The sequence below is a fragment of the Triticum aestivum genome, chromosome 1B (assembly GCF_018294505.1).
Source record: "Triticum aestivum cultivar Chinese Spring chromosome 1B, IWGSC CS RefSeq v2.1, whole genome shotgun sequence".
In the NCBI taxonomy this organism is placed as follows: Eukaryota; Viridiplantae; Streptophyta; class Magnoliopsida; order Poales; family Poaceae; genus Triticum; species Triticum aestivum.
The window spans coordinates 505,994,225-506,138,403 of NC_057795.1; positions in this window are offsets into that span (position 1 = coordinate 505,994,225).

Here is a 144,179-nt window from a genome sequence, read left to right on the forward strand (position 1 = left end):
CATAGATCTGGGCTTGGAGGTGCTCGATTTTCTCGTGATTCTTGAAGATGGTCTCCTCAATGTTCTTGGCATCCAGCTTGTGGTTGTTGGTGAACTCCCTGGTCATCATGTGGTTGGCGTTGAGTCCGCGTTCCACCATCCCTTGGCACTTGAAAACTTGCTACTCCATTGCTTCGAGTCTTGTCTCCATGCTTCCGGTCCTCCTTGGTCCCTCAACATCGCGTATGTGCAGCACCCCCTCACGCGTCTCAATTGTTTGAGGGTGTTGCAGCACCTCCGCGAGGTAGGGATTGATGACCTTCTCGACAAACTTGTCCTTGGGGGCGCTTGAAGACGTCATGATGATCTAGATCTGTCAGAAAAATACCTCGAAACAAAAGCAGAAGATTTTGTCGTGGTACGGTGGTCAAAACTTTCGGGAGATTATATAATGAATTTTTACCGACAAAAAGAAGTATCATGCAAGAAATCGGAGTCCGGATGGCACACGAGGTGCCCGCGAGGCAGGGGGCGCGCCCAGGGGGGTAGGGCGCGCCCTCCACCCTCGTGGATGCCTCGTGTCCTTTCCGGACTACTTCTTATTTTCCTATTTTGTTAAATATTCCAAAACGGAGAAAACTTGCTATTAGAACTGTTTTGGAGTCGGTTTACTTACTGTACCACATACATATTCCTTTTCGGAGTCTGAAATGTTCTGTAAAGTGTCCCTTATGTAGTCCTCCAAGGTTATGGTATCAATAACATTGGTTTCAACATTTATGGGATTACCTGATATATAATGTTTGATTCTTTGACTGTTCACCACATTCGGATTTGTGCCTTCGAAGTTGTTGATTTTTATGGCACCAGAACAATAGACTTCCTCGATAATGTAAGGACCTTCCCATTTAGAAAGAAGTTTTCCTGCAAAAAATCTTAAACGAGAGTTGTATAGCAAAACATAATCACCTACATTAAACTCAGGCTTTTGTATCCTTTTGTCATGCCATCTTTTAACTTTTTCTTTAAATAGTTTGGCATTCTCATAGGCCTGGGTTCTCCATTCATCAAGTGAGCTAATGTCAAATAGCCTGTTCTCACCGACAAGTTTGAAATCATAATTGAGCTCTTTAATAGCCCAATATGCCTTATGTTCTAGTTCAAGAGGTATGTGACATGCTTTTCCATAAACCATTTTATACGGAGACATACCCATAGGATTTTTATATGCAGTTCTATAGGCCCATAATGCATCATCAAGTTTCTTGGACCAATTCTTTCTAGATCTATTAACAGTATTTTGCAAAATTAATTTAAACTCTCTATTACTCAATTCTACTTGACCACTAGACTGTGGATTGTATGGAGATGCAATTCTATGATTAACATCATATTTAGCAAGCATCTTATGAAAGGCACCATGAATAAAATGTGAACCACCATTAGTCATTAAGTATCTAGGGACTCCAAACCTCGGAAAAATAACTTCTTTAAGCATCTTAATAGAGGTGTTATGACCAGCACTACTAGTTGGAATAACTTCTACCCACTTAGTAACGTAATCAACAATAACTAAAATATGTGTATTACCATTAGAGGAAGGAAACGGTCCCATATAATCAAAGCCCCAAACATTAAATGGTTCAATGACAAGTGAATAGTTCATAGGCATTTCTTGACGTCTACTATTATTACCAATTCTTTGACATTCATCACAAGACAAGACAAACTTACATGCATCTTTGAAGAGAGTAGGCCAATAAAAGCCGGATTGCAATACCTTATGTGCAGTTCTATCTCTAGCGTGGTGTCCTCCATATGCCTCGGAGTGAGACTTACGTAGCATCTGCTCATGTTCATGCTCAGGTACACAATGTCTAATAACACCATCTACTCCTTCTTTATAAAGGTGTGGGTCATCCCAGAAGTAATGTCTTAGATCATAGAAAACCTTTTCTTTTGCTGGTATGTGAAACTAGGTGGTATAAATTTAGCAACAATGTAATTAGCATAGTCAGCATACCATGGAGCAGTACAAGAAGCATTTATGATTGCTAATTGTCCATCAGGAAAGCTATCATCAATAGGTAGTGGGTCATCAAGAACATTCTCTAACCTAGAAAAGTTGTTTGCAACGGGGTTCTCAGCTCCCTTTCTATCAATAATATGCAAATCAAATTCTTGTAGCAATAGAACCCATCTAATAAGTCTAGGTTTAGCATCTTTATTTTCCATAAGGTATTTAATAGCAGAATGATCAGTGTGAACGGTTACTTTGGAATCAACAATATAAGGTCTGAACTTATCACAAGCAAATACAACAGCTAAAAATTATTTTTCAGTAGTAGCATAATTTCTCTGGGCACTGTCTAGAGTTTTACTAGCATATTGGATAACATTTAATTTCTTATCAACTCTATGTCCTAGAACATCACCTACATCATAGTCACTAGCATCACACATGATTTCAAAGAGTAAATTCCAATCAGGTGGCTGAACAACAGGTGCAGAAATCAAGGCTTTCTTAAGTATTTCAAATGCTTCTATGCAATCATCATCAAAGACAAAAGTAACATCTTTTTGTAATAGATTTGTCAGAGGCCTAGAAATTTTTGTGAAGTCTTTAATGAACCTCCTATAAAAACTGGCATGACCAAGGAAACTTCGTATACCTTTGATGTCCTTAGGACATGGCATCTTTTCAATAGCATCAACTTTAGCTTTATCAACTTCAATACCTCTTTTAGAAATTTTATGCCCCAAGACAATACCTTCATTAACCATAAAGTGGCACTTCTCCCAATTCAAGACAAGATTAGTTTCTTCACATTTCTGCAAGACTCGATCAAGGTTGCTTAAGCAATCATCAAAAGAAGTTCCATACACGGAGAAGTCATCCATGAAAACCTCAACAATCTTTTCACAAAAGTCAGAGAATATTGCAGTCATACATCTTTGAAAGGTAGAAGGTGCATTACATAAACCAAAAGGCATACATCTATAAGAAAAGGTATCGAAAGGGTAAGTAGAAGTGGTCTTATCCAGATCCTCTTTTGACACAGGTATTTGAGAGAAACCAGAATAACCATCTAGAAAGCAAAAATGTGTATGTTTGGATAATATTTCTAGCATTTGATCAATAAAAGGCAGAGGGTAATGATCTTTTCTAGTAGCTTTATTCAATTTGCGGAAATCAGTTACCATTCTATAACCTCTAATAATTCTTTGTGGGGTCAATTCGTCTTTATCATTAGGAACAATAGTAATACATCTCTTCTTAGGGACACAATGAACGGGGCTTACCCACTGACTATCAGCAACATGATAATTATACCTGCCTCTAGAAGCTTTAGTATTTCATTTCTTACCACTTCTTTCATCTTAGGGTTTGACCATCGTTGGTGATCAGCAACTGGTTTAGCGTCTTTCTCCAGTTTTATTTTGTTCTGGCATAGAGTGGGGCTAATGCCCTTAAGATCATCAAGAGTATATCCAATAGCAGCACAGTGCTTCTTCAGAGTTTTCAATAATTTCTCTTATTCCTACTCTGAAAGGTTAGCACTAATAATAACAGGATATATCTTCTTTTCATCAAGATAAGCATATTTGAGAGTATCAGGTAAAGGTTAAAGCTCAAACACGGGATCACCCTTGGGTGGAGGAAGATCCCCTAGGATTTCAACAGGCAAGTTGTGTTTCAAAATAGGTCCCCGTTTAAGGAATACTTCATCTATTTCCCTTCTTTCATTCATGAACATATCATTTTCATGGTCTAGAAAATATTGTTCTAAAGGATCATTAGGAGGCACGGCAATAGAAGCAAGACCAATAATTTCACCTTTACTAGGCAATTCTTTATCATGGGGTTGTCTGCAAAATTTAGCAAAATTAAAATCATGAGACATATTTCCTAAACCAACAGTAACAATATCTTTTTCGCAGTCTATCTTAGCATTAACAGTATTCAGGAAGGGTCTACCAAATATAATGGGTCAGAAGTCATCTTGCGGGGAACCAAGAAAAAGAAAATTAGTAGGATATTTAACTTTCCCACACAAGACTTCAACATCTCTAACAATCCCAATTGGTGAAATAGTATCTCTATTGGCAAGCTTAATTATAACATCAATATATTCTATCTCAGCAGGTGCAATATCATGCATAATTTCTTTGCATAAGGAATGAGGTATTGCACTCGCACTAGCACCCATATCACATAAGCCATGAGAAGAATGATCTCCTGTTTTAACAGAAACAACAGGAATGCCAACAATAGGTCTATGTTTATGTTTAGTATCGGGTCTAGCAATTCTAGCAGCTTCATCACAGAAGTAAATAACATGCCCATCAATATTATCGACCAAGAGATCATTAACCATAGCAATACTAGGTTCGACTTTAATTTGTTCAGGGGGTGTAGGTGTTCTAGCATTACTCTTACGAACCATAGTTGAAGCTTTAGCATGATCCTTTATTCTAACAGGGAAAGGTGGTTTCTCAATATAAGCAGTAGGAACAATAGGATCAACATTATAAGTGATAGTATTTTCTTCAACTTTAATAGGTTCAACTACTTTTACTTAAATGGGAGGATGATATTTAAACCACTTATCCTTAGAGAGTTCAACATGAGTAGCAAATGATTCATAGAAAGAAGCTACTATCTCAGAGTCAAGTCCATATTTAGTGCTAAATTCACGAAAAGCATCGGTATCCATAAAAGATTTAACATAGTCAAACTTAGGTGTTATACCTGAATCCTTACCTTCGTCGAGATCCCAATCTTCAAAGTTGCGTTTAATTATTTCCAATAAATCCCATCTAAATTCAATAGTCTCCATCATAAAAGAACCAGTACAAGAAGTGTCGAGCATGGAGCGATTATTGAGAGAAAGCCGAGCATTAAAATTTTGAATAATAATTTCTCTTGAGAGATCATGATTGGGACATGAATATAACATTGACTTAAGCCTCCCCCAAGCTTGAGCGATACTTTCTCCTTCACGAGGCCAAAAATTATATATATAATTACGATCACGACGAACCAGATGCATAGGATAAAACTTTTGATGAAATTCCAATTTCAACCGGTTGTAGTTCCACGATCCAATATCATCACATAGCCTAAACCATGGCAATGCCTTTCCCTTCAAACATAAAGGGAAGACCTTCTTCTTGATAACATCCTCGGGCATACCTGCAAGCTTAAATAATCCACAAACTTCATCCACATAGATTTGGTGCATATCATGATGTAATGTTTCATCTCCTGTAAAAGGATTAGCTAGCAGTTTCTCTATCATACCCGAAGGAATTTCAAAGTAAACATTTTCAGTAGGTTCAGTAGGTTGAGGAGCAACTCTTTGCTCTACGAGTTGGGGTGAAGATACCATGAACAAGCCCCTCAAAGGATTATTTTCTATAGTAACTAGTGACAGTAAATTTCAGCGCGCTATATAAATTTTTCCTTACCAAATTCCACCTACCAAAGGCGCTTCACTCCCCGACAACAGCGCTAGAGAAGAGTCTAGATGACCCACTAGTATAGGGGATCTATCGTAGTCCTTTCGATAAGTAAGAGTGTCGAACCCAACAAGGAGCAGAAGGAAATGACAAGCGATTTTCAGTAAGGTATTCTCTGCAAGCACTGAAATTATCGGTAACAGATAGTTTTGTGATAAGGTAATTCGTAATAGGTAACAAGTAACAAAAGTAAACAAGGTGCATCAAGGTGTCCCAATCCTTTTTGTATCAAAGGACAAGCCTGGACAAACTCTTATATAAAGGAAAGCGCTCCCGAGGACACATGGGAATTATCGTCAAGCTAGTTTTCATCATGCTGATATGATTCGCGTTTGTTACTTTGATAATTTGATATGTGGGTGGACCGGTGGTTGGGTAATGCCCTTCCTTGGAGAAGCATCCCACTTATGATTAACACCTCTTGCAAGCATCTGCAACTACGAAAGAAGAATTAAGGTAAACTTAACCATAGCATGAAACATATGGATCCAAATCAGCCCCTTACGAAGCAATGCATAAACTAGGGTTTAAGATTCTATCACTCTAGCAACCCATCATCTACTTATTACTTCCCAATGCCTTCCTCTAGGCCCAACTAATGGTGAAGTGTCATGTAGTCGACGTTCACATAACACTACTAGAGGAGAGACAACATACATCTCATCAAAATATCGAACGAATACCAAATTCACATGACTACTTATAATAAGACTTCTCCCATGTCCTCAGGAACAAACGTAACTACTCAAAAATCAATTCATGTTCATAATCAGAGGGGTATTAATATGCATAAAGGATCTAAACATATGATCTTCCACTAAATAAACCAACTAGCATCAACTACAAGGAGTAATCAACACTACTAGCAACCCACAGGTACCAATATGAGGTTTTGAGACAAAGATTGGATACAAGAGATGAACTAGAGTTTGAGAGGAGATGGTGCTGGTGAAGATGTTGATGGAGGTTGACCCCCTCCCGATGAGAGGGTCGATGGTGATGATGATGGTGACGATTTCCCCCTCCAGGAGGGATGTTTCCCCGGCAAAATAGCTCCGCTGGAGGCCTAGATTGGTTCCACCAAGGTTCCGCCTCGAGACGGTGGTGCTTCGTCCCGAAAGCTTCCATATGATTTTTTCCAGGGCAAAAGACACCTTATACCAGAAGATGGGCATCGGGGGGCTTCCAGGTGGCCCACGAGGCAGCCCAGGGGGTAGGGCGCACCCCCACCCTCGTGGACAGTGGGTGGCTCCCCTCTGGTGCTTTCTTCGCCCAATATTTTTAATATATTCCAAAACTGACTTTCATGGAGTTTCAGGACTTTTGGAGTTGTGCAGAATAGGTCTCTAATATTTTGCTCCTTTTCCAGCCCAGAATTCCAGCTGCCGACATTCTCCCTCTTCATGTAAACCTTGTAAAATAAGAGAGAAAAGGCATAAGTATTGTGATATAATGTGTAGTAACAGGCCATATTGCAATAAATATCAATATAGAAGCATGATGCAAAATGGATGTATCACTGCTGCTGCTGCAGGGGAGGCTGCACAGAAGGATGGAGGGGGGAAGCCTGCTCCTCACCCGTCGCGGATCCGACGATGGAGCGAACGCGACGCTGGTAGTTGTCGTTGATGATGGGCTCTGTCTAGACTCGGCAGGCCCTGCGCAGGGCACGCTTACGTCATGCGTCGGCCATGTCGGCGTCGAGGCTGAAGGTGCAAAACCAAGGCCCCTAGCTGGCGCGCAAAATGTCGGGGATTGATTTGTGCTACAGGAAATCCTTCAAAACCCTTGTTCAAACTCTGGGGCCTTAGTTCGCGACCTAGCAACTAGACGACGAGCTTGGCGTGGCTACGGCGAGTGAGGCACGATGAAGAGATGCAAGGCATGACAAGGAAACAATAAGCTACCTAGATTTGGGCAACCATGCGGTGTAAAACCCTACTCCTGCTTGATGGGATTGCTTGTGGAGACAGTGCTCGTGAGCTATAGGGCGAAGCTCTCAGGGGTCAATGGCGAGATCCCCTTCTACGATGGCATTCCTGCTCCTTTTATAGGCGCCCTGGTTCTTTTCCCTCGAAAATATTGGTGGGAAGGGTTACCACACGGTGGAAATTTAAAAGGAGATAGGCGCCCAGTCTTATCCTGACAAAAACAGTTTTCGCCTGCTAAAGTTGTTATCTATGACGCACAGGGGCTCCATGGTGACCTCCATCTTGGTGCGTCATGATCTTGGTATCCTTTCACCAAAGCAGAAAGCTTTGGAACTTGCTTTGGGGTGAGGCAGACCCCGCTGCTCCCTTATCATCAATGAGGAAACTACCCTCGCCATGCCTGGCTGGCACGGTCTTCGCTATTGTCACCTGCTGCAGGCGCGTTTCCCACGTGATAGGCATGTGACCCACAGGATGGGCCTCGCGGGGATCGCCGCCTCATGAGGCCGCTTGCTGCTTGACATTGTCTTCTGTAGAGTCCCGCCTCGTGGCGGGAGTCCTCTGAGGCAAGGTCCTCGCGAGGTGCCTTGCTTCACGGCGCCCATAGCTGGACCGCCTCTTGTGTTTGGGTCAGGGGTCGCTTCCTGGTCCGTAGGCAGCGGGTCTGTGGTACCCTGGTTCCCACTAGGCCGACATCGCCCCACTTTGTCACGATTCTAGAATATCTCTATATCTTATCTATCTGGTACTATAGTATAGCAGTTTTGAATATGGATTTATCACTTCCCACTCAGTTTCCCACTAAAACACCGTTGGAGTGACTGGAGCCGTTGATTTCCCACAACATACTGAAATCTATCGTTCATCAGTTATGGGCGCCATCCATGTTTAGTTTTACCCAGCCAAATGGAGGCTTGCTCCAATGCTCAATAGGATGTGAGCAAGTGCTTGATATATTATGTCGTTCTTTGCCGGACGTGCAGCCACCATAAGTAATCACTCCCTTCCCCTTGGCAACGTCATCAGATGGATTTTGCTGAATGTACAATAGCGTATTGATGTAGCCAGACAGGAATCTGGTAGAAGCCGCAAGTGGTGGTGCTGGTTTGTGGTGGTATACTTCATTACGTACATACCAGCTCTGCCAAAGTGGCATCACCACAGGGAGTCTCTCCTCATTCTTTCATCGGTCCAATAAGTGGGTGATCCACTCTCGCCTAGTGTTGACGACGGTCTCCAGCTTGGGCATACTCCATGTACACTCCATCAACATCCATAGCTGTTGGGCCAATGGGCAACGGCATAGAGCATGGTATGTGTCCTCGCGTCCCAAACCACATAAAGCACACATATTAGACACCTCTAGTTTTCACTTATGTTTATTTTCAAGCGTTTCCAAAGAGTTCATCGCGACTCTTCATGCGAAAACTCATACCTTAGGGGGAGAAGGGCACCCCCACACTTACTTCCAGACGACACGAGTGCCGTCAGGTGCCCTGCTCCTGGCGCACGTGGTGGTGCTGGTCCGCTCCACGAGAGTGGTCTTGTATGCACTATGGACACTAAAAATGCCCCACGTGTTCGACGCTCATGATAGGACGTCCTCCATCCTGCGTGGGCTGGCCTTAAACACAAAGATGCATTCCATGTCAGAGGCACTGAAGTGTTGTTGGAGAAGGTCCACCCGCCACCTTCCATTAGCATATAGCAACCCCGATACCCGCCTGAGCTGGCATGTTCATCGTTGCGTGATGGGCATGTAGGAAGTTGGGCGCGGGATCTATGGGTCACGCCAGATGAGAATTTGCTCTCCATTTCCCACACACCATAGGAGCCCGCGTTTGAGCAGCTCGAGACCATGCTGGATAGCATGCCAAGTCGGTGACATGTTACTTGAAAAAACAGTGTCCTCAAGGGATCCATTAGGGTAATATTTGGCTTTGAGAACTTGGGAGCAAAACGAGTCCGGCCTTGTTATAAGGCGCCAAGCTTGCCGAGCTAGCAATGCTTGGTTGAAGATGCAGAAGTCCCTGAAACCAAGGCCCCCCTTTCCTTTTGGTTCAATCAATTTTTCCCATGCCCACCAATATGTCTTCCTCTTGCCTTCTTTGGACCCCCACCAAAAGTTTCAGACCGAACGAGTGAGATCATTGCATATAGAATAAGGTAGTTTGAACACACCCATTATGTAAGTGGGGATAGCTTGGAGGAGAAATTTGATTAGTGTTTCCTTCTTTGCTTGTGAGACTGTATCCCCCCAAGCCATAATTTCCTTAGTTCAGCTTGCCTGCAACATTTGGAATCTACCTTTATGCATGCACCCATTCGACTAGGTAAACTAAGGTATTTCCCTTCAAACTCACCATTGTGTACCTGCAGTATCTGTCTAACTGTTGTTTGTATCACCAAAGGGCAGTTGTCACCAAACTTAATAGAGCACTTTTGCGGATTTATGAGCAGGCCCGTGGCTCTCACATAAATCTGAAGGACACCCTTTACATCCTGAGCTTGTTCAACGCTAGCTTTAAAGAATAATAGTGTGTCATATGCAAACATGAGATGCGATATTCCCGGCACCCTGCTACAAATTTTCACTGGTTGGAAGGCATGATCTTGCACTCCATGTCTCAATAGAGCAGATAATTCATCGGCCACAAAGAGGAACAAAAAGGGGGGATAAGGGGTCACATTGCCGACGCCCTCACGTTGGTGCAAACGAATCCAGAAGGGCTCCATTAAGTTTAACAGAATAGCTCACCGTGGTGACACATGCCATAATCCATTGCACCCTTTGGTAAGAGGAATCCATCCTCTCCATCGATTGCTACAAGAACCCCCAATCGACCCTGTCATAGGCCTTTGATAGGTCTAGCTTGTATGCAAAGTAGCTATTTTCTGGATTTTTCTCATGTTGAATAAAATGCAGGCATTCGAAGGCAAGTGGTGCATTATCTGTGATCAGTCTACCTGGCACAAATGCACTTTGAGATGGTGATGTAATCTCATCAAGAAGTGGCCTGAGTCTGTTCACCAAGAACTTAGCAACAATTTTGTAAATGACATTACATAGACTTATTGGCCAAAAGTCAGTCATTCGAACAGGATCATCAACCTTAGGAATAAGGACGATTATTGTTTCATTCACACCATCTGGCATAACCCTTGTCTGAAAAAATTCTTGAACAACCGTGATAATTTCGCCCTTCATAACTAGTCATTTTTTCTGAAAAAACCTCGCTGGGAAGCCATCCTTAACCAGCGCCTTCAGGGGTCCCATCTGGAATAAACTATCAAATATTTCTTTCTCACAGAATTCAGCACATAGATGGTCATTCATCTCCGAACTAACTCTCTCATCATACAAGTCCAAGAGATGGTGTTTTACAAGTGAGTCATCACAAGTGGAGAGGTTTTGAAAACATGAACTAACCATGTTGGCCATTACATCATGCTCCCCGTGGTTGCCACCACTGTCATCTACTAGCCTTTTCACTTTATTTTTCCTTGCTCTCTGATAATCCACAAGTATAGGAGATCGCAACAGTTTTCGAGGGTAGAGTATTCAACCCAAATTTATTGATTTGACACAAGGGGAGCCAAAGAATATTCTCAAGTGTTAGCAGCTGATTTGCCAATTCAACAACACCTGAAAGACTTAATATCTGCCGCAAAGTATTTAGTAGCAAAGTAGTATGGAAGTAACGGTAACGGTGGCAAAGTAACAGTAGCAGTTTTGTAGCAATCATAATTGTGGCAACGGAAAAGTAACTTACCAAAGATCAATATGAAAAGAGCTCACAGGCAATGGATCAATGATGGATAATTATGTCGGATGGCATTCATCATGCAATAGTAATAACATAGGGTGACACAGAACTAGCTCCAATTCATCAATATAATGTAGGCATGTATTCCGAATATAGTCATACGTGCTTGTGGAAAAGAACTTGCATGACATCTTTTGTCCTACCCTCCCGTGGCAGCGGGGTCCTATTAGAAACTAAGGAATATTAAGGCCTCCTTTTAATAGAGTACCGGACCAAAGCATTAGCAATTAGTATATAATGAACTCCTGAAACTACGGTCATCACCGAAAAGTGTCCCGACTATTGTCACTCCGGGTTTGCCAGATCATAACACGTAGTGGGTGACTATAACTTGCAAGATAGGATCAAGAACACTCATATATTCAAGAAAACATAATAGGTTCAGATCTGAAATCATGGCAATCGGGCCCTAGTGACAAGCATTAAGCATGGCAAAGTCATAGCAACATCAATCTTAGAACATAATGGATACTAGGGATCAAACCCTAACAAAACTAACTCGATTACATGGTAAATCTCATCCAACCCATCACCGTTCATCAAGCCTACGATGGGATTAATCATGCACGACGGTGAGCATCATGAAATTGGTGATGGAGGATGGTTGATGATGACGATGGCAATGGATTCCCCTCTCTCGAGCCCCAAATGGACTCTAGATCTACCCTCCCGACGAAGAACGGGGCTTGGCAGCTGCTCCATATCGTAAAACGCGATGACTCCTTCTCTCTATTTTTTTCTCCCCGAACATGAAAATATGGAGTTGGAGTTGAGGTCAGCAGAGGTCCAGGGGGACACGCCGAGGGGGGTAGGACATGCCCCCACCCTTGTGGCTATGGTGTGGGTCCCCTTCAGCTGATTCTTTCGCCAATATTTTTTATTTATTCCAAAATTTATCTCCGTGAAGTTTCAGGACATTCCGAGAAATTTTATTTCTGCACAAAAATAACACCATGGCAATTCTGCTAAAAACAGCGTCAGTCCGGGTTAGTTCCATTCAAATCATGCAAATTAGAGTCCAAAACAAGGGCAAAAGAGTTTGGAAAAGTAGATACAATGGAGACGTATCAACTCCCCCAAGCTTAACCCATTGCTTGTCCTCAAGCAATTCAGTTGACATACTGAAAGTGATAAAGAAAAACTTTTACAAACTCTGTTGATCTTGTTGTTGCAAATATGTAAAGCCAGCATTCAAGTTTTCAGCAAAAGTCATGAACTTACCATATTCACAATAACATTTAGGTCTCACATATTCATATCAATGGCATAATCAACTAGAGAGTAATAATAATAAATCTCAGATGACAACACTTTCTCAAAACAATCATGACATGATATAACAAGATGGTATCTCGCTAGCCCTTTCTGAGACTGCAAAACATAAATGCAGAGCACCCCTGAAGATCAAGGACTGACTAGACATTGTAATTCATGGCAAAAGAGATCTAGTCATAGTCATACTCAATATCAATTAATAACAACACATACAAATGACAATGGTGCTCTCTAACTAGTGTTTTTAAAAGAGGATGATGACTCATCAAGAAAAGTAAATGGATAGGCCCTTCGCAGAAGGAAGCAGGGATTTACAGAGGTGCCAGAGCTCGGGTTTTGAAATAGAAATAAATAATATTTTGAGTGGCATGCTTTCATTGTCAACATAACAACTAAGAGATCTCAGTATCTTCCATGCTACATACATTATAGGTGGTTCCCAAATAGAATGGTAAAGTTTATACTCCCCCACCACCAACAAGCACATTCCACGGCTAGTCTAAAACAACGGGTACCGTCCAACTAACAACAATCCTGGGGGAGTTTTGTTTGCAATTATTTTGATTTGATTTGATCATGGGACTGGGCATCCCTATTACCGACCATTTTCTCGTGAATGATGAGCGTAGTCCACTCATCGTGAGAATAACCCACCTAGCATGGAAGATATGGACAACACTAGTCGCTACATGAGCGATTCAAGCATACAAAACATAATTTCATTTGAAGGTTTAGAGTTTGGCACATGCAAATTTACTTGGAACGGTAGGTAAATACCGCATATAGGTAGGTATGATGGACTCATATGGAACAACTTTGGGGTTTATGGAAGCAGATGCACAAGCAGTATTCCCGCTTCGTACAACTGAAGGCTAGAAAAAGACTGGGGAGCGACCAACTAGAGAGCGACAATAGTCATAAACATGCATTAAGATTAACCAACTATGAGTGCAAGCATGAGTAGGATATAAATCACCATGAACATAAATATCATGGAGGCTATTTTGATTTTGTTTCAACTACATGCGTGAACATGTGTCAAGTCAAGTCACTCAAATCATTCAAAGGAGGATACCATCCTATCATACTACATCACAACAATTTTAATAGCATGTTGGCACGCAAGGTAAACCATTATAAACTCCTAGCTACTTAAGCATGACATGAGTAACTATAATCTCTAGTTGTCATTGCAAACATGTTTCATTCATAATAGGTTGAATCAGGAACGATGAACTAATCATATTTACAAAAACAAGATAGGTCGAGTTCATACCATCTTTTCCTCATCTCAATCATTTCATCATATATCATCATTATTGCCTTTCACTTGCACGACCGAACGGTGTGGATAATAATAATAGTGCACGTGCATTGGACTAAGCTGGAATCTACAAACATTTATTCAAAGGAGAAGACAAGGTAATATGGGCTCTTTGTTAGATCAACAATAATGCATATGAGAGCCACTCAACATTTTCATCGTGGTCTTCTCCTCTCGACCCCCAAAGAAAAGAATTTCAAAGAAAGACGCTGAAATATTTTTGGAGTTTTTGTTTTTCTGAAGAAAGTAAAACAAGAACGAGAAAAACTATTTACACAGGAAAGCTCCCAACAAGCAAAATAAGAACGAGGAATATTTTTGGGGTTTCTTATTAATACTACTAGTGCAAGCATGAAGAGTAAACTAACTAGAAGTTACGACTATTTTTTTTAGTTTTTCTCAAAGTTTTTCAAACACACAAGAAGAAAGCAAGAAAAGAAAATAAACTAGCATGGACAGTACAATGAAAAAGTATGAACACCAACAACTAGAATGAATGTGTGAACATGAATGTAATGTCAGTAAGAAATACGTACTCCCCCAAGCTTAGGCTCTTGGCCTAAGTTGGTCTAAGCCCAAGGATCAAAGTAGCCCTCTCCGATGTACTGAGGAGGATCCTGGGGGTTCCACTGGCTAGCGAGCTCCTGTGGATCCCACTGATAAATAGACTCCTGATATGGATTGGGTAATGGCTCTGGCTCCGGATCTGGGGATCGTGTCCCCGTACAATATGCATGAACATCCACGGGCAAAACAAAGTACCTGCCTGAATGAAGATCAAACAAAGTAGGTGCAGGCAAGGTAACAATCTAAAAATTATCCTCGTCAAATATCAGGTTATAAATGAGTCTCTTTTCCTTATCATAGCGAAGAAAATCATGCGCTACCATACTCTTATAGTCTAAGTAAATAGTGGGCAACAACTTCTCTTCTTTTTCATAGTGTCTAATGGGTATCTCAAAATACTTAGCAAGACAAGAAGCATAGATACCTCCAAAGATAACACCCTTTGTACGGTTTAAACTCAACCGTTTAGCAACCATAGTGCCTAAACTGAAAGTTCTATCATGAAGTAAAGCAAGGCGCAAAATGGCAAGGTCAGGAGCACTAAGGCCCCCACTGTCCCCGCGACCAATTAAACATCTACTAGCAAATAATGAGTAGTAGCGCAGGACAGGAAAATGTGTACTAGATGTTCGTTCTGCCGACACCTTTCTCCTTTCCCCTACAGTAATTTCATTAATAAAATCTCCCACATCACATGGACGTGGTTCCTCGACGCTGCCCTCAAAAGGTAACTTGCAAACCTCACAAAATCCATAGAGCGACATCTCCTTATACTCATCATATAAATAAAACTCTACCACAGGTGCTGATCTCCTAGCATGAAAATGATACTTTTGCACAAAAGTATTAGTGAGTAGGAGGTACTGATCACACTTATCGTGGAGAAAGTCGGTGATGCTTGCATTCTCAGCCAAGTAATAGAAGCCCTTATAAATTCCGGCTGCATTCAAGAATGCATCACTTGGCCATTCACATGGCCGGACCTCCGCGGTGCAAGGAAGGTTGTACTTGGGTTTTTCATTCTCTTCATTCTCCTTTTCCTCCGAACCCCGGCTCGAGGAGCCTCTCAACAATCTCCTAAACATTTTCTTCCTCTGAAAAATTTCTGAAACTTTTAGTGACTCAAAATAAAAGTGAACCAAACTCAACAAGATTGATAGCAACTACTCCCACAAGTGTCTAGAGGCTAAATCATGCATCAAAACTAGTTTGGACCATATAAATTTGACATGCAAGCTCAAGAATAGGGTCACCTCAGCAACAAAAATTTGCAATAAATGAAGCACTAGAACAAAAACTAATTGGACCATTGGAGGAGTCACATACTGAAGAACAATCCCCCAAAGCAGTTTCGTGAATGGAGCTTTGAGCAAGGAGATCGAAAATGGCAGCAAAATGAGCAAGAACACGAGTTTGAGCTACAGGATGTTTTTTCTGGAGGAAGGCAACATGGACGGGTGCTAAAATAAGTGGAGGGGGCCATGTGGGGCCCACAAGAAAGGGGAGCGCGCCCAGGGGTAGGGCGCACCCTCCACCCTTGTGGCTAGCTGGTGTGGGCCCCTGGTGTGTACTAATTAAGTACCAGAAATTATCAAATATTCTACAAAAAATCATACTAAATTTTCAGGGCATTTGGAGAACTTTTATTTTCGGGGTATTTTTTATTGCAAGGATAATTCAGAAAACAGACAGAAAATACTATTTTTGCTTTATTTAATCTAAATAACAGAAAGTAAAAGGAGGGTACAGAAAGTTGTGCCTTCTAAATTCATCCATCTCATGCTCATCAAAAGGAATCCACTAACAAGGTGATCAAGTCTTGTTAACAAAAAATTTCGAATGACATGAAACTGGAGAATTTTCGAATAACACTAGGTTACCTCAACGAGGATATGCATGTCCCCAACAATAAGAATATCATATTTCTTTTTGACAGTAGGAAGAGGGAATTCAAAACCTCCAATAGTAATAGTTGAAAATTTTCCAATAGAATTGATACTATGAACTTGAGGTTGTTTGTTCGAAAAGTGTACCGTATGCTCATTACCATTAACATGAAAAGTGACATTGCCTTTGTTGCAATCAATAATAGCCCCTGCAGTATTCGGAAAGGGTCTACCAAGGATGATTGATGATACGTCTCCAACGTATCTATAATTTTTGATTGTTCCATGCTATTATATTATCCATCTTAGATGTTTTATATGCATTTATATGTTGTTTTATATGATTTTGGGGACTAACCTATTAACCTAGAGCCTAGTGCCAGTTTCTGTTTTTTTCTTGTTTTTCAGTTTTACAGAAAAGGAATACCAAACGGAGTCCAATTGACGTGCCAATTTTTGATGATTTTTTATGGACCAAAAGAAGCCCCCGGAGTAAAAGAGTTGGGCCAGAAGAGTCCCGAGCCGTCCACGAGGGTGGAGGGCGCGCCCTACCCCCTGGGCGTGCCCCTATCTCGTGGACAACTCAGAGACCCCCCCTGTCACGAAACCGACGCCAAAAATTCCTATAAATACAGAACCCCCCAGAAAGAAACCTAGATCGGGAGTTCCGCCGCCGCAAGCCTCTGTAGCCACCAAAAACCAATTGGGGCCCTGTTCCGGCACCCTGCCGGAGGGGGGATCCATCACCGGTGGCCGTCTTCATCATCCCGGCGCTCTCCATGACGAGGAGGGAGTAGTTCACCCACGGGGCTGAGGGTATGTACCAGTAGCTATGTGTTTGATCTATCTCTCCGTGTTCTTGATTTGGCACGATCTTGATGTATCGCAAGCTTTGCTATTATAGTTGGATCTTATGACATTTCTCCCCCTCTACTCTCTTGTAATGGATTGAGTTTTCCCTTTGAAGTTATCTTATCGGCTGAGTCTTTAAGGATTTGAGAACACTTGATGTATGTCTTGCATGTGCTTATCTGTGGTGACAATGGGATATTCACGTGATCTACTTGATGTATGTTTTGGTGATCAACTTGCGGGTTCGGTGACCTTGTGAACTTATGCATAGGGGTTAGCACACATTTTCATCTTGACTCTCTGGTAAAAACTTTGGGGCACTCTTTGAAATTCTTTGTGTGATGCATATCGTATAATCATACCCACGGATACTTGTGGTGACATTCGAGTATCTTGGTGACATTATGGTTTTGGTTAATTTGTGTCTTAAGGTGTTATTCTAGTACGAACTCTAGGATAGATCAAACGAAAAGAATAGCTTTGTGTTATTTTACTACGGACTCTTGAATAGATCGATCAAAAAGGATAACTTTGAGGTGGTTTCGTACCCTACAATAATCTCTTCGTTTGTCCTCCACTATTAGTGACTTCGGAGTGACTCTTTGCTGCAGGTTGAGGGATTGTTATATGATCCAATTATGTTATTATTGTTGAGAGAACTTGCACTAGTGAAAGTATGAACCTTAGGCCTTGCTTCCAAGCATTGCAATACCGTTTACGCTCACTTTTACCACTTGCTACCTTGCTGTTTTTATGTTTTCAAATTACAAAAACCTATATCTACCATCCATATTGCACTTGTATCACCATCTCTTCGCCGAACTAGTGCACCTATACAATTTAGAATTGTATTGGGTGTGTTGGGGACACAAGAGACTCTTTGTTATTTGGTTGCGGGGTTGCTTGAGAGAGACCATCTTCATCCTACGCCTCCCACGAATTGATAAACCTTAGGCCATCCACTTGAGGGAAATTTGCTACTGTCCTACAAACCTCTGCACTTGGAGGCCCAACAACGTCTACAAGAAGAAGGTTGCGTAGTAGACATCAAGCTCTTTTCTGGCGCCGTTGCCGGGGAGGTTAGTGCTTGAAGGTATATCTTTATATCTTGCAATCGAATCTTTTTGTTTCTTGTTTTATCACTAGTTTAGTCTATAAAAGAAAACTAAAAAATGGAATTGAGGTTCCTCATATGCTTCATCTTTCTAATGTCTTCCGTGAAAATAAGGATTCCGATAATTGTGCTCATATTCTAGAGGAAGAATGCATTAAAATGTTTGGCACTAAATCTTTGAATGATGAGAATGATTGCAATGTTGTTAGTATGAATTCTTTGAATGCCCATGATGCTAATGATATGCAAAGCCACAAGCTTGGGGATGCTATTTTTTGATGAAGATGATATGTTTAGTCCCCCAAGTTTTGATGAGCAAATTTATTATGATGAAAGCATGCCTCCTATTTATGATGATTATTGTGATGACATGTATGCTATAAAGAATAAAGATAACCATGAAAATTATCATCATGATTTTAATTTTCAATTTATTATGCCTCACATGATAGTTATTTTGTTGAGTTTGCTCCCACTATTCCGAATGAGAAGAATTTTGCTTATGTGGAGAGTAGTAAAATTTCTATGCTTGTGCATCATGAGAATAATGCTTTACATGATGGCTATATTATTGAATTCATTCATGATGCTACTGAAAATTATTATGAGATAGGAACATGTGCTCGTACATATTGCAATAATATCAAGTTTCCTCTCTATGTGTTGAAAATCTTGAAGTTATGCTTGTTTTGCCTTCCTATGCTAGTTAATTATTGTTCCCATAAGTTGTTTGCTCACAAAATCCCTTGGCGCATGAAGTCGGTTAGACTTAAATGTGCTGGTCATATGCTTCATGATGCTCCCATTATGTTTCAATTCTTATCTTTTATGAGAGCATCATTGAAATCATCATGCCTAGCTAAAAAGGCATTAAAGAAAAGCGCTTGTTGGGAGACAACCCAATATTTACCCTTATTGTTTTTGTGTGTTCACATGATTATGCTACTGTAGTCATCATGTTTTATAGCTTCTTTTTCAATAAAGTGCACGAAAATAATTTTCATTACACACAGGAACATGATTTTCAGTTGATTCTTTTTGAAGAAGATTAACAAACTAATTTATTAGGACTTCCTAATTTCTAAGAGTTTTTGGAGTCACAGAAGTATTCGGGAGTTACAGATTACTACATACTGTTTAGTTTTTGACAGATTCTGTTTTCTATGTGTTGTTTGCTTATTTTGTTGAATCTATGAGTAGTATCGGAGGGTATGAACCATAGAGAAGTTGGAATATAGTAGATAGTACACCAATATGAATTTAGAATGAGTTCACAACAGTACCAAAAGTGGCGATTTATTTTCTTATACTAACGGAGCTCATAAGATTTTTTGTTGCGTTTTGTGTTGTGAAGTTTTCAAGTTTTGGGTAAAGATTCGATGGACTATGGTATAAGGAGTGGCAAGAGCCTAATATTGGGGATGCCCAAGGCACCCCAAGGTAATATTCAAGGACAACCAAGAGCCTAAGCTTGGGGATGCCCCGGATGGCATCCCCTCTTTCGCCTTTGTTCATCGGTAAATTTACTTGGAGCTACATTTTTATTCACCACATGATATGTGTTTTGCTTGGAGCGTCATTTTCTTTTGTTAGGGTTTGCTTACTGTTACTTAGAATAATGTTTTGCATATTTCTTTTCAATTAAAATGTCAAGGATAGCCTTTACCATGCTTATTTTGCAAGTATACATGTTGCTGTTTCAAAACAGAAAGTTTACGCTGTTACAAAAATTCCCTAGAAAAGTCAGAATATGATAAAATGTTGAAACATTTTTCATATTGAGCTCTGATAAATTTTCTACAGTGTGGTAAATTTTCATAATTTTTGGAGTTAGGTAAGTATGATGAATCGTGCATTCTTTACAGACTGTACTGTTTTGGCAGATTGCTGTTATGTTTGCATTGTTTGCATATGTTTGCTTGTTAATGATTCTATTCGAGGATAGGAGTATTAAATATGCAAAGGCATTTAGTATGCAATACGTAATAATAATTTTTGTGATTTTCTACCATAGAGAATGATAAGGTTTTTGCATTGGTTTATACTAACATATCTCACGAGTTCTTGTTGAGTTTTGTGTGGATGAAGTTTTTGAGATTTAGGGAAACCGAGATATAAAAGGAATTAAGGAGATGCAAAAGTTCAAGCTCGGGGATGCCCAAGGAACCCCAAGATAATATTTGAAGAAGTCTCAAGCATCTAAGCATGGGGATGCCCCGATAGGCATCCCACCTTTCTTCTTCAACAATTATCGGTTAGTATCGGTTGAGCCTAAGTTTTTGCTTCTTCACATGAGTTGTTCTATATAATGTCATTTTATTTTATTTTGCTTGCTGTTTGAATAAAGTACTTAAGATTTGAAATACTTAAATGAGAGAGAGTCCTCACATAGCTAAATAATTATTTGACTACTCATTGATCTTCACTTATATCTTTTTAGAGTAGTTTGTCATTTACTCGTGTGCTTCACTTATATCCTATGAGTAAATGGTTGAATGAGTTGAATATCATAAATCTGAAATTATATATATTCCATATGCTTATCCCATGGGGAGTAATGACTTCACATATAAGAAGTAGAGGTGGTAAATTTATTGAAGGTTAGCAAACATTGTATTGGTCACTTGAACAATTCATGAAATAATATTGAAGGAAGAGAGATTTCACATATAAATATACTATCTTGGACATCTTCTCTGATTGTGAGTCCCATTAATTATTTTCAAACCTGAGCAAATTAGTTGAAGTTGGACAAGGAAGACAACATAATGAGTTATGCTTGGGTATATTTGTATAGAAGTTATATTGTTATGGATCCTCTAACATGTGGTGCTTGCTATTTAGAATCCTTTGCTAGCCAAAATATCTGTACTAAGCGGGAATACTTCTTGTGCATCCAAATTCCTTGAACCAAGTTTCTTACATGAGTGTCCACCATATCTACCTATATGCGGTATTTACCTGCCGTTCCAAGTAAATTTGCATGTGCCAAACTCTAAAGCTTCAAATAATAATCTATTTTATATGCCTGAATCGCTCATGTGGCGACTAGGGGCTGTTAGTATTTTCCATGCTAGGTGGGTTATTCTCACGATGAGTGGACTCCGCTCATCATTCACGAGAAAATGGTTGGTAACTTGGATGCCCAGTCCTATGATCAAAAGATCAAAAACAAAATCGCAAATAATTTAAGCAAAACTCCCCCAGGATTGTTGATAGTTGGACGACACCTGTTATTTCGGACAAGCCATGGAGTGCGATTTTTGGTGGAGGGGGAGTAAAATCTTTACCTTTCTGTTTGGGAACCGCCTATAATGTATCTAGTATGGAAGATATTGGGAACTCTTGGTCGTTATGTTGACAATGAAATCATACCTCTCAAAATTATTTTCATCTTTGTTTTAAAGCTTCGAGATCTGGCACCTCTGCAAATACCTTCTTCCCTCTGTGAAGGGCATATCTTTTACTTTTATGCAAGAGTCAGTAGTATTCCTTCTCATTCCAACCTACTTTTTAGTTGGCAAGCATCATGTGATGTGGAAAGATCTAAGCATATATGGCCATTCAAATATATTTGATCATGAATTATTATTGTTGACAATTATCTATATGATAAATAAGTTGGGAGGTGAAACATTAAGCCCCTATCTTTCTCTGTGTTCGATGGATGCTATTTGTTCTAAAAATATGCTTTGAGTGGTAGCAATCATGGAAGACTATATGATAGTTGAGTATGTGGGATTTGCTAAATCAAAGCTCTTAGATAGACCCTTCCTGAAAATAAGATGAATCGCAATTGTTTGATGACTAAGAACATAGTTTGCTAGTTTTCTACAAAGTTTATGATCTATGCTTTAACATGTGAATATCTTGCTACTTGATCATGAGAAGCTGTATGATATGAGCTACTGCTATGATATATAATGAAAAAGTGATTGAAATTATCATTGATCAAACTTGTGCACTTGATAGCATTCCACATCAAAAATTCTGTTTTTATCACATACCTACTTGAGGACGAGCATGAATTAAGCTTGGGGATGCTTGATACGTCTCCAACGTATCTATAATTTTTGATTGTTCCATTCTATTATATTATCCATCTTAGATGTTTTATATGCATTTATATGTTGTTTTATATGATATTTGGGACTAACCTATTAACCTAGAGCCTAGTGCCAGTTTCTGTTTTTTCCTTGTTTTTGAGTTCTACAGAAAAGGAATACCAAAGGGAGTACAATTGACATGCCATATTTTTTGTGGTTTTTATGGACCAAAGGATACCCCCGGAGTAAAAGAGTTGGGCCAGAAGAGTCCCGAGTCGTGCACGAGGGTGGAGGGCACGCCCTACCCCTTGGGCGCGCCCCCCTATATCATGGACGACTCGGAGACCCCCCCCCCCCCTTGACCTGAAACCGACGCAAAAAATTCCTATAAATACAGAAACCCCCAGAAAGAAACCTAGATTGGGAGTTCCGCCGCCGCAAGCCTCTGTAGCCACCAAAAACCAATCAGGACCCTGTTCCGGCACCCTGCCGGAGGGGGGATCCATCACCGGTGGCCATCTTCATCATCTTGGGGCTCTCCATGACGAGGAGAGAGTAGTTCACCCTCGGGGCTGAGGATATGTACCAGTAGCAATGTGTTTGATCTCTCTCTCTCTCTCTTGTGTTCTTGATTTGGTACGATCTTGATATATCGCGAGCTTTGCTATTATAGCTGGATCTTATGATGTTTCTCCCCCTCTACTCTCTTGTAATGGATTGAGTTTTCCCTTTGAAGTTATCTTATCGGATTGAGTCTTTAAGGATTTGAGAACACTTCATGTATGTCTTGCATGTGCTTATTTGTGGTAACAATGGGATATTCACGTGATCTACTTGATGTATGTTTTGGTGATCAACTTGCGGGTTCAGTGACCTTGTGAACTTATGCATAGGGGTTGGCACACGTTTTCGTCTTGACTCTCCAGTAGAAACTTTGGGGCACTCTTTGAAGTTCTTTGTGTTGGTTGAATAGATGAATCTGATATCGTGTGATGCATATCGTATAATCATACCCACGGATACTTGCGGTGACATTGGAGTATGTAGGTGACATTAGGGTTTTGGTTGATTTGTGTCTTAAGGTGTTATTCTAGTATGAACTCTAGGATAGATCGAACGGAAAGAATAGCTTCGTGTTATTTTACTACAGAATCTTGAATAGAACGATCAGAAAGGATAACTTTGAGGTGGTTTCGTACCCTACAATAATCTCTTTGTTTGTTCTCCTCTATTAGTGACTTCGGAGTGACTCTTTGTTGCATCTTGAGGGATTGTTATATGATCCAATTATGTTATTATTGTTGAGAGAACTTGCACTAGTGAAAGTATGAACCTTAGGCCTTGCTTCCTAGCATTGCAATACCGTTTAGGCTCACTTTTACCACTTGCTACCTTGCTGTTTTTATATTTTCAGATTACAAAAACCTATATCTACCATCCATATTTCACTTGTATCACCATCTCTTCGCCGAACTAGTTCACCTATACAATTTAACATTGTATTGGGTGTGTTGGGGACACAAGAAACTCTTTGTTATTTGGTTGCAGGGTTGCTTGAGAGAGACCATCTTCATCCTATGCCTCCCACGGATTGATAAACCTTAGGTCATCCACTTGAGAGAAATTTGCTACTGTCCTACAAACCTCTGCAGTTGGAGGCCCAACAACGTCTACAAGAAGAAGGTTGTGTAGTAGACGTCAAGATCTTTTCTGGTGCTGTTGCCGGGGAGGTTAGTGCTTGAAGGTATATCTTTGGATCTTGCAATCGAATCTTTTTGTTTCTTGTTTTATCACTAGTTTAGTCTATAAAAGAAAATTACAAAAAAATGGAATTGAGGGTGCCTCATATGCTTCACCTTTTTAATGCCTTTCGTGAAAATAAGGATTCCGATAATTGTGCTCAATTGCTAGAGGAAGAATGCATTAAAATGATTGGCACTAAATCTTTGAATGATGAGCATTATTGCAATGTTGTTAGTATGAATTCTTTGAATACCCATGATGCTAATGATTTGCAAAGCCACAAGCTTGGGGATGCTATGTTTGATGAAGATGATATGTTCAGTCCCCCAAGTTTTGATGAGCAAATTTATTATGATGAAAGCATGCCTCCTATTTATGATGATTATTGTTTATGACACATATGCTATAAAGAATAAAGATAACCATGAAAATTGTCATCATGATTTTAATTTTCAATTGGATTATGCCTCACATGATAGTTATTTTGTTGAGTTTGCTCCCACTATTCCGAATGAGAAGAAGTTTGCTTATGTGGAGAGTAGTAAAATTTCTATGCTTGTGCATCATGAGACTAATGCTTTATGTGATGGCTATATTATTGAATTCATTCATGATGCTACTGAAAATTATTATGAGAGAGGAACATGTGCTCCTACATATTGGAATAATACCTAGTTTCCTCTCTATGTGTTGAAAATCTTGAAGTTATGCTTGTTTTGCCTTCCTAAGCTAGTTGATTATTGTTCCCATAAATTGTTTGCTCACAAAATCCCTAGGCATAGGAAGTGGGTGAGACTTAAATGTGCTATTCATATGCTTCATGATGTTCCCATTATGTTTCAATTCTTATCTTTTATGAGAGCATCATTGAAATCATCATGCCTAGCTAAAAAGGCATTAAAGAGAAGTGCTTGTTGGGAGACAACCCTATATTTACCCTTACTATTTTTGTGTGTTCACATGATTATGCTACTGTAGTAATCATGTTTTATAGATTTTGTTTCAATAAAGCGCCAAGTAAGACCTTTGGGTTGGCTTACAGTAATAGTTAATTTGATCTTGCTGAAAAACAGAAACTTCTACATGCACGAAAATAATTTTCATAAATCACAGGAACGTGATTTTCAGTTGATTCTTTTTGCAGAAGATTAACAAACAAATTTCTTAGGACTTCCTAATTTATCAGAAGTTTTGGAGTCACAGAAGTATTCGAGAGTTACAGATTACTACAGACTGTTCAGTCGATAGATTATGTTTTCTATGTGTTGTTTGCTTATTTTGATGAATCTATGAGTAGTATCGGAGTGAATGAACCATAGAGAAGTTGGAATACAGTAGATAGTACACCAATATGAATTTAGAATGAGTTCACAACAGTACCAAAAGTGGTGATTTATTTTCTTATACTGTCGTCCCCGGGAATATCAAGAATAACAAAGTCCGTTATGATAGTAACGTTTGCAACCAGAACAGGCACATCCTCACGAATACCGATGGGTATAGCAGTTGATTTATCAGCCATTTGCAAAGATATTTCAGTAGGTGTCAACTTATTCAAATCAAGTCTACGATATAAATAGAAAGGCATAACACTAACACCGGCTCCGAGCTCACATAAAGCAGTTTTAACATAGTTTCTTTTAATGGAGCCTGGTATAGTCGGTACTCCTTGGTCTCCTAGTTTCTTTGGTATTCCACCCTTAAAAGTTTAATTAGCAAGCATTGTGGAAATTTCAGCTTCTGGTATCTTTCTTTATTGTGTAACAATATCTTTCATATACTTAGCATAAGGAGGCATTTTAAGCATATCAGTCGAACGCATACGCAAAAATATAGGTCTAATCATTTCAGCAAAGCGCTCAAAATCCTCATCATCATTTTTCTTGGATGGCTTAGGGGGAAAAGGCATGGTTTTCTGAACCCATGGTTCTCTTTCTTGACCATGCTTCCTAGCAACGAAGTCTCTCTTATCATAATGTTGATTCTTTGATTGTGGGTTATCAAGATCAATAGCAAGTTCAATCTCTACATCATTATTATTGTTACTAGGTTGAGCATCAACATGAACATCATCATTAACATTATCACTATGTTCATGTTCATCACCAGATTGTGTCTCAGCATCAGAATTAGAAATGTCATTGGGATTTTCAGGTGTGTCAATAACAAGTTCACTAGAAGCATGCAAAATCCTATTAGTATTCCTTTTCTTTTTATTACAAGGACTAGGTGCATCAGAATTAACTCTCTGAGAATCTTGCTCAATTCTCTTAGGATGGCCCTCAGGATACAAAGGTTCCTGAGTCATTTTACCACCTCTAGTCATAACTCTAACAACATTATGATTGTTCTTATTATTTAACTAATTGAGCAAATCATCTTGTGCCTTAAGTGCTTATTCTACTTGAGTTGTAACCATGGAAACATGTTTACTAATAAGCTTACATGTTCAACCATATAAGCATTACGTTTCAATTGTCTACCAACATAAACATTGAAATTCTCTTGTTTAACAATAAAATTATCAAACTCATCCAAGCATTGACTAGCAGACTTATTATGAGGAATATCACCTTCATCAAATCTATAGAGAGAATTTATCTTTACTACCTGTGTCGGGTTATCAAGACCAGGTATTTCTTCAATAGGTGGTAAATTCTTAACGTCTTCAGCTTTAATACCTTTTTCTTTCATAGATTTCTTTGCCTCTTGCATATCTTTAGGACTAAGAAATAGAATACCCCTTTTCTTCGGAGTTGGCTTAGGAGTTGGGTCATGAAGTGTCCAATCATTATCATTACTCAATATATTATTCAATAGCAATTCAGCTTGCTCGATAGTTCTTTCCCTGAAAACACAACCAACACAACTATCCAGGTGGTCTCTGAAAGCATCAGTTAGTCCATTATAAAAGATATCAAGTATTTCATTTTTCTTGAGAGGATGATCAGGAAAAGCATTAAGTAATTGGAGAAGCCTCCCCCAAGCTTGTGGGAGACTCTTTTCTTCAATTTGCACAAAGTTAAATATTTCCCTTAAGGCAGCTTGTTTCTAATGAGCAGGAAAATATTTTGCAAAGAAGTAGTACATATCCTGGGGACTACACACACAACCAGGAGCAAGAGAATTAAACCATATCTTAGCATCACCCTTTAAGGAGAAAGGAAACAATTTAAGAATATAGTAGTACTGAATTTTTTCCTCATGAGTAAATAGGGCGGCTATATCATTCAGTTTAGTAAGACATGCCACAACAGTTTCAGATTCATAACCATAGAAAGGATCAGATTCAACCAAAGTAATTAACTCAGGATTGACAGAGAATTTATAATCCTTATCAGTAACACAGATAGGTAAAGTAGCAAACGTGGGATCATATTGCATTCTAGCATTCAAAGACTTTTCTTTCAGCTTAGCTAACAGTTTCTTAAGATCATATCTATCATTGCAAGCAAAAAAGTCTCGAGGAGTTTTTTCATCCATAACATAACCCTCAGGTACAACAGGCAATTTATATCTAGGGGGAGAATCTTCATCATCACTTTAATTAATATCATCAGTTTCAGTAATTTCATTCTCTCTAACCCTAGCAAGTTGTTCATCAAGAAATTCACCTAGTGGCACATTATTATCAAGGAGAGAAGTAGTATCATCATAAGTATCATGCATAGCAGAAGTGGCATCATCAATAACATGTGACATATCAGAATCAATAGAAGGTGTAGGTGTCGCAAGTTTACTCAAAATAGAAGGTGAATCAAGTGCAGAGCTAGATGGCAGTTCCTTACCTACCCTCGTAGTTGAGGGAAAAATCTTGGTTCTTTGATCTTTGAAATTCCTCATAGTGACCAACAGATATAAATCCCAAGTGACTCAAAGAATAGAGCTATGCTCCCCGGCAACGGCGCCAGAAAAAGGTCTTGGTAACCCACAAGTATAGGGGATCACAATAGTTTTTGAGGGTAGAGTATTCAACCCAAATTTATTGATTCGACACAAGGAGAGCCAAATAATATTGTCAAGAATTAGCAGCTGAGTTGTCAATTCAACCACACCTGAAAGACTTAATATCTGCAGCAGAGTATTTAGTAGCAAAGTAGTATGGAAGTAACGGTAACAGTGGCAAAGTACCCGTAGCAGTTTTGTAGCAATCGTAACAGTGGCAACGGAAAAGTAACTTAGCAAAGATCAATATGAAAAGAGCTCGTAGGCAATGGATCAATGATGGATAATTATGTCGTATGGCATTCATCATGCAACAATTATAACATAGGGTGACACAAAACTAGCTCCAATTCATCAATATAATGTAGGCATGTATCCCGAATATAGTCATACGTGCTTATGGAAAAGAACTTGCATGACATCTTTTGTCCTACCCTACCGTGGCAACGGGGTCCTATTGGAAACTAAGGGATATTAAGGCCTCCTTCTAATAGAGTACCGGACCAAAGCATTAGCACTTAGTGAATACATGAACTCCTCAAACTATGGTCATCACGGGGAAGTGTCCCGACTATTGTCACTCTAGGTTTGCCGGATCATAACACGTAGTAGGTGACTATAAATTTCAAGATAGGATCAAGAACACTCATATATTCATGAAAACATAATAGGTTCAGATCTGAAATCATCGCACTCGGGCCCTAGTGACAAGCATTAAGCATGGCAAAGTCATAACAACATCAATATTAGAACATAATGGATACTAGGGATCAAAACCTAACAAAACTAACTCGATTACATGGTAAATTTCATCCAACTCATCACCGTCCAGCAAGCCTATGATGGGATTACTCACGCACGGCGGTGAGCATCATGAAATTGGTGATGAAGGATGGTTGATGATGATGATGGTGACGGATTTGCCTCTCAAGAGCCCCGAACAGACTCCAGATCTGTCCTCCGAAGGAAGAACAGGGCTTGGCAGCGGCTTCGTATCATAAAACGCGATGACTCCTTCTCTCTGGGTTTGTTCTACCCGAACGTGAATATATGGAGTTAGAGTTGAGGTCGGGGGAGGTCCAGGGGGCCCATAAGACAGGGGGCGCGCCTAGGGGGTAGGGCGCCCCCCCACCCTTGTGGCTAGGGTGTGGGTCCCCTTCAGCTGATTCTTTCGCCAATATTTTTTATTTATTCCAAAAGTTATCTCCGTGAAGTTTCAGGACATTCTGAGAACTTTTATTTTTGCACAAAAATAACACCATGGCAGTTCTGCTGAAAACAGCGTCAGTCTGGGTTAGTTCCATTCAAATTATGCAAATTAGAGTCCAAAACAAGGGCAAAAGAGTTTGAAAAAGTAGATATGATGGAGACGTATCACTCTCCATACTGCTTGCCTATGAAAAAAAATTGTGTTACGGTCCCTCTCACGAAGCCAGTCAATACGACTTCGTTGCATCCATAGCATCTCCTCTCGGTACAACAGTTTCTGCATATGGTCGGACTCCTTCCGTATCTCATTTCGATCTGCATTCACTCTCATTAGTTCCTCTAGCCTGGTTCTAGATTTTTCAAGTTCGTTTGTAATATTACCAAATTTCTTTTTACTCCATGCATGTAGCTCAGTCATGAGCTTAGCAAGGCCTGATTGAATATCTCCAAGGCTAAATTTCTGTCATGCTCTCATCCATGCTTCTGCCACATGCTCAGGGAGGCTCTCCCAAAAAGTTTCATACCTTCTAAAATTAGTACGTACATGATTAGTCTCCTCTTTAACACATTGTAGCATAAGCAGGCAATAATCTAAGCATGGTGACACTTTATGTACCACTCATGCCTTCCCAATATATCCCGCCATCGGTTATCCGCAACCGCCCGGCCAAGACGTACCCTCACATTCTTTCTGCCTCTCTGGTTATTGTCATAAGTAAATGACAGAGAATCCAAAATCCACAAGTTCACATACCTTTAGTGTGTCTCTGAATCCAAGCATCTGGCTCTCACTACGAGGTGTCACCGAAAAATGCTCAAAGGACCACATGGCCTCATTAAAATCACCCATAACACACCAAGAAAGATCAGATTATTGTTTAAGGCTTGTCATGAGAGTCCACATGAGATGTTGATTTTCGGTTCGTGGTTCCCCATACACACATGCCAACCGCCACAAAGGATCATGCTTAGACAGCCGCACATACGCATCAATATATCTTTGATTCAATGATTGAACTTCAACATGCAGACTATCACACCAGAAAAGAGCAAGGCCACCACTCAAGCCATTACCTGTGACACCAGAAAAATCTCTAAGGCCTAACCTACTATGTAATCTTTTTATTTTTTTCTTAACTCTGTCTAGTCTCACATAAAAATAAGATTTTTGTCTGTGTTGCCTTCACCATGCCAACTAAGTCGCGAACTGTCGTTTTGTTGGTTGCCCCCCGACAGTTCCAACTCATGCATTTCATTGCTTCTGACGGAGCACCACACTGGGCTCTGTCATTTGACCAGCGGCCTCTGGGCTGGTTGCATCCATGATGCTATCCACTCCAACTGCACCTCCCTGCGACGCCTCATGTGTGTACATCTCCTCCATGTCTAGCATTCGTTTCTTTAGTGTGCCCTCCAAGAGTTGCAGTTCAGCATGCACAAGCATGATCACCTTCCTAGGTCATTCAGGTTCCTCTGTGACACCCGCTTCCTCTAGGTACAACTCTACCAGGACCACTTCCTCATCAGGATCCTCTCTTTCCAGAAGTCTTCAGGTCTTGTGATCAACGCCTGATTCACCGCCGGCCTCGGTCCATCGGTTACCGGCCGGACCATGCTCTGTCTGCCTCCTGTGATGGCATTCGCGGCTATGGAGCTCTCTGCAAGGGCAGTCTCGGATCCACCGTTGGGCGGCTTCGAGAGGGTAGCGTCCGCTATGGGAGCCCCATGATCGCCCCCACCGCCTGCTGGTTTCACCTCCACTGCACCCGACAAGATCGATAATGGCAGCGACTTCAACGACACCCCGACAGGAGGTGGGCTACTCCCGAGGATAGGATCTGGTGGCTTGTTCCGATCAGGGGGAAAGCCTTGTTTGATGGCACGGTGTTTTTTCCATGCAGCTCCAGCAAGATATGAAGCCTGGTCAGGTGGGGAAGCCTTGTGCGAGGAATTAGGAATCATACCACCGGCAGACTCGAACTCTGGGCATACCAGATCGATCTGGACTTCGAGATCAACGGCACTATCGGCGGACGAGGCCGCCGCGGGGCCGTAGTGCGAGCAAACCTCACACATGGGAAGGGCGGCAAAGGCCAAGGCCTCACCGGACGGGGGAGGTGGCGTAGCCACTGTCGCCAAGTGGTCACCTAACCCTAGCATGACTTGGGTCGCGATAGAGCCGATCATGATTCACCCCCACTGACTCGACCGAGCCGGTACCTGGAGTCATCACATAATCTAGAGAACAATTTGGCCGCTCTATAAAAAGGATATGACGCACCACTCGCGAGGATATTTTGCAGACAATAGTTTTTGAACACATTACAGATGTAAGCGCATATACACGTATACACTCATCATTATGAACGCACACATACACCCTATCTCTTGGATATAGGTAGCAGTACCACTATACCAGTTACATTCTTCTAAGCACCAGAAACATCGAAGAACTATCTCAGATTCACGTTCTAATGCTCACTATCTTACATTTTCCATGATAATGGTTTCATTAATTAGGCCACGGAAGTCTCATTTGTTGGGTCTGGGCTTACATGTAAAACTAAAGAAATAAGAAATGTGCAATCACCAAAACACTTCAAACTTTGAGATGTTACTTTACGAAAATTATACCATCAAATGAACAATCACCATCTGTAAATTAATATTTGTATCTTACATGAATGTATTGGAATTTAATCTCTTATCCAAATTTTAGAAATATTTGACTACAACTCTGCATGTCATATTCGAAACTCGCTGGAATTAATTTATTTGGTGAAAAATTCGATAACGAGTTTGTAAGTTTAAACCTACTCTTCACATTTATTCGAAATGTTATCATCATAAGACTAGCCACAATGGGAGTAACTTCATTAGTAACATTGAGTCCAACTCAGCAAAATTGCTTATGTGGCAGTGAGTTAATGAGGAGAGAGATAGTTATAGTAACTTAGTTAGTTACTGTAACATCATATGTCCCAATGCAATATGAGTCTATAACCTAATAAATAAAGTTTTGCATGTTACCACACTTATGTTACTACCCACTATGAAGGTACTAATATAGTCTAGGAATATGTGTATGTTACTAGTGTATATTACTCACCATTGTGGCTAGTCTAACATCTTGATACTGAGTTGTCCATAAAAAATTAAGTTATGTGTCATCTTATTTACATTCACCTAAGACTACCCATAGTGGGAGTAACATATGTAGTAACATCACACATATCTAGATAAAATAGATGATGTGAGATGCAATAAATGAATAAAGAGAAGCATGTGGTAACATAGCTAATTTAACATCACAGAGATCAAGGCAAGATGAGTCTATAGCCTAATAAATGAAGTGTTGCATGTTACAACACATATGTTACTCCTCACTATATAGGTAGTAACATAGAGTAGTAACATGAGCATGTTACTACTCTATGTTACTACCCATTGTGGCTAATGCTGCATTATGCTATTATAATCCAAGATTCTCCCATGCATACATTTCTTAATGGCATCAAAACTTTTACTGTATTATGTATGTATTCAAGTCATCTATGTATTTATTCTAAAAAACCGTAAATAGAAATATGGAAAAATGTAAAATAGACTTCAAATTATTTAAGATTCACCTGGGTCCTATAATAAACATGCACATCTAAATCATTAAATGTAAAAAAGTGGTCACTGCAGGTCCTACCTTCGTCTGATTCATCCACGTGGCACATTGACTGTGCCATCATTGGATGTATTTTTGCAAAAAAAAAAAAATAGCATTCCATGCGTGTCATGCTATATCGAAAACAGTGGATGTCCAATGGAACGTCTCAATACATGCACACAACTAATATGCAGCATTCGTTGGGGTGCAATACCGGAGCGTCGCGTGTGAGGGGCAACGAACTAGAGCACCTGACCTGAGTATGGATTTCTGAAAATTGCGGTGCGGCATTAGACTTCTAGACATATTGAGTATTTTTGTAGATATGCCTTATGAATAAAAATGATGAATTATTAGGATGTCGTCTTTATATGTTAGGGTGCAAAGCACCATGCAACTTACTAGTATTTATAGTAGCAAAGTTACATGGTAGAGATACACGAGCTGACAACAACAGATACAAAATAAAGTCTAAAAGGAACGAGCGAATCTTCGAGATTTTTAAACTCTTCCTTCTTCTATGACATAAGACGGCAGCTAGACAAGTTTAATGTTCCAACACCAGAATTGACCTACAAACAATTAATATGGGCTGGAGGGAATAGATTGAGATCACTAGTTAAGGAGTACTCCTTGCGGAGATCACTTCAACTTCTCCAGATTGCGACAAGTGGCGCGCTGCATGTACACCACCTGTCGCCTTTTTTTCATGAAAAAAACGGACGAAAAAAACCGACGAAAAAACCGAACCGGGAACACGGGTTTTTTCCCTTTCCGAAAGAGGCACGCCCGTGCCTCTGACGAAATCACAACTTGCCTCTCGCGGAAGCAAAACCGTGCCTCTCGCGAAAGAAAAAAACGCATTTTTTCCTTTCCGAAAGAGGCACGCCCGTGCCTCTCACGAAATCACAACTGTGCCTATCGCATAAGCAAAACCATGCCTCTCGCGAAAGAACAAAAAACAGAAAACATGTTTTTTTCCGTTTTCGAGGAGGCACGGCCTTGACTCTCGCGAAAGCACAACCATGCCTCTCGCGGAAGCAAAACCGTGCCTCTCACGAAAGGAAAAGAATAGAAAACAAGTTTTTTTCCGCTTCCAAGAGGCACATCCGTGCCTCTCGCGAAAGCACAACCGTGTCTCTCGCGGAAGCAAAACCGTGCCTCTCGCAAAAGGAAAAAAAATAGAAAACACGTTCTTTTTTTTCGATTTCCAAGAGGCACGGCCGTGCCTCTCGTGAAAACAAAACCGTGACTCTCGCAAAAAATGCATTATTTTGCACAATTTTTTTTGTCGAAAAGCTAGGAAAGGCCGGTGGAAAATCAAAACGTAAAGAAACCCCGAAAAAAACCGTTTAAAAAGCCGAAAACGCGTGCGGAAAAATAAAAATACAAAATCCGAAAGAAGCGCCCAGAGCGCGACACGTGGCGAAAGGCTAAGAACGCGCCAAGTGGCGCTGATCGTTGCGAGGCTCCCGCTTGTTAATTAGTTGCTCCCGGAATAGATTTTTGCGGAAAGAAATGACTATATTCTGTGCTGGACCGAATCTGATGGTGACCAGGCCAAGCCCAATACAATATAATAGCAGCCCATCCATTGTCCCGTCTGCCGAACCATCGCATTCCTCCGCCGCCGCGCACACACCCAGACCAGACCAGACCTGACCTAGCGAGCGGCGCACACACCAGTTTTCGCCGGCATTCGTCAAGATGTCAGGCGAATGTAATGGGTTTCCTTGCAGTGCTTGAACTCACCTTTTTCCTTTTCCTTCTCGCTGAACATGTTTGTGAAACTGCTGTATTTCCGTTCATTGCAATGGAAAGGGGTTAAAGCCCGGTTAAAAAAAAAGGCGAGCGGCCGCCATGACAGCAGCGCCACCGCCGCCGCCGGCGCTCCCGGACGACGTCGTCAAAGAGATCCTCCTCCGCGTCCCGCTCGACGACCTTGCGAGCCTCATCCACGCCTCCCTCGTGGAGCCACTTCGCCAAGAAGCAGCTCAATCGCGCCCAGCTCAAGGTCGCACAGGTGGAGGACGAGCTCAAGCGCGCCCAGCTCAAGGAGCAGCTCAAGCGCGGCCAGCTGCAGGTGGAGCAGCTGCGGGAGGAGCTCAAGCGCGCCAAGCTCGAGGGCGACCAGCTGCAGGAGGAGCTCAGTCAGATGCAGAGCAGGTCAGCCAGCAGCAGGATGAGGAGGAGGAGGAGGTCAACGGCCAAGCTGAACGTGGACAAGGACAACTGGACGAGGCCGCAGCCGAGCTGAAGTAGAGAACTTTTTGGCTGGAATGGTGCATGATGTGTAGCTTCTGCAATTTCGCGGTGGATGTTCATCTCCCATGGCTCTTCTGATGCCCGAACCTTATTTTCAGGGTATGTGTGTGTGTTAGACTATGTATAACTTCTGTACCTATGTACGTATTGTAACACAACCATTATATATAATGAGATAAGCCACCCCTAGAGGGTTGTGCTGGTTCCCAAAACTTATTGTCTTACATGGTATCACGCTAGGTTACGATCGCTTCCGCTTCTAAACCCTAATTCCCACACCGCCGCCGCAGCCACCGCCGCCTTCACCGCCGCCGCCGCGCCACCGATCGCGCCGCCGCCATGTCGAGCGCCGCCACCACCGGTTCCACTGCTGCGGGCTTCCTCCCGGCCTCTCTTGCGGCTCTGCTCAACCTCCCGCTCGATGCCGTCTCCGTTCCGGCTCCGATCGGGACAAGGAGCATCGGCTCCGTCTTCTCCATGCCGCCGGCGCCCTCGCTCGGGCGTGACCTCGTGGTCCACACCGCGGCGCCGCCGTCCGCTGCGGATTCCGCAGGCGTCGTCCCGCCGCTCCTGCCGCGAGCGGATCACACCGCCCCGCTGGCGGGGTTGGCGGCGTCCGCCCCGGCCGCGGGCCTTGCGGCGTCCGCACCGGCCGCGAGCTTTGCGGCGCCCGCCCTGGCTGCGGTCCCGCCTCCTCCCGCATCGGTTTCAGTGCCTCCGGCTGCCTCCATGGTGTTTGCACCCCAGGCAGCCTCCTCGATGGGATCGTCTTCGCCGCCGCCGTTTCACTTCGGTCATCTCTTCACCATCAAGCTCTCCGCAGACAACTACATCTTCTGGCGTGCGCAGGTTCTCCCGCTCTTGGGGAGTCACTACCTGCTAGGCTACGTCGACGGATCGCTTCCCTGCCCACCCGCGCTGGTAGACAGCGTGCACGGTCCGATCTACAATCCGGCCCATCGCGTCTGGACGGGGCAGGACCAGGCGAACCTCTCCTCCATCCAGGGGTCGCTCTCGCCGGCAGTTGCTGGCCTTGTTGTCTTCGCGAAGACGTCTCATGAGGCCTGGACCATCCTTGAGCGCACCTTTGCAGCGCAGTCCCAGGCTCGTGTCTCTGCACTCCGTCGTCAGCTTGGAGAGTGTCAGAAGCTTGACTCCACGGCCACTGAGTTCTACAACAAGGTCAAGGGCCTTGCCGACACATTGGCCTCCATTGGACAGCCCCTCACCGACTCCGAGTTCAACTCGTTTATTGTCAATGGTCTTGATGAGGAGTATGATGCCTTAGTCGAGATCATCAACGAGCGGGGTAACTCGACACCCATGTTGGCACACGAGGTTTTCTCTCGGCTTCTTCTCACTGAGCAACGGGTCGAGACTCGCCGCACCAGGGGCACTGGCTCTCTCTCGGCCAACGTCGCCACCAAGGGTGGCCGCTCTTCTTCATCACCCCGGTCTCCCTTGGGGCTGCCACCGTCGCCCGCCTCGGCCCCCCCACCTACTGCGACCTTACCGGGGGCTGGCGGTCCACGTGTGTGTCAGCTTTGTGGCCGCGATGGGCACTGGGCCTCCAAGTGTCATAAGCGCTTCCAGCGAAGCTTCCTTGGTCTTGGCAATGACGGCAAAGATACACGCAACAATGCCCGTCAGGTCGCCATGGCTGATCATCCCGCGCCGCAGAAGCACCAGGGACACACTCAGTCCTACTCCATCGATCCACACTGGTACATGGACTCTGGGGCGACAGAGCATCTGACCAGCGAGATGGGGAAGCTTCACACTCGTGAACCCTATCATGGCTCCGACAAGATCCACACTGCCAATGGAGCAGGTATGCACATCTCTCATATTGGTCAAGCATCTCTTCTCACTAGACATGCCAATAGGAGTCTTCAGCTTCGCAATGTTCTTCGCGTTCCATCTGTGACCCGCAATCTTCTTTCAGTTCCTAAACTGACACGTGATAATAATGTGCTTTGTGAATTTCACCCTTTTGATCTTTTTATTAAGGATCGGGGCACGAGGGACATTCTTCTTAGTGGGCGGTTGTGCCAGGGTCTCTACCGTCTGGAGCATCCTGGCGTCGCTCGCGTTTTCAGTGGAGTTCGGGTCTCTCCGTCACAGTGGCATGCTCGTCTTGGTCACCCGGCCACACCTATTGTCCGTCATATTTTGCGTCGTCATGAGCTTCCTAGTTTGTCTAGTAATAAAGGTGTAGCAGTGTGTGATGCTTGTCAGCAGGGGAAGAGTCATCAACTTCCTTTTACGGAGTCCAGTCGTGAGGTGAAACATCCGTTAGAACTTGTGTTTTCAGATGTATGGGGTCCTGCTCAGACTTCTGTCAGTGGTCATAATTACTATATCAGTTTCGTTGATGCTTATAGTCGCTTTACCTGGCTTTACCTTATTAAACGCAAATCTGATGTGTTTGATATTTTTGTTCAGTTTCAAAAACATGTTGAACGTCTTCTCAAGCACAAAATTATTCATGTCCAGTCGGACTGGGGGGGCGAGTATCGCAACCTCAACTCCTTCTTTCAGTCGCTTGGGATAGCTCATCGTTTAGCATGTCCACATACACATCAGGAGAATGGTTCAGTCGAACGTAAGCATCGTCATATTGTTGAAGCTGGTCTTACTCTTTTGGCCCATGCATCTGTTCCGTTTCGGTTTTGGAGTGATGCTTTCACCACTGCATGCTTTCTCATCAATCGTACTCCTACTCGTATTTTAAACATGAAGACTCCCATTGAGGTTCTCCTTAATGAACAACCTGATTATACCTTTCTCAAGGTATTTGGGTGTGCTTGCTGGCCGCATCTTCGTCCATATAACAAGCGCAAGCTTGAGTTTCGTTCTAAGAAGTGTGTTTTCCTTAGCTATAGCTCTCTTCATAAAGGTTACAAATGTCTTCATGTTCCCACTAATCATGTCTATATATCTCGGGACGTCGTGTTTGATGAGCATGTTTTTCCCTTTGCCAACCTTCCTGTGTCCACTGTCGAACCACCATCCCTGCATTCATCCTCTGTTGCTTCTGACCAATTTGATGATGTTGCATACTCTCCTTTGCTGTTACCTAACCATGGTGCAGGAACCGGACGTGGAGCTTGTTTGGAGCTGTTGGAGGATTCACCATCATCATCGTCGTCTTCTGGTGGGCATGTCGATCGCCCTCTGTTACATGGCATCGATTCGCGTGCCCATGCATGGTCACCCGACGAGCCCGTCGCGCCGAGCATCTCCACTGCTCGGTCTGCTACGCCAGTGATCGCCGAGTCTCCAGCGGCTCGGCCTTTTTCGCCAGCGGCCGCCGAGTCGCCCGTGGCTCGGCCCGTCACGCCGTCTTCGCCCGCGGCTCGGGTCCTCACGTCGCCTTCATCAGCGGATCGGCCCGCGACACCGGCCGCGCCACGGCCCACTATGCCGAGCTCGCCATTGGCCCGGTCTGGGATGCCGGAGTCGCCAGCTGCTTCGTCTGCTCTGCCGGTTTCGCCGGTGGGCCGGCCTTCTTCACCGACTGAGTCCGAGGCTACCATGCCTGGCTCCTCGTCACTGGCTGACTCGTCAACGTCGCCGTCCTCCAGCCCGTTGCAGGCTGCTCCGTCGACCTCGGTGGTTCCTGTGTCTCGACCACATACACGCAGTCGCAGTGGCATTTTCAAACCTAAGGAACGTACGGATGGTACGGTTGCTTGGTTGGCTGCTTGTTTGGCTGCTGCTGTTCCGGATCCATCTTCTGAGCCTCGCTCATATCAGGCTGCCCTGCGCATTCCACATTGGCGAGAGGCTATGGAGCAGGAGTTTCATGCTCTTCTTCGTAACAAGACATGGACTCTCGTTCCTCCACCACCACGGGTAAATGTTATTGACTCAAAATGGGTATTCAAAGTGAAGAAGCATTCGGATGGATCTATTGAGCGTTACAAAGCGCGACTTGTTGCTCGCAGTTTTCGGCAGCGTCATGGTCTTGACTATGAGGACACCTTCAGTCCTGTCGTCAAGCCTACCACTATTCGGCTTCTTCTCTCCATTGCTGTTTCTCGTGGTTGGTCACTTCGTCAACTTGATGTGCAGAATGCTTTTCTACATGGATTTTTGGAGGAAGAGGTTTATATGAAACAGCCGCCTGGTTTCTCTGATCCTGGTCGTCCTGACTATATCTGTCGTCTTTCCAAAGCACTATATGGTTTGAAGCAAGCTCCTCGTGCCTGGCATGCCCGCCTTGCCTCTGCCCTTCGTGCTCATGGGTTTGTGCCGTCCACTGCTGACACTTCATTATTTCTTCTACAGAAGCCAGAAGTCACTATGTATCTTTTGGTATATGTCGATGATATTATCCTTGTCAGCTCTTCTCAGTATGCTGCTGATGCTCTTGTCTGCTCTCTTGGTGCTGATTTTGCGGTCAAAGATCTTGGGAAGCTTCACTACTTTCTTGGAGTTGAGGTCACTTCTCGTGCTACTGGTCTTGTCCTTACGCAGAAGAAGTACTCCTTGGAGTTGTTACAAAAAGCCGGCATGCTGAAGTGCAAACCGACCACCACACCCATGTCGTCTACCGACAAGATAACAGCTGTTGATGGCCAGCTTTTGTCTCCTGCGGATGCCACAGAGTACAGAAGCATTGTTGGTGGACTTCAGTACTTGACGATCACGAGACCAGATATCTCTTATGCTGTTAACAGGGTTTGTCAGTATCTTCAGGCTCCCAGAGATACTCATTGGGCTGCTGTTAAATGCATTCTTCGGTATGTTCAGTTCACCCTGACTTTTGGTATGCATATTCGGCCGACTTCCTCTCGGGTCCTTTCGGCCTTCTCTGATGCAGATTGGGCTGGTAGCCCAGATGACAGGCGATCCACGGGGGGTTATGCAGTATTCTTTGGCTCTAATTTGATCGCCTGGAGTGCTCGGAAACAGGCTACTGTGTCACGTAGCAGTACTGAAGCTGAGTACAAGGCTGTGGCTAATGCTACTGCAGAGATTATTTGGGTGCAGTCTTTGCTTCAGGAGTTGGGTTTGTCTCAACCACAGCCTCCTATTCTTTGGTGTGATAACATCGGTGCTACATACCTTTCTGCAAATCCAGTATTTCATGCCCGAACGAAACACATTGAAGTTGACTATCACTTTGTATGGGAACGTGTATCAGAGAAGCAACTTCAGATCAAGTTTATCTCGTCTAAGGATCAACTTGCAGATATCTTCACTAAGCCTTTACCACTGCCACAGCCTGAGGCTTGTAGGCGCAATCTTACCCTTCTCAGTTCTTTAGAAAGTGGCTAAGATTGAGGAAGGGTGTTAGACTATGTATAACTTCTGTACCTATGTACGTATTGTAACACAACCATTATATATAATGAGATAAGCCACCCCTAGAGGGTTGTGCTGGTTCCCAAAACTTATTGTCTTACAGTGTGTATCAAGTGATGTGAGTTGTCTGAAAGTTTCAGCGTGAAGGATCTGATTCTTATTTTGTCTCCAATTCCGAGCAACAAGTTGCTGCTTTGGATGCAGCATGTACTGGGTTGTGACTAGCAGACGGATGCATGTAAGTTTCAGATTACTGATTTTGCTACCGTATTCAGTTCATCAACACTCGCTTCTCTCGAGCATTTATTTATTTTGCAGAGCCATTTTGTCCTTGATCTAAACCAGCACAAGTGCATTACCAATTTATCTACCATGGATGATGCCTATGTACAGTTCACAGACTATATATAACACCACCCGGAAGATTGGATGCATATTGTGCTTGTCACAGAACAAAAAAAAAGTAAACTTTTCTGTGGGCCCTTCACTGAAATTCTCCTTTGAAATTTCCAATTTTGCAAACCAAACAAAATAAACAGATCCTCCCGTGAAATACCTTGCGCTGCGAGGGAAAAAATGGAATTGTAATGCCACCTCCTATTATTGAGTCGTACAAAATTCACACGAGTGATAAGTTGCATTTAGGCTGGTTGTAATGGGGAGTATCATATACTAGTATCATGCATATGATACTAGTGTATGATACTACCTCCCTAATGCATAGTATCATATATTAGTACCATGTAGTACTCTATTTATTGCCATGCATGACACAAAGTTGCATAGCATTTATTATAATACGGTATCATGATATGATATTTCATCCTCTCTCTTTTCATTTAATGCTATGACACCTCATCAAAATTGCCTAGTTGGCATGCATGATACTAGCTATGATACTACCATTACGACCAGCCTTATCCTAGCAAAGCACGATTTATGGGAGTTGACCAGCTAATCGATAGGAGAGAAAGGCGGCCATGGCAACACGGGTCGGTTTGGGCGACTCGGGCGACACGGGCGATGCGGACCCTCCTGATCGCAGATGGGCGGTGCACCTCGTCTCCGATCTCGCGACGCCGGCGCTACTGCTCTTCCGGCAAGGCGTACTCCTTCAACTGGGCGGCTCTCCGACGCTGACGCTGCTGGACGACCGCGACGTACGTGTGGACACGGTGCGGGTACATGAGAAAGGAGGAATAAAGGAAGGTACACAAATTAGGTTCCCTTGTCACGTTGTTCTGGTGGGCAGGGCAATGGGGATTGGGAAGGAGGCGCGGCGCGATGCGAGGATCAAGGTCAAGGAGGAGGAGGAGCGTCGGGAATGGCGGAGGATTAAAGCCGCGGTGAGACGCGGTGCGGTTATTCCTTTCCCGTTCGACGAAATCCATCCCCCTCCCACACCACACACCCGTGCTTCAGCTAGTGAGATCCATGGCGCCCTGGAAGCCGAGACTCAAGGCGAGGGCGAGGGAGATCGCCAACGGAGACAACGCGAAGCTGGAGAAGCTGATGGAGATCATCTCCTCGTGAAGGAAATATGCCCTAGAGGCAATAATAAAGTTATTATTTATTTCCTTATTTCATGATAAATGTTTATTATTCATGCTAGAATTGTATCAACAGGAAACATGATACATGTGTGAATACATAGACAAACTGAGTATCACTAGTATGCCTCTACTTGACTAGCTCATTAATTAAAGATGGTTATGTTTCCTAGCCATGGGCAAAAGAGTTGTCATTTGATTAACGGGATCACATCATTAGGAGAATGATGTGATTGACTTGACCCATTCCGTTAGCTTAGCACTTGATCGTTTAGTATGTTGCTATTGCTTTCTTCATGACTTATACATGATCCTATGACTATGAGATTACGCAACTACCGTTTACTGGAGGAACACTTTGTGTGCTACCAAACGTCACAACGTAACTGGGTGATTATAAAGGTGCTCTACAGGTGTCTCCGAAGGTACTTGTTGGGTTGGCATATTTCGAGATTAGGGTTTGTCACTCCGATTGCCGGAGAGGTATCTCTGGGCCCACTCGATAATGCACATCACTATAAGCCTTGCAAGCATTGTAACTAATGAGTTAGTTGCAGGATGATGTATTACATAACGAGTAAAGAGACTTGCCAGTAACGAGATTGAACTAGGTATTGAGATACCGACGATCGAATCTCGGGCAAGTAACATACCGATGACAAAGGGAACAATATGCGGTTTGACCGATAAAGATCTTCGTAGAATATGTGGGAGCCAATATGAGCATCCAGGTTCCGCTATTGGTTATTGACCGGAAACATGTTTCGGTCATGTCTACATTGTTCTCGAACCCGTAAGGTCCGCACGCTTAAGGTTTCGATGACAGTTATATTATGAGTTTATATGTTTTGATGTACCGAAGGAGTTCGGAGTCCCGTATGAGATCGGGGACATGACGAGGAGTCTCGAAATGATCGAGACGTAAAGATTGATATATTGGACGACTATATTCGGAGTTCAGAAAGGTTCCGAGTGATTCGGGTATTTTTCAGAGTACCGGAGAGTTACGGGAATTCGCCGGGGAGTATATGGGCCTTATTGGGCTTTAGGGGAAAGAGAGAGGAGAGGTTGGGCGCCCCCAAGGCCTAGTCCGAATTGGACTAGGGGGAGGGGCTGCGCCCCCTCCTTCCTTCTCTTCTCTTTCCCCTTTACTTGACTCCTACTCCTACTACTTGGAAGGGGGGGAATCCTACTCCCGGTGGGAGTAGGACTCCTCCTTGGCACGCCTCCTCCTGGCCGGCCGCCCCCTCCCCCTTGATCCTTTATATACGGGGGCAGGGGGGCACATCTAGGCACAACAACAATTGATCTCTTGATCTCTTAGCCGTGTGCGGTGCCCCCCTCCACCATAGTCCTCCTCGATAATATTGTAGCGGTACTTAGGCGAAGCCCTGCGACGGTAGAACATCAAGATCGTCACCACGCCGTCGTGCTGAGGAACTCTCCCTCGACACTCGGCTGGATCGGAGTTCGAGGGACATCATTGAGCTGAACGTGTGCTAGAACTCGGAGGTGTCGTAGTTTCGGTGCTTGATCGGTCGGGCCGTGAAGACGTACGACTACATCAACCGCGTTGTGCTAACGCTTCCGCTTTCGATCTACGAGGGTACGTGGACACACTCTCCCCTCTCGTTGCTATGCATCACCATGATCTTACGTGTGCGTAGGATTTTTTTTGAAATTACTACGTTCCCCAACAGTGGCATCTGAGCCTAGGTTTTATGCGTTGATGTTATATGCACGAGTAGAACACGAGTGAGTTGTGGGCGATACAAGTCATACTGCTTACCAGCATGTCATACTTTGGTTCGGCAGTATTGTTGGATGAAGCGGCCTGGACCGACATTACGCGTACGCTTACGTGAGACTGGTTCTACCGACGTGCTTTCCACACAGGTGGCTGGCGGGTGTCAGTTTCTCCAACTTCAGTTGAACCGAGTGTGGCTACGCCCGGTCCTTGAGAAGGTTAAAACAACACTAACTTGACGAACTATCGTTGTGGTTTTGATGCGTAGGTAAGAACGGTTTTTGCTCAGCCCGTAGCAGCCACGTAAAACTTGCAACAATAAAGTAGAGGACGTCTAACTTGTTTTTGCAGGGCATGTTGTGATGTGATATGGTCAAGACGTGATGCTATATTTTATTGTATGAGATGATCATGTTTTGTAACCGAGTTATCGACAACTGACAGGAGCCATATGGTTGTCGCTTTATTGTATGCAATGCAATCGCTCTGTAATTGCTTTACTTTATCACTAAGCGGTAGCGATAGTCGTAGAAGCAATAGGTGGCGAAACGACAACGATGCTACGATGGAGATCAAGGTGTCGCGCCGGTGAAGATGGTGATCATGACGGTGCTTCGAAGATGGAGATCACAAGCACAAGATGATGATGGCCATATTATATCACTTATATTGATTGCATGTGATGTTTATTCTTTATGCATCTTATCTTGCTTTGATTGACGGTGGCATTATAAGATGATCTCTAACTAAATTTCAAGATAAAAGTGTTCTCCCTGAGTATGCACCGTTGCCAAAGTTCGTCGTGCCCAGACACCACGTGATGATTGGGTGTGATAAGCTCTACGTCCATCTACAACGGGTGCAAGCTAGTTTTGCACACGCAGAATACTCAGGTTAAACTTGACGAGCCTAGCATATGGAGATATGGCCTCGGAACACTGAGACCGAAAGGTCAAGCGTGAATCATATAGTAGATATGATCAACATAATGATGTTCACCATTGAAAACTACTCCATTTCACGTGATGATCGGTTATGGTTTAGTTGATTTGGATCACGTGATCACTTAGATGATTAGAGGGATGTCTATCTAAGTGGGAGTTCTTAAGTAATATGATTAATTGAACTTTAATGTATCATGAACTTAGTCCTGGTAGTATTTTGCAAATTATGTTGTAGATCAATAGCTCGCGTTGTTGCTTCCCTATGTTTTTATATGTGTTCCTAGAGAAAACTAAGTTGAAAGATGTTAGTAGCAATGATACGGACTTGGTCCATGATCTGAGGTTTATCCTCATTGCTGAACAGAAGGATTATGTCCTTGATGCACCGCTAGGTGACAGACCTATTGCAGGAGCAGATGCAGACGTTATGAACGTTTGGCTAGCTCAATATGATGACTACTTGATAGTTTAGTGCACCATGCTTAACGGCTTAGAATCGGGACTTCAAAGACGTTTTGAACGTCATGGACCATATGAGATGTTCCAGGAGTTGAAGTTAATATTTCAAGCAAATACCCGAGTTGAGAGATATGAAGTCTCCAACAAGTTCTATAGCTAAAAGATGGAGGAGAATTGCTCAACTAGTGAGAAAGTGCTTAGATTGTCTAAGTACTACAATCGCTTGAATCAAGTGGGAGTTAATCTTCCAGATAAGATAGTTATTGGCAGAGTTCTTTAGTCACCATCACCAAGTTACTGGAACTTCATGATGAATTATAATGCAAGGGGTGACGAAAATGATTCCCGAGCTCTTCGTGATGCTGAAATCGACGAAGGTAGAAATCAAGAAAAGAGCATCAAGTGTTGATGATTGATAAGATCACTAGTTTCAAGAAAAGGGCAAAGGGAAAAAGGGAACTTCAAGCAGAATGGCAAGCAAGTTGTCACTCCCGTGAAGGAGACCAAAGCTGGACCAAAGCCTGAAAGTGAGTGCTTCTACTGCAAAAGAAATGGTCACTACAAGCGGAAATACCCTGAATATTTGGTGGATAAGAAGGATGGCAAAGTGAATAAGGGTATATTTGATATACATGTTATTGATGTGTACCTTACTAGTGTTTATAGTAGCTCCTGAGTATTTGATACTTGTTCAGTTGCTAATATTAGTAACTCGAAACAGGAATTACAGAATAAACAGAGACTAGTTGAGGGTGTAGTGACGATGTGTGTTGGAAGTGGTTCCAAGATTGATATGATCATCATCGCACACTCCCTATACTTTCAAGATTAGTGTTGAAACCTAAATAAATGTTATTTGGCGTTTGCGTTGAGCATGAATATGATTTGATCAAGTTTATTGCAATACGATTATTCATTTAAAGTCAGAGAATAATTGTTGTTCTGTTTATATGAATACAACCTTCAATGGTCATACACCCAATGAAAATAGTTTGTTGGATCTCGATCGTAGTGATACACATATTCATAATATTAATGCCAAAAGATGCAAAGTTGATAATGATAGTGCAACTTATTTGTGGCACTGCCGTTTGGGTCATATCGGTGTAAAGCGCATGAAGAAACTCCATGCTGATGGGTTTTTGGAATCACTTGATTATGAATCATTTGATGCTTGTGAACCGTGCCTTTTTGGGCAAGATGACTAAAACTCTGTTCTTCAGAACAATGGAACGAGCTACTAATTTATTGGAAATAATACATACCGATGTATGCGATCCAATGAGTTTTGATGCTCGTGGCGAGTATCGTTATTTTTCTGACCTTCACAGATGATTTGAGAAGATATGGGTATATCTACTTAATGAAACACAAGTCTGAAACATTTGAAATGTTCAAAGAAATTCAGAGTGAAGTGAAAAATTGTCGTAACAAGAAAATAAAGTTTCTACGATCTGATCGTGGAGAAGAATATTTGAGTTACGAGTTTGGCCTTCATATAAAACAATGTGGAATAGTTTCACAGCTCACGCCACATGGAACACCACAGCGTTATGGTGTGTCCGAACGTCGTAATCGCACTTTATTGGATATGGTGCGATCTATGATGTCTCTTACCGATTTACCACTATCGTTATGGGGTTATGCATTAGAGACAGCTGCATTCATTTTAAATAGGGCACCATCAAAATCCGTTGAGACGACGCCTTATGAACTATGGTTTGGCAAGAAACCAAAGTTGTCGTTTTTTGAAGTTTGGGGTTGCGATGCTTATGTGAAAAAGTTTCAACCTGATAAGCTCGAACCCAAATTGGAGAAGTGCGTCTTCATAGAATACCCAAAGGTAACTATTGGGTACACCTTCTATCACAGATCCAAAGGCAAGTTATTCGTTGCTAAGATGGGTCCTTTCTACAGAAGGAGTTTCTCTCGAAAGAAGTGAGTGGGAGGAAAGTAAAGCTTGATAAGGTAATTGTACCTTCTCCAAAATTGGAAAGTAGTTCATGAAAGAAATTAGTTCCAGTGATTCCTACACCAATTAGAGAGGAAGCTAATGATGATGATCATGAAACTTCAGATTAAGTTACTACAGAACCTCGTAGGTCTTCCAGAGTAAGATCTGCACCGGAGTGGTACGGTAATCCTATTCTGAAGTCATGTTACTAGACCATGATGAACCTACGAACTATGAGGAAGCGATGATGAGCCCAGATTCCGCGAAATGGCTTGAGGCCATGAAATCTGAGATGGGATCCATGTATGAGAACAAAGTATGGACTTTGGTGGACTTGCCCGATGATCGACAAGCCATAGAAAATAAATGGATCTTCAAGAGGAAGACAGACGATGATAGTAGTGTTACTATCTACAAAGCTTGACTTGTCACAAAAAAGTTTTTTTGACAAGTTCAAGGGGTTGACTACGATGAGACTTTCTCACCCGTAGCGATGCTTAAGTCTGTCCGAATCATGTTAGCAATTGCCACATTTTATGAAATCTGGCAAATGGATGTCAAAACTGCATTCCTTAATGGATTTATTAAAGAAGTGTTGTATATGATGCAACCAGAAGGTTTTGTCAATCCTAAAGGTGCTAACAAAATGTGCAAGCTCCAGCGATCCATCTATGGACTGGTGCAAGCATCTCGGAGTTGGAATATACGCTTTGATGAGTTGATCAAAGCATATGGTTTTATACAGATTTTTGAAGAAGCCTGTATTTACAAGAAAGTGAGTGGGAGCTCTGTAGCATTTCTAAAACTATATGTAGATGACATATTGTTGATTGGAAATGATATAGAAATTCTGGATAGCATAAAAGGATAATTGGATAAGAGTTTTTCAAAGAAAGACCTCAGTGAAGCTGCTTACACATTGAGCATCAAGATCTATAGAGATAGATCAAGACGCTTGATAAGATTTTTCAATGAGCACATACCTTGATAAGATTTTGAAGTAGTTCAAAATGGAACAGTCAAAGAAGGAGTTCTTGCCTGTGTTGCAAGGTGTGAAGTTGAGTAAGACTCAAAACCTCACCATGGCAGAAAATAGAAAGAGAATGAAAAGTCATTGCCTATGCCTCAGTCATAGGTTCTATAAAGTATGCTATGCTGTGTACCAGACCTATTGTATACCTTGCTCGGAGTTTGGCAAAGGAATACAAATTTTGATCTAATAGTAGATCACTGGACTGCGGTCAAGAATATCCTTAGTAAGGACTAAGGAGATGTTTCTCGATTATGGAGGTGATAAAAGAGTTCCTCGTAAAAGTTACATCGGTGCAAACTTTTACACTGATCCAGATGACTCTAAGTCTCAATCTGGATACGTATTGAAAGTGGGAGCAATTAGCTAGAGTAGCTCCGTGCAGAGCATTGAAGACATATAATATTTGCAGAATACATACGGCTCTGTATGTGACAGACCTGTTGACTAAACTTCTCTCACGAGCAAAACATGATCATACCTTAGTACTCTTTGGGTGTTAATCACATAGCGATGTGAACTAGATTATTGACTCTAGTAAACCCTTTGGGTGTCGGTCACATGACAATGTGAGCTATGGGTGTTAATCACATACAGATGTGAATATTTATGTTAAATCACATGGTGATGTGAACTAGATTACTGACTCTAGTGCAGGTGGGAGACTGAAGGAAATATGCCCTAGAGGCAATAATAAAGTTATTATTTATTTCCTTATTTCATGATAAATGTTTATTATTCATGCTAGAATTGTATCAACCGGAAACATGATACATGTGTGAATACATAGACAAACCGAGTGTCCCTAGTATGCCTCTACTTGACTAGCTCATTAATCAAAGATGGTTATGTTTCCTAGAAATGGACAAAAGAGTTGTCATTTGATTAACGGGATCACATCATTAGGAGAATGATGTGATTGACTTGACCCATTCTGTTAGCTTAGCACTTGATCGTTTAGTATGTTGCTATTGCTTTCTTCATTACTTATACATGATCCTATGACTATGAGATTACGCACCTCCCGTTTACTGGAGGAACACTTTGTGTGCTACCAAACGTCACAACGTAACTGGGTGATTATAAAGGTGCTCTACAGGTGTCTCCGAAGGTACTTGTTGGGTTGGCGTATTTCGAGATTAGGATTTGTCACTCCTATTGTCGGAGAGGTATCTCTGGGCCCACTCGATAATGCACATCACTATAAGCCTTGCAAGCATTGTAACTAATGAGTTAGTTGCAGGATGATGTATTACATAACGAGTAAAGAGAGCTGTCGGTAACGATATTGAACTAGGTATTGAGATACCAACAATCGAATCTCAGGCAAGTAACATACCGATGACAAAGGGAACAATCGTATGTTGTTATGCGGTTTGACCGATAAAGATCTTTGTAGAATATGTGGGAGCCAATATGAGCATCCAGGTTCCGCTATTGGTTATTGACCGGAAACGTGTTTCGGTCATGTCTACATTGTTCTCGAACCCGTAGGGTCCGCACACTTAAGGTTGCGATGATAGTTATATTATTAGTTTATATGTTTTGATGTACCGGAGGAGTTCGGAGTCCCAGATGAGATCGGGGACATGACGAGGAGTCTCGAAATGTTCGAGACGTAAAGATCGATATATTGGACGACTATATTCGGAGTTTGGAAAGGTTCCGAGTGATTCGGGTATTTTTCGGAGTACCGGAGAGTTACGGGAATTCGCCGGGGAGTATATGGGCCTTATTGGGCTTTAGGGGAAAGAGAGAAGAGAGGCTGGGCACCCCCCAAGGCCTAGTCCGAATTGGACTAGGGGGAGGGGCTGCGCCCCCTCCTTCCTTCTCTTCTCTCCCCCCTTTCCTTGGCTCCTAATCCTATTACTTGGAAGGGGGGGAATCCTACTCCTGGTGGGAATAGGACTCCTCCTTGGCACGCCTCCTCCTGGCCGGCCGCCCCCTCCCCCTTGATCCTTTATATACGGGGGTAGGGGGGCACCTCTAGGCACAACAGCAATTGATCTCTTGATCTCTTAGCCGTGTGCGGTGCCCCCCTTCACCATAGTCATCCTCGAAAATATTGTAGCGGTGCTTAGGCGAAGCCCTGCGACGGTAGAACATCAAGATCGTCACCACGCTGTCGTGATGACGGAACTCTCCCTCGACACTCGGCTAGATCAAAGTTCGAGGGACATCATTGAGCTAAACGTGTGCTAGAACTCGGAGGTGCCGTAGTTTCGATGCTTGATCGGTCGGGCCGTGAAGACGTATGACTACATCAACCACGTTGTGCTAACGCTTCCACTTTCAGTCTACGAGGGTACGTGGACACACTCTCCCCTCTCGTTGCTATGCATCACCACGATCTTGCGTGTGCGTAGGAATTTTTTTGAAATTACTACGTTCCCCAACACCTGGTTCGCGAAGGAGAGAGATCTGAAGGAGGCGGCGGGGATGGCATTCAGGCGGCTCACGGAGGCAGAGGATTGGCGCCTCACACCGACGGGCGAGCCCGTGGGTGCGCTCAGGATGTTGCTCTGGGCGATGGAGAAGTCGGAGTCCGACGACCCCAAGCAGGAGATGAAGTGGAGGGCGTTTCGATCCCGCCACCGCAAGCCTGCGGGTCCGACAGAGTTCGTCATTGGAGCAATGATGGGTATGGTGGTGCCGGCTCCCACGACGGTGGAGGAGAAGGCGTCGGAGGACCCGGTGGTCAACGCTACAGAAGAGGGAGTGAAGCCTGGTGCGAGGAGAAGAAGGCGAGGTGGCCAATGGTGATAAGGCGATCTCCGTGCTTCCCTCGGTGGTCGCGGCGCCTTCTCAGCCTTGCCTGCCGCGTGCGGGAATAGGAGACTCGCCGGCGGGTAGTCATTTCTGGCTGCTTGTCGGTGAGGTCTCTGACGGGGAGGCTGGGCCCTCGTCAGTGCTGCAAGGTAATATTTCTCCCCGAGTAAATATCTTGCTGAATGTAAAGCTGAAATTTCTGTTGGTAAAATTAGAATGAACAAGCTAAGCTGATTGGCTGCTAAAAATGGGGATAAGATGGATAACAGACCATGTTTTGGTCCGTATCTGGGGGGCATCATTCAGAAAGGAAAGGGAATTGGGGAGGTGGTGACAGAATTAAAAAGAATGTGAGCGATGTTGATTATGGCGCTAGCTCTGATATATATTCCAATTGCAAGATCGATCCAGATCTGATTAAAAGAAGTAGATATATAGTTGAAAAAATGAATTGTACAAACTATGTGCAGATACCAAATTTCTGATCGAGGGATTGTGTGCATCTAGATTATATGGTTATCAATAAATGTCAAGTGACAATGTCTGTCCAGATGGTGGATAGTTTTGGCAAGTCCTCCCCCACTTGTGGTGAAAAAGGAACTGGTAAAGAGGGGCAAACTTTGGGCAAAGCAAAAGGGATAGCGGGTTGTAGTAATACGCTTTCCCAAGCCTTTCTGGATATAAATAGTACGCCTCTCCTCTGTTTTGAGAGAGAGTGTGATCCCCTCAAGGATTTAAGGTTTCCTCTTCCCCCACCACCACTGGGTGATAGTGAAGAGATGAACAAGGGGCCTGGAGGTTATCGGGGAGGAGGAAGATCCAATAGGGGAGGGAGAGATAATTTCCAGTATAGGAAAAAAGAAGAAGAAATTGACAGGTTTAGAGAGATATATCCCAACAATGAGAGAGGAGGTGGAAGATTTGGGTATAGAGAGGAGATAGGGAAATCTGATCAGCGAGCGGATGAAGAAAAAAGGGGGGATGGTAGATCTGAAGCCCCCTTCGAGCTCCAAGGAGGTATCTGTGAATAGGATAGAAGATGATCAGAAAGCTAGAGACCTCAAAGGAAAAGTGGATGTGGTGATGCCTATTTCCTCCTTCGATCTGATCCAACAGTGACAATGGTTTGGGGCTCTGATGGCCCAGATGGCCCAACAAAAGAAGGAGAGCTCGTCTGGGGGTGGAACTGTTACCCCTCCTGAGAGCAGTAGAGGTGTTCCAGCTGATGAGACTAAGAAAGAGTTTAATAGAGGAAAAGATCACATGAACAAAAGTGAAGCTAACATGGATGTGGGGAACAAGCAAGGTCAGAAGGGATGGTTTCAGAATAACAGGTTTGGTCAGAGAGAGAGCTTGGATCAAAACAAAGATGGTGGAAACTTCAGAGTGATATGCAACAAGTGTAAGGACACCAGACACCTGACAGGGACTGCAAGTTACCCAACTATATTATTTTTGGCAAGAATTCTCACATCACTGAGGATTGTGCTTGGCTGAAGCAAATCAAGCCAACCCCCAGGTTCATTGGATATGCAGCCAGAGGATTGGGAGTGCTGTTGGTGCAAAATTCTAAAGAGGTGGTCAGTAGTGAGCAGATTAATCATATGGCCATTGTGAACATAGCTTCTGGAGAGATTAAGGAGACACAATTTCTGGAAGGGTTTAACTACATGTTCAAATGGAATTGGCAATGGAGATGCAAAAAACATGGAGACAAAGCTTACCTGATGAGATTCCCCAACAAAAGTAGACTGGCAGAACTTCACAAGTTTGGAAATTTCAATCTGCTGGGGACTAATGCTGTGATCAATGTGGACAGCTGGACATATGAAACTCAAGCTATTGGCAAGTTACACACAGTGTGGGTGCAGTTTGGGAAAATCCCTAAGTGTTTTAGAATTTTTTTTGGTATGTGTGAGGTGGCTGCTTTTATTGGTCCTGTTCTACAAATTGATATGTCCACCATTCTGAAAGAGAAAATCAGGGCTAAGGTGGGAGTTAGAGATTTTGAAAAAAAATCCCTCATCAAACTGAGATCACTGACAAGGACCTGATGATATACAGAATCAGCATTGAGTTGGAGGAAGTAGTTGAACAAGGGTGGTATGATGAAAAGAGAAAGTTTGAGACCATGGGACCTGAACTTGAGGGAAATCATATGGGAGGTTAGAATAAAAATTGATGAGTCAGGAGTTGATGGAAATAAAGAAAACATCTTCTTGGGAAGTATAGGACTCAAACAATTTGAGGAGATATAACAGAAAAATGATGATATTATGAAGATGCAGAAAGACTATATGTTAGAGATGGACTTGAGGAAGAAAGTAGAGGTGGAGCTAGATAAAGCCCTTAAAAAATTTCAAGAGGTGGAAGAAATCAGATGCAGAAATGATGCTTAGAAAGCTATGGAGGAAAAAAAGACTGCTGTGTGGGAAATTGAGAAGAGAAGTCTGCTGGAAATGATTCATGGTCAGCAGGAGCTGATAAACAAGTGCATGGAAAAGATTGATGCTTGGGAAGAGAAATAAATATATGGAGAAGAGTTGGGTGAGAAGAACGAGATAGAATCTAAAGTTCCCTAGGATAATACACCAGAGGATGCTTATGCAGAACCTGTGGACTATTCAGCTAGTCAAGATTCTATAGAATCATTAGACACAAAACTTGGAATTCACAAGAAGGAGAAAGAAGACAAAGATAAAGACAAGGATGGACCTACTAGAAGAAGTGATAGAAACCTGGATAAGAAAGATGCTAAAATAGAAGATCTGGCAAAGGAAAGGGCAGCTGAAAAAAACAATTATGGTAAGAATCCTGTTCTTTCTGATGAAAAAATTTCTCTTTATGATATGGCTAACAAGGTAGGGATTGATTTGGGATGTGCTGTTGACATAGTTACCCACAACCTATACCTAATTTCTAACATGGAACAGGCTTGAAGAGAGATATATCACCAGAAAATTATCAATGAGAATAGGGAGGAGAAAAAAGATGGACTCTCCAAGTCTTATTGACATTGGAGATATTGAATTAGAGGACTTGTGCTCAGAAGGAGATAGTTCCGACGGTGATATAGAGATAGAACATTTGGATAAATTGAAAAAAAATTCTCTAGTAACAAACAAATGAGAGGTGGAAAGACAGCCTTTGGGGCTGGAGAAAAATCCATCTTGAGTGGGGGGAATAGAATGAGACATAATAAAAGGAAAAAAATGAGAGGCATGTTTTGGAATGCCAGGGGGATTGGGAAGGATATTAAAAGAAATTTCATTAGAGATACCATATTGGAAAAACAATTAGATTTTGTTGGACTTCAGGAAACCATTAAAAATGATTTCACAAAAAATGAGTTAAATAACCTTGTTGGAGGAAAAAAAATTATCTGGGAATGGATTGCCCCTAGAGGTAAATCTGGGGGGATTTTGGTAGGAATTAATAATGAGAGTTTTGATATATTGCAAGTAGAAAAAGGGTCATATTTCATTAATTTACACTTGTTTAATAAAATATCCAAGTTAAGGTGGAATCTAGTTATAGTTTATGGTGATGCTCAAAAAGATGGGAAAGCAGCCTTTTTGGCTGAATTATCCAGATTTTATCAAGACAATACACACCCTTGTGTGATAGGGGATATTTTAATTTGATCAGGAACAGTTCTGAAAAAAATAAGCCTGAAGGACTAGATCATTTTAATTTTGTTTTCAATGCTATCATTGAGCACGCTGGACTCAGGGATCTCCCTTTGAATGGGAGAAAATATACCTGGGCCAACAACATGCCTGATCCCACCTATGAGAGACTAGATAGGATTTTAATTTGTCTAGATTGGGAGGAAAACTACCCCCTGGCTATGGTTAATGCCATGGAAAGGGAAATTTCTGACCACACACCTCTGCTGTTAGACACTGGGGACCATAGGAAAAACCAACCTATTTTCAGATTTGAAAATGCCTGGATGCTCATGGAAAGTTTTACGGAATTTGTGGAAAAGAATTGGAATATTAATTGTAAAGGTTCTAGTCTAGACATATGGCAAACAAAGTTGAGAAACATTAGACAGAAAATAAGGGGGTGGATTATCAATGCCAATGCTGCTTACAAAAAAAGGAAAAAAGAGCTATTAGAGTCACTACAAAAAAAAGACACATCCGTGACATTTTGGGCCGAACGAAATTTTTTTCTGTCATACATATGACACTTCTATGACGATAATTGTGACAAAACCCGGTATCGTCATAGATGTGGTGGGCTCCTACTTCTATGACAAAAAATCATGACAGAAAATGGGCTTTTCGTCTTGGGCGGGCTGGAGACGCAGCTGCATGACATTCTTTGGGCCAACCATGATGGAAAAAACCGTGGTAGAAGCGAGGGGGAGGAAAATTTCGGGGAGTTGCCGGTTACGGTGGGAGGTCGGGGGCCGAGCGATGCGCGTTTCACTCGTACACGTACGCACGTGTGTGCGAGGCGTTGGCTCTAATTGAACCGAGCGAGGCGTTGGGCTCTAACTGAACCCGAGCAATTGCACTGTAGGCTACGCGTTACTGAACTCGAGCGGTCGATCGATGGCTGTTAACTGAACCCGATGGAGCGATTCCTTCGCTACTGCTGCTAACTGAAGCCGATCGATTGGATGAACAGTGATCATTGCGGTGGGAGGGGGGGTTGGATGAACAGTGAGCAGTGGCGTTGCCTCTGGATGACTAGGACCCCGTGGTGTGGAGGGCTGGATGAACAGTAGACGGTGGAGGGGTGGCCATGGAGGGGTGGTTGAACAGGACCCCGTGGTGTGGAGGGCTGCATGAACAGTAGACGGTGGAGGGCTGGATGAACAGTAGACGGTGGAGGGGTGGTTGAACAATAGCCGGTGGAGTAGTGCACGGTGGAGGCTGGATGAACAGGAGCCCGTGGAGGCTGGAGGAGGTCCACGATAGCCCGTGGAGGCTGGAGGAGGTCCACGATAGCCCGTGGAGGCTGGAGGAGGTCCACGATAGCCCGTGGAGGCTGGAGGAGGTCGACGGTGGAGATGAACAGTATCCCGTGGAGTCCCGTTTTGCGGTACGTCACACCCCTCCCGATGAACATGACCCCCGTTTCGACCGTAGCGGTCCAACACAAGTCCGTTTTGTCCGTTTTGCGGTACGCCACACCCCTCCCGATGAACAGGACCCCTGTTTCGACTGTAGGAGGTCCGTTTTTCCTCCGTTTTGCGGTATGCCACACCCCTCCCGATCAACAGGACCCCCGTTTCGACCGTAGGAGGTCCGTTTCCTCCGTTTTGCGGTACGCCACACCCCTCTCGATCAACAGGACCCCGTTCCGAATGTAGGAGGTCTGTTTCCTCTGTTGTGCGGTACGCCAGGCCTCGTTTCCATCGCCTGTTCCGTCCAAGCCGGTTGGCTCCCACGCATTCTGTTGCCTCCCGATGAACACGACGCATTCCGTTGCCTCTCCATGAACACGACGCATTCCGTTGCCTCCCCATGAACACAACGACGATGATGTTTCTCTGTTCCGACCCAGCCATGTACGTATGCGCGAGTAGGCGTTCGAGACCCTGCCCGTATGTACGTACGTGGCCGTATTTTCTTTCTTGCACCCTCACCGCTGTACGCACATATACATGCTACATGCGCGCCTCTACTACGACACATGCACGCCTCTACAACGACCAGTATGTACGTACACATTCGCGACCAGAATGACAACGCTACGTACGCTTCGACCAGGTGGGTCCCGACTATCAGGCACTTCCTTGCCTGCAAGATGCAGCTGGTGGGTCCCAGCAGTCAGGGGGCAAATCGTTTTTTTTTTTGCCCGGACACACTTCCTTGCGTGCGAAGATGTAGCTGGTGGGTCCCAGCAGTCAGGGGGGCGAATCATTTTTTTTGCCCGGACGCACTTCCTTGCGTGCGAAGGTGTCGCTGGTGGGTCCCAGCGGTCAGGGGGGCGAATCGTTTTGTTTTTTTGCCCGGACGCACTTCCTTGCGTGCGAAGATGTAGCTGGTGGGTCCCAGCCGTCAGGGGGAAACATTTTTTTCGCGAAATACAGTGGCCCGTCCGGTGTGTCCCAACTGTCAGGTGGAGGAATCATTATTTTCCGCGTAATAAGGAGGCACTTCCTTGCTGCGGCCGTGGACCCAGCTGTCAGCCTCTCCACGTACAGTCCACGTCCGATGGAAGTCGTTCCTTGACCACGTTGACCACGCCGCGCCGAGAGCACCAGGGCGGTGGACGACGGCGAGGCCTAGGAAGGGGACGACGGGGAGCCGGGGAAGACGCGGCAGTGGAAGCCCGCGCGGAGAGGAGTACGAGGGTTCACTGGTTCGGCTGCGGTGTGAGGCTGCCGTCGCCGCAGGGCCTGGCCAGCGGTGGGAATAGTAGGGGGCGGTGAGGCCTCCGCGGCAGCACAGCCGGCCACGGGAGGCAGGAGCATGCGGCACGACCGGCGCTGCTTTGGGCGGCTGGAGCAAGAAGACCAGAGGTTGAAGAAGCACTACGGCCGTTGGATGGACATCGTACGGTCACTGGAGCTAGAATCGTTCATATTGACTAAAGTTGACAAAGGCCCCCGTCCCAGTCAACTTAGTAGGCCCACAAGTCAGCCTCCCACCATGGTGGGTCCCAGCTAGCAAGGGGAGTATTCATTTTTTGTGCGTAATAAGGAGGCACTTCCGGTGGGTCCGAGCTGACAGCGCGGGGAACGTTTTTTCGCGAAATACGCTGGCCCGTCCGGTGGGTCCCAGTAGTCAGGTGGAAAACGTTTTTTTCGCGAAATAAGGTGGCCCGTCCGGTGGGTCCCTGCTGTCAGGTGGAGGAATAATTATTTTGCGCGTAATAAGGAGGCACTTCCTTGCGGCCGCCTGGACCCAGCTGTCAGCCTCTCCACGTACAGTACTCTTCCGATGGAAGTCGGTCGTTGACCACGTTGACCACGCCGCGCCGAGAGCACCAGGGCGGTGGTCTGGACGACGGCGAGGCCTAGGAAGGGGACGACGCGGAGCCGGGGAAGACGCAGCAGTGGTAGCCCGCGCGGAGAGGAGTACGAGGGTTCACTGGTTCGGCTGCGGCGTGAGGCTGCCGTCGCCGCAGAATAACAGGGGGTGTGGGTGAGTAGAGGGATACCCTGGGCCAGCGGTGGGAGTAGTAGGGGGCGGTGAGGCCTCCGCGGCATCACAGCCGGCCACGAGAGGCAGGAGCACGCGGCACGACCGGCGCTGCTTTGGGCGGCTGGAGCAAGAAGACCAGAGGTTGAAGAAGCACTATGGCCGTTGGATGGACATCGTACGGTCACTGGAGCTAGAATCGTTCATATTGACTAAGTTGACAAAGCCCTCCGTCCCCGTCAACTTAGTTGGCCCACAAGTCATCCTCCCACTATGGTGGGTCCCATCTAGCAGGGTGGGTATTCATTTTTTTGTGCGTAATAAGGAGGCACTTCCTTGCGTGCGAAGATATAGCTGGTGGGTCCGACATGTCAGCGGGGGGAACGTTTTTTCGCGAAATACAGAGGCCCTTCCGGTGGGTCCCAGCTGTCAGGTGGAGGAATCATTATTTTGCGCGTACAGTCCACGGCCGATGGATGTCGTTCGTTGACCACGTTGACCAGGCCGCGCCGAGAGCACCATGGCGGTGGACGACGGCGAGGCCTAGGAAGGGAACGACACGGAGCCGGGGAAGACTCGGCAATGGTTGCCCACGCGGTGGGGAGTACGAGGGTTTACTGGTCCGGCTGCCGTCGCCGGAAAATAACAGGAGGTGTGGGTGAGTAGAGGAATGGCCTGGCCAGCAATGAAGTAGGGTGGGGCGGTGCGGCCTGTGCGGCAGCACAGCCGGCCACGGGAGGCGGGAGCAGGCAGTCCCACCGGAGCTGGTTTGGGCGGCTGGAGCAAGAAGATCAGATATTGAAGAAGCAGCACGGCCGTTGGATTAACATCCAACGGTCACTGCTGCTAGAATCGTTTGTGGACTAAGTTGACAAAGCCAAAGTACACGTCAACCTAGTAGACCCACAAGTCAGCCTCCAAATCTGTCCCAAACAGCATACAGCCCGAAATTTCTAGCCAGATTCAAATTAATTTTAAATCTAAATATACCTTAATTTAAATTCAATGAAATTTTACCCGCACAAAAACAATGAAATTTAAAATATCAAAATCCGAAAGAAAACAGTATTTGGGAACTAATTGCCTGTTTGCTGTATTTTTTTCATTTTACAGCCCATTTATTATTACTTATAGCCCATTTCTTATTACTTATAGCCCATTTCTTATTACTTATAGCCCATTTTCTGGGCAAAATGCATCCCTCCTCGTCTTGAAAGATTTCCGGCCCAGCAGGGCGTAGAAAAGCAAGTAGGCCTATGTTGGTTATTCTGCAAAAAACAAAATAGCTGGCTAGCCATTTTTCAGAAAGGAAAAAAACAAACTGGGCTGGTCATGTGCTAAACATATGAAATAAAAGCCTGGGCTAGACGGGCCACGGGTCCCGCACAACCCAGTTGATACCCTTCTCCGTCCCGAAAAAACAAAATTACTGCGCGCGCTGCTGGGTCCCTACTGTCATCCTCACCATGTACAGTCATCTCCTTATTCCTCTCGGTTGTTGACCATGTTGACAACACCGGAGGGCGGCGCCGCGGCGAGCGAACCAAGGCGGAGGACGATGGTGAGGCCTCGGACGGGAACGAACAGGAGCCGGGGAAGATCACAGCCAGCCGTGGGAGGCGGGAGCAGGCGGTCCCGCCGGCGCTGGTTTGGCTTTGGCGGCTCGAGGAAGAAGAGACTGAAGAAACGCGACAGACGTTGAATGTCAATCGAACGGTCAAGGTTGGCACAATCGTTTTTTGACTAAGCGGACACCAAGTAGCATACTTTTTTATATATAGGAAGAAAACTGCGAGGAAAATGCGTTCGTCTGCCGTCCTCCTCACAGGGAACGTTCGCCACATAAGTGACTAGCACCCTTGGTTTTCAACCGAGAGGTCTTGGGTTCGAGTCCGAGGAACTCTCAATTTTGTCCTCCTTCCTTCCTCGCAAAAAAAGGGAAAGAAAATCAAAGACTTGGGAAGGCGTACAGAACAAGCTAGTGTACCAGTAAAGAGACGTTGCCGAGTTTTAGAAAAAAGAAAGACGTGCTCCTGTAGCCGGTTCGAATCCAAACCTAGACTATGACTATATATGGTGCTATGCTACTCTGCAAGTAATGAAACTGACATATCCAACGTTCGCTTCTCCTCTTCTCTACTTACTCTGCCTAGCATCAGAAGCTCTGGCCGCAGCAACCATGTCCGCTGGCTGCTCGTCCACCTGCTCTTCAGCAGGCAACAACCAGATATGCGCCAAGTCGCCACCCGTACCATCGCCTGTGGGTTTCATCACACCCCCGCCGGCACGCGCACCGCAGCCGATTGCTCATCGCAACCCGCTGCCGTTGGTGTGGTGCCACTGCTGCAAATCACGCAGAGTCATCCGTCGCGTCTCAACCACAATCCGCAACCCTGGCCGAGTCTTCTACAAATGCCCGAATCATGGGGTAATAATATGTTTAAGTGTTGTTCTGCTGCTTTCAGTTGCTGATTTTTTTAATAGTTTGGTTGATGATCTTCCAATTTGATTCGTGCAGAAAAGGGAAGATTCGTGTGATTTGTATTTCTGGGAAGTTGCTGATGTGGGGGAATGCAACTACGCTGATTATTTGGTTAGCCGAGGAATCCCAATACCAGCAGGTTGGGGTGTTGGACAAGTAACTGAAGGAACGACAGAAGAGGAAGATGCAGAGCAGAAGGTTAAAGATGCAGTTCCTCTGATCATGGCCAAGCAACAGCTGCTGAACGGCCTTGACAGCAATGAGGAGATGAAAGAGCTTGTGAAGATAATGGGCAAAATCGATGTGCTCTGTAGGATGATTGTCTCTTTATTTGCAGTGTATGTAGCACTCGTGATGTATTCAGTGGCTACGACATGAGCACTTTGCTGAAACTAGTAATGAATGAAACCTGTGTAGCAGGCTGGGCGTAGTGTTGTGAACATCTAATGATTTCTATTAACGGAAATCAGGGGGTATCCCCTTTTGCTCATATAAATAAATAAATAGCAGAGGCCCTGTCGGGTCAGCTTTGTTCTCATTCGAAGACGTCGAGCAAATTGCAGTCCAACAGCAAACTATGTCATCAAATTCAAGTTTCACAGCCAAATATGAGTACAACTAAACAACAATGTCATCATGTTTTAGTTGTCATACAATCACCAAACACAAATCAGCATACATAACAAGTGATGTTCTCACAGCAAAATACTAAACAACATGTTCATCAGGTTTCAGTTGTCATAGCAAACACAATTTCACATAGTAGATAAAAAACGTCTTCTGACAGGCAAATACGACAAAAGCAATGTAATCATCATCCGCAGCAGCAGCGTCAACATCTTCGCCATGTGTATCAGTCTGAATCGTAATTCCCCATGGTGTCATCTTCTTCTTCGTCCTCAACGTCCTCGAACGTTGGCTTCTTCTTGATCAACTCTTGTATGTCCACAGCACGACAGGCAATCTTTTCGCCGGCGTCATTGACGTGATGGTTCTCAAAGATATTAGGAACATCTGTGTTATCTTGTACATCAGGAGCAGTGTAAGCATCATCTTGTTGTGCAACTTCATTAAACGAATTCCTCTGCTCAAACCTTTGCAATACTCTCCAGTCATCGCTACGTGCAAATGTGTCTTCCAAGAAAAATATCTGTGTTGCTTGATTTGCCAAAATAAAAGGCTCGTTGGTCTGGTACGCCGCCTTGACATTGATGGATTTGAAATAATCATCAGCTCTGGGTTTTGCGATCCTGGAAAACAGGTTATACCAACGACAGCACAACAGAACCACACACCGATGATCCTCGAAACTGGAGATATACTGCAACTGAACAATGTCTGTTATGTTAGCATACATTTCAGTTGTCTCTTTGTCATACGTATCCGTGCTCATGATGGCACTGTTTTGTGTCTTCCTGCCTTCGTCTCGTGCAAGGGTGTTGTAGCGCACATCTCCAACAACGCAAGATTCATAATGTCTTACCCGAGTATCAGGACCCATTGCTAGTGAGTAAAGGGCATCATCAACTGCCTGCCCATCCTCCCGCATCTTCTTAACCTATGGTTAGAAAATAGACAAGCTGATCATCTTATGTACTCAATATATTAAAAAAACTGACAGTGCACTTCAAAAGCTTACATGGTTCTTGAACCATTTCGCAAATCCTGCCATAACCAGTTTGTCAATGTTTCTTGGATTTTGCGGCAGTAACTCCTCTTTGTAGATGCTGCACAACATAGTGATCGCGTCAAACATCTAAATATATAAGAATGTGCTGCAAGTTTAGTAGATTACGATGTATAAGCTGCAGTACTGCACTTACTTGATATAAGGTAGTATCTCAGGACAGTTATTCAACACATACCAAACCATTTTGTCCAAATCTTTAGGTTTGTCCTCTTGTCGACTCTTCCCTGTAACTCGAACAGAATAATCGAAAACATTGAGCCCGGGATTGTCTTCACCCACCTCTTTGCTAAGCTGATCAGCTGTTTCAATGTATTTTGAGCAGAATGTCAACGCTTCTGTAGCAATGTAGGCCTCTGCAATGGAACCCTCGGGTCTAGCTCTGTTCCTAACATAGCCCTTGAAAGTGCCTAGCCGCCTTTCAATAGGGTACATCCAGCCATACTGTACTGGACCTCTAAGTAGTGCCTCATCAGGTAGATGAACAGCCAAATGCACCATCACATCAAAGAAGGCTGGAGGATATATCTTCTCAAGGTCGCATAGGATAGTTGGTATCTTGTCTCTAAGACGCTCCAAAGCATCTATCCTGATATTTCTACTGCAGAGTTCCCTGAAGAATTGTCCCAACTCTGCAACTGCTCTGTATAAGTCAGGGCGGCCCAATCCTCTAAGGATAACAGGTAAAACCCTTTGAAGTAGGACGTGGCAGTCATGAGTTTTCAACCCTTGTACCTTGTTTCCATCTGCACTGACTCTCCTTTCAGGGTTGGAAGCAAATCCATGTGGGAATCTCACACGTGACAGGACCTCGCAGAATTCTTTTCTTTTTACCTTGTCCAAGACGTACACAGCTGGTGCCATATCCCGTGGTTTACCTTCATCTTGCACCTGCAAATCCTTTCTGATACCCAGGTGTGTCAAATCAATCCTAGATTTTAAGGTATCTTTCGTCTTGCCTTCAATGTTAAGAAGTGTGCCGATAATGCTGTCACATATATTTTTCTCGATGTGCATCACATCAAGATTATGCCGCAGATCCAAATCTTTCCAATACTCCAAGTCCCACAAAGTGGACCTGCGGGTAAACAATAATCTCTCTTCTACCGTGCCATGCTTCCTTTTCCCGCTACCATTACCAGGATGGTTTCCTGGTGTAATATGCCTGACCTTCTCTAATTCCACTTGCAACTCATCGGCGGTGAGCCTCTTTGGCGCATCACGGTTTTCATGCTTTGCATTGAACACATGTCTTCGGTATTTTCTAGGATGCGGCTTGTCCTTGGCAAGGAAACGGCGGTGTCCAATGTAACAGATCTTGCTAAGTATTGCGTATGACAGCGGATTCCTGTCACAGCGAACACATGCATTGTAACCATGTGTCGTTCGCCCTGACATAGTGCCCAAAGCCGGATAATCATGGATGCACCAAATTACAACAGCACGCAGAAAGAAATCAGCTGGTGGGCTGCTATATAGGTCTCGAGTGAGAACACCCTTCCATAGCTGTTGAAGTTCCTCCACAAGAGGCTCCATGAACAAATCAAAATCCTTTCCAGGACTTTTTGGACCTGGGATGAGCAAGGCCATCATGTAGTTTGATTCTTTGGTGCAGACATTTGGAGGCATGTTGTAAGGGATAACAAGCACTGGCCACATGCTATATGTGGCGCTCTGGTGGCCAAATGGGTTAAATCCATCTGAAGCTAAGCCAAGTCTAATGTTTCTCGGGTCAGCAGCAAACTCTTTGTGTTTATCATTGAAGCTTTTCCACTCACTACCATGAGATGGATGGCTCATTACATTCTGATCTCTGTACTCCTGGTTCCTAGAATGCCACAGTACATCCTCTCTTGTTTCAGCATCATGAAACAACCTCTGCAATCTTGGTGTAATTGGAAAATGTCTCAGAACATTATGAGGAACCCTCTTCACAGCATCGCCATCTTTCCATCTTGATGATTTGCATTTCGGGCATTCACTTAAGTTGGCATAATCCTTCCGGAACAGAACACAATTATTCTTACAAACATGGATCATATCATATCCAATTCCAACTGCACGAAGGAAATTCTTCATTTTACTGTAGGTGTGTGGCAGCTCAGACGCATCTGGGAAAGATTTGCGGAAAGCAGCCAACATCGCATCGAATGATTTGTTGGTCATCCGCTCAGATGTCTTCACCTGAAGAAAGGTGACCATAGCTGAGAATACTGACAGCTTATTTCCTGGGGTGACAGCAACGTTGCATTGTTCCAACATGCGGGCCCACCATTTTTCTTCTGCAGGTGAAAGTTCACGGAATGCACGAGCATTTCGTAGCATTGTTTCAATGTTGGTCAAACTCACTGGCTCCGCCACCACCACCTCCTCCTCCTCTTCCACCTGAGCATCAAGCAGATCAAGATGGTGATCTGCTGCTTCCACGTAGTCAATAACATTGACGTTCACAGCTTCACCATGATGAACCCACCTAGTATATGTGACCGACATCCCATACAAGTGTAGATGATTTTGCACAGTTGACTGGGGTCTTGTAACTGAATTCATACAACTGCTACACGGGCAGAGCACATCTGATTTCGGACCACCGTACTCAGCTCTGATAAAGTTCATGAAGTTTTCAACCCCCTCGACATATGCAGCGGAGAATCTTCGAGCAGAAGTTATCCAAGTCCTGTCCATCTGTTAGACATACAAATTAGTTCTTCTACTAGATATTACAGAAAAAACATATATGCTTTTTTATGAAGTCCAGAAAATAATACCTAGATCGATGTCTAAAGCTATGGCAAGATATTTGGACGAGCAGATCTAAGTAACAAAATATATGTAAAGCTAATTCAGCAAACAGATTTGAGTGCTAAATTATGGAAGGTTGTTTCAGTAGTCAATGAGGCCGAGCACACAGCCATCAAACTATCGAAATCCATCGCAGCAACAAAGATCGAGTATAAAACAGTGTAGAGCTATTTCACCTAACAGATTGGCTACTAGACCATGGAAATCTACGTCACAATAAATATATGGCAGGATATTTTAGCAACTAATCGGCCTTGGCATGCCATCTCGGCAAACTACTTCGGCAAGGAAGCTTGAGTGCAGAATAGGGCAAGGAAGCTTCTTAAGCAGAGCATATTGACAGTAAACTACTTCGGTAAACAGTGAGATTAACAGCATCTATCAGCTAACATTCAGTGCTACACCGACATGAATGGGGCCTCAGTCTAGAATGCGCGTACCCTGGGAGAAGCTGACCGTCGTGCGCCTCCACACGAACGTCGCCAGCGGTGGCGGCGCTGACCACCGTGCGCCTCCACAAGAACGTAGCCAGAGGTGGCGGCGCGGCTAGAGGATGGCAGTCTACGAGAGCGTACTGTGGGAGCTAAAGGATCGCCGTGTGTCCCCTCGACGAACCGTAGCACCAACATATCGGCGTGGCGGGGAGGGCGGCTTTGGCGGAGCGAATGGAGTGGAAGGGGGACGGGGGGAGGGGGGTTTGGGGAATATTTCGCCGAAGGGCGGCTGAATCAAATTTGGGGGGAATTTTTGTGTGTGTGGGGGGGGGGGGGATTTTTGCACGGTGGGCGGGGGGAGTTTGGCGCATGGTCGGTTTCTCCAAGTGCAGTCCCACGTGTCAGTGAAGAGGCAAGCCGAAGCGCGTTCCGTTTGCGTGAGCCGTGTGCAGGACCGAACGTGTGTGGGGTGCAATGCGACTGCGACAGGAGTGTTGTGAGTGTACCGCCTTTTTTCCTTTTAAACTAGGTGCTTCGCCCCCTCAAAAAAATTGTTGCTTCACGCGATCCATCGATACTACTACTAGTAATCCGGTAATCCCGACAAAAACGGCGCAGCCGGGTCTTTTCCTGCGCGATATGCTGGGAGGTTGGCTTAGTTGGGTTTTTTAGATTTGTCTCGGTTGGTGATGATGGTGTGCCTATCATCCTGCAATATAGGTCGTCCGATCTATATCTAACGGATAGGAAGGAAACTATGACAATTTACCCGCACTCCTCTCCACATTTGCAGATAAGGCTTTCCCTCGTTCATCCTTTTCTCCCACAAGATCTTGATCTTCCGTGCAACGCACGGGCGTCTTGCTAGTACTCCTACAATATGTATATTATTGTGAAAGTTCATATACACCGGCCGAGATTAATGCAAACACGGCAGATTTTCATTACATTTTGAACTTTTATAGGACAGAAAAATAAAAGAAACCCGACCCGAAACCTATTCTACGGCGGCGACCGACGTCCCCCATCTGCGATCTCTATGTACGGGGGCGGGGTTTCAAGACCCATGAAGTGAAGGTGCGGTCTCCGACGAGGAAGAGTAGAACACGGGATACGGACCGGCCAGTTGGCACACCATGCCCTGCAGCCTCCCATGCCCTACTCATCCTCGGAGGAGTCCCCGACCTCGGCGGTGCCGGACGTTGGACGGCGGCACATAGGACGCATGGCTAACGGTGCTCCCGTCGTCGGCCACCAGCGTGGCCACCGCTTGTGCGGTCACGTCCGCGTCCGGCTACGCCGCTATTGTGTTGCGAGAGGCGACTTGAGCGAGGGCGGCGACCTCGAGCTTCATCCCCGAAGACAAGCTCTCCCGCAGAGCATTCGCACTTGCGGTCATGGTGGATGTGGTGCCAGGTAGGAGGACGATGCGCTATGGTGTGGAGGTTAGCTAGGCGTTGCCGCTTTAAGTAGCGCATTCCGATGAGGCCAAGCGTCCGGGTGCGTCATTAAGTGGCCGGAGTTGGTTCCTCGGGCACCGAGCCTCTTAATGATGACATATGAACGGACGACATGAATGCGGGCAGCTGGCGCCGGCTGGGAACGCACCGTGCGATGGCACGAGGGACGAGGGCTTTGGTGTGCCAGGGTAGTCAGCTGCGGTCGTGGCAACGTTGGAGATGCCCTTTGCTCAAATGCGATCCCCGCATGTCATTGAAAAAGCAAGACGACCCGACATGGTCTCAGGTTCAGAGGATGCAGTTGGCCGCGCTACACCACTTCGCGGATGCGTCGTGGCGCCCCGTGCATCCTCGACGAGCCGGGTGTTGGGGTGTGTTTGGATTGTGGCCAAAGTGCACCTTACCAAAATTTTGGTCATGACCCAAAGATTGGTCTTTGTTTGAATGGTTGCCATTTCTTTGGCATGCCAATGAACTCTAGCCAACTCTAGTTCATTTTTCTTGCCAATGTCGGCCAACTCATGGGCAACCAATACCTCAACAAAATTTTGGCTACCCAATGCTTTGATGGGGCAACCTTGGGCACAAACCAAACATACCGTTGGTCGTGCCACAGTACTAACGCCACCCCCGGCACACTAAAACCGACCGTGTCTATCGATGATATGAGCGTGTCGCTCACCGCGGTCACCGTGTCCAGAGGCGGTGCTGGAGCTGTGTCCCGTTGTTGGCCCCAACGACCCACATGAATGGTTGTCGGTGGCGAGGAGGTCGTGGGCCAGCTCCTCCATTGGACTAGTCTGCGCTACGTCGTCCCGACGGGTGTGCCCTACATGTCGGTTTCCCTATTTTCTCGGCCATATTCGAGCGTCAGTGCTCCGCGTTACGCATTAGGCCTTTCACTATGTAGGCCAAGCGAGACAACTTATTGTTTATTTGAGCCATTCAAGTGTAATCATGTGGCATTTGCTTATTTCTCATTCCTCTCCAACCCTCTTCTCCATCGATCATGTCGCCCTCCAGTCGAGTCCATCCTCCCGCATGCCTCATTTGAACATTCCGCCGAGTATCATTCGCATGTACCCACCCTAGTCCTCTTTCAATAGATCTCCGGACCCCGAGATGAAATCGAGAGGGAACGAGTGGGGGCACGTGATACCTAAGGCGGATTCAAAATTTTGAACCGGTGATCATAGCATCCACAAATCATATATAAAGGGTATTCAATGTTCGTTTCGTTTTTGAACGTACAATATACTCCCTCCTATCCTTTCTACTTTACATATAAGTTTTATGTGTAGTCAAAGTATCTCTACTATGATAAAAAAGGTATCAACATTCAACAACGCCCAATCGATATTGTTAGATTCGTACGTACTCCTAGATTTGTACTCGAGATGGTTTCCAATTTGACTATTGACAAGATTAATAGTACTCCTTTCACATAGGTGAGTAAGTCATTTTGGGCTGTGCACCGTGGCCAACGAGGAGGGGAAAACGAGAGACATTAATGTTTATTTGCTAATTAATAGTATTGCATGCAATGAACTAACCACTGCATGTCATGTTTGATAGTCTTGGGTCATTAAAAGCATGCACACCCTCATCTCTTATTGGTTGATATGTCAAAAACAAGAAACGAGGTAGAAGTTAATGCACCGCGCCTACTACCTCCGTCCTGGTTTATAGGTCCCCTTTGTAGTTTGTGTCAAATTTTGACTAAAGATTTAACTAACAAAATGTTAATGCATGTCAAGAAAACTTATCTCATTGGATTCATATTTGAACATAGTTTTCAAAAATATAATGCTTGGTTACATGCGTGAACATTTTGTTAGTTTAATCTATGGTCAAAATTTGGCACGAAACACAATGGGGACCAATAAATCCGGACGGAGGTAGTACGTGTTTTGGGATTATTTGGTTTTCGTAAGATGACTTACACACCTAGACGGAGGGAGTACATGAGATGTATAATGTGAAAATTATATCATTGGAAACTCCTTTCAGATACGAAATTGATCGTATGCTTTGTGTAAGTTGCATGTCATTTATTATTACTCTAACATTTGGTCAAAGTTAGCCTCGAAAAACGCATTAGACCATGTATGCTTTGTGTAAGTTGCATGTCATATATTATTACTCTAACATTTGTGTGAGTTGCATGTCATATATTATTACTCTAACATTTGGTCAAAGTAGTATAGTGGAAGTGGATCCTCTGATGTAGGTATCCCTGCCTTACCCTCCCTTTCGGTCACTTACTAGCAGACCCCATGCTTGCTAGGCCCCGCATGTCAGTTACTCAATGGGTTCGGCCACGTCATGGGATCCTCATCCGTAGTATACTCCCTCTGTTTTTATTTACTGCCCATAAAACAGAGGGAGTGGTGGTATAATAAATGACGCGGGCGGGGGATCGGGAGGAACGTCGGTTATCTCTCAACTGCGGTCCCACAAGCGAGCGAAAACGCAAGACGAAGCGTGTTCCATTTGGTGAGCGACATGGAGGGTCCAATGTGCCGGGCTGCAACGCGAACGCGACAAGAGAAATGTACAGTCAAAACCGATTGACCGGTCATCAGCGGAACCACTATTCACACCAGAACCTTCGCTGCTCGGCCTACGCCAGCCACTGCCCTAAAACCACACCAAATCTCCAGCCCATTCCCCCACCTTTCGATCCCCTAGCCCGCATCAAGCGTCCTCTAGTTCGCCGGAAAGCCATGGTGCGCTGCAAGATCACTTACTACAAGATGCTGACGCCGGAGCGCCGCGCGGAAATCGCAGCGGCGGTCGGCACCACAGACCTACGTTCCCAAGCTCGCTTTGCGGCGGACCAATCCCCGAGTTCTCTGGAGCCAAGCTACGAGGAGGAGGAAGCCGATCCAATGTTCACTGCGGAGGTCGCGGCGCAGAAGGCCCCCGATGGGTATGAGACGATGGACGTCGACTTCGTGCGGGCATCCGAGTCCCCCATGATGCAGGCGGACCAGCGGTTCAACATGGCGATACTAAAGGAGGACCGGGAGGCAGAGGCTCAACTCTACGCGGAGCACGCGCATGCCGCTGCCATCGAGGCTCTCCTGCAGGCGGAACCGGATGTCGTGGACGTGAACCGGGCGGTAGAGGCTCAACTTGAGGCGGAGCGCACGGATGCCGTTGCCATCGAGGCCCTCCTGTAGGCGGAACCGGACGTCCTGGACATGAATCGGGCGGCAGAGGCTCGACTCGATGCAGAGCGCGTGGATGCTGCTCTCATCGACGCCCTCCCGCTGGTGGAACCGGAAGTCCCGGACTTGAACCGGGCGGCGGAGGCTCGACTCGACGTGGAGCGCGCGGATGCCGCTGCCATCGAGGCCCTCTTGCAGGCGGAACCGGACGTCCTCAACTTGAACCGGGCTGTGCTCTCATCTGTGCAGAGCGCCCGCACGCTCCGCTTGAATGAGTAGCTGGAGGCCGAGGACAACCACGGTGTGGAGACACACGTCGGCAGCGACGGCTGGTTCGCGCCGGCAGCCAAAGACGACGAGGCCGTCTCTTTCCGTGAGCAGTGATAGTTTTTCTTTATGTTGTTATTTTTATGGATCTTTTGCTGTGTAAAAACATACTATTTGTTATGCAAGTCGCCTGACTTGGGTCAGTCTACCATTTCAGGCGGTTGGATGAATATCCTACGTATCCTAACCCTTCTTTCCTTCTTCCTCACCTCTTCTTCTTCCCCAACAGACCACCGCACGGGTTGTACGGATACTCCCCAACATGCAGTTGGATAAACATACTCTATGAACGAAAATTATGTGTCAGCGATAGGATGGCTGAATTTGGTTTGTTCACATGCGACAGCACGTGTCAGTGAGGGTGCGTTCCCTTGGTTGGGTTTGGGGCGTGCATGAGCGACTGTGTGAGGGTGCGGTACAAGCACGGCGTGCAGGAGCAACCATGTGAGGGTGCGGTGCGACTGCGACAGCCATGCACAAGTGTACCTCCTTCTCATTTTGAAAACTTTAGGCAAGCTTGGCAAAAATGTGTGGCGAAGTTTGGCAATGCAAAGCCTAGACCCAAACAGGATAAGTACGTACGTACTAGGAGTACTAGTGTTAAAAAAGAAAGGCGGGGTTTTCCTTCGATACAAATCCTCGTTTCACGTGTCAACTAATGCGTATTTTTTCTCGAAAGACCAAAGAGCTAACCATCTCACTCCTTATCACTTGATTAATGCAGCGCCATGCAAACGAACCTTCTCACTTCCGCATGCATGCAGGGGATATTAATGTCCTTGGTTGCTAACCCCATCAATTTTGCCTCGATTAGTATTAGTGGCCCTTTGCAAATTGTAATTTTGATATACTGGCCTTGTGTACAAAAAAATGGAGGTAGTAACTATATTTGAATTCCTTGCCCATTGCGGTGACGTTGACAATTTTTTTTTGTGGTTTGGCAAAGTGCGTTCGACGGAGAACACCGTTGAGGGAGACCACGGTAAGTCGTTCGCAAGTGCCGCCTGCAAGCCGAGACAACCGCCTTATTTGCATCCAGGAAGTCCTTTACTAGTACTACTACTAGGAGTACTAGTGCGGTGAGATGGTTTCTCGAAGAAGACAATGGAGAAGCGGAGTCAGCGAAGAGTGAAATGATGGTTGCTTTGTCCGTGCTTTGTGATTTGACGCCTCACTGCTTTGTGATTTGTGATAGAAGGGACAGGGGAGTAGACTCTATGCTTTATACTGTACTACATGCGTCCAAGCATGGGAGAAAGAGGAGAGACGTTGCATTTTTCTATTCCTTCAATCAATCAATCAGCGAGCTTCGGTTCCATCTTTTTGGCTTTGGCAACACCGTCCACAATGGTTCCCACGATGCCAAAAGCTATTTTCACATTTTGCTACACATTGTGGATGCCCTTAATCGTACCACTTGGTTTTGCTCCTGTGTGCTATCTATACAAATCTCAGTTAAATTGATCTAAAAAATTATAGAATCAAAGATTAGTAAAAAGGAGGTGATTTTGCCGCGCGGATGGCGGGCGAGGTTTCTTATTTTTGGAGGAAGTTGTCTTGGCGGTTTGCTAACATGCGGTCCCACGTGTCAGTGTTCACCATGCTGATCCGCGTCCCACATGAGGCAGAACAACGGCAGAAGCAACACATGGTTAAGTTGAAGAAGATGAGGGAGAAGCGGATTCAGCAACGAGTGAAATGATGGTTGCTTCGTCCCTCCAACTTCTTTTTTTAGCATTATTACTTCATCCCTCCAACTTAACCGCGGGAAAGGTGAAACTTTGTGATTTGACGCTTCATTGCTCATTACTACGTCGGCGCCATGACTGGGGTGCTTCACCCCGGCTGCTCTACACTGTATTCCGGTATGGCACGTGGACCCGGTAGCTTGATGTCCCACATGTTGGCGAAAGGGACTAGAAGATTTATGAAAGCGAGCGCTCCACTCTTATGACGGAGGAGTAGATGACACGACGGCCCAGTGAACTGTCACTTGTACTGTATAGTACTATAGTTTTGCTCTTTTGCACGATCCATTGATACAAACCCGATTAAACAGGAAAGGGCGGGATTTTTCCCGCGCGGTAGATGATACTGGCCATACATTTCAAAGGCAATTTTAATGTATGCAAACTGCATAATTATAGGTAACAATATGATATCTAGTAAAACTAAAAACACATATGATTTATTGTGTTAGAGTGTAGTAGTAGTGCTGTATTGCATAGTTGTTAGATGTAACATGCGAGAACGTGTAGATATGTAGTTTTGGAGGGCCTACAGAGAGAAAATCGTAATACGGTCACCGAACTTCAGAATAAGCTAATTACGGTCACTATATGCGTTTTGCGGTGATTATCTGGTCACTTGCTCACAGTTCAGCATCGGATTGCACTCTGTTGACCGGCCAAATAGTCTGCGTGGCACCATGTTGACTAGTTAAATTGACCACGTTCCTTGTGGGTCCCACCTGTCAGTTCGCATAGGGAAAAGGTAAGATAAACACAAATTTACGCAGGCGCGACAAGGCTCCAACCCGTGCGCGGGAATCACCTGGTTGTGTATGTGTCTGTCAGGGCCTGATGTATGCGCATGCACGTGTAGGTTGAGCACTTGAGTGTGAGAGTGTGTGTTGGTCGTGTGGTGTACTAGTGTGTGCATGCATGCGTGCGTGTGTGCGTGTGAGTGTTGCGTGCGTGCGTGGGTGGAGTTCGTGTGCATGCGTGCGTGTGTGTATAATCACCACACCAGCTCTTGTGTGTTAAAACAGATGGCTCAGCATACCAATACAAGGCCACCTTGTCCGCTGTGCCCGCGGTCATGACTTCGAACCACCGTCAAAATATTGTTTTGTCGTTTGTTTTCATTCTTACTAGCAAGATGCCCGTGCATTGCACGTAACATCAAGATGCATTTGTATGACTTGTTTATCTTGTGATGGGAAAGGATGAACGAGGGAAGGCCTTATTTGCAAATGTGGAGAGGTGTGTGGGTACCTTTTTGCAAAATTGCCATACTTTCTTTCCTATCCGTCAGATATAAATTGGACGGCCTATATTGCAGGATGGCAGGCACACCATCATCACCAACTCTGTTTTTTATAAGAGTGTATTTTATATTTTATGTATTTTATATTAGTGTAGATGTAGAGTAGATACAAGTCGACAGGTGGGCATGATGGTAGTGAGATAATATGATGCAACACTAGAGGTGCCACGTGGAGCGTTTAATTGGTCAACTAGTCATGTCATGAGCAAATACAAAGTTGTACCGTGAGCCCGTGACTGTATAATAACCACTAAACGTAAATGGTGACCGTAATGAGTGGATTATGAAGTCCAATGTATGTATCGTGCTTTCGCTTCAAATACAATGATCGTCATTGCATATATCGCGAGAGAAAGATGAAACACACGTGAATTTTCTGGGGGCTTACTTTTAGAGGACCTGGAGATAGTTTTGTGTGCATACGTGAAAGGGGCGTACAGGGGGGGGGGGGTATGCGATGGAGAGAGAGATGCTCTTCGTTTCTCTTTATTATGACTAACTTTGTATATAGTATAAAAATATACAAATTCACAGTGCCGAATAAATATCATTGTGGGCACCATGCAATGAAAATTAGCGTTTGTACTCCTCCATATAACTTTGTAATGTTTTATCTATGTAGAAACTCTAAAATAATTTTTTGGCCACACTTTATTCAAAAGGAATGTTGTATGCGAAATAAACATGAAGAGAGGGCTTTTTAGATCAATGGGGTACGTGATGTAACATGTGTGAATGTGTAGTTGATGCATTTGGCGGGGCCTAGAGAGGTATGTGTGTGTATTACATATTCGAGAGAGGCATGGATAGAGGGGCCGACCGGGGGGGGGGGGGGGGCTGGGAGAGATAGCACGAGAAATGAGAGTGGTCTAGAGAGAGAGAGAGACGAATATGACGTCACGACAAGAGATTCCATTCCCTTGAGTGTGTATATGCAAGGGGGGAATAGAGGCACCAGGAGAAATTTTCTGTGTGTGTGGTGTTTGTGTTGGTATGTGTGGGTGTGAGAAGATAATGAGACGTGGGGGCAGAGGGTGTGTCACCGCGTGAGGTCCAGTGGGTCGAGGTGAGGCCCTTCGTTCGGTTCTGTCCTGCGCCACATTGGTCGGCCCATGACACATTTAGGAAGACCCATGGATGACTAGTCGTACAAGACAAAGATAGCAGAATTGTGAAGGACTCTGTGTCCACTGACAAAGTCGGCTATGATTTATAACCCTAGGTTCTTGGACTAAGGTAACCCCTTTATCTCTGATATTACTATTCATCCAACCTAACTTTAAGGGGCATCCTACAGAATGCTCTGCTAGATCATACTCGTCGACTAGGAAGAGAGGTGTGAGATAATGCGTGAGAGATAGGCGTAAAGATAATGTGCGTACATGAGACACATAGGCAGGTCCATGTATATAGAAAGGGTCGATGAGGATTGTGCATGTGTATGTTTGCGAGAGGAAGAGTTCTTGTGATAAAGGTTATTGTAAATGGTTACGAGAGGGAGGGAGGGTTATATCTATAGCATTTGTGCGAGAAAGACACCTCGAGAGAGAGTGTGTGAGCATGTGTGAGAGACCACCGATGGAGAGTGAAACTACATGTAAAAGACTGCTCTACACATTGATTAAAGATATAAATTGTATCCAAATATTAGGATGGGATCATGATATTTGCAATTCGCGTAAGGAGCGGTCATTGATCCATCAGACATCTAGATTCTATTGAATTTGAGCATGTCTATGTTATTATTGGACACAATTGATCCACATAGTTAGTATTTTGAACTCCAGACAATGCATCGCTTTAGCAATCGAATATAAACGTGAGTATAGTTCATGTTGTGTGTGTAAAGCACATTATACATACGAAAGTTACACAATGGACATTTATAAATAGCTACCTATGAACTAGCATACATTTGAATTCAACCTAAGGTGGTTTAAAAAAATCGAATTCAACATGAAGTCCATTCAATTATTTGAGTTTGATATCATGGCATTTTAAACCATACCTAAACTATGGGGGTACCAATCTTTGCTCAGATTTTGTACATAATAGCATATGTAGTCGTGTACAAAATAGATTCAAATTTAGATCCTCCATTCCAAAATAATCGTAGTTATAGGATTTTCAAGTGTCAAAATTTCAAAAGGAAGCGGATAATTTAATGAGGTTTTCAAACATACAAGGTCAAATATAACGTTGTCTATTTAGGTCAATCCTCATAGTTCAAGAGTACTCTAAACATGATTGCTTGTGTTTCAAAATTTCGAACGAAGCGCCAAAAGAGCCTCTACTCGCCCAAAACCGCGTGAGACCAATGTTTGGTAGTACAAGGAAATTACTTTTCTAATAACTCCGACCCGTGAAACCTACCGGTCTGACGTCCAAAGGTCTAAACCGGGGTAGGTTTGTAGCTTCATCTAGACGCCACGCAGCCGCCTCCGAAAAACATTCATACACAATGGCCGCCTAAGCACACATGCGCGCGGCCGAAATCGCTCCCGCCCACTATTTGGGACACCTGGGATTACCATCCTACCCCCGACCTGCAGTAGGTCCGAAATTGAAGAGGGGGGCAAAGTTTGTACTTTCCCCAAATTTCAAACAAGCGTGTCACATCTTCTGTTCAAAAAAGCCAAAAACAAGCATGTCCCACACTGAAACATGGTTCCCCCCCCACCCGTCCGATTCCCCATTCGTACTCCGTGGGCACCAAAACTACCTCTCCACTAGCCGCGAAACCCCGGCGTCCTCCGTCCGCCATCCCATCCCACTCATCAACCACCGCCCTCCTCCATCACGCCGGAGTCGATACCCCGACGTCGTCGTCCACCGCAACCTCAACCGCAACGCCCTCCACGGCTAGTAGTTGAAGCCGAGGCCGAGCCGTCCGTACCCGAGCCAGTTCAACCACGCCATCCTGTGCCTCACCGCTGCCGCTCCAACTTCGCCACCCTCCACTGCACCGGAGCTGTTCCTGCTACGCCGTCCTTCGCTTCCTCGGAACTGCTTCCCCTCCGCCGACATACGGCCACGGCAAGTCAACAATTTGGCCATGGGTTCGTCCAAGCCTGCACCCTCCAAAACATCGGTTTCCCCGGTAAAAAGAAGGAGATCAGTGCGACATGTGGAGGTGACCACACAGGCAACCGAAGAAGGTACTCCTCTTCCCTTATTCGTGCAAATCTTACGTCTCTGCTTGCATGGTATTCATCCCACAGAAGACACTAGTTGACCGCTTCTTCTTGATACTAGATGTTCCTAGTTAGGGCTGGACTAACAAGATTCTTGGATCGTTAAGGCTCGTCTCATTATGACTCATGATCGTTAAGGCTCGACTAGTTAATCTTGTTAAGGATAACGAGCTAAATTTAAGGATTGGATCGGTTCGTTATATGTTCGCGAGCAGCTCATTAAAACTCACTAAGAAGATGTACCAGGGTATTCAGCTAATGAAGCAAGCTATCATGGAAGTATCAGGAGCAACAAATTTTGGACATAGATATACTTACAAAAATATGCTGACATGCATTTGTCAAAGACCTACCGTGTTCAAAAATACTTAACAGATGATGATTTGTAGCCTAGTGCCACGATTTATAGCCTACTGGCACATTGCTAATGAGCTTAATGAGTAGCCCATGAAACTCGTTAGTTTGATTGTTTAACTCGTTAGTGTTAACGAGCTAAATTTGCTGCTCAGCTCGGTTTATTTATGAAAACGAGTCGAGCTCAAACGAGTCGAGTTACCGAGCGCTCATTAAGCTCACCCATCTTCGAGCTTTATGTCCAGCCCTATTCCTAGTAACTCGCGATGCACAAGGTTTCTCCTCATATACTATTTCACCTTAGCTAGAGGTCCGTCGCCCCCCTGAATTTCAATTTCTAGCCAGTTGATTCCCAATTAACGGAAGCATTTCCCGGTGTAACAGGCGCTAGTACGACTATTACGCCGGGGAAGCAGCGCCTTGGTGTTTATCTTAGGGGTGTGTGCGGCCTAGAGCTACTGGCGCCCGATCTGGAGGTCGGCCGGGATTAAAGGGATTGCTTGGAGGCGCTGCCAAGCATGGCGGTGGTGTGAGGTCGATGGGAGGGCGGGGCGGCGGAGGCACGGGTCTGGGCCGGTGGTCGCTGGCGGTTCGAGAAAGATCGTCAACAGTGACTAGCGGGAGGTAGACGAAGGCCATCTGCCCGTTCCTTATAGATCGAACGGTTCATTAAAAAAATCGACTGACCTATTTATTTTCAGTCGACTGTTATCTTAGATATGACCACATGTGGTGGTGTGCTGGAGGAGTACCTGCATTTCCTGTGCTCATATATTACAAAATCATACGGAGTAGAATCTAATTTTGTTTGCCATGCAATGTTGTAGAGCTATCATATGTCTCCTGTCATTTATTTTTCAGCCACCTGCTATCTGCTACTTTTACAGTGCACTAGTTCTGCACACACTTCATCCATACTCTCACTATTGTGTTTTTATGCAAGGGTATTTCAGAGTCTGCCGAAAGCGAAGAAAAAAAGAAAAGAGACAAGTCGTGCCATCTTTCTACGCGGTTAGGCGCGGCACATTACAGCAATTTAAAGGGTGTGTGTCAGCAGATGGAGACGGTAAACGTTGCTCTGGAGTTGATGACCTCGCTAGCAATGAACCACCATCCCAGGTGCTTGCTTTAACTTTGCGGTGTCATGTGTGGTTGCATGTTCCATATGGTGTTTAGCTTGTATTCGAAAGGCTGAAGTCGGTCTTTATTAAGATAAGGAAAGATATTTTTTCCATGAACCACCATCCCGTGAGCACCAGAAGACAAATAGCTAGTCAGGGCACAGGTCGAGCCAGTGACAAGCCCAGCAAAGACAGGCATCACCTGGAAGCCAACTAAAAAGCCGCGATGGTGGCGAAGCAGCCCGCCTCCCACCAGGCTCTCAGGTCCTAGATGATCATGTTCACCACTCCAGTCGGATGTCTAGCTTGTATTGCTTCCAATTTAGGTAAATTGCATCTGCTTAGCTTACACATTATACCTTTGAATATGACATGGCTTTCAAATTTCGGTACATACTAGTACATCTGTGTATTAACCATGTTCTTACATCAAACTAATGTTCTTGTGTATCCCTCATCAATCACTTATGACGAGGCAGGCAGGCAAGGGGACTACTCCTCATTTAAAGAATGCAGCGTCAGCCTCCCGACATGATTCTCAAGAAACAGAAATGCTAGATGAAGATAGTGAACGTAGCTCTATAGTTGATTATAGCATTTCGCCTACACTAGCAACGCAGGTTCTTGCTCTAACTTGGCAGCGTGATATGTGGTTGCATGTTGCATATGGTGTCTAGATTATAATTCTTCTGATCTGGTTAAACTGCATGTGCTAGTCTGCATAGCTTATACTCCTGTAAATGTGACATTATACCTGTTAATGTGACATGCCTTCTTGTATTTAGTACATAGTACATCTGTCTATTAAGCATGTCCTTACATAAAACTATTGTTTTTTTGTATCCGCGTCAATCAATATGACGAGACACCTTTAGTATATGCAGTGCGATATTAGTTGCATCTTTCATATGATTTATAGCATGCGCTGCTTCTAATTTGTTGAAATTCCATTTATGATGGGACACTTTTAACTTGGCAGAGTCATATTTGTTGCATCTTTCATGTGGTGTCTAGCTTGCATTGCTTCTAATTTGCTAGAATGGTTTCTGCTTAGTTTACACAAACAGTTGTGAACATGCCACACCATCCTGTTTTTCATACATATTCCATCCTGGTATCATGTGTTTGACTTACATCAAAGTAGTGATTGTCAGTATCATGCATGAATGAGTTCTGAAGAGAGAATTTTATTGCTTTTTCTTGTTGGTTTTACTTGACAATTCAAAATCAATAAAGCGGAAGGAAGTTAGCAAGGCAGCGGATAAAGGTGCTCCTTCCAAAGGGAGGGCCTCTACAGTTTCTACTCCTCCACACCCCCAAGATGATTTCCAAGACAACACATGCATAGACACTCAACAAAGCTGTGTTTATGATGAGCACGTCTCCCCTAGTGCAGCATCACTGGTGCTCCCTCTAACTTGGCACTGTTATATGTGGTTGCATGTTATGTGTGATGTCTAGCTTGTATTGCTTGTAATTTTGTTGAATTCCATCTCCTTACTTTACACATTATACTTGAATAAGACACGTGTTCCTGTTTCTAGAACATACAATATCTGTCTATCACACCATGTTCTTACATCAAATTACTACTATTGTGTAACCTGCAACAATCACTTATCATAAGACACGTTTGATTTCGGAGTGTGATATAGGTTACATCTCACATTCTTTTCTAGTTTGTACTACTAACTTGTTGAAATGGCACTTATGACGAGACAGTTTTAACTTGGTAGAGTGATATTCGTTGCATCTTTCATATGGTGTCTAGCTTTCATTGCTTCTAATTTGTTGAAATGCCTTCTCCTTAGTTTACACATCATAAGCTGTGAATATGCAATGCTGTGAATATGCAATGGCACTAATGACGAGAGACCTCTAACATGGTAGTGTGATGTTGTTTGCATATTGCATATGATTTATTTCTTGTACTGCTTCACATTTGTTTAAATGCCATTTATGCTGAGACACTGTTAACTTGGCAGAGCGATATTTGTAGCATCTTTCATATGGTGTCTACCTTCCATTGCATTGCTTCTAATTTGGTGAAATGTCTTCTTCTTAATTTACACATCATAGTTCTGGTTATCTCTTCGGTCTTGTTTTTCATACATATTACATGCTCCTATCATGTGGTTGTCTAACATCAAAGTTCAGTTCGTCTGCATCACGCATCAATTTGTTCTGAAGAACTAAATTTATTATTCATTTTTCTTGTCGGCTTGACTTAACATGGCACAGAGAAAGAGGAAGAAACACAGAATGGCAGGGAATGAGAAGCGGATGAATCCTGCAGATTCTGCTGGTACTGATGGTGCAATAGAAGGTGAAAGTCTAGCGGAAAATTCTACAAACACGGCATCCCATGCTACACGAGCTACAAAAAAAGCCAAACAGAAACAAATAGCTGCCACCAAACAAGCAGAGACAGCCCTAGTTCTTGCAACACCTACCACAGTACTACCAGCTGCACGACATACTCGTGCGTCAACTGAGCTAGCAGCACGTTCCCAAGCTCCCTTGCCACCTGACACTACTTCCCAAGCACTCTTGACACAAGACGAGTTGGCAATATCAGATGAACCTTGTGAGCTTCAACAGCAAGAAGGTAGTTGTTGGAGTCAAGTTACAGTTGCATGCTTCTTTATATGTAGTCTCACAGTTTGATGTACACTAACACTTCCTATGTTCGTTGTTGGACTAGCACCTAGGCGCAAGAGGAAACAAACATCAGGGATAATGCTCGATAGGTTAACTAAATCTAGAGGACGGAGAATGGTGATCGGTTTTGAGGCAGGTTTAAAAAGGCCACGTGATGCTACAGAGTCAGCCAAGTTAGTATCAGAGGCAGCGGTTGCCGTTAGGTGTCATGTACGTATCCTCCCAACATGGATTCAGTACAGGAATGACAAAGACGAAACCCAGTTCAACACCTTCCTCGACCATTTATCTGTAAGTATGGTTATGTATGGAAACTAGTAATATCGTCTTGCTCTGTCCCATACTTTCTAGGTTGCTGATAATGAGACTCCCATAATTTTCAACAGATGAGGTTCAAGTTGGATAGCCAAGATGATGCAACCAGACAAGCTTGCACCCATGTTTTCAAGTCTGCTCTGCGACAATATCGGTATAACTTGAGGAAAACTCACTTTGAAGGAAAGGCTAACAGTGAAATTTCCCAAACATCTCCAGTGGAAAATATATCAAATGAAGACTGGAGGGGCCTTGTTAAACACTGGTCTGATTCGAAGTATCAAGTACATTATATATATATATATGTGTGTGTGTGTGTGTGATCAGATCACATGTTGAAGTCCTATTGATGCATGTGCCACACAAATCTATCTTCTTGTAGGTGAACTATTCAAAGAACAAGGCCAACCGTACGAAAGTGAAATTCCAACAGACGACATGATCTCGTAGCTATATTGCACACTGCGAGGCTCTTGTAATTAGCTATTGTTTCACTCTTTTCGTTGTACCATATTATCAGATCTATATTGACTTGTTCAAAATGTAGAGGAAAGCCCGCAAGGACAAAAAAGTACCTGAACCAAATGGTGTGGAAATCTTCAAGGACTGTCACACCAGCAAGAAGAAGGGCATGACTACACCAGTCAAAGCCGTTGTTGTAAGTCCTTAATCCTCATGCCTTTTAACTACTACTTACTCTGACTTGTGCCTTAAACTGCATGGTTTGCAGCCAATGTCTATTACTCTTTTCAATTTTATACACAATTGTCTTAGCGTATCATTGCACCTTACAAGGTTTAAAAGGGAGGAGTGATGTCCCTTTGATCTTGACCCATAATCTAGTTCCGTGCTGGACTTGCCCACACAACATTACAATTGCCTGCTTGTCTGTTCTCAGTTGTTTTGTGATATGAATGATGTCATACTATGCTTACCGTATTATAAACTTCGTCTCTTTATCCTTAGCCCTCAATACAATGTGAAGAAATAGACAATACATTAGCGATGGTACATGGTCATATGTTTGGAACCTGGTTTTATTATGTACTTTGCAATAAAATACAACTAATATTTTACATGGGTTCACCAAAATAAGTTTTGTATATAGACCAAAGCTATTTTGTTTGGTTTTGCTGCCTCCTTAATATCTTCTGTTCTGGTACTACTAATGTAAAACCTCAACTTTTCAGCGAGCTATGGAAAAAATGGTGGAACCACCACCTTCTGAAGGTGGCGAGGCAACTATAACCGCAATGTCAGCTCTTGCTGCAGTGGGTCAGTACCTGTCCACTAACAGTGCCAAAAGCACGTTCCTGCGTAATACTGGGTTGGTTGTTAAGGCAATATCATCCAAACTGCCTCATGATCAAGATATGCAAGCTCAAAGCAATGTTGTATCTGCGCTCCAGACACAAGTCCATTCCCTAACAGAGGCCCTTTGTGAAACAAGGAGAAACATTGCTCAATGTCGTCAAGATATGCATGGTTTTGAAACCAGACTATCAGACATTTGCTATGTTGTTCAGGAGCCTAGGGGAAATGAAGGCGAGGGTTATGGTGCTCCATCGGACAATACAGCATGAAAACGTAACAGTCAGGTCAAATGAACCGAGCTTCTGAACTTCTGGTGGTGCATTTATCTGCTAGACTGTTAAGTTTTATGCCAACCTTCCTTTTGTTATATAGTTGTAATTTGTTTTGGTGCGATACAAAATTTATTCTTAATGTGCAGCCACCGGCTGAAGAAAACAGCAAGCCATTTTTGTATAGTGTAGGGTGTTCCCTATATTTGCACTGGTGGCGATCCTTGATGCCGAGTGGATGTAATCTATGCAATCGCCTTAATAGCCTAGCGTTAGTTTCGGCCTTATTTATTTCCTAGTCTTCTTTTTCCCTGGTTTGCTAGTGGTCGCAACTACCCATGGGCCATATACGGGCTGTAGGATCCATGGGTCTCCTATAGGCCGTCGATAAATGGGCCTGTAATCGGTGGGCCTCGGGCCGTCGATAAATGGGCCTGTAATCGGTGGGCCTTGGGCCGTCGGATAAATGGGTCTACATGGGTCGTAATCGGGCGTAACTGGTATCGGCCCAACACAGTAACAACCGTTAACAGGCCGTAGGACCACAAAAGCTTAATTCTGTCACAGGCATAACGAGTCGTTAATGGGCCAGAATATAGGACGGGCTGGCCAGAAATGGGCCGACTCTTGCCATGGGCCGAATTTGGCCCATTAGGGTAAGAGGCCAGTAACAGGTCGACTCTTTCCATGGGCCAAATTAGGCCCATTTGTGGAACATGCTAGTAACGGGCCGACTCTGGCCATGGGCCCAATTTGGCCCATTAGGGGAGCAGGCCAGTAACAGGCTGGAAGTAATCGAGGGCCGAAAAGGATCCCAAGAACGTATGGGCCGTCAATAGGCCGAAAGCTAACACGGGCTGGAAACGGCCCATGTAAATCATGGGCCGTTTACATGTACAAAGAAAATTACTGTTCATTATGGGCTAGAGTCACCATGGGCCTGTAAAGGGCCAAAAGATACGAAGGCCTCATATGGGCCGAAAGACGTCGTGGGCAATACATGGGCCGAAAGTGAAATGGGCTGGTGTTATATTCGACGGCCCACATGATGTTGTTGGGCCGATTTCCTTTAGTGCCTAACGGGCCATGAGTTAACGGGCCGTAAAATGGGCTATTTGCAAAGAGAGTGTTAACAGGCTTTTCATGGGCCAGCCCGTTAACTTTTGACCAAGTCAAACGGGCCGGCTTTGTAAGCTAAATGGGACAGTGGTGGGCCGTGGCACGTGTCGACATATCATAGGCGCCTATCTGACCCACTAACGAGAAGACACGTGTTTTGTCCGGCCAATAAGAATTTTACACGTGGAAATTTCCCATTGGTCGGGGCTGTTAACGGGTTATCAGATCCAAAACCCGACCCGATAGCTCAACGGCGTTCCGTTACGGTGGATGCCACGTGTCGGTCACCCTTAACGAAAGCACTTCTGTGATGCACGATTTATCGTCATGGAAGTGGACACTTCCGTGATGATAATTTTGGTAATGTCATGGAACACTTCTACGACAGCACAGGTATGACTATCTTGATTCTGTCATAAAATCGTTATGCATGTACATGCATGACAGAAAACGCGACCTACTATGACAAACACGTATCATCACGGAAGTGTATTTTTTTTGTAGTGAGTTACTGGATGAGATTGATAAAAAGCTGAAATCAATGGGCTTAGCACTCAAGATAGAGAGATGCAGAAAAACTGGAGGAAAGAACTGAAAGACATCTTGAAGATGGAAGAAATCAAATGGTTGCAAAGATACAAAGATAAGGAGATAAAAGAGGGTGACTCTAATACTAGATATTATCATGCGAAGGTTAATGGCAAAAGAAGAAAAAATAGGATTACTACACTTGAACATGAGGGGGAGCCCATTGAGGGAGGGGCCAAACTCATGGAGCATCTAACCAACTACTACAAAGCTCTATTTGGTCAAGCTAAAAAATCTAATATCAATTTGGACATTCAAAACCCTGTGGGGATATCCACACAGGAAGAAACGATTTGATTAAACCTTTTATCTTGGAAGAAATTAAAGAAGTGGTTTTTAATATGGAAAGAAATAAAAGCCGAGGCCCTGATGGATTTGCTGTAGACTTCTACCAACACTTTTAGGATCTACTTAACGCTGATCTAAAAGCTATTTTAGATGACTTTCATATGGGCAAAGTGGATTTGGCCAGATTGAACTAGGGATTATTACCCTAGTTCCAAAAGTGAAAGATGCTAGAAAATTCAAAAATTCAGACTTATCTGCCTTTTAAATGTCAGTTTTAAGATTATCACCAAAATACTGATGAACAGATTGAGCAAAGTAGTTAACCCTATCATTTCACCCATACAAACTGCCTTTGTGAAAGGTAGATATATTATGGAGGGAGTGGTAATTCTGCATGAGGCTCTTAACTCTATACAAAATAAAAAACAAAGTGCTATGCTATTCAAAGTTGACTTTGAAAAAGCATATGACAAAATTAAGTGGCCTTTTGTTCATAAGATGCTCAAATTAAAAAACTTTCCTGACAAATGGTGTGACTGGGTGTTACACACTATGAGAGGGGGACATGTGGCAGTCAAAGTAGATGATGACATTTGCCCTTACTTCAAAACATTTAAAGGGCTGAGGCAGGGAGATTCCTTGTCTCCTCTGCTCTTTGATCTGGCAGTTAATGCCCTTGCCATCATTCTAGATAAGTCTAGAGAGGAAGGGTTTGTAAAAGGAGTTCTCACTGATTTTCATGACAATGGAGTCAATATGCTGCAATATGCAGATGACACCATTTTTTGTTGCAAGATGATGAAGACTCTACCAGAAATCTAAAATTCATCTTAACTACTTTTGAACAGATGTCAGGTTTGACAATTAACTTTCATAAAAGTGAAATTTTCTTGTTTGGGGGGGCCAGTGAAAAAAAATAACTATATCGGGCTATCTTCACTTGCATCCTCGGGGAAACACCCCTAAAATACCTGGGGTTACCCATTTCCAACAAGAGAATTAGAAACAAAATGTGGAAGAATGTCACTGAAAAAATTGAGAAAAATGTGCCTGTTGGCAGGGTAGACTACTAAATATTGCAGGAAGAGTCACTCTGGTGCCATCCTGCTTGTCCAACATCCCTATATACATGATGTCCTTTTATCTCCTGCCAGTTGGAGTCACGAAAAAGGTAGATTTTTATAGAGCTAGGATGGTGTGGCAATCAGAGGAAGACAAAAAGAAATACCATTTTGGTAAACTGGAAAACCTGTTGTCTTCCAAAACAACAGGGAGGCCTGGGAATTATCAATATTGAAATGTTTAATGTTGCTTTATTGGCTAAATGGCTGTGGAAACTTTAGAATGATGAGGGTTTTTGGTAGGGAGTTGTTAATAGAAAATATGTTGGGGACAAATGTCTTTCTAGTATTAAACATAAAAATGGGGATTCCCAATTCGGGTCTGATCTCTTGAAAATTAGAAAATATTTCTATCCACATGTTAAAAAAAGATTGGGGGATGGCAGAAACACCAGGTTTTGGGAAGGCTGGTGGGTTGGTGATAAATCCCTCAAAGAAGCTTACCCCTCTCTGTTTTTATTAGCAATGATCAGGGGATCACAGTTAGAGAAGCAATTGATAAAGGTTGCGGTGGCTTTACCTTCAGAAGAGCTCTGTATGGGGATACTAAGCTGCTCTGGAATAGTACAAGAGCAAGATGTGAGGAAGTTTATATGCATGGGGGGAGGGATAAACCCATGTGGATGTCGACTTCTGACAGAAAATTCACGGTCAAATCACTATACAGGTTTCTGAGCAAGTCTGACATAGGATTCTGTGGAAGACTAAAGTTCCTACTAAGATTAGATTCTTTCTTTGGCTACTAGCAAGAAAAAGTATACTCACTTGAGACAATTTGTTGAAGAGGCGCTGGAAAGGAGATAAAAATTGTGTATTTTGTGGCAAAGATGAAACGATGGATTGTCTATTTTTTTCTTGCTCAGTAGAAAAAAATCATCTGGGCTCTGGTGAGATGTGCATTTGATTTGAGATGTACACCTACAGACCTTAATGAGTGTTTCGGAACATGGTTGAAAAATTTCCAGAAAGATAGCAAGAAACTTATATTGGTTGGCGTTTCAGTGCTGCTGTGGGCAATTTGGCGATGTAGAAATAACATTGTGTTTGATAGAAAAATGATTTCTGACCCAATGGGTATTGTGAAAATGATGTGTGGTTGGATTTTTGACTGGGTTGTTTTGCAGAAAAGGTACCCAGGGGAAAGAATGTTGATGCTGGGAGCAAAACTAATCGTGCAAGTAGCAAGTGATGTCTACAAAGCCGTGCAAGGCTGGCGTTTTGGAGTTCTTCGAATCCAGCAGTAATGAGGATGGGGGAAGACTTATCCTTTTGGCGCTTAGACGAAGTGGAGCGACGTGGAAGATCTGCGAAAGAGGCTCAACTTTTGTGCTTGCCTTGCAATTGCGTTATATCCCTATAGTTTTCTGTTGCTTTGTTATGCTGAGAGACTTCTCTGAGTTGTAATAGGGCTAGATATTTCCAGTTGCGATCTCAAAGTACCCTGTTTGGATGCTTGGTTTGATGGTTTCTCTAATGGAAATCGGAGGGGAAACTCTCTGTTGATAAAAAAATCACGATTTATAGGGCGATGCTCTTCTCCGTCCAAATTATCAAAGCTCAAAAAAAACTGAATTGTGGTTTTGGTCATAGTCCTCGAGTCTTAAATTTGAAGAGTGGGATACGACACCGTTTGGACTTGATCTTACACTACACAATGACAAATCATTTCAATTCACCATCTCAAACAACCTCATTTTTAATTTATCATCTCATGAGTCACGGCTTCCTTTGGTTCACACAATTCTAAAAACACAGAAATTGAGAGAGAGAAATGGAGCATACCATTTCCATGGCATTTTGAATTACACGGAGTAACTAGTAACACAAAAATGTGTGTGACACCAAAACTTTCTTAGAATACCTGGCACATATTATGGTTGTAAAGGAAACGAAGAAAACTTTCCATTGGCCCTCGACGGAAATTGGAGTACAAGGTAGAACATAGAAAACATCCACATGGTTTCCAAATTACAATTTTGCAACCCTCTTATTATTGAGTGGTACAAATTTCAACGATGAACCTTTCCTGACAATGCACGGGTGTTCTTCATCCAAATATGAATTTCATTTCATCTCAACACTATTATTAGGATGATGTTATGTAAGGCATCATTGTTTCGAGATGGCTGAGCAATCTCACCAGGTCAGCTTTATTTGTAAGAAGAACAAAAAACCCGTGAATAAATCAGTGAAGACTGTCGGTGTCAAAACCGGCGGATCTCGGGTAGGGGGTCCCGAACTGTGCGTCTAAGGCTAATGGTAACAGGAGGCGGGGGACACAATGTTTACCCATTTTCGGGCCCTCTCGATGGAGGTAATACCCTACTTCCTTCTTGATTGATCTTGATGATATGAGTGTTACAAGAGTTGATCTACCACGAGATTGTAGAGGCTAAACCCTAGAAGCTAGCCTATGATTATGATTGTTCTTGTCCTACGGACTAAACCCTCTGGTTTATAGACACCGGAGGGGGCTAGGGTTACACAGAGTCGGTTACAAAGAAAGGAATCTTCATATCCGAATCGCCAAGCTTGCCTTCCACGCAAGGGAGAGTCCCATCCGGACACGGGATGAAGTCTTCTATCTTGTATCTTCATAGCCCAACAGTCCGGCACATGTATATAGTCTGGCTGTCCGAGGACCCATTAATCCAAGACTCCCTTAGTAGCCCCTGAACCAGGCTTCAATGACGATGAGTCCGGTGCACAGATTGTCTTTGGCATTGCAATGCGGGTTCCTTCTCGGAATACTCCAAAGTAGATCTAGAACACACGAATCGTGTCCGGCTCTGCATAATAAATTCCGCATACCACTATAGAGAGTATGATATTCCACGAGTCCAATCTGCTGAACATTTTTCATAGCGTGACATCATGCCACTGCCCGGTTATTATTCGAACCGTTTCTTTACATGTCGTTTCGTATTTCGAGGTTCGGTTACATTGGCATGTCTTGTCGAAGTAGAGATCGTGTCCCCTTATCACGGGATTCTCATCAATACGGGCATGGGTAACCCAACCGCGCCATCTGCATGACACTTGGGGAATAAGCGAGTTTTAGGGCAAGTGGGGAGGCAAAAGATTCAACAACCTTTATAAAGGGATAAGGATTTCTTTCTTTCACCCACGCCTTCTCCTTCTCTGCTCATCCATTCTCAAGCTCTAATGCCCAAGCTTTCGCCTTCTGCGCCAAAAAAGCATTCCGAACATGTCCGGATCCGGAGCAGGAGGCAAGTGGATGGCCTCCTCCATCAAGAAGGAGGACATCAATAAGCTTCGGGAGGCCGGGAACCTAGCCAAAGACATCGCTCATCGGCTTCAGGCCCAGGGGCAGTTCGTCCCCACCTCGGAGCCCCAGGAAAGGGCAGTGTTCCTCTCCCACTTCGTCTGCGGGCTGGGATTCCCCCTCCACCCATTCATCTGCGGACTGATGTTCTACTATGAGCTAGACTTCCATGATTTAGCCCCCAACTCCATCCTCAACATCTCGGCATTCATTATCATGTGCGAGGCCTTCCTCTGCATCACACCTCACTCCGGCCTATGGCTGAAGACCTTCAACGTGAAGCCAAAGGTGGTGAGCGGCCAACAAGCGGAGTGCGGAGGCGCCATGGTGGGCAAGATGCCCAACGTCACCTGGCCCAAAGGCTCCTTTGTAGAGACCGTAAAGGGGTGGAAATCAAGATGGTTCTATATCACCGAGCCGCGCGACTCCAACTGGGCGGCGACCCCCGAATTCCGATCCGGTGTCCCCATGCGGCTCACCTCCTGGCAAGAGAAGGGCCTAGCCTAGGGCTCAGAGGAAGAACTGACCGGGCTCCAGACATGTGTCCAGAACATGATAAGCAAGAAGATCAAGCTTGTCAACGTGGTCCAGGTTATGCTCCTCCACCGGATTCTTCCGTGCTAGAGCCGGATTTGTAATTTGTTGGAGTTCGACCCGGCCAAGCACCAGACGCTGCTAGAGCTCTTCGACACGATGCACGAAGACATCTAAAAGGTGCTTTTTAAGGCCAGCGAGATACCACCGCCCACGACCGAAGATCGTGGGCTCAACGCAAAACGTCGGGCTAATCTGGTAAGTTTCATGTATGCAAGGTATACCTTTTACTGGCATATCTGCATGAGGAACCTAAGCCTCCATGCCAATCTTCCAGGCTTGGGTAACAATAGCGCAGCAGATTAACTGTCCGGCTCCGCTACGCGAAGATCCAGAAACACCTCTTCTGACAAACATGTTGTTTCCGGCACCCTATGAGGTGCCCGAGAAGAAGGCCAAGAAGACGACCAAGGGGACTAGAGATGGTCTTTGGTGCAAGGGTGCTTCGGACATGATGTCCGAAGACACCAAGACGCATTCCTCCCCTGAAGACGATGACGAGGCGGAGGAAATCCCCTCCCCCCAACCAGGGGGAGAAAGAAGAGGAACGCCTCCACTCATGGGGAGGCCGAGGCGTCCAAGAAGGGAAAAACCTGCCTTCCGGACTACTCCACCACAGCCACCAACAGCGGCGAGGAGTGGGAGCCCAGAGTCAAGCCCCTGGCCAAATCATAAGTACCTGGACACGATAGTATTTCCGGCCTTTTCACTTTATTGTTTTTTAATTTGCTACACATGCACCTGCAGCCCGGCCAAGTCCAACATCGAGCTATCCTCCTCTTCGGATGGATCGCTAGACCCGTCGGTGATGGACAACAGGTCCCTTCTGACGGCCTCCTCCCCCAAGGCCGCGGACAACACCGAGGTGCTGTCTCGAAGTATACCAGGCCAAGGGGGGACCGTTCCGGTGATGTCGGAGGGTAAAACCCCGGTTGCCAAACACATGGGGGGAAAGACCCCCATGGACATCGACGATGGGGGCCGCATCCAGTTTGGCCCCCAGCCGAATACAACTCCGGAGACCCAAGTTGCTCTGGATTCAGGCAGACAGCCTATCCCGAATGAGGGGGTGAGCCGCCTCCATCGGTGACCTCTGTCCATCCAGAGGCACCGAATAGATTGCTGGAAGCGCTTTGCAGCCATTCCATTGTTGAAGAGCACCGTACTCTTATGAGTGCAGTGATCGAGAAGATCCAGTCCGCCAAGAGCGGACTGGCCGAAGCCTGCACTAGCCTTCTAACAGGCTTTGAGGTAAGTAATAAAATTATGGAAGAATATCACAGTGTAGACAATAACCCCTAATGATTTGTTTGGTGTTTGGAAAGAAAAGCCGAATAGAGGATCAAATAATATTCGCAGGAGTCTAACATAAGTTGTCTATGTGAATAAGCAGGCGTCGCTGCTTGCTGCTGCCGCCCATACTGCGGAGGTCTCTGGACTGAAGCAGGACCTGGAGTGGACCGAGGGAGAGCTCGGTCTCGTGAAGAAGCAGCTCGAAGAAAGTAAAGGTATGTAGTAACCTGCGTGTATATTTATAAAGGATGAATGGTTCATGCTGATTAAAGTGTCACAAACTTTGTTAGGGGCCACGACCAAGGTGGCGGCCCTCAAGAAGGCGTTAGCCGAGGCCGAGGACAAAGCGGCCAGGGAACGCACCGCATGCGAGAAGCAGGAGGCCCAGTGAGGGAGTCCTGGATAAGGGGGTATCCGGATAGCCGGACTATATACTTTGGCCGGACTGTTGGACTATGAAGATACAAGACAGAAGACTTCGCCCCGTGTATGGATGGGACTCTCCTTGGTGTGGAAGGCAAGCTTGGCGATCCGGAGGGTTTATATAAACCGACTCTGTGTAACCCTAGCCCCCTCCGTGTCTATATAAACTGGAGGGTTTAGTCCGTAGGACTCACAACGATCATTATCATCAACAATCATACCATAGGCTAGCTTCTAGGGTTTAGCCTCTCTGATCTCGTGGTAGATCAACTCTTGTAATACTCATACCATCAAGGTCAATCAAGCAGGAAGTAGGGTATTACCTCCATCAAGAGGGCCCGAACCTGGGTAAACATCGTGTCCCCAGCCTCATGTTACCATTAGCCTTAGACGCACAGTTCGGGACCCCCTACCCGAGATCCGCCGGTTTTGACACCGACATTGGTGCTTTCATTGGGAGTTCCTCTATGTCGTCATGATAAGGCTTGATGGCTCGTCTAGTTGTCAAAGACAACATCACCGCCGGGGGAAGCTTGGCTTTAGGCCAAACTCTCCGGCTGGGCGGCTTCGTTATGACCGCCCGAACGGCTATTGCACCGACAATGACTTCTCAAGTCATCAAAAATAGCCTCCACATTGATTCGGAATTTTCCGAACACATGGATCCAATGGAGCTCTTCTCCCTCAATGAGATCTTGGATCGCATCGCCGCCTGGGCGTCGCTATGGACTATGACCGGATCGGTCTTAAACCTGATCAAAGGGAGATTCACTCTCCACCTGTCACCCATGAGATAGCGGTAGTGGAAGAGCATCATCCTAATTCTCCCTCCACTTTGAGGACGAACTATGTACGGATTTCCGAGCTCTTCGAGCCGGACACCCGCTCGCGGGAGGACATAACCCTGGTCCTGGACTCAGGATCGGGGGGCGGGCTGAAGAAGTTGGGCAATACCCCAGAACCCGAGCCGTCAAGCTCAGAAGCTTCTTTGCCCTTGGGTCCCAGATTGGATCAAGATTCAGACTCAAATCTGCCCACCCACCCAGATTTATCCAATCTTTCCTATATCAGACAAGAGCCCCAAGAAACAATACATCACTACTGGGCCAGATTCCTCCTTGTGATAAACAGGGTCAAGGACTGTCGCGAGGTAGATGCAATCTCCCTCTTTTGCAAACATTGCACGGACAAAGGGATTCTCAATGCTATAAGCCGCCATGACATAGTACACTTCGCTGACTTAGCGGCCATAGTGCAAAAGTACTGCGCAATGGAAAGCGCCTGGAAAACCCAAACAAGTTTCTGGGATAGTCCGGCTCTATCAAAATCCCCTGTCCGAACTAAAAGGTAAACTCTCGCAAGTCACCCGATTCAAATACCAAAAAAATAAAGCCCGCCGCAAGGCGCGAAACCGTATTGGAAGATTGGCTAAACGGGCCGTGCAAGATTCATAGCACACCGGATACTACGCCAATGCATAGCCTTAGAGCATGTTGGATACTCCGGCAGGTGGCAAAGAGCGGTGAAGATCTCCTCATAAAACATCCCGTCGGAGACAACAGTACAGTATTTACAGTCTTCAAGACTTTCGCCTCAAATAATAGGCGAAAGCGAGCTCAGCGCAGCCTCGCAGAAGTTTCCCATGTGGCAACAATAAACCCATGGAACGACATGGCTATAACCTACAATGCCAGTGACGAACCCCAATTCCGGACAGTCCGAGCACTAGCCGCTTTGGTCCTTAGCCCATCGTGGATGGCTTCAGGCTTACTAAAGTGCTCATGGACGGCGGAAGTGGACTAAACCTAATCTATGAGGAAACCCTCAACAAGATGGAAATTGACAATAGCCGCATTGAACGAAGCAGCACTACCTTCAGGGGAATCATCCCTAGTCGAGAGGCACAATGCGCGGGAAAAATCACACTGGATGTGGTATTCGGCACGCCGAAGAATTACAGGTCCGAAGAAATTACATTCCAAGTAGCCCCGTTCAGCAGCGGATACCGTGCCCTCTTAGGGCGGGATGCATTCATGAGTTTTCAGGCTATACCCCATTACGGGTACATGAAGCTCAAAATGCCCGGGCCCAACGGAATTATCACCCTAGCTAGTGATCCGAACGTCGCACTCCGCGCCAAAAATAAAATTGCCCCCTCGCCCTGGAGGCATTATCAGAAGCCCTCACGACCGAAGAGATGACAACACTACGAGCAACAGTGGACAGAGACGACGTGATACTCGACAAGTGACCTAAATCCACCTCCTTCAAGCCAGCGGACGAGATAGTCAAATTCCAGGTCCACCCAACGGACCCTTCAAAGACAGCTTCCATAGGGACACAGCTGAACCCCACAATAGACGCTGCACTGCGAGACTTCCTGCGTGAAAATTGGGATATTTTCGCGTGGCATCCTTCAAACATGCCGGGCATCCCACGCAGGCTGGCCGAACACAGCCTCAATATACTAAAAGGATACAAGCCAGTCAAGCAGACTCTTAGGTGCTTCTCAGAGCCTAAGCGGCAAGCCATGGGAGAAGAGCTAGCCAAGCTACTCGAAACCGGATTCATCAGAGACATCAAACATCCGGATAATGGTACCAAAAAAGGACAAATCCTGGCGCTTATGTGTCGATTTCAAAGACCTCAATAAAGCTTTCCCTAAGGATCCCTTCCCCCTCCCTCGCATTGATCAGATAATCGATGCCACCGCAGGACACGATTCATTGTGTTTCCTCGATGCATACTCCGGATACCATCAAATCAAGATGGCGGAGTCCGACCAGGCTGCAACAGCCTTCATCACCCCGTACGGCCCTTTATGTTTCAACACCATGCCCTTCGGGCTAAAAAATGCCGGCGCAACCTATCAACGCATGATTCAGACATGCCTGGAAAAACAAATCGGCAAGACAGTAGAGGCCTACGTACACGACGTGGTCATCAAAACAAGACACGTCGAAACCTTAATAGACGACTTGAGACTCACGTTCAATAATCTCCGAACATACGACATCAAGCTCAACCCGGAGAAGTGTGTCTTCGGAGTACCCTCCGGAAAATTGCTCTGCTTCCTCATTTCCAATAGAGGAACTGAAGCCAATACGGCAAAAATCCGAGCTCTGTCACAGTTGGCTATCCCAACAGACCTCAAGCAGATCCAGAAACTAACTGGATGCGTGGCTGCCTTAAGTCGCTTTATCTCCCGCTTAGGAGAAAAGGCGCTACCCTTGTATCGCCTTCTTCGACGCACCGAACACTTCGAGTGGACGGATGCAGCCACGGCCGGACTGGAAGAAATAAAGGCACTCTTGGCCACTAACCCAGTCCTGACCGCGCCAAATATTAGCGAAACCATGCTATTATACATAGCCGCAACAAACCAAGTTGTGAGCGCAGTGCTCGTCGTCGAACGAGAGGCAGACGGACACAAGTTCCCGCTACAAAAGCTGGTATACTACATGTCCACTGTCCTCACTCCATGTAAATCCCGGTACCCACACTATCAAAAGATAGCGTATGCGGTCTTCATGGCATCCCGGAAACTATGACACTACTTTCAAGAGTGCTCGATCATGGTGGCCTCCGAAGTTGCACTCAATGACATAATAAATAACCGCGACGCAACATGCCAAATTGCTAAATGGGCTATTGAGATCCTTCCGTTCGACATAACATACAAACCACGACGGGCCATTAAGTCACAAGTACTAGCTGACTTCGTCGCCGAATGGACAGAAGCCGAACTCCCTAAAGAGTACGGCACGTACTCAAATTGGATCATGCATTTTGACAGCTCCAAAATGCTGGCCGGATTGGGAGCGGGTGTCATTCTGACATCCCCCACCGGAGATACAGTGCAGTACGTCCTCCAAATATTATACACAGACTCTAACAATGCAGCCGAATACGAGGCTCTGTTGCATGGTCTTAGGATGGCGGTCTCCATGGGCATTCAACGCCTCGAAGTGCGCAGGGACTCAAACCTCGCAATATCTCAGGTAAATGGAGACTTTGACGCCAAGGATCCGAAAATGGCGGCCTATCGCAATGCCGTCCTCAAAATATCAGCGCGGTTCGAGGGGCTCGAATTCCACCATGTGGTCAGAGAAAACAACCAAGCGGCCGATATACTCGCCCGCATCGGGGCTCGACGCGACCCCGTCCCACCTAACATCATCTTAGAAAGGTTGTTCAAGCCATCCGTGGCGTGGGAAGGGGAGTCCGACACTATTAGTCCAGCTCCGAACACAACCCCAGATTCTGAACCTTCAGACGTAATCGGAGGCTATGCCACCGAAATAACATCTTCGGCCCATGAGATAATGGATGTCATCGCTCCGTGGACCGAGCCCTTCTTGGCATACCTTAATAGGCAAGAGCTCCCTGAGGACCAAAATGAGGCACGTTGTATTGTGCGACGCTCTAAAGCCTACAAAGTCCACGAAGGAGAACTCTACAAGAAGAGCCCCACCGGAGTGCTCCAACGATGCATCTCCGAAGAAGAAGGGCGACAGCTCTTAGCCGAAATCCATTCCGGACTAGGCGGGCACCACGCGGCAGCTCGAGCTCTCGTAAGCAAGGCTTTCCGGACAGGACTCTACTGGCCGACAGCCCGGGCGGACGCACAGGACCTTGTCCAACGTTGCGTTGGTTGTCAGCTATTTGCCAATCAGAGCCATATGCCCCCTACCGCTCTACAAACGATCCCCATAACTTGGCCGTTCGCGGTCTGGGGACTGGATATGGTGGGACCCCTTAAAGGGGGAAGCCATAAGAAAAAAATACTTATTGGTCATGGTGGATAAATTCACCAAATGGATAGAAGCCAAACCAGTTAAAACGGCCAAATCTGGACCGGTGATAGACTTTATATCGGAGGTTGTACACTGATACGGCGTCCCCCACAGTATCATCACTGACAACGGCTCGAATTTTATAGCCGAGGAGGTGAAAGCCTGGTGTGGCAAAATGGGCATTAAGCTCGACTATGCCTCTGTCTATCACCCCCAAACAAACGGTCAGGTCGAACGTGCAAATGGTCTTATTATGAGCGGCATCAAACCTAGACTAGTGCGACTTGAAGGAATCAGACACGCATTGGGTTGAGGAAATCGACTCCGTACTCTGGGGGCTGCGGACCACGCTGAATCGCACCACCGGATACACACCATTTTTCATGGTGTACGGCGCAGAAGCAGTACTGCCCTGCGATATAATTCATGACTCACCTTGTGTGCGCATGTATGAAGAGAAGGAAGCCGAGCTAGATCGGCAGGACAACTTAGATGCTTTGGAGGAGGAGCATGATGTCGCTAAAGCTTGTTCCACATTCTATCAGCAATAGGCTCGAAGGTATCAAAGCAGAGAAGTACAGGCCAAAACTTATAACATTGGCGAACTCGTTCTATGCCTACCTGAGAAGAAGAAGGACAAGCTCAAACCCAAGTGGGAGGTTCCCTTCATCATTGATAAAGTTCTCACCGGAGGAGCGTACCGTCTGCGCAACGCCTCTGATAACAGACTCGAGCCGAACCCATGGAACGCGGCCAGACTCCGGAGATTCTACGCCTAGCACCGAACCTAGTGTTCGTCTCCTCATCTCCGCCTCTTCAATTATGTTCCTTTCCCTCCTTTCTCGCCCCTTTTTCTTTTTTCTTTTTTTATACACATACAACCTTAAAACTGTACGGATGCACTAAGCACTCCGGCCGCATTATGTGCGCACACTATACCTTGGGGCTTCCTATTCAGAAGCTATAATATAATTAATTTAATGGCTCCTTGCCAAGCCACATATGCATTTTTCCGTCCATATGTGTCTTTTCTTCACCATTATATGCATCGATATGACTTAAGTTTTGGCCATGCTAGGTTGCCTGGCTCTTGTATTTATGCCCTACGTTCCCATTAATTCGGCTAGGGCATAAGGGGAGCACCTCTGCGATTGTTACTGCCGGTTGAGCCGGATGTGCACCTCGGACTGGGTGAAGCCGAAAGCTAGCGTTCTTAAGGGAATATTCGGTCGGTGAACAAAAGATGTTCTCGTTCCTAACAACGAAAATACCCAGATGGTTTGTTTCCTGCTCTTTTGCTCGCAGTTCGGACATGCACATCGATGCATGCGAAAGGAACCCCTAACGGAACTATTCTCTCTGGAAGATGTTTCTTACTATCCATGTAATATAACATAACTAGTTGGGTACTTGTCTATTCAAGCACTTATGACCCCTATGCCTGGTTTCCATGCATGCCCTGGTTTTTCATAACTGTGCGGGTATTCGGATACACCCCGGACTGTCGGATCCGAGGGCTGAAGCGAAAAGGTCTGCCATGACAAATGATTTTCAATCCGGCTAGAAAGTACACAAGCCCATTTAGAATTACATAATCACGCTGATTGGTTGTACTCTTCCTCTATACCATCCAACAGGCTGTCTAGCTTACAATCCTGCTGGGAATACTTTGCAGCTAATGCTACTTGATCATATACCAAACTAACGGGTATTTCTTGTCCATCTGGCCCAGCCGGTCCGACTTCGGCCATATGGTTTGGGTCAGCCTTGGCGTATCGCGTCTTCACCATGGCCCATGCTTCTCTCGCACCTTGACGGCAGGCTGATATCTTCCATAATCGGAAGCGCCACCGTGCTCCTTTGAGCATCTCTAAAAGTTCGCCCATGCCTCCGGGCAGGGAAGCGGACGGCCACAAAGCCTGGACAATACCCCGCATCACCTGTCGAGCTCGTTCGTGCAATTGTGACAGCACTTGCAGCATATCGTCCGCGGACCGGGCATCTCTTCTTCAGGGCGCCCCGTCATCATACCTGCAGACATAACTCTGTCAATATGCCTCCTCGATGAACTATGCCACAGTTTGTTCAAGCACTTACTATAAATGCCGCATCGAAGCCTCCGGTTTTTCTTCACGGAGTCCGCGAGCTGAGCCCGAACATCTTTCAATTCGACGCTCAGTTTGAGGTTAGCATCTTGCAGCTTATTCTTCGCCTGAATAGACTGCGTCAGCAAACGCTCGCCCGCCTTCAGTTGACTTCGAAGATGTAGCTCATTACCTCCCACATCCTCCGGATTTCCTCCGGGATTATCTGCCGAATATTTTTTCAGATTTATGCACCATGCCGAACACACAAACTGGTAGAAGAATCATTACCAGAAGAAATATTTTTGGATCCCTCTTGTTCGGCTATGTTAGCTTTCATTTGAGTCTTACACTCCTCCAGCTCTTGAGACAACTGGATGTTCTTCTCTACAAGAACCTATGCATTTAATGATCCTTAAATCAGTTGTGCCAATTGTTTCAAGTCTCAAGGGCTACTACTACACATACTTATTAAAATTCTCTTACCCGTATATCCTTCACATACTAGTCCGTTGCTCTGGCAAGTCCATCTTGAGCAGCCGGATATAAGCGTGTCCGGAATTGAAGGCGTTGAACGCCTCTTCGCAAAATATACCACCGCGGAGTATGGCCTGTCGGCGCCGGTGATTCATGGCGCTCTCCACTTCTGAATTTGTGGCAGAAAGCATATCCGTATCCTCCGCGGGAGGACAGTTTGGCACTGTGCCCACATCAGCCTCCGCTTGGGAATCTGGTCCAGGAATCCGGCTGCTGGAGGCATGTCCGGTAGGATCCCCGGACACAGTCCGGCGTTTCCTGACAGGACACAATTAAAACTATCACGTCTCTACAAATCGACTAAATAAATCATGGGGCAAGTTCAATAAGTACCTCTGCGCCTGCGTACTGCTCCTGACCGCCTTCCTTTTAAGCCTACTTCGTCTAGGCGCCTCTTGCTGAGATGCCCCTGCGGGTTCCGCATGGCGTCCCGACCGCTGTTTCTGTAAGAACACGGTGTATGATCATAAGGAATGACAAAACTAAGGAATCCTTTCGGAAGGTTGAAGCCCCAACATTACTTACATAAGACACGGCAAGCAGACCGGGATAATCCGCGATGATGGCCACTAAAGAGCCGTCACTGCTTGCCTGATAAAAAGTCCCGTCGATGAATTCCACGGATATGTCCGGATCTTCTTCAAGTCCAGGGTCGAGAGCCCGGCCGAAATCCTCTGGCTGCGGAGAGGGGTTGTTGAAATCTTTCACAGCCTTTCTTAGTTCATGTTTTTGAAATAGCGAGGTAAATAATTGTGGTCAAGAAGGTAAGAACAAGTAGAGTCGAGTAACAAATGACGACTTACCCAGCTTCGGGGGTTGTACATGGAAAATCCATCCCGCGGTTTAATGCGGAGGAACTCCTCTTCTTCTCCCTTGTACAATTCGGATAGTATCTTTGCCAAAGATGTGGCAGAGTCCGGACCTTTGCGACCGCAGCGGGAGGCATCATCTTCTCCATTGAAGTGCCACATGCGTTTTCCCCTATATTGAAGTGGCTGCACTCCCCTTATAACACATATTGACATAACTTCAATTATGGTCAATCCTGATTTGGCCAGGGTTTGTATCCGGCTCATTAGATAGAAGACTTCCTTGTTCTCCTCCTCCTGGGGGCTCCGAGGGCGCCAGCTTTGGCGTTTCTTCAGCGGAGCGTTGGTGAACTCAGGAAGGCCCGTCCGGACTGGGTCCGGAAGGGGAACGTCATCAACATAAAACCACTCTGAGGGCCAGTCTTCGAACGCCTTCTTTGGAGTACCGGACAGGTATCCGGTCTGGGCGATGCGCGATATTTCGGCTCCGCCCACTTGATATATAGACCCCTCCTGGTTGCGGGGGACGAGGCAGAATAACCTCTTCCATAGCTCAAAATGTGCTTCGCAGCCCAGGAACAGCTCGCAGAGGGCAACATAGCCCGCGATATGCAGTATGGAGGCGGGGGTAAGATTATGCAACTGGAGGCCGTAAAACTCCAGGAGCCTGCGGAGGAATGGATGGATTGGAATCCCGGCGCCTCTTAGCAGATACGGGACAAGGCATACCCGCTCCCGCAGATAAGGGTTGGGGAACATCTCCGCCTGCTCCCCGCCATTGTATGTGGCTAGTCCGGATCGGACAGGGACCGTGTATGTGGGCAGAAGAAACCCTTTGGTCTGCAGCTCTATTAGGTGGCTATGAGGGATCGAACACTTTTCCCAATCCCCTGGCTTTGAGCTGGGGGAGCGGCGAGCAGGGTTGTGGCGACTGGTCATGATGGGATGGCCTCTTTTGGGTGCACTCTACGGAATGCTTGCTGGGGGGAAGATGGTGTGATTTGGATCTAAAGATCCCCGTCTCCTCAAATAGACGGCTCACCTACGGGATTAGGGTGTCAAATGCAAAAATGCCCCGGCCCCTCGTCTTTGATCGACACGTGGAGGTGGCCATTATTGAAGCACAGAAGCCGAGGAGTACAACCTTATGGGGGGGCCTGACACTATTCGCTACAATGGGTGCACCGGATTTGGAGAAGAACCCGCCTTGCAATGCCGAAGACAATCTGCGTGCCGGACTCATTGTCATTGAAGCCTGGTTCGGGGGCTACTGAGGGAGTCATGGATAAGGGGGTATCCGGGCAGTCGGACTATATACTTTGGCCGGACTGTTGGACTATGAAGATACAAGACAGAAGACTTCGTCCCATGTCCGGATGGGACTCTCCTTGGCATGGAAGGCAAGCTTGGCGATCCGGATGTAGATCTCCTCCTCTGTAAACCGACTCTGTGTAACCCTAGCCCCCTCCGGTGTATATATAAACCGGAGGGTTTAGTCCACAGGACTCACAACGATCATTATCATCAACAATCATACCATAGGCTAGCTTCTAGGGTTTAGCCTCTCTGATCACGTGGTAGATCAACTCTTGTAATACTCATATCATCAAGATCAATCAAGCAGGACGTAGGGTATTACCTCCATCGAGAGGGCCGAAACCTGGGTAAATATCGTGTCCCCAGTCTCATGTTACCATTAGCCTTAGACGCACAGTTCGGGACCCCCTACCCGAGATCCGCCGGTTTTGACACCGACACCCGGGTCAGCGAGGTCCAGCAAGAGCTCCAGGACACCGTCAAGAAATGCGAGTCCTTGGAGCATGATTCTAAGACTCAAGAGTCTGAACTTGCCAAGGCCCTCCAGAGCGTGCAAGACGCCCGAGCCGAAGCACAGAGGGCCCTCCAGGAGATTTAGGCGGCCAAGAATATTGCGACGGGTAAGGCTTTTATTATGCAAAGCAAGCATGTGAAGGAGACATTCTTTTTACTTACCCGAATTTGGAGTTCTCCAGGAGCATTTGCGGATTTGTAGCGCAGCATATTAGATGTCGCAGAGTTCTACCGAGCCGAAGAAGGGAGCTCTACGGAGAAGCTGTTCTGGTCCCAATACCTCGGATCAGAACATCCGGTGCCCTTTAGCGACCAGCTGAAACAGCTGGTCGAGTTGCACAAGGCGGCCGAACTGGCCATGAAGGACCTCATAGTCCAACTATGGCCTACCGAGCCCATGCCCAGTAGCTACTTTGGACTCGTGAAGCGACTTGTTAGTGCATGCTCGTGGCTGGAAGTCATAAAGTGGTCGGTTTGCATTGAAGGTGCGTGGATGGCCTTTTCCCGCGCTAAGATGCATTGGGAAAACATGGACGCCACGAAGCTGATGACCGAGGGACCGCCTAAGGGCAAGGAGCACCGCCGACCCGAACTATACTATGACAGCGTCCTGGAGGGATCCCGCCTTGTGGCGGAGCAATGTGCAAAGGATATAATCTTTGAATGAGTGCATTCATTTTATCATGTCATGTAAGATGAAACAAGTTTGTTATGCAATATAATCCTTGTTTATTTAAAATTTTACCTCATGTGCGGCCATTTATAAAATCTAAGAGTTGGCCAGTTGTCAGCTTCTACCCCCACGTAGCTAGTACAGCGGTGTTCGGGATAAATCTAAACACTCTTTATCCAAGTTTTTGGTCCTTTAAGGAGGTGTTTAGCGCAACGAACAAGGAAATCGGACTATACAGCTTTATTACCCTCACTTAGCCATAGGAGTTCTATAATTTTAAATTTTGGCGTAGCCCCTGGTATTCAGAAGGCCAAAGTTGGGGCGCTTGTCTTCGGCGTTATCGCCATTATTTCGATGCTTCTGTCTGTTACGTCGGGGCTTGCTGTTGCTATCTCCGGCTTCGAAAGTTCCAAGTTTACTTGAGGTGTTGTTGCTACGAGCTAGCCAGCTATCCTCGCCTGCACAAAAGCGGGTCATGAGTGTCGTAAGGGCTGCCATGGACTTCAGCTTCATGATACGTCTCCAACGTATCTATAATTTATGCAGCATTCATGCTATTTTATTATCTGTTTTGGATGTTTATGGGCTTTATTATACACTTTTATATTATTTTTGAACCTATTAACCAGAGGCCCAGCCCATATTGCTGTTTTCTTGCCTATTTCAGTGTTTCGAAGAAAAGGAATATTAAATGGAGTCCAAACAGAATGAAACCTTCGGGAGCGTTATTTTTGGAATGGATGTGATCCAGGAGACTTGGAGTTGAAGTCAAGGAAACTTTGAGGTGGCCACGAGGGTGCCCCCCCCCCTACTGGGCGTGCCCCCTGTCTCATGGGCCCTTCAAGCGTCCCCCGACCGACTTCTTTCACCTATATAAGTCCATATACCCTAAAAACATCGAAGACGACAATGGGTTGGGAGTTCCGCCGCCGCAAGCCTCTGTAGCCACCAAAAACCAATCGGGACCCTGTTCCGGCACCCTGCCGGAGGGGGGATCCCTCACCGGTGGCCATCTTCATCATCCCGGCGCTCTCCATGACGAGGAGGGAGTAGTTCACCCTCGGGGCTGAGGGTATGTACCAGTAGCTATGTGTTTGATCTCTCTCTCTCTCTCTCTCTCTCTCTCTTGTTCTTGATTTGGCACGATCTTGATGTATCGCGAGCTTTGCTATTATAGTTGGATCTTATGATGTTTCTCCCCCTCTACTCTCTTGTAATGGATTGAGTTTTTCCTTTGAAGTTATCTTATCGGATTGAGTCTTTAAGTATTTGAGAACACTTGATATATGTCTTGCCGTGCTTATCTGTGGTGACAATGGGATATTCACGTGATCAACTTGTTGTATGTTTTGGTGATCAACTTGTGGGTTCAATGAATCTATGCATAGGGGTTGGCACACGTTTTCGTCTTGACTCTCCGGTAGAAACTTTGGGGCATTCTTTGAAGTACTTTGTGTTGGTTGAATAGATGAATCTGAGATTGTGTGATGCATATCGTATAATCATGCCCATGGATACTTGAGGTGACAATGGAGTATCTAGGTGACATTAGGGTTTTGGTTGATTTGTGTCTTAAGGTGTTATTCTAGTATGAACTCTATGATAGATCGAACGGAAAGAATAGCTTCATGTTATTTTACTACGGACTCTTGAATAGATAGATCAAAAAGGATAACTTTGAGGTGGTTTTGTACCCTACCATAATCTCTTGTTTGTTCTCCGCTATTACTGACTTTGGAGTGACTCTTTGTTGCATGTTGAGGGATTGCTATATGATCCAATTGTGTTATTATTGTTGAGGGAACTGGCACTAGTGAAAGTATGAACCTTAGGCCTTGTTTCCTATCATTGCAATACCGTTTATGCTCACTTTTATCATTAGTTACCTTGCTGTTTTTATAATTTCAGATTACAAAAACCTATATCTACCATCCATATTGCACTTGTATCACCATCTCTTCGCCGAACTAGTGCACCTATACAATTTACCATTGTATTGGGTGTGTTGGGGACACAAGAGACTCTTTATTATTTGGTTGCAGGGTTGTTTGAGAGAGACCATCTTCATTCTACGCCTCCCACGAATTGATAAACCTTAGGTCATCCACTTGAGGGAAATTTGCTACTGTCCTACAAACCTCTGAACTTGGAGGCCCAACAACGTCTACAAGAAGAAGGTTGTGTAGTAGACATCAAGCTCTTTTCTGGCGCCGTTGTCAGGGAGGTGAGTGCTTGAAGGTATATCTTTAGATCTTGCAATCGAATCTTTTTGTTTCTTGTTTTATCACTAGTTTAGTCTATAAAAGAAAACTACAAAAAAATGGAATTGAGTTTGTCTCATACGCTTCATCTTTTTAATATCTTTCGTGAGAATGATGGTAAGAAAAATGTGCTCAATTGCTAGACGAAGAATGCATTAAAATGTTTGGCACTAAATATTTGAATGGTGAGCTTGATTGCAATGTTGTTAGTATGAATTCTATGAATATCCATGATGCTAATGATATGCATCGCCACAAGCTTGGGGATTCTATGTTTGATGAAGATGATATGTTTAGTCCCCCAAGTTTTGATGAGAAAATTTATTATGATGAAAGCATGCCTCCTATTTATGATGATTATATTGATGAAAGTGGGTTTGGAAGAGTGTCAACTTTAGGATGTAATGATCCCACTATTTTGGAGGATGTGGAATATTATTGTGATGATTATGAAAGTGGATTTGGAGAGGTCATGACTTTATTTAGTGATGAATCCACTATTTCGGAAGAGATTCCAATTAATTATGAGAACAAAGTTGCTATCTATGATGATTATTGTGATGACTTGTATGCTATTAAGAATAATGATAACCATGAAACTTGTCATCATGAGTTCAGTTTTCAATTGGATTATGCCTCACATGATAATTATTTTGTTGAGTTTGCTCCCACTACTATTAATAAGAAGAAGTTTGCTACGTGGAGAGTAGTAAAATTCCTATGCAAGTAGATCATGAAAAGAATGCTTTAGGTGCTGGTTATATTGTTGAATTCATTCATGATGCTACTGAAAATTATTATGAGGGAGGAACATATGCTTGTAGGAATTGCAATAATATCAAATTTCCTCTCTATGTGCTTAAAATCTAGAAGCTATGCTTGTTTTGCCTTCTGATGCTAGTTGATTATTGTTCCCATAAGTTTTTGCTCACAAAATCCCTATGCATAGGAAGTGGGTTAGACTTAAATGTGCTAGTCATATTCTTCATGATGCTCTCTTTATGTTTCAATTCTTATCTTTTGTGTGAGCATCATTGTCATCATCATGCCTAGCTAGGGGCGTTAAACGATAGCGCTTGTTGGGAGGCAACCCAATTTTATTTTTGTTCCTTGCTTTTTGTTCCTATTTAGTAATAAATAATTCATCTAGCCTCTGTTTAGATATGGTTTTATGTTTTATTTAGTGTTTGTGCCAAGTAGAACCTTTGGGAAGACTTGGGTCAAGTCTATATGATCTTTCTGTAAAAAACAGAAACTTTGCGCTCAAGAGATTAGCTGCCATGTTTTACTGGAGAGTGCTTTTAGGTTGATTCTTTTTGAAGATGATTAATAGACAAATTCCTCAGGTCCACCAATTTATTTCAGAATTGTTTGAGTTCCAGAAGTATACATTTGATACAGATTACTACAGACTGTTCTGTTTTTGACAGATTCTGTTTTCTATGTGTTGTTTGCTTATTTTGATGAATCTATGAGTAGTATCGGAGGGTATGAACCATATACAAGTTGTAATACAGTAAGTTTAACACCAATATGAATTTAGAATGAGTTCATTACAGTACCTTAAAGTGGTGGGTTGTTTTCTTATACTAATGGAGCTTACGAGTTTTGTTTTGAGTTTCGTGTTGTGAAGTTTTTAAGTTTTGGGTAAAGATTCAATGGACTATGGAATAAGGAGTGCCAAGAACCTAAGCTTGCGGATGTGCAAGGCACCTCAAGGTAATATTCAAGGACAACCAAGAGCCTAAGCTTGGGGATGCCCTGGATGGCATCCCCTCTTTCGTTTTTGTTCATCGGTAACTTTACTTGGAGCTATATTTTTATTCGCCACATGATATGTGTTTTGCTTGGAGTGTCATTTTATTTTGTTAGTATTTGCTTGCTGTTATTTAGAATAATATTTTGCATTTATATTTTCAATAAAAATGTTAAGGATAGCCTTTACCATGCTTGTTTTGCAAGTATACATGTTGCCGTTTCAAAACAGAAAGTTTACCGCTGTTGAAAAAATTCCCTAGAAAAGTCAGAGAAGGATATAAGGTTGAAACTTTTTACATATTGAGCTATGATAAATCTTATACAGAGTAGTATTTTTCTCATAATTTTTGGAGTTAGGGAAGTATGATGAATCTTGCATTCTTTACAGACTATACTGTTTTGGCAGATTGTTGTTATGTTTACACACTATACTGTTTTGGCAGATGGCAGACTATACTGTTTTGGCAGATTGCTGTTATGTTTCTAATAACCTACAAGAAGAAGGTTGTGTAGTAGACATCACTTCTCTTGGCCGAGGTGTCGGGCGAGCCACTCGTCATGGATGTTATGCTTAAAGGCCGCTAGGGCTTCAGCATCCGGACAGTCGATGATCTGCTTCTTTTTAGTTAAGAACCGAGTCCAAAATTTCCTGGCTGACTCTCCGCGCTATTGGATTATATGACTTAAGTCATCGGCATCCGGAGGTCGGACATAAGTGCCCTGAAAGTTGTCAAGGAATGCATCTTCCAGGTTCTCCCAACTGCCAATGGAGTTTTCGGGCAGACTGTTCAACTAGTGCCGAGCTGGTCCCTTGAGTTTTAGCGGGAGATACTTGATGGCATGGAGATCATCACCGCGGGCCATATGTATATGAAGAAGGAAGTCCTCGATCCATACTGCGGGATCTGTTGTCCCATCATATGATTCAATGTTTATGGGTTTAAACCCTTCTAGGAATTCATGTAACATTACTTCATCAGTGAAGCATAGGGGGTGTGCGGTGCCTCTATGTCGGGCTATGTTGGGACGTAGCTTGGATAGAGCCGGTCTGCGGTAGTCGGCCCGGACAGGTGTATTTTTGTCATATTCGGCATGGTGGTCGTTGTTGCGCGTTGGGGCGCACCCCCGTGATCCATAGATCGATCTGGTTTGTCCTGCTCTATTCTCCAAGTGGTACCGCAGGTGATGCATGTTTCCCCGAGCTGTTGTGTTTCTATTTGTTCGGCGAGGCAATGCGGGCTGATGTTCGGACTGAGTTACCACTTTATCTTGGCCATGCGGAGGTCGGTCAGACGCATTATGTGCTGGTAGTACTGGCTCTAGTGCCTCGTCATTGAATTGAGGTAGCAATTTGCGCTTCGGATAACTTTTGGTTGGGCGTTCGAGTCCATATTCCTCGGCTGTCAGGACCTCAGTCCATCTATAAGTGAGCAGATCTTGATCAGCTTGGAGCTGATGCTGCTGTTGCTGCTGCTGCTTCAGACTCTTTGTAGTGGCTATTAGCCGGCGCTTAAAACGCTCCTTCTCGACGGGATCCTCTGGCATGATAAATTCTTCGTCGTCGAGGCTCACCTCGTCCTCGGAGAGAGGCACGTAATTGCTGTCTTCCGAGTCGTCGTTCACGGTCTGTTCATCAGGGCTAGCTTGCCCGTCTTCCCGTTCAGCCTGTTCGAAACTTGGCTTGGCGGGGTCTTCGTTGTCTTCGGCATCGTCCGAAGTGCTATTGTCTCTGGTGCCGGTATCGCTATTTTTACCATGGCGTGATTTAGAGCGGCGCCGCTGACGTCGGTGCTTTGGCTGCTTCTCAGAGGCTTATCCTCAACTGGATCCTTTTTATTCTCGCCATTATCTTCTTTGGGTGTATCCACCATGTATATATCGTATGAGGAGGTGGTTGTCCAGCGCCCTGTGGGCGGTGGTTCCTGTTCTTCTCCGGCATCATCGTCCATACAGTCGATGTCCTCGGAGTCGAAATCAAGCATGTCGGTCGAATCGTCGACAGTGGCTATCAAGTGGGTGGTGGGTGAGCAACAAAGCTCTTCGTCGTTCGCTTCCCACTCAAGCCGGACATAGTTCGGCCAAGAATCTCCTGACAGGGAGACGGACTTTAATGAGTTTAACACATCACCCAAGGGTGAGTGTTGGAAGATGTCCGCGGAGCTGAACTCTAGGATCGGCGCCCAGTCATATTTGATGGGTGCGGATACACGCGGTTCAGGGCCTATGGCGAGAGATGAGTCCGAGGCTCCGATGACGCAAGCCTTGTTGGAGGTCAGATCTGTGTTCGGCTCTAACGCCTCTGAGTCTGTGGCTTCTGTGGCGAGGTTGAGCATCCCGTCCTCGGATGGCGCGCTCTGCTCCGGCTCTAGGGCCAGAGCGGTTACAGGTGCTATCCCCTGGGCACGGTCCGATGACAGATCTAGGTCATGTTCATCCTGGCGGCAGGGTGCAACTGTCATGGTCTCGAATCCATCGAAAATCAAGTCTCCGCGGATATCAGCGGTGTAGTTCAAGCTTCCAAACCTGACCTGTTGGACAGGGGCGTAGCTGTCGATCTGATCTAGATGGTCAAACGAGTTGGCCCGCAGTGCGAAGCCGCTGAATACGAAAATCTGTTCGGGGAGAAAAACCTCACCCTGGACTGCGTTGTTGTGGATGATTGAAGGAGCCATCAAGCCTTGTGGTGATGACGCAGTGGAACTCTCAATGAGAGCACCAATGTCGGTGTCAAAACCGGCGGATCTCGGGTAGGGGGTCCCGAACTATGCGTCTAAGCTAATGGTAACAGGAGGCGGGGAACACAATGTTTACCCATGTTCGGGCCCTCTCGGTCGAGGTAATACCCTACTTCATGCTTGATTAATCTTGATGATATGAGTGTTACAAGAGTTGATCTACCACGAGATCGTAGAGGCTAAACCCTAGAAGCTAGCCTATGATTATGATTGTTCTTATCCTACGGACTAAACCCTCCAGTTTATATAGACACCGGAGGGGGCTAGGGTACACAGAGTCGGTTATAGAGAAATGAATCTTCATATCCGAATCGCCAAACTTGCCTTCCACGCAAAGGAGAGTCTCATCCGGACACGGGACGAAGTCTTGTATCTTGTATCTTCATAGCCCAATAGTCCGACACATGTATATAGTCCGGCTGTCCGAGGACCCCTTAATCCAGGACTCCCTCAAAAGACCACCCAAGAAACACATATACTTGCACTACATCAGAGGAGGGGGGAAACCAACACATTGGTGAGACCAAGGATTATACATACGCCCACACCAACTAACCAACCAACCAATGTGTCCAAAAAAATCAAACAATCATCATCATATCATAGTCCAGATTATATTATCCTTTGTTGCAAGAGAAATCTTCCATCTCCTTTCTTCCTTTCCTCCTTGTATATTCTACTCCCTCCGTTTCTAAATATTTGTCTCTATAAAGACAAATATTTAGGAATGAAGGGAGTACCATTTAGTTACATGATGAAGTAAGCTCGGATCACCTCAATAATGGGTGCACGGCACAGCGGACTTCCCTCCGTTTCGAACCAACTCGTATTTAGGCCAACTCCACCGCGCGACCTTATTTTGTTTGCGTATGTCCGTTTGGGGTAAAACGGACAAATCAGACGACCCAACGCGTGACCCCATCCTAAAAAACGTCCGTTTTTTGTCCGCTTCGCCCCATCTTGGGACCAAAGTTGGGCTGGTTTTGGGTCTGAAACGGACACGAGCGGACACTCTCTGCGTCGTCCTCGTCCGGGGCGTGTCCTTTTGCTTGTGCTCTGGCCCGCCTGTCATTGGCCCACACACCCACCCACCCACTCCTCTCTCTCTCCTCCTTTTCTCTCTATGGTCCACCACGCACCCACACCCCCAAGAGGCAGAACAGCCGCGGGCGCCGAGGAGCACGCGGCGCTCCAGCCGGCCGGCCTCGCCTCGCCGTCGTTGAGGCCGCGCCGCCGCGGCCGGCGAGCAGGCGCAGGTGGGGGCAGCAAAGGCGCGCCTGGAGCGGGGCAGCCGGGCGCGTAAGCGGCACGGCGGTGAGCTGCTGCGGGCGTGGCGGCGGGTGCGTGGGGGACGGAGCAGGGCACGCGGGCGCGGCGCGGAGGGCGCGGGCCCGCTGGATGGAGGTCGCTGAGGGCGGGACGGAACGCGTGCTAGGCGGTGGGCGCGGGGCGGAGCAGGGCGCGCGGTCGCGCTGGGCGGAGGGCGCGGGCTGCGGGAGGAACGCGCGCGGGCGCGGCGCGGCGGGCTCAGCAGACCGAGATGGTGCAGCACGCGCGGCCGCATCCCCGTTCCATGCTAGCCAGCCAAACGAAGAGCTTCAAACACACAACGAAGCATGCGCTTTGGGGCCAGGGCCACACGTTGGCCAGGGGACTCCTTTCCGTGGCGATGCCATTTATTGGCCTTGGCAGAGATCAGGGGAGAGTGCCGATACACGTGCGACGTGCATTCTGCCTGCAAGGCAAAAACTACTAGTACATGGCAATGGCATGGCGCATCGGGCGCGGAGCAGGGCGCGGCGCGAGCTGCTGCGGGCGAGGCGAAGCACGCGCTGGCGCGGCTCTGCGGGCGGGGCCAGGGCGCGGCGGAGGGCGCTGGTGCTGTGACGGACAATTTGGGGTCGTTTGCCGTGTTGGGTGCCTCCAACTTAACTCGAACATGTATGTCCGTTTTGCCACTCATTGTCATCCCAAACGGACAGAATCTGGACGAAACGAACGTCCGTTTGGGGTCGTGCGATGGAGTTGGTCTTACATCATGTACCAGTACCGAGTACCGACCACTTGGTAAGCAGTGAAGTGCATCACCACTAAAGGGGGACCTTCTTCACATGCATCCTCCAACCTTGCCTCTGCATCAAGCTTCCGGCAGGACCATCTCCACTGTGTATTGAATCCTGCCAGCCGGCCACAGATCTGTTCCGATCTCAGAACCACACGAGCGACCCCTGTCCATAAAAACCTTGTGGTCTGTCGCCACCGCATTGTGTGTCGTTAGTGCAAAAGTTTTCAAGCTCACCAGATTTCTTACCACGTTACAGCATCTCTAACAGGCGCGGCAAAAGGCGCGCCCGCGCGGTAAAATTACGTTTTAGCGCGCGCCGGCTGATTCCACGCGCTCCAGCGGTGGCGGGAACTTACCGCGCGCGGGAAGCGCTTGCGCGCGCGCGGGAGAAAGCGGCACGCGGCGCGGTAGATTTGGCGCGCCGCTTACCGCGCGCCTATAAATTTCCGCGCCTGCCACGCGCACCGCACACAGCCACGCGCCCTCCCCTCGCGAGCTCGCCGCTTCGCAGCTTTTCGCGCCACCACAGCGCCACCATGCCGCCGCACCGCCCGGGTGCTTCGGGCTATCGCGGCGTCCGCGCGTGCCCCAACGGCTGGTTCTCCGCCGAGATACGGTCCGGCGACGTGCGGCTCGGCCTCGGGACATTCCGGAGCGCGCACGAGGCGGCCCGCGCGTACGACGCGGCGACATGGCTCTTGGACAGGCCCCAGTCGCAGATGAACTTCCGGGACGTCTTCACGCGCGAGCAGGCGCAGCGCGTCGCCCCTCCGCCGCGTCTCATCACCGACATCGACCGTGCCGACCATGCTCGGCGGCAGCGCCGCCTCCTCGTCGCCGAGGAGGACGAGCGAGCCATGGCGGAGTGGTGCCGTCGCCACCCGGAGTACGTCGCCGACGAGCACGCCTACTGGGCGGAGAGGACGGCAAGGCGCCGTGCGGAGCGGGCTGACCGGCGTTAGCGGAAGGCATTGGCGAACGAGCAGTGCGACATAGTTTCAGCAAGTGGGAGGTCGTTCTTCACGGCCGATGATGACCGTTGGGACGATATATGGCTCTCAACCTCGGACGACACCGACGAGGATGATGATGATGATGGTAGCGACTTGGAGTAGTTTCTATCTATCTATCTATGCCGTAGTAGTGGCTATCTATCTATGTATGTCGAATTATCTACCTACGTATGTTGAACTATCTATCTATCTATGTAAAATATCTTGCATCGTTTTTTTATCTATGCAAAAAAAATATTCGCGCGCTGTATTTTTACCACGCCTGCTGGAGCTGCGCGCGCGCGCGCGGCTTTACAGCGCGGCAGTTGGAGCAAACGTCGTGCGCCGCGCCAAATCAGTTTTTAGCGCGCGACGCGTTCGGCGCCTGTTGGAGATGCTCTTACGGTTCGTATCCGTTGAAACTGAATCAACATCCAAATGTACCACATTGATCTTCATACAAAGTACTGAATGGTCTGAAGATTAACATTGTGTGCCGTCGCATCTGAGCTAGCACACCATGATCAGAACGACAGTGCAAAATTGCTGGTTTTGCAATTTAATGGGTTAACGGCCTGGACACACCATGCATGTCTGCGGAAATCATTGAAGAACCCAGAGCGCAAGGCATCTCGATCATATATTCCCTGCGCTCGCTGCCACTATTCTTCGTTAACCTCCTGTTTATCCAATCAAGCATCGAGCGAGAAGCAGCTTCGACGTCCATCGATCTCTTCATGTATGAGAAACGGCATGGCGGCCCGAGGTTCAAGCCTATCGAGGAGTGCGCCACAGAAGGGCGGTCGCGGCAGACGGTCACGGCCGACCTCGACGGCACGCTGCTGCTGTCCCGGAGCGCGTTCCCCTACTACCTCCTCATCGCGCTCGAGGCCGGCGGCACTGGTGGAAAAAGGGCCTTTGGTCGCGGTTCGCAACTGCCATTAGTCGCGGTTGCGCAACCGCGACCGAACGGGCGCGACTAAAGGCCCCACCCTTTAGTCGCGGTTGCTTAAGAACCGCGACTAAAGGCCCGTCCACGTGGGCGCCAGGTGGCCGTCGGGGCGGAGGACCTTTAGTCGCGGTTCTTCTGGCCAACCGCGACTAAAGGCCGCCGCAGGTTTAGGGTTTTAGCCCCCCCCCTTAAACCTGTTTTCTGTTTAATTTGTATTGTTTTATTTCTTTTGTGCTTTATTTTAATTTTGAAGGAGTTTCACATATTCTACGGTACTACATACATGCATATGAATGTACAATTTCAAACAAATTTGAAATTAAAACCAAAAAGAATTCAAGAGGAATATACAATATATATTCAATATCATCGGATGACCATATACAATTTTGAACAAGTTTCCATACATAATTTAATGCATATAAAGTTCTACGTCCTCGTAATGGTGTTCTCCTTTAGGATGGAGGACTTCCCTCCTGAACCATCCAGCTAGTTCCTCTTGAAGTGGTCGGAAGCGAGCTTCTGGACTAAGCATCATCCGGAGGTTATTCCTCTGAGCATTGGTATCACTCGGAACCCGCTCAGAGGTGTATCTCCGGATCATCTCACAGACATAGTATGCACCTAGATTGGTCCCCGCTGGCTGAATATCCTCACCATTCTTAGCCTTTGCCCTTTTGAATTCTAGCTCTTTTTTGAATTCACCGACCTTTGTATCTACGAACCGTCTCCAAACCCTACGAGGCAAAGAAAATTAAATGAACAAGAGAGTTATTAGTTACTTGATATTAGGAAATGAACGAAATAGGCCGATCGATATAGAGCGCAAATGAATGAAAATAATTACTTCTGCAGCATTCTTCTCATGTCGATCCAAAGCTTTGGATCCTTATTCAGAGAGTCGTGGACGAGACATTCTGAGGTGTCAACTTTAATTACTAGCAGAATCCAGTGGAACCTGCGGACACGATACATGCACAGTACGTCATGCATAACTCATCGATTAGCCGGCCACATACCATGCATGGAGTAAACAAAAGAGAATGTGCTCAAGACAGAAACACTCACCCAAAATGGTAAGGAAATAGAATATCACTTTTGAGTTCCTGCTTTGTAAGAAACTGCCACAGGTCTGCCTCCATGTCGGCGGGGTGATGCTCCAACACATATCCATTAACGATGTGTGGGTCAATGAACCCAACATCATGGATGTTCCTTACTCTGCATTCCTTAATCTTCATTCTGCATGTATAATAGCGGACACAACAATATAGTTAGGACATATATATAGTGCAGGCAATATGAACGAGATGGGGTAGAAATAAATCACTTACAGAACGTAGCAACTGATGATAGATTTGTCGAGCTCGCGCAGATTGAAAAGCTGGAACAATTCACTCAGATGAATTTGTACATAGTAATGTTTGAAGTGATGCTCATATCTAACTTCCGCATAAATATATTCTTTGGCGTTTTTATTTTTTATGTAACCCTTGTACCATTTCAGCAGACCTTTCATTTGTGGAGGTAGATCCTGTTCCTGCGCAGACTCGACGAGAGGCCCATTCTTCACATATGTAATTACTACCTCCTTCACTGGCGCCTCATCAAGGACTAACAGTTCACGAAGAGTAATACCTAAGTTGGCCGCTTGTTCTCTGGCACTCGTTACAGTCAATCCATGTGCTGCCGCAGCTGCTATGATATCGGGGTCATCCGGACCGGCGGCTTTCACTATAAGCGGGGCAATCGATTGTTTACTTTGTTCCCCGAGCTGGGCAAACTCGTTTCCCGCTTTTTTTACTTTCTAATTCCGTTTTCTCGGCCTCCTCCAAGGCTTTGTTCTCCTGGTTCTCCGCCCGCTCTTTCTTCTCCTTCAACATGAGTGCCTGCCTACGAAGTTCACGTGCATAGTCGTCAGGCAGATTCTTCGCGGCTTGGGACGGTGTGCTCAAAAATGACTTAGCCCACTTCTTTTGCTCATCAGAAAATACTGGCTTGGGCTCGGGCTCTCTTTTCTTCTTGCAGTCCGCCTTCCATTTCTCATGATCAGCAGCCGCGGCCGCGGCAGTTTCCTCGGCACTACGTTCCCAAGGCCTTGTGGGGAGAGGCTTCAATGATGGCTCCGGTACCTTTGTGGTCTTAGGTACATAAGGGTCCGGGTTAATAATCCAGGACTGCTTCTGCTTCTTTGCCGGAGGTGGATTGGGGGGCGGCGTCTGATCACCCGCCGGACGAGGACTGGGGGGCGGCGTCTGATCACCCGCCGGACGTTGTGGACTGGGGGGCGTCGGCTGACGTGACGGAGGTGTAGGTGAACCGCCACCACCGTAGGGGGGTGGACTTGTTGTCCTTGGCGCCTCGCCTGGAAACTTGATAAACTTCTTTTGCCATAGAATGAAATGGCGCTTGACATCTCCAAGTCTTTTCTCCCCTTCAGGTGTAGCAATGTCAATCTCCAGGTCCTCAAACCCTTGGACTATGTCCTCCACCGTGACACGAGCATAGCCATCTTGAATGGGGGTGTTGTGGTGGAGTGCTCCAGGTAAACATGGTAAAGCACTGCCGATGGCTACCTTCATGGACATGTTCCCGATAGGATAATACAGATGACATTCTTTCATCTCCTTTATATCGTCCACGGGGTAGCGAGGAGGCTCCGGTGCAGTAATTTCGACCACCAGAGGCTCCGGTGCAGTAATTTCGACCACCAGAGGCTCCGGTGCAGTAATTTCGATCGTCGGTGCATCTGCACCAGCCGGTGGGGCCTCCGTGGAAGCCACACTGCTTCTCCGCTGCTGGCTTCTGAGATCCGCTGGATGATCTTCATGCTGCGCCCGAGCTGCATCTCGTTCGGCTACTAGTACACTCACGGTTTTCTTCATCACATCCATTTCCGATGCCAACCGCGCCACAACATCTGCTTCCCGATCCATCTTTCTCTTCCGGCTTCTGTAACCGTACGGGTCATCGTTCTGGGGGAACCCTATTTTCCACGGAATGTGCCCCATGCCTCGTACACGTCCTCCGTGTTCAGGATTCCCGAGGGCTTTTGTCAGCGCGTCGTTCTCTCTGTTGAACTTGATCTTCCCCTCTTGAGCATCCCTCATTGCGTCAATAAGGGCTTGGGTGGGTTTAATTATTTTGCCCCGGTAAACACAGTCCCCTGTCTCCGGGTTCAGCGTTCCCCCATGCCCGTACCACCAGCTTTTGGCCCTTGGGTCCCATCCCTCCGTACCTGGACGGATTCCTCGCGCCCTCAGCTCGTTCTCCATCTTCTCCCACCTAGGCTCCCAAAGGCGATACCCTCCTGGCCCCATAATATGATTGTACTCCTTCTTAGCCGCATTTTCCTTATTTTTTTCGATATTTGAATGAACTGCTCCGATTTCTTTTGCTTCACAAATTCTGGCCAATCATGTTTCAGTTTCTCATATTGTCCTTTGAAATCCGGAGTCTTGTTCTGCTTGACAAAGTCATGGGCTAGATTTTGCTTGAATTTCCGGAATGCGTCGGCCATCTTATGAAGAGCGAACTGTTTGACTAGCCTCCTCCTCTCCTTGTTTTCCTCAATCTTGTTACCCTCCTCATCGAATTTGTTGTATTCCGGAGGTAGAATGAAATGTTCCATAAGCTTTTTGAAGCAATCTTTTTTTGTTCTCTTATCGACAAAAGTGAAACCAGCAATTCGTGCCTTCTTTGGCTTATTCCACTCCTGGACGGTGATCGAGACGTTGTCTCTAACAATGGCTCCGCATTGGTTGACAAACTTGGTGGCGTTCTTGCGGGGCTCCAGCGGCCTGCCGGTTGCACTGTCGACAACCTCGATGGTGCATGTTTCTCCTTGTTTCATCGTCTTGGTTGCGCCACGCTTTGACGACGTACTCGATTGTTTCGACGATCCGGCCGAGGGCTAAAATAAGAAAGAGAGTCGCGCGCGTTAGTCCACACATATTTATTCAAATCAGTTAGTTTGTATCACCAGAGGCTCAATGTATATATATATACCTCGGCGCCGGAGGTGGTTGCTACTTCCATTTGAAGATCGTCGTTTATCGACGTTTGTTCGGCATCATCTTGCTGACGGCGCCCTTCATCTTCACCGTCAAGGTTCAGATAAGAAGAGATATCATCTTCTTCTTGTCCGGTCGGCACATATAGAATATCGCCGTTTATGATGCCGAACATATGTGCTTCACCGTCCGGATCATAGTTGTCCATAATCGGGTCAGCTCTATCGTCCGCCATTATGTCAGTCCTGAAAACATGTAGTAAAAACAAATTAATTAAGTGAAGAAGGGGGGCGGTGGCGGTGGCGGTGGCGAAAGGGCGGTGGCAAAAGGAGGGGGCGAGGAAGGGGTGGGAGAGGGTGTCACGGTAGAGCGCGAGACGGGGCGGCAGACGACGGCGTCACGGAGAGGGAGGCGAGGACAACACACATTTATAACCCTCGCCGTCCCCTCTCGATCCCTAAAAAAACACCGCGCGCATCGCCGCCCCCCTCGCCGCCCCCTCTCCGTATATACGTTTTTTTCTTAATTATCAAATTTTACGGTTTTTTTTGTTAATTATCAAGTTTTAAGTTATTTTACCGTTTTTGTTAAACTAATTAACTAGTTAAAATTAAAAAGAACAAAAAAAAATCTCTCTCTCTCTCCACGATCTCATCGCTCTCTGTAGAGCAGCGTTGAGGGCGGTGAGGCCGGCCCGAGGTGGATTGGGGGGCGGCGTTGAGGGCGAGCGAGGCCGGCCGGCGGCGTTGAGGGCAGCGAGGCCGGCCGGCGGCGTTGAGGGCGGGCGAGAGGCGGCGCGGTGGGCGAGGGAGGCCGGCGGGCGGCGTACGAGGGCGAGAGGGGGCGGCGGGCGCCGTACGTGGGCGAGAGGGGGCGGCGGGCGAGAAGGGGTTCGGGCCCTTGTATTTATAGCCCCCCCTTTTTTGTTGTTAATTATCAAGTTTTATATACGTTTTTTTGTTAATTATCAAATTTTACGGGTTTTTTGTTAATTATCAAGTTTTAAGTTATTTTACCGTTTTTGTTAAACTAATTAACTAGTTAAAATTAAAAAGAACAAAAAAAAGAAAAAAAAGAAAAAATTCCGGTGGCCCGCGGCGCCCCTCTCTCTCTCTCCACGATCTCGCTCTCTGTCTGAGACCGGTGGCCCGTGCGCGCGCGGCAGTACCGAGAGGCCGGCCGGCGGCGTTGAGGGCGGGCGAGCGAGGCGGCGCGCGGCCGACGAGGGCGAGCGAGGCGGCGACGAGGGCGAGCGAGGCGGCGCGCGGCCGACGAGGGCGAGCGAGGCGGCGACGAGGGCGAGCGAGGCGGCGCGCGGCCGACGAGGGCGAGCGAGGCGGCGCGCGGCAAACATACGGCGGGCGACGGCGGGCGGCGTCGAGGGCGAGGGCGACGGCGGGCGGCGTCGAGGGCGACAGCGGGCGGCGTCGAGGGTGAGGGCGACGGCGGGCGGCGTCGAGGGCGAGGACGAGACGGGGCGGCAGCTTCGGCGCGGTGTTGAATCGGAGAAGACGAGAAGGGGTTCGGGCCCTTGTATTTATAGCCCCCCCCCCTTTAGTCGCGACTAAAGGGTAACCTTTAGTCGCGGTTGGAGAGGAGAACCGCGACTAAAGGGCTTTTTTGGCGGGTTTTTGTTCCCGCGCGCAACGACCTTTAGTCGCGGTTGGGCAGGCCAACCGCGACTAAAGGTGTTCTTAAAATACTTTTTCTTTTTCAAAATGTTAGAAATACAAATAATATATCGAAAAATTCAGAAAAATAAAACTAATTCAATTCAATATGTTAAAAACACAAATATTATATCAAAAAATTCAGAAAAATAAAACTAATTCAATTCAAAATTCTGAAAATACAAATAATATATCAAAAAATTAAGAAAAATAAAACTAATTCAATTCAAAATGTTAAAAATACAAATAATATATCAAAAAATTCAGAAAAAAAAACTAATTCAATTCAATATGTTAAAAACACAAATAATATATCAAAAAATTCAGAAAAATAAAACTAATTCAATTCAATATGTTAAAAACACAAATATTATATCAAAAAATTCAGAAAAATAAAACTAATTCAATTCAAAATTCTAAAAATACAAATAATATATCAAAAAATTAAGAAAAATAAAACTAATTCAATTCAAAATGTTAAAAATACAAATAATATATCAAAAAATTCAGAAAAATAAAACTAATTCAATTCAAAATTTTATACGCCTAGGCAGGAGTATGACTAAATCACTCCAAATTTCATGTATCATCAGTGGTATCTCGAATCATTCGAAAATGGACACCAAACACATCACGGGTAATATAATTCACATGATCCATTCAACAAAGTTTGGTACAATAAATTATTACACATCATTTCTTCCCTTGTGTCCCTGCTTGCTTACGATTGTGCCGTATCCATGGAGCATCCTCATCATTTAACTTAATGCTTGGGTCGGTGTTCACTTTGAAGGGCGGAATTTCAGCAAACATATTATAATCTTCTGACATGTCTGTCTTGTCCTCCACTCCCACGATGTTTCTTTTCCCTGAAAGAACAATGTGGCGCTTTGGATCATCGCATGATGTACTGATCGTTTTCTTATCTTTCCGTTTCCTCGGTTTGCTACTCATGTCCTTCACATAGAAAACCTGAGCGACATCTTTCGCTAGGACGAATGGTTCGTCAAGGTAACCAAGATTGTTGAAATCCACCATTGTCATTCCGTATTGCTGGTCCACCTTTACCCCACCTCCTGTTAGCTTGAACCATTTGCACCGGAACAAAGGGACCTTAAAGGAGGGTCCATAGTCAAGTTCCCATATCTCCTCTATGTAACCATAATATGTGACCTTTTGCCCATTCTCGGTTGCTGCATCAAAGCGGACACCACTGTTTTGGTTGGTGCTCTTTTTATCTTGGGCGATCGTGTAAAATGTATTCCCATTTATCTTGTACCCTTGGAAAGTCGTTATAGTCGAAGATGGTGTCTTGGCCAACATGTACAGCTGATCTACAACATCATTGTCATTCATTAAATGTTTTCTCAACCAACTGCCGAAAGTCTCCATGTGGGCCTTCCTAATCCAGGATTCAGGCTTCCCCGGGTTGTCCGAGCGTAAAATATTCTTGTGTTTCTCAAAGTACGGAGCCACCAAGCTGGAATTGGTCAGTACAGTGTGGTGTGCTTCAGTCAGAGAATGGCCGTCCATACATGTCGTTGATTTCCTTCCGATCGTGCCTTTTCCACTTAGTCTCCCCTCGTGCCGCGATCGAGGAAGACCAATCGGCTTAAGGTCAGGAACAAAGTCAACACAAAACTCAATTACCTCCTCATTTCCATAGCCCTTGGCGATGCTTCCTTCTGGCCTAGCACGGTTACGAACATATTTCTTTAATACTCCCATGAACCTCTCGAAGGGGAACATATTGTGTAGAAATACAGGACCGAGAATGAAAATCTCTTCGACTAGGTGAACCAAGAGGTGCGTCATAATATTGAAGAAGGATGGCGGGAACACCAACTCGAAACTGACAAGACATTGGATCACATCGTTCTGTAACCGTGGTAGATCTTCTGGATTGATTACCTTCTGAGAGATTGCATTGAGGAATGCACATAGCTTCACAATGGCTACTCGAACATTTTCCGGCAGGAGCCCCCTCAAAGCAATCGGAAGCAATTGCGTCATAATCACGTGGCAGTCGTGAGACTTCAGGTTTTGGAACTTTTTCTCCGCCATGTTTATTATTCCCTTTATATTGGACGAGAATCCAGACGGGACCTTCATACTGCTCAGGCATTCAAAAAAGATGACCTTCTCTTCTTTGGTCAGAGCGTAGCTGGCACGACCTTGAAACCATTCCGGATGCCGGTCATCAGGGTCTTTCAAACGTTGCTGGTCCTGCCGTGCTTCCTTTGTATCATTTGTCTTCCCATACACGCCCAAGAAGCTTAGGAGGTTCACGCAAATATTCTTCGTAACGTGCATCACGTCGATTGCAGAGCGGACTTCTAGGACTTTCCAATATTCTAGCTCCCAGAATATAGATTTCTTCTTCCACATGGCTGCGTGCCCGTCAGCTCCCTTCGGAACTGATTGTCCGCCAGGACCCTTTCCAAAGATGACTTTCAAATCCTTGACCATATCAAATACCTCAGCACCAGTGCGTTCCGCAGGCTTCGGCCGGTGATCTGCCTTGCCGTTGTAATGCTTGCCTTTCTTTCTTACTGGATGAATTTTCGGAAGAAATCGACGATGCCCAAGGTACACGTTCTTCTTACAATTTGGCAAATGTACACTTTCAGTCTCATGTAAGCAGTGCGTGCATGCATTGTATCCCTTATTTGACAGTCCCGAAAGGTTACTAAGAGCAGGCCAATCGTTGATGGTTACGAAAAGCAACGCTCGTAGGTTAAATTCCTCTTTTTGTGCTCATCCCACACACGGACACCAGGTCTGCCCCACAGCTGTAAAAGTTCATCAACTAATGGCCTTAGGTACACATCGATGTCGTTGCCGGGTTGCTTCGGACCTTGGATGAGCACTGGCATCATAATGAACTTCCGCTTCATGCACAACCAAGGAGGAAGGTTGTAGATGCATAGAGTCACGGGCCAGGTGCTATGGCTGGAGCTCTGCTCGCCAAAAGGATTCATGCCATCTGTACTTAGACCAAATCTTATGTTCCTTGCGTCAGCTGCAAAATCTTTGAACTCTCTGTCGATCTTTCTCCATTGCGTTCCATCTGCGGTGTGTCTCAACTCCCCGTCCGACTTACGGTCCTCTTTGTGCCATCGCAACAACTTGGCATGCTCTTTGTTCCTGAACAGACGTTTCAACCGTGGTATTATAGGAGCATACCACATCACCTTGGCGGGAACCCTCTTCCTGGGTTTCCCGCCCTCAACATCGTCACCAGGGTCATCGCCTCTGATCTTATAACGCAATGCAGTGCATACCGGGCATTCATTCAAATTCTCGTATTCACCGCGGTAGAGGATGCAGTCGTTGATGCATGCATGTATCTTCAGAACCTCTAAACCTAGAGGGCAGACAACCTTCTTTGCTTCGTACGTACTGGCGGGCAACTCGTTATTCTTTGGAAACATATTCTTCAACATTTTCAGCAAGTTTTCAAATGCCGAGTCAGCTACACCTGCCTGTGCCTTCCATTTCAGCAAATCCAGTGTGCAGCCCAGCTTTTTCAGACCATCATCGCATCCAGGGTACAACGACTTTCTGTGATCCTCTAACATGCGATCCAAATTCTCCCTCTCCTTTTCAGTTTCGCAGCGTCTCCGTGCATCAGCAATGGTCCGACCAAGATCATCAACGGTCTCATCACGTGCCTCTTCTTCACCTTCACCTTCACCTTCCCCTTCACCTTCCCCTTCACCTGCCCCTTCACCTTCCCCTTCACCTTCAGCATCCTCCATGAAAGTATCACCGAAATGAGCAAGATAGCTTTCATCGATGAAATCATCCCCTTCTTCATCTTCTTCCATTATAACCCCTCTTTCTCCATGCTTGGTCCAACAATTATAGCTTGGCATGAAACCGTGCCGAAGCAGGTGCAGGTGAACTTCTCTTGAGGAAGAGTAACCCTTCTGATTCTTACAGTCAACACATGGACAGATAACAAAACCCTTCTGCTTGTTCGCATTAGCCACTACGAGGAAATCTTTCAAACCCGTAGTGAACTCGCGGGAGAGTCGGTTACCGTACATCCATTGCCGATTCATCTGCATTATTATAATATAAAATATATAATTAACCATCATGCATTTGTTAAAGTAACTAGCTATAAACAATAGAAATTAAACAATGAACAACACACATGCATATTTTATCAATGACACACATGCATGAAAGGTTCAAGTTGCTAACCGCGATCGAGGAGGAACCTCAAGTGTGGCTCCAACACTTCATATCATGTTTGTTTCACGCTGTTGGGCATTTCATCAAACACCTTGTGTGCATAAGAGGAACCAAAAGCAAATCTACACCCCCTTGTGAAGAGAAGTGGCACCAAATGGCTAAGTGAGTGCGCTGAACTGGTATATATAGGGGAGGAGCTTTAGTCGCGGTTGGCCTGGCCAACCGCGACTAAAGGCCTTTGGGCACCTTTAGTCGCGATTGGCCTGGCCAACCGCGACTAAAGCCCCTCACGTGCACCAGCTGGCCACCGAGCGCCCTGGCCCAAGCCTTTGGTCGCGGTTCGTCTGCCGAACCGCGACTAAAGACTTCATTAGTCGCGGTTCCTACAGTTTCGCGACTAATGGGGCTGGACGGAAGCCTCTTTTTCTACTAGTGCGGCCTCCTGCGCGCGCTCGCCCTCCTCGCGTCCGTGCCGCTCGTGTACCTCACCTACATCTCCGTGTCGGAGCCGCTGGCCGTGCGCACGTTCGTGTACATCACCGTGGCGGGGCTGAGGGTGAGCGACATCGAGGCGGTGGCGCGGTCGGTGCTCCCCAGGTTCTACGCTGGCGACGTGCACCCAGAGGGGTGGCGGGTGTTCCGCTCGTTCGGCAGGAGGTGCATCGTCACCGCGAGCCCCCGGGTGATGGTGGAGCCGTTCGCCCGGGCGTTCCTCGGTGCCGACAGGGTCATCGGGACGGAGCTGGAGGTGGACGGGTCCGGGAGGGCGACGGGGTTCGTCGCGCAGCCCGGCGTGCTCGTCAGCGTGCACAAGAGGCAGGCGGTGCTGAGGGAGTTCGGCGACGCGTCCCGGACGTCGGCATGGGGGACAGGGAGAGTGACTTCGACTTCATGTCCGTCTGCAAGGTATGCTCAAGCGCTCAACTACTCCATGTTCAGTTAATTGATAACCATCTCTACACACATTTCTCGCGTGTACAGTTATTTGACATGCAGGCCGTGAACCCTGAATATTTTTTGGCGTACATTTGACCACCAATACATTAGTGCGTACAGTACATTATACTTCCCTGTCTAGATCGTAGTCTGCAAAGTTTGCGGTCCTAGGCAGCAGACGTGCAGGCACCAACGTGGCAATAACGCTCGCGTAAGTAGATCGTTTTCATCTCGTCCCTGGCGGTTGGAACCTAGCCACCGCCAGAATAGGCCAATCTTCCAGCGCCGTGCTCCGGCGGCCTCCCTCCGCCGGCGACCTCGATCGTCGGTGGTGAGGGGGTTACCGGATCCACGCGTATGGATCGTTTTTATTTCCTCGTAATCTAGGATTTTTAGATTGTTAACGTCTTGGCTTGACGGCGACGATGACGACGCTGAATAAAGATTCTTCGGATCCTTACCTGACGAGGCCATCGGCCCTACGGTTGGGGATGAATTTGGAAACCGGTTTGTTCAAGTAAGGACAGCGTGGCGGCAGCGGCATCCTTGTAGTGGACTTGTGTCCTCGGGCTCCGCCGTTGCGACGGCTTTTACTCCAGTGTCAACGCGGAGCTTGGGAGGTAGTCCAGGAGCAGATCCAGATTATGGTCTGCATCGACGACATCTGGAAGACGGAGCGTGTGTTGGGTTCGTGGTTCGTGGATGGCATGTAAGGTTTCTTCCTTCGGCGTCTTAGTCGTGGTGGGGTGCCAGATCTGGAGTTTGATGACATGTCCGGGATGTTGCCTCGGTCTGATTCGTTCAATAGCAAGGGCTTCATTTTTGGTGAGTCACCTTGGAGGTACGTAAAACTGCATATCAGCGATGGAGCCGCGTCGAGTTCGGGTGAGGAGGTGATCTATCATTCTTTTCTTCGTTGGCTGTTGTGGTGGTGCCGGAGGCAGATGACGGGCGTTGGTGTCAAGCTCAGAGATATTCTGCTACCTTTTCAGTTTTGTCATGTCGGTCCTTACGTGACTTGTAGTTTGATCTTTATGATATAAATGCTACACATATTTTCATGCAAAAAAAAAGTCTGAAGCAGTTCAACCCATTATCCCTTTCCCATGAAAGACGATTACCAGTACAATTAGAAAACAATAACATTAGACCATACTAAAGGGGATTAGGAATGCAACAAAACACTGCGAAATATGCAAGGAGTGAGACATGAGGAAACTCAAGGATTGGCGGGTTGTCGATATATCATATTCCAGAATGCTCTCGTTAGTTGCATCTAAGCTACTTATAATGACATTTCATGAGATTTATACTCTCAAAAGCCCTTGAGTAAGATATTTGAATATACTACTAAAATGAACACAACCACATGAATGAACACACTATAATGCATTGAAGTCACACAAATTTATTTTTAGAGAACATGTCTATGTTTTATTTGTTAGACTTGGAAGCAAAATAAATTTAGATAAGGATTTTTCTAGCCCCAAATATACATTAAAAAATCCAATGAAAAATATGAATTTAGATCACAACGTATCTTCCATAATGGAGAACAAAAAGTGTAGAGCAAGTACGTGTTTTAATATTTACCAATGCAGTTAGATGAGTAATCTTAAAATGCATGAAAATGAAAATAATAATGATAAAGTATTTAAGGATCTTATAAATGAAAAAAAATATACATTTGGTAGTACGATAACTTTTGAAGTAAAAAAGATTAGTACAAATAAGATATTGTTGTCTCAACCACTATTGAGCCGTGGAAACCAATGACGCGTTTGGTTCATCTCAGGTAACGTATTCAGCTTTCTAATCAGATTGCACTATATTAGGTGGTGTATTGAGTGACCACATGATTTGCTTGATTCAACAAAAGGATGTCTTCTGGATACAATGCAGCACTATGGTTCTTGTTGAAGATAGCAGAGGTAGGGCTGGCTCACGTTGAAGAAAACAGGGGACCAGGAGACGGGGCTTCGAGAAGAGAGAGATAAATCTGATGTTGCTTCTTGCCGTAGGGGAAGGAGAGGCCCGGTGTTCCTACTTCGGCAGGAAGGGAAGGTCGTGGCGGCGAAGGGGAGGGCTCATGGTGGAGACGAGACGAGGCGAAGACGAGAGGAGAAAAGAAAAGGGGATTGAGCGTTTTTTGTATCCATGTGGCATGCACGTTTTGGGTTTTGCGAAGAGCATATCCGATTACAGGGTGATGAAAATAGGCCCAGCCGAACCAGACGCTAGTATCGTTTTTGCTAAACGCTGTAATCCGAAGAAAGTGGAAAAGTTACGAACCAAATGCACCATAAAGATGTTGCAAACACATATGTACAACCTGAAGCAACCAAACTATTCATTTAGGTTTTGTTATTGAACAAATAATAAATAATATGCACACGGCTTCGTTTAAATACAAGAATGCACACATTGATATAAGTATTCATATGAAACGCTAAAGCATCAACTTCTTAAATAGATTTTCATGTGTAAAAGTATTCACACTAACAAAAACTTAAATGTTTTTCTCATGACTAAACTACCCAACTTGGGGTCTTTTTCTTGAAAAGTTTCAATTTTTTTATCAAAACTTAGTCAAAAGTTGGAAAAATATTTCAGAATTTTAGATGAGTTAAAAAATGTTCTCAGTTGTCTTAGGATACTTTTTGCAGTCACATTTTCAGTTAATTGATAACTTATTCTCTACGGTCATTTCTCGCGTGTACAGTTATGTGATATGTAGGCCGTGAGACTTGATTCTTTTTTTTGGCGTACATTTGGCCACCAATACATTAGTGCAGTACAATACATTGCTTTTCATCTACTCCCTCTGTTTCAAAATGTAAGACGTTTTATGTTTAGATTTAAACCAAAAAGTGTCTTATATTTAAGACAGAGGAAGTTTTTTAGAAAGGAGATAGAGGAAGTAGATCATAGTCTGCAAATTTTGCGGTCCTAGATAGCAGACATGCACGCATCGATGTGGTAACTCTAGGGCAGTTCGAGCATTATCCCATGAAAGAGGATTACCAGTGCAATTAGAAAACATAACATTAAACCATACTAACGGGGGATTAGGAATGCAACAAAACGGGGTCTCAAATGAGGCGATACCTTGTCGCCCATGCCTTTTATTCTGCTCATGGAGGTCCTGCGGCGGCTATTCTCTCTTGCGGTGACTCGCTGTCTACTTTCTCCTCTTCCAAGATCCGGCCTTGACCAACGAGTCTCCATCTTCGTTGATGACATCAGGGTATTCATTAAGCCCAAGGAGTTGGGGTTTTCTGTGAGTGATGCTATTCTCCACGACTTTGGGGTGGCGTCTGGGCTATGTGTGAACATGTTCAAGAGTGTGACCATGCTAATTCGGTGGTCGGAGGGACAAGTCGACTTGGTCAGATTATTGTTAGGTTGCTCGATTGGATCGTTTCCATGCAAATACCTGGATCTTCCCGTGAGGATTCAAAGCAATCAATGGCCAATTTCCGATTTCTGGTGGATCGGCTGGCTCAAAAACCGCCGGGAGAGGTGCCTCTCTGCCGAAGAGCAGCAGGCTATCATTGGTGAAATCAGTACTATGTGCAATTCCTATTCATGTGATGCTTGCTCTAGGCATTCCTCTAAAGATGGCAGTGGCTATGAACATAATTTGTCATGGATTCTTGCGGTGCGCCAAATCAGAGGCTCGAGGAGGGAACTGCGTGGTGGATTGGGATGCGGTCTGTATGCAGAGATGAACTGGTGGTTTTGGAATCCCCAACTTGGATTGGCTTAGTATTGCTGCTTAGACGAGGTGGCTCTGGCTCCGGAGGACCGACGATGCCAGACCATGGTCGGAGTTTGTTTGGGCTATTCCAAAGAAGGCTAAAGTGTGACCATGAGATCGGATGCTGGTGAAGGAAACAACACGCTATTTTGGGAGGACAAATGGTTAGATGGGATGCATATACAGGAGTCGGCACCCTCTTTGTATGAACGAGTACTGAACAGGATTAGATCAACTAGGATGATTTCTTCGGCTCTCATGGAGGCTGCCTAGGCTCGTGAGTTTGGGCTCAATCTAAACAAAAAATCTTGGAGTTGTGGCCATGGATAACGCAGGTTTAACTAATTCCTGGCTTGGAGGACACGATCATATGGTCCTGGGAGCGTGACGGTGTGTTCTCGGTTAGATCGGCCCATGCGGCTAAATTTTTTGGCCGGTAGGTTTCCCCAGCGGCAAAATTCATGTGGAGGTCGAGAGCGCCCATGCAGTGCCGGCTATTCGCTTGGCTAGCCCTAAAAAAGCGATACCGGACTACCGACAAACTAGTGCGTCATGGCCTTCCCCACCAGGTGGCCTACTTGTTTTGTGATCAACATGAGGAGACGAGCTCGCACATCCTTCTTACTTTCGTCTTGGCTTGAACCGTTTGGACGCGGAATTTACAGTCCCTCGTCCAATGGTATTCTAGCTGGAGGACTGACCGGCAACACCAAACGGACATCCTCATAGTACTCTTGTTGACTATATATTTGGGAGATTTGGAAACATCAAAACACAATGGTCTATGTAGTGGTCTTTGATAACGTGTCACCATGGACAGCCCAAGTTCTCCAAAGGATTGCCTGTGGAGTATGGATATGGAAGCAAGCAAGACTTCTGAAGACGGCCTGAGATTCCTTCTTTGCGGGAATGGCCTGGTTGGCGGACCATGGGTTGTTAGTTGCTAGCTTAGGTGGATCTCAGGTGGTTGGAGTGTATACCAAAGTTGTAACATTTCCGAGTGGATGGGCTCTCTTGCTCTTTCTTGTATAATATATGATATGCATGCTTGTGTGCATTCTAAAAAAATGCAACAAAATACTACGAAATGTGCCAAGGAGTGACACATGAGGAAACTCAAGGATTAGCCGCTTGTCGACATATCACATATTCCAGAATTCTCTTGTTAGTTGGACGTAGGTTGCATTTATAGTAATACTTATAACAATATTTTCTAAGATTTATACTCTTAAAAGCCCTCGAGTAAGATATTTGGATATACTAAAATGAAGACCACATATGAATGAACACACTATAATTCAATGAGGTCACACAAATTTATTAGTAGACAACATGTCTCTGTTTTGTTTGTTAGACTTGGAAGCAAAATAAATTTAGACAAGAATTGTTCTAGCCCCAAATATGCATTAGAAAATCCAGTGAAAACATAAATTTAAATCGCAACGTATCTTCCACAATGGACAAAAAAAGTAGAGCAAGTACGCATTTTAATATTTACCAATGCAGTTAGTTGAGAAATCTTAAAATGCATGAAAATGAACAAATAATGGCAAAGTACTTAAGGGTCCTACAAATGAAAAAATATATACATTTGGTAGTACAATAACTATTGAAGTAAAAAAGAGTAGTACAACCAATTTCTTTTTGTCTCAACCACTATTGTCTAAATAAACGTGGTGGAAACCATTAAGTCAACTAAAGATGTTGCAAACGCGGACTAAACTTGAGTGGCGTAAAACAGGTGCCCAGGGGCGAAGCCAGGATTAAAGATCGTCAGAGTCAACACAAACAAGTAGTACTAACATGAAAAAACTACAGTTAAAGAGACTACAAATATTTTTTGCTAGCTTAAGTAACATTGTGATGGAATGTGACTTGGCCTAATCTAGATTGTGTAATCCACATGACTAGATTACAAACCCAGAAATTCAAATAATTATAAGAAGGAAACAATGTGACAAACAAACGCTTAGATGATCAGAGAATATGTATTTTAGAAAATAGAAAAATAGCAATTAGTTGAAGAAATCTATAGAATAAATCTTAAACTTTTATAGATGAGGAGAGTGGAGATTGGCCGGCGGCGGTCCACGCGAAGTCACTCGCTAACAGAGAAGCCGGGCGATCCAAGGGCAAGAAAAGTACCGCTTGTTTTCAAAAGGAATCACTCGATTGCACTGTCTGTAGTGCGGTGTAGATCCATCTATGGAAGTGGCCAGTGGGCCTGTATGCTTTTTGGCCACATGCAGAACAAGAGGCTACTGAGTTCTTTTTGGACTGCGGTCAATTGTTTTCAGTGTGTCATATTTTTCATGGTCTCAATGTATGTAATAGAATTTGGAGCAAGGTCGTCGGGGTCAATTGACCCCGGTCCAACACTGTGGCTCCGTCCCTGCCGGTGCCTTTGGGTGCATGACATGGGCCAAACAGGTAACTGGCCCACATGTCACATACCGAAAATCAGTTGAAGTTACGACACAAAAGTTGCATCATACAAACACATATGTACAACCTCAAGGGATCAATGTATTTAGGCCCCGTTCTCTTTGAAGGATCCTAAATACCAATATATACGAAGCAAATGGAAGTGCAGGTAGGTATAAAACAAAGAATATGAAACATGGGAGAAGATGAAAACAAGATGTTCGGGTAGCCAACAGGAAAACACAGGAACTCGTACCACTAACAACTGCTAAGATGAATATTTTATTCAGTTATATAATTCCTTATTCATGTTTGTACTGTTCTCACATACCATTAACAGTCATGGTGTGAAATCAGTAGGATTGTCTTGGGCTTCCGCCCAAAAATGCAGTCAGTGCGGATTTGTTTGTTCCTATGGAATCGGTACCGCTACAGAGAGTTTCCTATGAAATGTTGTAGCACCTTTCTTCGAAACGAACATAGTGAAGGAAAAAAGCATAAAGAAATTCTGCCAAACCTATAAAGCCAACGGGCCCTTATTTATGTTTTGTTATTGCACAAACAACAAATAATATGCACACAGTTTCCTTATAAAAAAATGCCTTCACTAATATAAGTATTCACATGAAACTCTGAATCATCAACTTATTTAATAGATTTTCGTGTGTGAAAATACTCACACTAACAAAAACTTAATTTTTTTTTCTCATGACTGAATCGCCCAAGTCAGCTTTTCTTTTGAAAAGTTTGGATTTTTTTTATGCCCGGTAATTTATGTGTGAATAATTTGGTAACTTACGTGCTCCAACTATAAAACTTACATACTGGCATCCTGGTAACTTTGATCCAAAAAAGATTATCGAAACATATCAACATGAGATCTAGTTTTAAAGGCATCGTCATGACAGATTCAATTGTGAAAATGGATGTTAAATCGGAGTGATGTCTCCAACTATAAATATTTTGAATTATCAGAAAAAAGAGAATCTAAAATGAGATGAGTTTTTTGTCTAATGCATGCATGTCCATGTGAGAAGCAGGAGGGCCTTCCACTCACTCCCTAAAAACAGCGCCCCGTAGATCTTTTCTACCTATAAAGATTAGAGGTTATCTATGTCCAATCTTTCCTACTTATAAAGATTGGAATTTATGGTGAGTTCACGGTCGTTCATTCTATTCAAAAAATCTCCGTTCCAAAACCGTACATGAGGTTTTCATCTCATACGGCTCCTCCCTTCTGTACATAATAGTACTAAGCAAAATAATCTATAGAATCAAAATAGAATTAGTCCCGTCTCATTATGAACCGAAAGGGGCTGGTATTTTTCCAAGAAATCTCTAGCGAACCTTCCCACAAGAGGTTTTTCTTAACACCAATGAATTCTATTAATGCTAGAGGAAAACGATAGCTCCAATAATTTCTTTCTTCTCAATGCCTCATATTTAGAGGAATTAGCTACTTCAACGATCTTTGATGGTTATAGGGGTATCCAGAGTACAAACCTGATGGTTGGGAGTCCAACATCCTTTTCAAATAAACAAATATACGCATCTTTACATATGAAACTAGCAACCTTCTAAGAGGCATATAAACAAATATACTTTACTCACATGTAAGATCTATCATAAATAAACAAATACAGTACTTTCATGTGAGACCTACTTGTTTTGTAAAAGGCAAAAATCACAAAGACAAAAGTATGACTTCACCTCAAAATCGATCTTGGTTTTAGTTCTCTTCCCAATCTACTATGGTCATTCAAAATTATGTAACGCTGCATGTCTCTTGCCGTATTTGCTATCTTTTCTAACCGTAAATCACATAACAGTCATAAATGACAACAGTCTTCCTAAGTCTCAGTCGACTGAGATTTCGTTAAGTCTTAGTCGATGCTATAACCGTGAGATTACGTTGCGATCCATGCAAAAAAAAAAAAATCAATTTTTTCTTTTTCTTTTTTACATGTTATGTCACTTAGTAAGACTTGATTAAATCTCAGTCGACTGAGACCTAACCACACCCAAAGGACAATGACGTTATTTCACCAGTTCTAAGCTAATGGTTCCATGGCAATGCATGGGCACATTGCTAGTATGAAAATATATTTGTAGAAATGCAGGGACAGAGCTGCCTATGCATTGGGCATGCAACATTCCCTTGGACCGCCATGACATGATGTGCATATTGGGCTAAGACGCTAAGTTGCGCGTGCGTGCGTGCAGGAAGGGTACATCGTGACTCGGAGCAAGTACAGCCCGGTGCCAAAGAACCAGCTGGAGAGCCCTGTCATCCTCCACGACGGTCGCCTCGTCCGGCGCCCGACCGACATCAACGCGCTGCTCACCTTCCTGTGGTTGCCGATCGGCTTCGCCCTGGCGCTCCTCCGCGTGCACGTCAAGCCGCTCCTCCCCAACCGCGTCGCCTTCTACGCCTGGAAGCTCATGGGCGTCAAGCTCGCCGTGCGCGGCAACCCGCCGCCGCCGGCCACGAAGGGCCGATCGGGCGTCCTCTTCGTGTGCAACCACCGCACCGCTCTCGACCCGACCATGGTCTCCGTCGCGCTAGGCCGCGAGGTGACACGCGTCACACATAACAGCGCCTCCAGCATCGTGACGGACCACACCTCGCCGGTCAAGGCCGTCGCGCTGTCCGGGGAGCGCGACGGGGACGCGGCCCGCATCCGGCGGCTGCTCGAGGAGGGCGACCTCGTCGTGTTCCCCGAGGGCACGGCCTGCCGCGAGCCATACCTACTGCGATTCGGCGCCCTCTTCGCGGAGCTCACGGACCGCATCGTGCCCGTCGCCATCGTCACCAAGGAGAGCATGTTCCACGGCTCGACGGTCCGCGGGCTGAAGGCTACGGACCCCTACTTCTTCTTCATGAACCCGCGCCCGACGTACGAGATCACGTTCCTCGACCAGCTGCCACGGGAGCTCACCTGCGGCGGTGGCAAGTCGCCGGTCGAGGTGGCTGTTAGAGAATATGTTTCCGTAGCATCTCAAACTCCTTTCCTTCTCCTACTCAAACTCCTTGTAATATTCTTTGTACTTCAAGCTTGGCTTCGACCGCATCAATCAATATAAACAGAACCGCAGCTCCCCTCGAGGGAGTAGGAACGCTTATTATCTTTCATGGTAATCAGAGCCACCTCTTCTCCTACATCTAGCCACAAATCAAAACCCTAGAACCACATATCATCGTCTCCATGGCTTCTTCGTCCGGCGTCGGCCTCAACCTCGGATCGCCGCCATCTGAGAAGCTAGCAAGAGGAAACTTCATCCTCTGGAAGACCCAGGTGCTCGCAGCCCTGCGAGGTGCGCAGGTAACCGGGCTCCTGGACAACTCTGACGCCGCTCCACCCAAGACTGTGGAGATCACGAAGGCGGACAAGACGACGGCCCTCAAGCCGAACCCTCTGTACGGGCCCTGGATCGCCAAAGACCAGCAGGTCCTGTCATATCTTCTCAACTCCATGTCTCCAGAAATCCTTGCGCAAGTCGTCGGGAAGGACTCCACCTATGAGCTCTGGACGACGGTGAACAATCTCTTCGCCTCGCAATCACAGTCCCGGATCACCAATCTAAGGATCGCGATCACCAATACCAAGAAGGGCACAATGTCGAGCTCGGCGTATATGGCGAAGATGAAAAGCCTTGGGGATGAACTAGCTGCCGCTGGTCGTCCCGTCTCTGATCCGGAGATGGTGGACTACATACTCGCAGGACTCGACCGCGACTACGACTCCGTGGTGGCGGCGATCGGCGCTGTCAAGAACACAATCACCGCCGATGACCTCTTCGCTCAGATCTCCGCCTTTGATCAGAGGATGGAGATGCTGGGAGACTCGTCTTCAGGCGGGTTTCATTCATCTGCCAACGCCGTCTACAGAGGCCGCGGCCAGTCCCGTGGTAGATCCCGTGGGCGAGGAGGAAGAGGGCGCGGCCGCGGTGACCGCGGTGACCGCGGTGACCGCCAGCCTTCTCCTGCAAATAGAGGCGGCGGATTCAGAGGACGCCCTCGACAGCAACAGCAACAGCAGGTACGCGAGCAGCAGCATGACTATCCTGAGTGCCAGATATGCTATAGACATCATCCAGGAGGTGCACGTGTCTGCTGGTGGCGCTATGAAGAGAATGATCAAGAAGAGAAGGAGGCGCATGCTGTCTCCTATGGCGTGGACACTAATTGGTACGCAGACAGTGCAGCAACAAATCACATCACAGGTGAACTTGACAAGCTGACAGTACGGGAGAAGTACAACGGAGGCGACCAAATTCGCACGGCAAGCGGTTCTGGTATGAATATCACCCACATTGGTAGTTCAATTGTTCAAAACCCCATGAAAAATTTGCACCTTAAAGATGTCTTGCATGTTCCTCAAACTTCCAAAAATCTTGTTTCTGTTCATCGATTCACCCTTGATAATAATGTTCTTATAGAATTCTATCCTCACTTTTTCTTGGTTAAGGATTTGAGCACAAGGAGAATCATTCTTAGAGGACGGTGCGTGGGAGGCCTCTATCCACTCATATCATCATCATCATCTTCATGGTCCAATAAACAAGCAAATATTGTCACCAAGCCATCATCATCAAGGTGGCATAGTCGATTAGGTCATCCATCTTCAGTCATAGTTAAATATGTTCTTAGCAAAAATAAACTCTCTTATGAGAATAGTGTTGAGTCAGTTTGTGATCCGTGTCAACAAGCAAAAAGTCATCAATTACCCTATCCCATCTCTACTAGTGTGTCTACTGCTCCTCTACAACTTATATTTTCAGATGTATGGGGACCAGCCCCTACTTCAGTTGGGAGATTTTCTTACTATGTAAGCTTTATTGATGACTATAGTAAATTTACTTGGATTTACTTGTTAAAGAAACGGTCTGATGTATTCCAAGTCTTCATCAATTTTCAAAACCTTGTTGAACGCAAACTGAACTCCAAGATCATTGCTATGCAAAGTGACTGGGGTGGTGAGTATGAAAAATTGAACTCTTTCTTCCAAAAACTTGGTATTTCACATCATGTCTCTTGCCCTCATGCTCATCAACAAAACGGATCTGCTGAAAGAAAGCACCGTCACATAGTTGATATGGGGCTAGCATTGCTAGCAAATGCATCCATGCCACTCAAATTCTGGGATGAAGCATTCTTAACCGCTACATATCTTATCAATTTGCTTCCTAGTAAAGTCATCAAATTTGAAACACCTATTACACGACTCCTTGGTGTCACACCCAACTACACATCTCTTCGTGTTTTCGGTTGTGCATGTTGGCCCAACCTCAGACCCTATAACACACGCAAACTCGCTTTTCGCTCCAAAAAGTGTGTCTTCTTAGGCTATAGTCCCATGCACAAAGGAGTTAAATGTCTAGATGTTCCTACTGGTAGGGTCTACATATCCAGAGATGTAGTTTTTGATGAGTCAGTGTTCCCTTTTGCTTCCCTTCATCCCAATGCTGGTGCACTTCTCCGCAAGGAAATCCTTCTTCTTCCTCCACATCTTCGGTCTTTTGATCATGGGGGCGACAGTTGTACTAACCAAAGTGATGATATTCCTGCTGGTATTGGTTCTTCTCTGTTGCCTGTACAGGTCCCTGGTGAAAACGGCGCTCAAAATGATCAAAATTTCGAAAATCAAGCTCAAGATCATCTTATATTTCATGCTGAGGAAGGAGACGAACCTGGCACAGATGACGAAGCTGATCCGGCGGCGCCCGCAACTCCTGTTCGTGCGCAGACCTCGGATCCCGCGGCCAAATCAGCCTCGGATCGCGCTCCCACCAACCGCAGCGCTGATTCAGCAGCAGGCGGGACCAGCTGCGGGGTCGGCTGCGGGGCCGAATCCGCCTCGCCCAGCGCGCGCCACTCCCACGCCGCCACCTCAGCAGCAGGCGGGACCAGCCATGGGGCCGAATCTCCCTCGCCCAGCGCGCGCCTGCAACCGCGGTCGGGCGGTCGATCCGCTGTGCCGGCTCGGGCGGCTGGCACCCGTGTGGTGGACACACAAGCGGCCACACCAACGGCTACAGGATCCTCTGCGCAGGTGGCGCCAGATTCGCCTGTGTCATCACATGCAGCTTCCTCGGGATCTTCTGCGGCGAGTGCTCCTGTGGTCCAGCCAGCAGTTTCTTCACGAGTTATGACTCGATTACAGAAAGGTATACGAAATCCTAAAATAAGAAAAGATGGGACTATACCATATGGAATGTTGTGTATTTCAGGAGAACCAACAACATTGAATAGTGCACTTGATGATCCTAAGTGGAAGAAGGCAATGGATGAGGAATATTCTGCACTTATGAGGAACAAGACATGGCATCTTGTACCAAATCAGAAAGGTAAAAATATCATCGATTGCAAATGGGTTTACAGAATTAAAAAGAAGGCAGATGGCTCCATTGACAGGTACAAAGCACGTCTCGTTGCAAAGGGTTTTAAACAACGTTATGGTATTGATTATGAGGACACTTTCAGTCCTGTTGTTAAAGCTGCAACTATCAGACTTGTGCTAGCCATTGCTGTATCCAAGGGTTGGAGTCTACGACAGCTAGATGTACAGAATGCGTTTTTGCATGGCATTCTAGAAGAGGAAGTGTTTATGAGACAACCACCTGGTTATGAGGACAAGAAGTCACCACATTATGTTTGCAAGCTTGACAAGGCACTCTATGGTTTAAAACAAGCACCCAGAGCATGGTACTCCAGATTGAGCTTACAGTTGAAATATCTTGGTTTCATTGCCTCCAAAGCTGATACATCATTGTTTATTTATAACAAGGCTGGAGTAGTCATTTTTGTGCTTATATATGTTGATGATATCATCGTTGCAAGTTCTTCACAAAATGCTACTAATGCACTTCTGCATGATTTGAGCTCAGAGTTTGCCTTGAAAGACCTAGGTGATTTGCATTTCTTCCTAGGTATTGAGGTCAAGAAAACTCAAGATGTAATTGTGTTAAATCAGGAGAAATATATCACTGAGCTTCTGTATCGCATGGGGATGAAGAATTGCAAGCCAGTTCCTACACCTTTGTCTTCCTCAGAAAAACTTTCAGCATATGAAGGTGTGCCACTTCAGGAGGAGGAAAGTACAAGGTATAGGAGTACTGTGGGAGCATTACAATATTTAACTCTCACACGTCCAGATATCTCATTTGCTGTCAACAAGGTTTGTCAATATCTGCATGCACCTACTTCTGCACATTGGTCAGCTGTCAAGAGAATTGTAAGATATGTAAAGCATACTATGGGAATAGGACTTCATTTCACACGGTCTAATTCCTCTCTTGTGAGTGCATTCTCTGATGCTGACTGGGCAGGATGCAGTGATGACAGAAGATCAACTGGAGGCTTTGCAGTATTTTTTGGGTCTAACCTTATTTCTTGGAGTGCCAGAAAGCAAGCCACCGTGTCACGGTCAAGCACAGAAGCTGAATATAAGTCCTTGGCAAATGCAACTGCAGAAATCATTTGGGTTGAATCACTTCTTGAGGAATTGGGAATCAAGAAGAATCGTATCTCATGTTTATGGTGTGATAACTTGGGAGCAACATATTTGTCCGCAAATCCTGTGTTTCATGCAAGGACAAAGCACATCGAAATTGATTTTCACTTTGTGCGAGAAAGGGTTGCAGCCAAGAAACTCGAGATACGGTTTATTCCCTCCAAGGATCAAGTAGCAGACGGTTTTACAAAGGCATTGCCATCAAGACCATTTGAGGAGTTCAAGAGTAATCTTAATCTAGGGTAGTTAAGATTAAGGGAGGGTGTTAGAGAATATGTTTCCGTAGCATCTCAAACTCCTTTCCTTCTCCTACTCAAACTCCTTGTAATATTCCTTGTACTCCAAGCTTGGCTTCGGCCGCATCAATCAATATAAACAGAACCGCGGCTCCCCTCGAGGAAGTAGGAACGCTTATTATCTTTCAGTGGCGACCTACATCCAGAAGTTACTGGCCCGGGTGCTCGGATTCGAGTGCACGAGCATCACGCGCGAGGAGAAGTACGGGATCGTCGGAGCCGCGTGCCGTCCAACGACGATGGACTTGGAGAAGCCAACAACGTAACCACTTGAGCTAGGGCTATATACGAATGCATTCTCAATTTCTTATGTGTTAATAATGGCCATTCATCGTTTCCAATTGTTGTCATGTGCGCAATATTTTTCTAATTTTATGTTTCATGTTGTACAGTAAACCTTAGCAACATCCGAGCCGCGAAGGTACCCAACCATGGTGTGTTTGACTTGTCGTGGATGTCTTGCTCGTTGCTACTTTCTTGTAGGGCCTATTTGGTTGCTAGGAAAAGTAGATGGAATCCTTCGGTAGCATTATTTACATTTTTGGTTCAAATGGATGGAAAAGCGAAGACATTTTCCTTCGATACAATTTTATCTCGCTTATAGACGAAGAACACAGGAATTTGGCAATCCACTTGGACCTTTTCTTTGGCGCAATAGCTAAATGCCAGTCGACTGACTTTAGCTTTTGTGGCTAGTCGATTTTGAGAAGGGTGTCGGGGGATTGATTCTGAGCCACGGGTAATTCTCCAAAACCCCGGTTCGAGCTCTGGGGACTTGACTTTGCCTCTACGAAGCTACGAGCTACACACGGCGAGGACACGGCGAGCTACCCAGGTTCGGGCCACCGTGCGATGTAAAACCCTACTCCTGCTTGGTTGTATTTCTGGTGGACAGTGCTCTCCGAGCTACAAGGTGAGCTTGAGCTCTTTGCGGCTAGCAATGGCACTAGGGTTTGAGCAAGAGTCGATCCCTCGCTACGGCGGCCGCTCTATCCCTTATATAGGTGCCTTGAGCCTCTTCCCTGAAAATATGAGCAGGAAGGGCTACCACATGGCAGCCATTTGAAAGGGGACAGGCGCCAGTGCTATCCTGACAAAAGGTGGTCTTCGCCTAGAAAAGGTGCTATCTGGTCATGCGCCAGGTGCTCCACGATGACCTCCGTCCTGCCGCGCCGCCGTCCTGGTCTTCTTTCACCAAAGGGGAAACCTTTGGGACTTGCTTTAGCTGCGGATAGGTGCATTTACCCCCTTAGCACCATAGGGGAAACTGTCCTGGCCGCGCAGGCTGGCACCTGATCCGATGACATCGTCCATGTGATGGCCATGCGACGCAGGGGCTCCTCGCGAGGCCGCTTGCCACAGTGGTGATCTTGGTGAAGTCCTTGGTCGGGGAAGTCCCTCGCGAGGTTGCTGGCTTCACGGCGCCCACTACTGGGCCGCCTCATGCGCTGGGCCGCAGGCAGATGGCCCGTGGTACCCCGGTTCCTACTGGGTCGACAAAGGGCAACGAGGTTTGCATGATGGAGGACGGAGGGAAGGAAGGAGAATGAAGGAGCCCGTCGAAGGGCTGCTCCATCATCTATCCTAGGGTGGGGGTGGGGCGGCAGCATGACGGTGGTGCAAGTTGGCGAAAATCTCCGTTGATGCCGGGGCTAGAGGGGTGGACGGGGAAGAGGGGGCGGCAGCTCAATGGTGGGCCGCGGTTGGGGGAGGGCGGAGCGGCGAGGCTGCGGGGAGCGCCGCCGGCCGCGGGCGGCAGAAGCAGGCTGTTAGGCCGACGGCACCATGGCGGCTCAGGGTGGAGAAGAAGGAAGCGGGAGGTTGAAGAAGGAAGCTAGTTCGTTCATTTGGCATTCATGGTTGGTAAAATCGGGCGACCCTGAAAATATTTGAGGCAACTGGCAAGTAGCCAAACCATTTTTGGATAATCATTGGGTGAATGGATCCCCGCATGTCTATATTACTCAAAGATGGAACCAATGTTCAGAATTACATGGTTGCACCAAGGCGTGACGAGAGGTTTTTTTAAAGGAGGATGACCCCGCCCTCTGCAACGGTATGTATAATCATTTTATTAATTATTCACAAGACCTTACAAAATAATACATCAATAAGACTGAAGCCAGCATCTTAGCAATATGTCGCTACTCCTATCAACTTGATGAAGGGGTGCATATTGTCCAGGTCTGTCGTGGTTTTGTCACGGCAGATGTCCTCGAAAAAGTACTTAGTCGTGAGGCCATCGAAACTAGGCAGTAGCTTGAACGTGGTTGATCGGAATCAAAAGACACAGGTTTACCCAGGTTCGCCCCTTCACGGTGGAGGTAAAAGCCTACTCCTGCTTGATTGCTATTGGCGATGATGATCTCGATTACAAGAGCGCGACTTGGCTAACCTAATACTCGAGAGCTTGTAACTTGATCTTTCTGCCTCAAGGGCTCTCCTTTATATATATAGGTCGAGGCCCTCGGCTTACAACAGAGTCCGGGTCGATTTACAACCCGTGCCCTAGTCTTATTCCTACTTATTATATCCTTTGAGTAGGAAAACTCTTATTACATAAGTCGTCGCCTCAGGTGTTGGGCCTTGAACCGACCTGCTAATTGAGTCGCCCCTCTGGGCCCTGTGCTTGTAGTCACCACGGCCCATATGACGAGCCCATTCCTCAAGTCACCACTGGACAACACACCCTTAATGGGTGGGTCATACCATGCGGTTATGTCCCCAACAAGGCCGCTTGCTCAGACCTCACGCCAAGGTCCAACATCTAAAACTGGAGGCCTCAACCAAGCCACAATCGTCGAGTGTGGGGCACACACTGGTCTAGCGCACTCTCAGTAAGCACTGCATGTGCATGCTGCATAGGCTGCCACCACCGTCGTCCACCAATCCATCTTCAGGGCAAGTTTGGACGCATCAACCTTGCTAGGCCTGCCCTCCAAGCCCCCACCACGCTAGACAACGCCACCTCCCTATACGCACCCATCATCATGCATCTGTCGTCGAGACCCTCCAGCGCCACACCGCTGAGACTCCACATTGTCAATGCGTCACATGAAACGTTGCTCCACTGTTGAAACCGTCCACTGGTCCCTCGAGCCAATGCACACCTCCAAGAATGACGCCTCCAAAGGGGGAACGACACAAGAGTGTCGCCATCATCCGATCAGCTGATCCAGGCTTTCCCCTGGAGGTAGCGGATCGAGGTCTAGAGCTTCTCAATGTTGATGCCTGCAAGAAGGGGATGACACAGAAGAGTGTCGCCGTCGCCGGCTTTGGGAACTAGCCGAGAACAAGGTTTTCACCCGGATATGCTCGACGAACCTCCATCCATCATTGTGTGCACAAGAGCGCTGTCGGATATCGGGTTCCGACAAAACCCTTAAGGTTCGAACTCTGGGGTGCGCGCGGAGATCTTCTCCCTACCGATCCACGCCCACTACTTCGCCACGGTTCTAAGCTAACAAGATGAACGACACAAGGGACACAAGATTTATACTGGTTCAGGTCACCATTGTGGTGTAATATCCAGTGTGTGGTGTGTGGATTGCCTCTTGGGCTGATGAGGAACGGTATAAGGGGAAGAACAGCCTCGCGAGGAGAGGTGTTCTTGTGCTGGTGTCATTGGTTCTGGTCTGAATGCTCCCCCTCTATGGTCGTGGCTAGTCCTATTTATAGAGGCCTTGGTCCTCTTCCCAAATATTGAGCGGGAAGGGATTCCACAATGGCAGGATTTGAAGGGGGACAACCAGTACAAGCTATCCTGACTAAAGGTGGTCTTCGACTGCCAAAGGCACTGGCGATGACGCCACCTTGGGCTCCATGGTGACCTCCATCTTGCCGTCCTGCTGGTCTTGGTCTTGTTGCACCAATATAGAAACCTTTGCTTGATGCCTCGGTACCCCGTGCCTGCGCTTGCCTCCTTTGCACCAAAGAGGAAACAAGGACACTGCGCCGGCCGGCGCCCTCCTGGCGCCCGCCTGGTCTTGATCGTCATGGCTTGCGTCATGCGCACCTCGCGAGGTACTCCTCGCCTTGATCTCTCCGCCTCCTCGCGAGCCTGCTTGGTGAGGCCGCCCCTGGGGAGGCCTTGCATCGTCCGCCCCGTGAGGCTTGGCCCCTCGCGAGGGTCTTGAACTTGGGTTGATGAAGACGGGCTGTATTGGGCCACTGATGAGCCACGCCGCAGGCCGCAGGCAGGCAAATCTGGGTACCCCCATATCAAGGACGCCAACAGTAGCCCCCGGGCCCAAGGCACGCTCGGATTTGGCTTAGCGGCAAAGCCAAAGGGCAAGTGTGGAGCGTCATGGGCCCCAACAGCCTGAGGCCTTGGGCGATGCGTGGCGACTGATTGGACGCGGGCATCTCCGCTTCCCCACGCTGCCTCGGCAACCACCCGATTTGACGAGTGCCTGCTGCATGCAACAAAGAGTCATTATTACCTGCGATCATGGAGGCCGACGGTTGGCCTCCTCTGGGCTATAAGTACGGAGAGGCGTGAGCCCCCGTTGTCCATCTCTCATTGCTTCCCCTGCTTCTTCTCTCTTGCTCCTCCTCCACTCTTGACGCCAATGGCGTCGATCCGCCGGTTCTCAGCCGCAGAGAAAGGAAAGGCCCCCCGGGAGGGGCCAGACCCGCTCCCGCCAAATAAAAGGCCGGTCCCGCGCCGCCACAACGAGGTCGCGTGGCCGGAGATGACGAGGCCTTGGTATGAGCGGCCGCCTCCGCTACCCCTGCACCGGGCAGAGGGTTCTGAAGAAAGGGACGGCGAGCGCCACCGCCCGCGCCGCAGGCGAGGCCGATGAGCCACGGCGGCGCGGGCCGTCGCTCCTAGAGTCCACGCTGCGGACTCCTCTTGTGAGCTCATGCTTGATACGTCCCCAACGTATCTATAATTTTTTATTGTTCCATGCTATTATATTACCTATTTTGGATGTTTATGAGCTTTATTTTACACATTTATATCATTTTTGGGACTAACCTACTAACCGGAGGCCCAGCCCGTATTGCTATTTTTTTTGCCTATTTCAGTGTTTCGAAGAAAAGGAATATCAAACGGAGTCCAAACGGAATGAAACCTTCGGGAGCGTGATTTTTTGGAACGAACGTGATCCAGAGGACTTGGAGTGCAAGTCAAGAAGCAACCAAGGCCTCCACGAGATAGGAGGGCGCCCCCCCCCTATTGGGCGCGCCCCCTTGTCTCGTGGGACCCTCGGGCGTCCACCGACGTACTTCTTCCTCCTATATAAGCCTACGTACCCCGAAAACATAAAGGAGGCACCCGAAACACAATTTCCACCATCGTAACTTTCTGTATCCGCGAAATCCCATCTTGGAGCTGTCGCCGGCGTTCTGCCGGAGGGGGAATCCACCATGGAGGGCTTCTACATCAACATCCTTGCCCCTCCGATGAGTTGTGAGTAGTTTACTACACACCTACAGGTCCATAGTTATTAGCCAGATGGCTTATTCTCTCTTTTTGGATCTCAATACAATGTTCTCCCCCTCTCTTGTGGAGATCTATTCGATGTAATCTCTTTTTGCGATGTGTTTGTCGAGATCCGATGAATTGTGGGTTTATGATCAGATTTATCTATGGATATTAATTGAATCTTCTCTGAATTCTTTTATATGATTGAGTTATCTTTGCAAGTCTCTTTGAATTATCGGTTTGGTTTGGCCTACTAGATTGATCTTTCTTGCCATGGCAGAAGTGCTTAGCTTTGGGTTCAATCTTGCGGTGTTCTTACCCAGTGATAGAAAGGGTTGCAAGACACGTATTGTATTGTTGCCATCGAGGATAACAAGATGGGGTTTATATCATATTGCTTGAGTTTATCCCTCTACATCATGTCATCTTGCATAATGTGTTACTCTGTTCTTATGAACCTAATACTCTAGATGCATGCTGGATAGCGGTTGATGTGTGGAGTAATAGTAGTAGATGCAGGCAGGAGTCGATGTACTTGTTATGGACGTGATGCCTATATACATGAGCATGCCTAGATAATGTCATAATTATTCGCTTTTCTATCAATTGCTCGACAGTAATTTGTTCACCCACCGTAATACTTATGCTCTCGAGAGAAGCCTCTAGTGAAACCTATGGCCCCGGGTCTATCTCTTATCATATTTGCTTCCAATCTACTTTTATTTTCATCTTTATTTTCTGCATCTATATTATAAAATACCAAAAATATATTTATCTTATCATACTATCTCTATCAGATCTCACTTTCGCAAGTGGCCGTGAAGGGATTGACAACCCCTTTGTCGCGTTGGTTGCGAGTTCTTTGTTTGTTTGTGTAGGTTTGTGGGACTTGTTGAGAAGCCTCCTACTGGATTGATACCTTGGTTCTCAAAAACTGAGGGAAATACTTACGCTACTATTGCTGCATCACCCTCTCCTCTCCGAGGAAAATCAACGCAAGCTCAAGACGTAGCAAGAAGGATTTCTGGCGCCGTTGCCGGGGAGGTCTTCGCTCAAGTCAAGACATACCAA